Here is a 111769-nt window from a genome sequence, read left to right on the forward strand (position 1 = left end):
CTTCCCTGACTATTCTTTCTATAAAAGGTACCCCCTCCCTTAATTCTCTACCTCTGTACCCTATCCATATCCTTCATAGTAATTATTACAATCTATAATTTGGGTGGGTTATCTGTTTACTTGTTTATTATTCATTTTCTCACTCCAGTCCAGTTTGAAGGAACCGGGCCAGTAGTCTCTTCTGGAACCCAGAACTGAGACCACCCGCAAGGTATGGGGTAAGTCATAAAATCAGGGAGAAAGCAAGGTTACGAAAGGAGGAGAAGAAGAAAGCTGGTGTGCAAAGAAGGGCAGAATAAAAGGGCCTGGAGTTCTCTTGGCTCCTACGGCTCCAGTTCTGGTTCCAGCTGCATTTCCTTCTCCAAAAACTTCAAATAAATTCCCCTTTTGTGTTTCAGCTAGCTTGGGTGGGTTTCTGCTACTTACACCCAGTCTGTCACTTAATTAACTCAGAGGGAAACAACCAAATAAAGAAGCAAGGTCCCAGTTCAGTTCAGTTCATTGCAATTTATTTAATTTAAAAAATAAAAACGGAAACAAAACAAAACGAAAAATGAAAAACAAAACAAAAATCAGTTTCCAATGAAAATACACACACTTTGGGTGGTTATCCAGCTTTTTCCCCCCTGTAGGCTGTTCTGGGCTCAAACCAATCAAATGAATGAAAACCAATTTTGACTGGAGCCATAAAGCATGTTGCACCAATTAAATTACACCAATATATTATTATAATACCTTTGAAATGCCTTTCAGACCAATAAATAAAAAAAGACAAATTCAAATAAAAAAGTCAACTTTTTATTACCAAAAAAAAATAGAAATTAAATAAAAGTCACAACACGGATTTAAAAAAAAAAAATGTGCAGTCAAGTTTCTCTCTCTCTCTTTTTTTTTTTTTTTTCTTCTTCTAGGAATGATACCATGCCAGTAAATCCCTACAAAACATTTCCAGTTTGGCAATAAGCAGTCAGTCGATCATTCACATTTGTACTCAAGACAGCAGGCCAGAGCAACACTCACCTGAATTCCCCACCCCCCGCAAAGGGCTCCCCATCATCTGAAGAAGCAGCACCTTATAACAGGGACGGAAAGTCAGAGAGCACTTAGCATTTTCATTTCGCCTAGGGTCTTGAAGCACTTCCTGAAAACTGATCATGCCTTCAAATTTACCTGTAAAAAGAAGTATAATTCTACTCCTTTGGCAGATGTGTAAACTAAGACACCGAGAGGCCCACAGAGGCAGGGAAAGGACCAGGACAGCTGACATGGATTCTCCTGCTTGGTCCACCAGGTCATGAAAGTGTCTCTCACCTGTAAATTCTATGGAAATGAATCGAGCATGACTTCCTTGGTTGGGGATTGACTGGTAGGGACGATAGGACTTAATCAGGAAGCAGGGGAGCTGCTCGTCAAGAGCTCTTCTCTCTATTCCAAGGTTTTCCTTGAAAGGACACAGTCGACATGGCATCTAGAATCACAGGACGTTAGCAGAATGTCGGAAGCAGGCAGGGCCTGAGAGACTGGCTAATCCACCCCTCCAGCCCTCGCTGAAGGGAGAATTTAGCCCTCAAAACACTGCAGGTGCCTAAGGCCATCGACTGGTTAGCAGCACACCAGGACTCAGCTCAGAACCTCCGCCTCTGAGTGGAGGCTGTCTTTGCCACAACCCACTGTTGGTGTTTATTGACAAAAGAGAACATGCAGGTGTGGGGCTTTGGGGGGAGGGGGAGAAGCACAGTGATGTTCCTTAATAGTGTCATTTTAGAAGGATGGAAAATATTAAACAAATGCAATCACTTGGCAAAAGGAAAAAACACATCAACCAGTAGGTAGGCGCTATACCTTCGTAGGTGTCATACCTTAAGTCATACTGACAGCCACCAACTAGGCTGGCCGAGCTGCCATGCGTGACGGACCAGCAGTGTGGCAGTAGAGGCTGTTCAGAAAAGGTTGCATGAAATGAGACATGGAGTGGGGAGCTCACAGGCTGCAGGATGCCCTCCATGCACCCACACATCCCCCACACACAATTAGCTATCTACAGATTTTTTTCCCTTTGAACCTATACTGGAGTTCAGGAAGGAGGCGGCATTGAAGGAAAGAAAATCGAGAAGCTTCCCGTAATGCACCACTCAGCTCAACCTGAAGGCACGCACAAGCCACAACCCCAGAGCTAGCGACAGGGGACAACTGGAGCCATCTCCTCAAGAAAAGGGCAGTTTCATTCCAATGATTGTTCTCAGTGCCTTAAGGTGAATTCTTTCTCATCTCTTTATGAACGACTGTCTATTGGTTTTCCCAAAAATACCCCAAGACTAGTCCTCCTTATATATCTATGTGGCTACCAGAGGTTGGCCATCTTGCATCAAAGGGTTCAATTTTCCCAGGCCAGTAGGATCTGAAGTCATCCCAAATTCCCCAAAGAAACCACGAATTCCATACCCAGTATCTGAAGATGTCCCACTGTGAGACTGACATCTTACCACCGGCAGTCTGGGGGGTCCAGAAGTTGAATACTTAGTTATATTACTTTTTAACCGAAGAGTCCTGCTACACCTCTTTCCTACCTCCTCCAGAACCATCTGGATGGCTCCTTGGGAAAGGTTCCCTCTCCTGTACGCTTTCTCCGAACCCACTCTGCTCTTTCAACACCTTATTCATTTGAATGGATTCGGCTTTCTTTTCCCCCAAAGCCTAGGAGTTCAAACCCATGACAGAATACTTAGATATGGGCGGGGGGTGGGGGTGGGGAGGGAGTACCTTCTGCCTAACTTTCCTTTTCTCATCCAAATATCCCACCAAACACGAACTCCCTGGAAGCAAACTCACCTGCCTCTGTGGATTCCACACTCGGTGGATGGGAACCCATCTGCTATTAGTAAACAGGGTAAATGGTTGAGCCCGTGACTCCTATGGCAACATCACATCCAATTCGTGCAGGTGAGAACCCAAGAGGCAGCATTCCAGTTAACAGTGAGATGTTAAAGAAAGCGACAGGTTGCCCCCTTGCTGGTGAGGATCAATTTCCATTCATCTGCCCAAAGACCGCAGAGGGTCCTGAGCTCAGTTACACACCATGGTTTGACCTCAGATGCCACCAACTTTTTCCCTGTCCATCCTCGGAAGGCTGTGCTGAAGAGCAAGGCAGACATCAGGAAAGAAGTGGCAGACGGCAAAAAAAAAGCCCCCAAATCACCACGGGCTGACTCTTCTAAGTCCTTAGCAGTGTTCAGAGCATTCTCCTCTGACCGAAGCCCTGTCTTCCATTCCAGGTAGACTAGCAAATTAACAAAGGTCACACTAGCGGCATGAAGGACAAACACAGAGCCCACAGGATGCCTTGACCCAACACTCCCGGGGCTGAGCTGGGTCCAGGATGGCGACTCCGTGGCTTGGGCACTACCACCCTCTCTTTCCACTCCCATGGCACCACTGCGGTTCAATCACGACACTCCTTCCCATTGTGCCTAGGCGACTCGAACCAGCACCCCCAGCAGCCACTATCAACAAATCACTGACTCAACTTCAGGTTGCTGAAATCTACTTGCCGACCCCATGCAGTCAGACCAAGCCTGCCAATGGGAGGAGGAGAGAAGCAAGCTCTGAGCTCACCCCAAGCAGACGGCCCCAGGCTCTCTTGCCCCTCCTCCAGAAGCATTTGGATGATGTTTAGGGAAACGCCCCCGCTCCCATATGCTTCCTCCCCACCCTCTTAGCGCTGGCCACCACCACCTCCCCCGGACAGCCGGTCCTCCGAGAGGTGCCGCAAAGTAAATGCCAATTCGGACCCAAATTCTGACTGGCAGCCGGCAGGACTGGCAGAGAACCCACTTCTCCCTTTCAGGTGCTGGCGCAAGGCTGCGGACTTGGCCAAGCAAGATGGTACCAATCCTTTTTCAGTCTATCATCATGGCCAGCAAAGAGGTAACCAGCTCACAAGCACAAGTCATTGCTCCCACTCCTCCCCCAAAACCCACCCGCAACCCACCCCCTGCACCCTGGGGAGCTAGTTAAGCTTGTTGCAGATCTCCAGCGCTTTCTTGTAGACCTGAGTCACATCGTCCATGTCCACGAGGAGGGAGAAGCTGCTGTCTCCCAGCCGGTTCCGGTACCGCTTCAGGTACTGGGGCCGCGGCCGGTTCTGGAGCCCCTCAAAGTCCTGGATCTGGAGGAAGTTTTCAGCAGAGACGCAGCTGCGGATGCGCTGGCGGGCAGGGCGATTCTCCTGCAAGTCCAGCAAGTCGAAGGAGTCGCTGGACAGGACGCTGTCGTCACTGATGACGCTGGAGGGCCGGCTGTAGCTCCGGGAGAGGCCTTCGGCGGGGACGCCGGGCTCCAGCAAGGATTCCAGTGTGGGCATTTCGGGGCTGACGAGGGCCGGGTCCATGGTCCCTGCTGAGTACTTGCTGCTGTGTTTCAAGATGCCCTTCCTGCGGCAGGAGAGGCTGTGGGAAGTGCCCCTGGCTGGGTCCGGGGGGCTGGGCGATGGGATGCTGCTGCCCAGCCCGTCGTTACTGTCCAACAGCTCGGAAGATTCGCTGCGCTCTGGGGACGAATAGTACCCCGATTCTCTCTGCTGGGTCTTCTTCAAGATGCCCTTCTTGGGCATCGTGGCCGACTGCTTGGGGCTGAGTTTACCCGGCACCTCTGCCTCGGGGGAGCTTGGGAGGGGCACACCAGTCCGACACAAGTCCTGCTCCATCTTGAAAGCAGAGGGCAAGGCAGGGCTGACCACGCCTTCGATGAAGCCCGTGCTGTGGGAGCGATGTTCACTGTTGCTCCGCTTCTTCAGGATCCCTTTGGGCCTCTTGGAGCTCAGCTTGGATGGGCTTTCGGGCACCGAGTCCTGGCCAGACTGGGCAAAGTCATTCTCTTTCTTGGACTTTTTCAGTGACCGCTGCCGCTCCAGCATGACTTCTGAGGCCCCGGGTTTGGCCAGGCCCTTCATCTTGGCTTCAGCCTCAGCCTGCAGCCCCGTGGAACGGTGATGCCAGTCGATAATGCGAGCCAAGAGCGGTGACTCGGAGTTGTGCAGTGCGTCACAGTCACAGACACTGCTCTTGTAGCCCCAGTTCACCCACCAGTGGTTGGCGATGTCCTCAATGGTGGCCCGGCGATCGGGGTTCACCATCAGCATCCACCGAATGAGTCCTCGAGCGTCTGTGGGACAAGAGAAGAAGAGTGATACGTCGCACGGAAGCCTTTGGCCCTGACGGGGCCACCACTGTAGGGGTAAGGAGACCCCACTAGGGAACGGGAGCCAATGTCTTCCAGTCAGTACATCAAAAGCATCATCAGGACGCAGAACCACAGGCCAGTGCATCGTCACATCTTGGCACGTTTTTCCATAGAAATAAAGGAATGTCCTAGAACTACCAAGCTCTCCATCAGCTCAGATCTTCATTAAATGGGGAAGTCCAGGTAACCAGAACAGATTCCAGACCCGGCCCCAAGCAGGCCCCACCATTCCTTCGGTGGCTATCATTTTACCAAAAGGGAAAACAGGTGGAAGTTACCGAGGCTTTTCTTTCGACCTCCAAGGTAGGCTCGTGGAAACACACCATGCTCAAGGTCACGGGGAAAGTGTGTCCGCATGAAAAGGAAACTGAGGGCTGAGATGGTGAGAAAAAGGCTCCTCATCAGAGAAGGAAAGCCAGAGAAGGGTGGAGAGGGGCTCACGTCTGGCATACCTGGGCAGGGAGAGGGGCCATCCCCAAGGCTGGCCTGACCCCGGGCCTTGGCCAGGTTCTGAGACCCACACCCAGTGAGCTCACCTCTTCTCCCTCTCTGATATAAGCTGTCGCCTACCGAGCTGTCAGATCCGAGAGCTCATCTAGAACTGCTATCTGCTTATAGCCTGGCTGAGACATACCGTGTGCAAATCTCTGCTGCCAGAGGGTTAGGGGAAAGGCCCAAAGGGATGTGGAGGAGGCCACAGGAACCAACTGACTCTCACAGCTTATAAATTGACTTTTCAGATCAAACTGTGCTTCCCCCAATGGGAGTTGAATTAGATCCTGGGAAGGATCTAAACTTCCCAGGCCCCACCTCCCCCCTCAGCTGCTTGTGTAGGCTAATGAGTAGCTGGTGGGGGCCAGGCAATGAGACCAGGGGTGAGCTACGCCCCTGAAAAGTAACAGGATGATCGTTCCCTTCAGACATTCAGGAAATATCTTCTAAATTCCTGCAATGTGCCAGGAACTGTGTTTGTGTGTTGGTTAGCCGATGAGGCAAATAAGACCACCGTGAGGGTCACCTGGAAATTTCTTAAAAAAAAAAACAAAACACCAGGCTGGCCTATTTAAATAAATAAATAAATAAATAAATAAATAAATAAATAAGCATCTACATATATACATATATGTATAACACAGTAGTCAAGAGTCAACCCTCATTCTTCACAGATTCTATATTCTCAATTCTCCTGCTCACTAAAATGGATTTGTAACCCCAAAACCAATACCCGGCCACTCTCCCTGTCATTCGTATACATTTGCAAAGTGGCAAAAATTTGAGTCACCCCCAGCCTGTATGTGTGTTCCCAGCTGAGTTCGAAGGAGGCGATGACGCCCTGCCTTGTTTCCACCCTCATACTGTAAAAATGTGTACTTTTTACAGCCTGTAATAGTCCATTTTTTTCCATATTTTTGTCCTTGTTTTTTGGTGATTTCACCGTGTAAAATGGCGCACCCCCCCCCCCACCATAGTGCTAAAGCACTGTCTATGGTTCCTAAGTTCGAGAAGGCTGTGACACACCTTATGGAGAAAATACGTGTGTTAGATAGGCTTCATTCAGATAGGAGTCATAGCGCTGCTGGCTATGAGTTTGATGTTAATGAGCCAATAAGATATTTCAAATGAGGTGTCTTTAAACAGAAATATACATAAAACAAGATCATATGCTGATCAGTTGACAAAAATATTGTGACCAGAGATTGAACCCTGTATTTCCTCTCAGAGTCGTGCTTCAGTATTCACTACCTCAGTGCTCAGAGCAACTTTGTAGAACGTAACTACTGGGAAGAATGAGAATCCATTGTGTGTGTGTGTGCGCATGTGTGTATAGCATGTCTATCTATGAAGGTCTGTGTTAACTACATTTCAAAGATGTGCACAGACTTTCCATCCACACATGACCTTCTCCTATCAAGGGATGAAGCTTATGACCTTGGCTGCTTTGACCCACAGAACATGGCAGAAGTGACATTATCTGGCTTCCCGGTGCTGACATGAAAAAGGCCTGGAAGCTTCTTCTTTCTCTGTCTTAAGAGCCCTGAGCTGTCATGTTAGAAGTCTAGGCTTCCTCCTGGAGAGAGAGGCCTGGGGAGGGACTTCGTGCAGGGGAGCCCACGTGGAAGGGCAGTGAGCAGGGGTCATACAACCAGACCCAGCCAGGTGGCCATCTGAACGCAACTATAGGAGAAACCCGAGCACGGCCAGGAGAGCTCTAGCCAACCCAGGGAACCGAGAGATACGGTACCTAGTTGTTGTTTAAACCACCGAATTTTTTTTTTGATTGATTACTCAAGATTTTATTTTGTGATTCCATTTTACTTTGATATGAGAAGAAAAATCAGGAATTGAATTAGATTTGTTATCCAAAGTAGTAAAACAGATCGGAAAAACTTCATGAAAGAAGAAACATTCAGAATCCTTCATGACCCAGCTCATCTATTTTCATCCTAAACATACAGAGAAAAGAGCTAATTCAGAAACCACTAGCTGGATGCGTTTTGATAATTGTTCGTGAGTAAGAATATTAGAGACCCAGCTCCTTCTAAACCCTTACGTAGCTACTATTTCTGGAGGTGTGTACAGTTCTTCTCTCACTTCTGATCGGTAACTATAATTCATGAGAGAACGCCTTACTTTGTAAGAGTAAATGTCCCCTGCTTTTGTATATTCAGCTCAGCTGAATTTGTTAGTGCTGTCTCTTACAGGACAACTGGTGAGGCAAAAATTTAAAAACTGGATATATTTAAGGCGTATAACATGATTGGTATACATACACATGATTAAATGATTACTACAGTCAAACCAATTAATTCATCTCCTGACATAGTTAAACTGTGTGTGTGTGTGTGTGTGTGTGTGTGTGTGTGTGTGATGAGAGCATCTGAAATCTATTATCTTAGCAAATTTCCAGTATAAAAAAGAAAGAAAGAAAGAAAATAAACCACCAATTTACTTGGAGTGGTGGGGGGAGGGGTAGAGTTGCTATAGCAATAAATGATGCAATAAATGACGCCAAGCGCCATACCACATGCCCCCGGGGCACAGCAGTGAAAAAGAGCGGTTGCCACCCTCCTGGCACTGAGTCTAGTTGAAGGTGGTTTACATGACTGCATGGGCTAGAAAGGACTTCATAGGATATCTCTTCCAAAATTAAAAAAAAAAAAAATTTAATGTTTACTCATTTTTGAGAGAGAGAGAGAGAGACAGTGAGCATGAGTTGGGGAGGGGCAGAGAGAGACAGACACAGAATCCAAAGCAGGCTCCAGGCTCCAGGCTGTGAGCACAGAGTCCGATGCAGGGCTTGACCTCATGAGCCATGAGATCATGACCTGAGCCGAAGTCAGACGTTTAATCGACTGAGACACCCAGGCGCCCCTCTTCCAAAATTTTAATTAACAGCGGAGAGACTAAATCCAAATGGTAAGGGACTTGCCCAGGTTCGCGTAAGCAGGACTCCCAGCCTGCCTACTGTATAGAGCATTTGCTCGAGAAATTCCATTTGGGAAGGTTTGGGCAGAGCAGCGTTATCAAGCCAGCTTTGCCAAAAGGCAAAACTCTGAAGAGGAAAAACAGGAGACTCCTTACAGACATTCAAACAGAAGCAGCAAGTGTGAGCAAAGGCAGGACAGCCAACCACTCCGCTCGACCTCTGACCCTCCAAGGGCACCGCACCTGAGGGCTGCGTGGGCTCCCGGTACTCTCCACTGCTGATCTGCCGAATGAGGTTTTTGTGATCGAAACCATCGAAGGGCATCGTTCCATAAACGAGGGTGTAAAGCAACACGCCCAGGGCCCAGCTGTCCACCTGGAGCAGAGAGACGGGGTATACAGGAGCTCAGAAGCAGGTTCCAGGATGCCTTCCAATCCATCGGCCTCACTGCCTGTGAGCAGCCACCCACAACGACCCCAGGAACTGAACGTAGCCCCTGGCAGACAGGTTCCCGCCCGCAGCCTGACAACTATAGGCAAGGCAGCTGTGGGCTACTTCAGAGCCTGACCTTTCCATTTCCAATGGAGACCAACAGTACCAATCCACGTGAGAATTTTCTTAAAAAGATTATCTTCTTGGATCCTCAGTATAATGTGAAATAGGTAGGGCCTGGATTATATTCAACCCCATTTGACAGATGAGACTACTGAGGCATAAGAAAGCCAAACGATATTTCCCCAGAGCCCCTCTCTGCCAACGTGATGGGTACAAGGCTGGGCCATAGGACCCTTCACTCTGAATCCAGGAATCAATTCCTTCCTGCACCTTCTTCAGATGGGTCAGGGGCTAAAGACTCAAATGCTTATGAGAGCCAGGCACGCAACAAACATGAACAAAGCAAGAGAGAATCTGGGCTACGACGTGGAGCACTGGGGACGGAGACAAACTGTAGAGTGCATTGATCCACCTTACAGAGGCAGCCTCCCCTTGGCAAACTGCTTCCACATAGCCGGGCGAGCCCAGCACTGCCAGATCCTCTGGTGTTTCAGGAGAAGTCAGAAGCTGGACTTTGATGTGAAATCTCCCCATTATTAAAGGTTTGGTCAATTTTCTTTTAGAAAGACTAATGTGGCCAAATAAAGCCTGCTTGCTGGCCAGATCGCAGGCTGCCAGCTTAGGACCTTGGAAAGAGATCATCGAAGATCAAAGAAGCATTTATTACCTCTGATAAATGTAGTGTGTCAGGTTTTTAGAGTTTCGTAAATTGAGTCTGATGCTCCTTCCTTACACTCTTATTTTAGAAAGACTTTCTCTTCACTACAATTGGTAGGGGGCCTTGGCATCCTTCTTTCACCCTTCAGCCCTGCCTTCAAACACTCTCAAAGAGATAAATATTTGGAAGGAAACATTTCAACCCACTGAGCAGCTGCTATTTAAGGGATAACCAGCGGGTGGATCTCTCCATAAAGAGAACCTTCCTTTTAAAGAGAATAATCACTCACAACTCACGCATTTTCAAAATAGCATTTACACATACGCATCTCTCACAGTGGCCCTGAGAGCCTTTAGGCATATAAAGAAATAAACACATTTCTCGTGAATTAGAAGGTGCAGTTAAAACTGTAATTCCTTAATCAAAAATACATGCTGTCAAAAATACATGCTAAAAGACCGTCACTGCAGAGTTAGGGGGTTGGGGGTTTGTTTTTTGATTTGTCCTAACAGGGAAAAACTAAAAACAATCTGTCTAAATCTAGGGAAGTGATTAAGTTATGGTATATTCGTACAATAAAACATGTCTTTATCAGAAACCACGCTTTTAAGTAATAACAAATTTAGAAAATGTCACAATATGATTTTAAGCTAATAAAAAGCCAGACACACATATGTATACACATATACATAATGACTGCAATTATTTTTTGAAATGCAGAGATCTACATTGGAAAAAAGTCTAAAAGAGAAGTCACACAAATGTTAAGGTAACTTTATCTTCTGGATTGCTCAAATTTTCTCCCAGGTGTCTACATTATGGCTTTTATAATCATATAAGGAAAAGTCTTCTTGCATGGTATGCTTTTTCGTTTGTTTGTTCTTAAGTATTGCTTAGATCCAATTCTCACCCTCCCTCCTCCCTTTCCTCCCCCACCTCCACCCCCCACGCACCAGCAGCTTGCTCACCTCTGGCCCCCGGTAAGGTCTCCCATTGACAATCTCAGGAGAGGCGTAGAGCGGGCTCCCGCAAAATGTTTGCAAGAACTTGTCCTTCTGGTACAGGTTGGAAAGCCCAAAGTCAGCAATCTACAAAGAGAAGCAAGGCCAAGGGGGGCCTGTTAGTGTCCCAGTGAATGTCCACATTAGATCATCTGAGCACGAGGGCGCCTGCGTGGGTCTGCGGCTGGGTCACCATTCTCTCTCCGGTCCTTAGTCTTCATAAAGGAAGGAGTCCACAGGACCGGGCCAGGGACTCCCAGCTGCAGTCCCTGCCACCCACCACAACTCTGTCACATCCGCCCACTACATGCTCTCTTACTTACTCAAAATTACTCCCCACGTGGCCTTTATCTTCACTGCAGTTTAGGCCTGCCCTGAGAAACACCCAGGAAATCACTGGCTTGATGTTTCTGATGCACAACGAAGTACACAACTATTAATCTGGAAACCGCCCGTCTGTGGCCCACCTAAACTCACTCTGCACCCACAGAGCGTATCACACATTGGAAAACCCCGACCAGTGCCGCTGATACCCCGGCATTTTCATCTGCCCGCACTCTGACCAGAACCGTATTTTGCCAAACCTTGTGACCCTAGATGAAATGGACCCGGAGCCCTGGATTTTGAGTCATTGTACAATCAGGCCAAGCTCTGCCGCCAGCCCTCTATGCGACATGGAACAGGTCCCTTGGCTACTCTGAGTTGAACCACCAGAAAATGGGAACCCAGGATCCTTTCCTGTTCTGGATCACAGGATTATTGTGAGAATTAAAAAAAAAAAAAAATCAATCCAGATGAGAACATGAATGTAAACCTTTAAGTCTTCAAGCTCCACGCAAATGTTTTACCCAACCCTGGTTCTCTGGTACAGCACATCCCTTAGAATCACTGTCTTCTGTCCTGGTTTCATTACCCTCTATGGCAGTACTCTTTTCTGTGTGTGTATGCGTGTGTGCATCGTGCATAAATATATACATCACATAAATACACACCCATATATACAGATAATGTACATTTATGTACGTATGTATACACACATGCCGTATATATAACTTCCCCTTGCCTGTTAGACTCCAGTCCCCGAGGCAGGTTGCATGTTCCACGTCTTCCCTCCCCACCCAATGAATATTTGTCATGCCAATAGGCAAAATATTTTGAAAAGCACAAGGTAATTAATAGAAAAATGAAGAAGGTGGAGGAGGAGGTGGAGAAGGAGGGAGAGAAGGGGAAAAGGAAGGAAGGAAAGAGGAAAGAGAAGAAGAAGGGGAAGGGGAACGAGGGGAAGAAACTTGCACCACTTACTGAATGAACAACCTCCAAGTATCGAGCACTGTTCTGAGCACTTTCCCCTTCTCTAATCTCATCCAAAACCCCATTTACACAACAATGCAAATGTACTTCATGCCACTGAACTGTGCAGCTAAAAAGATGGTTAAGGTGGCAAATTTCATGTTATGGATATTTAAACACAATTCTTTAAACAGATGAGGAAACGGGTTTAAGGAGACGAGGTGATGCATCTCAGGAGAGCTGACTAGTAGGCGGCCATGGAAACCCCGTGCCTCTAAAGCTTCAGTCCACTGCGTGCACAAGACCACCCCCCGATAATCTGCAAGCTTCACCCCAGCCTTCCGAGCTGAGCTTCTGCCATTCTCCAAGCCGATTTCCATTTGGGGCTTATAAATAGGCTGAGTGATTCACATGCCCAGAGCTCAGCCTGGCCCCAGTGGCGCTGAGGCTCTGTCTTGAATGCAGCCCCCAGAATAAGGCTATTTTCTAAAAGTTGTCCCTGAATGAATGAATGGAATGTCATTGAAAGCAGCTGGTGTATAACCACGCTCAGAAAACGCATTCTCTGGGCTCACATTGCACTTAATTGCCCTGAATTCCACTTTCTTATCAAGGCCTCTGATTTGCTTGCAGGAAGTTGGTTGGAAGCTTATGAAGTGTGCCCTGTGGATCAGGAAAGGAAGGGGATGGCTGGATGCCCTGGGGCCTGCCCCGAAGTCCCAGGGCTTCGGCCTCTGCAACTGCAGCCAAGGCAAGGTGCAGACACAGCGCAGTGTGCGTCCCGAGGAAAACATATCCCCTTCCTACCCCGCGATGTCCATGGTTGCCAAATACATGCGTGAGAGGCACCCACCACCATGGCGTGCAAATCCCTACACGCACACACTCGCACCAGACTTCTCTAAGTCTGGGCGCCCTTGCTTTCTGTGCAGCTGTCCTGAGAAGCATGTTTATGTTAGGGACCCCTCCTGTCCTCTCAGACTGATGCTTATCAGCCTTGCCCAGTAAAACTGTCATTGCCACTGACAGAAGATTTATAGAAATGTAGATTAGCCCCGTGTTCTTGGCACTTCAACGGAAAAGAAATATTAATCAACACACACACACATACACACACACAGAGTTCTTAAACCTTGAACCACCTAAACTTAGGCTCCAGCTCTAAGATTTCATACCATCGGGAGTGTCTATCAACTATAAGAGCAGAAATGGCCACTGGTTAAAACTTCTCAAAGCCTCAATTTCTTATCTGTAAAATGGAGGTAGAGAGGTGCCTGGGTGGCTCAGTCGGTTGAGCGACCAGCTCTTGGTTTTGGCTCAGGTCATGATCTCAAGGTTCATGAGATCGAGCCCTGTGTCAGGCTCGGGACCAACAGCAAGGAGTCTACTTGGGATTCTCTCTCTCTCTCTCTCTCTCTCTCTTTCTCTCTCTTCCTCTGCCCAGCTCATGCTCTCTCTCTCTCTCTAAAATAAAATAAAATAAAATAAAATAAAATAAAATAGTTAGGAACAGTACCCACCTCCACAGTGTCATGGTGAAAATTACATGACAAAAAGTATGTAAAATGCTTAGGACAGACATTGGCACAGAGTTGGGCCTCCATAAATATTTGCTCCCCACCATTAAATCTGTATCCATAGCTTTATCAACCTCACGCTATTCAAAACCATACTGGCTTTCCAGTTCAGGAAATTATTTAAGGCCCCTTTTTCAAATTAATACATTTTTTACAAGTGAACGGAACAAAATAAAAATATGAAGTAAAATAGCACAGAAGATACGAGGGAAAGGCAGAAACCATGAAGACTGTAATAAAAAAAAATCTGGGAAATTTGAAAAACCTGAAATTTCGGAAATAGTGATTTTAAACATAATAAAACAAAAATAACTGAATTAAAGTCGTATTTTGCCGACACATCAGTAACCTTTGGAGAAGGTAACTACTTTGAATTTTTTCTGGTGATGGGCTTGTTCTGCCCCGTATCGGCTCAAAATCACGTCCCCACACTGGGCCAATACCCGTTCGGCCTGGGCCCCAGAAAAGAATCTGAGAAGACAACACGCAGGTCCTTAATTTTTGGAGTTTTTGTTATTATCAAGCCATTCTAGAGGGATGTCCTGCTGGATAAAAATCAAAGGTAGAAAGATACGGTAGGAAGTGATTATTCACATTTCCAAATAGCCTCGCTACAACACAGATGCACCTTGAAGACTCCCAGCTAAGTGAAACAAGCCAGACACGAAAGGATAAATATTATATGGGTCCACTTATACGCGGTACCTAAAGGGGAGGGGCGGCGGTTAACCCTGGGTCTCTGTGAATAATCGCTGTAAGCTCACAGGATGAAAAAGGAAGTATCTGCTTGCCGGTGGGTAAACGCTGGGGGAAAATGCTGACGAGGAGGGTGTTGGAAGCAATGGTCTGACGGTCATTTGCAGTGTCTAAGAGGAAGTGCAGCAGACTGGACAGATCAGAAGAATCTGGGGCTGACCGTGGACGTGGCACTAGTGGGTGATGGGTGGGACCTGCCACGTCACTCAGTTTCCTCACCTGCAAAACGGGACTAATAATAGAACCCACCTCGGAAAGCTGTGTGAGAGAGAACAGGCACGAGAAGCCCTTGGAATAGTCCTGGGACGACAGACTCTAGATTACAGCCGTCACGATGTTGCTGGTGGTTTCGTCTGCTTAACAATTGTTTGCTAAGAAACAAACCCACCAAAGAGCCAAAGGGAAATTACCATCACCCACTTCTGGAATAGGCATGCCCAGGGTGGGAGGCTGTTCTGCACGACGGGAGAAGTAAGGGATGAAGGGTTTGAAGGTTTGGGTTCAAATCCCAGCCCTACCGCTTACCAGCACTGAGTTTAGGTGGTTCGTTAATCCTTCCCTGCTCCACTGAGGTCCTCGGGTCAGCAGCTTCTGCACCAGCTGGGAGATGACCAATCCCAAGCGACCTGGGAAAGCTCTTAACTGAGAGCACCTCCGAGAAGCAGCTTCTCAGGGGATGCTAGTGAGCAACCCATCGCGGCTCACCACACACTCGACTGGGGCGTCCCTACACAGCTGCCCTGGCCATCATGACTCCGGCAGCCTGGCCGGTGGCTACCAACAGCTCTTGGAGAGTCCCTCCTAGGAACAACTGTCTACAAGCTGCCTGCAGACAAGGCAAGGCAGACTGAAGCAATGGCCAAAAAAGTGCCCGTGTGTGATGCTCGCCTAGATTTGGGGCAAAATTGGGTAGTAGTGGTAGAAGGCAGAATTTATCAGGTGCCTGGGTGTTTAGAGTCCGGCGGCCTTAGGTTTGCGGCCAGCCCCATTGCCAATATCAGCTGCAGGAACCTCCTCATCTGTAAAATGGCGATAATCAGACCCACCCCAGTGGAGACATTCTGAGATCCAAATGATGTAAGGCATGTGGCAGGTCCGGCACAGGACTCCGGCTTCTAGCAGAGGCTCAATGAAGATCACTTTCCTTTCCCAGCCTCCATGCACTATTCTTGTGCTTGCTGCTCCTTCCTTGTAGAAGGCTGTCAGCACATTCCTATCAAACTCCTACCCATCCTTCAAAACCCAGTTCAATCACCACCGCCTCAGCAAAGGCTTTTTGGCCCTTTTATAATTAACAGAATCACTACCTCCTGCTCAGCACTTCCAGAGCACATTATACGGGCGCTATGAGGCACATAGCAAGGCCATCTGGTCTTGAAAGGAGGATCAGGGAAGGCTTCCTGAAAGAAGAGGCATTCAAGCTGAGACTGAAAGGAGGGGTAGGCAAAGAGCAGTGGGAAGAGCATTCCAAACACAGGGAACCACGTGTGCAAAAGCCAGATTGTCCTCACCACCAGACAATTACATTCTATATCTGTTCGTCTGTTGCTTGTGTCCGCAGCTGGAATTCTAGGTCAAATTCAGTACCTTCTTCCTCACTCACCTCTATATCCTTCTCATGGCTCATTATGCTGGTTTAACAACTGTGAGATTCCGAGCTCCGAGAAGATAAGGACCTGGCCCCCTGGTTCACTCTTAAATCCCAGCATCCAGCACGGGGCCAGGTACTCAGTAGGAACTTAGCACATGTCTGTGGTCGAATATGTACTGCCCATAGGACATACTCAATTTGCTCAACAAGTAAGTGCGGAAATAGATGAGTGAATGCAGCCACGCACGGAGACACGCATATACACAAACACACACGTAAATGGGTGAGTGAACAAATGAACAGATTAATTAATGCACAAATGCAGAGTTCTCACACGCATGTAATCAAAGCCCAGAGGCCATATCCTGGGCTGCCCCATTTGGCCTTGTGAAGCCTCAGAGATTTCTATCTCATCTTAGCCTTAGCCATTCAAATTTCTTTTCTTGTCCGCAGCCCCTTTGAGTCCATTGTCATCAGGGGCAACAGGCCATCTCCCCTATGCCCCTCTACTCTGAGCCCTGGGAGCTCACCAAATTCCCAGCCCTCTTTGAGGAGGCGAGCTGACCCCAGTGCTTGGACCTCTTACTTCAAGGCATTTTTACAGGACCCTTCTATGGGAATTGTCAGCATTCCATTCTCCCAGAGAGTGGGATGTGAATCTGGCCCATTTTTATTAATTGCAAATTACTGCTATGCCGGGCGTCTATTTTAGTAGACATAGGCTTACTCCACAGAGGCTTTAACAGGCCTCTCCGCAGTACGGAATGCAACCCAAAGAGGCACATTGCTCTCATTCTTTCTGCCAACAGACTATGTGAATATTTTTAGAAGCCACGCCCTCTCACAGTGGCCCGATAAATAATTTCCAATGCCAGATGTGCCCTTTGCAAATCAACATCAGGCAGAGAAGAGGGGACAACGAGTTACCTGGCTCACACCAAAGTGCAGCGGCATGGGTCACATTTAAACCAGTAGCATGCTTAGAGGCTTCCTGGGCCAAAGCCCCCCTCCCCCACCCCCAGCCTTGGAATCCCGGAGAAGGAATCGGAACTGAGGCTGGGGAGGCACCAGCGGGGGCTGTGAGAGGGACCTGGCTGCTCTTATCCCGGCTTTCTCCCTCCGGTCCAGACGCTGATGCCATGGGCTCTCCAGAACACGGAGGCCGGTGTGTGGTCATATGTCTGCTGCCTCTGCCACCAATGCCCTTTCTAAGTATGTTTCCAGCAAAGTGCTGAGTCAGGAAGAGAAGAGCCAGGCAGATACAGCCGGAAGACAAATCAACACCAGCTGAAACGTATTTAAAAAAAAAAAAAAAAACCTTGGGAGTGCGTGTGAAATGATGAAAGAGAATTTGCCCAGAAGTCAAACATGGGAGTTGTAATCCTGGCTGTCATCCTTTCACCCCAAACCCAAACAGCTTAAGGGTACCCGCTGTGTGGCAAGTGCTGGGCCACACTCTGCAGAAACAGAGACACAGAAAGCCCACATGGATTCACTGCGCATGATCATGGGCATGTCACCTAGACCTCCTGGGCCTTCATCATGCAAACAAGGGGGTCAGAAAATGACCCTCAACGTCCTTCAAGCTCTAGGATTCTCAGATCCTAGCAGCATCCCTTGAACAAGCAGAAGGAAAAATTCGTGTTGGGGAATGGGAAGGTTTGGTTTCTGTGCGGATGTGGGCGGGGGGGCGCGCGCGGGCCCATGCTTGTGTGTTTCACCTTGGGCAATGCCAGGAGTAGAGATTCTTAACGAAAAGACAAGGAAAAAAAACATGACCGACAGTTCAATTTTATTAACATTCTGTGCATCTGCTACTCACCTACACAAAGGACAGGGAGCGCAGACTGAAGGGCTCAGTCCTGGGAGCCTTGAGGCCCAACCCCACTGCCCTATGGCTCATTTGCATGAGCCATTCCCCTGGGCTCCTGCACCATTGTTCCCAGAACAATTGCCTTCAGAATTCTAACTATTCTTCTCCTCCATTGGGAAATTCTATGACTCCATAGGAAGCTATGTGCCTTATCACTTCTGGGACTACATCATGGGACCAAGAGGTCACATTGTCCCACAGAAGCCAATCCCCAAGCCAGAGGCTCACATTCCAGGCCTTGTAAAGACTACATTTCATTTCAAGAGCTCCCAGGGCAGGTGGCAGGACGAATCGCTGAGAAAGTTACCAGGGTGGAAGGCACAAACCCTTAGAAATGTGTCCCTCGGACAAGAACCCAATTATGTAGCCATGGCCTGGCCACCACTCCCCAGGACCCAGGCACCGTCCCAGCAGCTGACTCCCTGTTCAACGTCCTCTCCGGTGGCCAACCATTTGCACGGGTGCTTCGGACATGAAGACCTGAGTGCCAAGTGCTCTGAGTATATATGGTCTAAAATCCTCACATTTGCCATGGACTCCCCAGGACTGGGCACAAGGCATGGCACATGGTAATTGCTCAGGAAGTAGTCACTGGAAACTTGGACAAGTAGACAACAACCCCCAGAGACAGGACCAGCATCCCTACTGGACAGACAAGGAAACTGAGGCTTAGGCAAGTACTTTATCCAAAATACCGCCATTAGTAAGGGGCAGAGTTGCAGTTCAAATTCAAATTCCAGGCTACCCAACTCCGAAGCCGCCGCTCTGAACCCTGACTCCCTGCATGGTGCTCAGCAATGTACGAAGCTACACACGGGGTATCTTGCTTAGTCCTCAAAACAAGCCTGTGAGCATCACGGTTACCCCGTTTTATAGTCACAGAAGCAGGATGAAATGGCTTTCCCGATGGCAAACAGCTAGTAAGCCATGCAGGACAGAATTTTCCAACCACACAGTCCGTGCTCCTACGAGAATAATCCAGCCACTTTGCCAGCAAGGGAGACACCTTGAGACTGCGCCGCCTGATCCTAGGAAGAAATTGTTTGACCAATTGTTCCCTCCTTATTCTGTGGACTAACACAGAAATGTGTGACCACAGTCCACTACTCGCAAAAACAAGACGTCACCCTAACATGGCTTCTGGGAGCCTCTCAAAGGATGATGCTAACCCACGGTTGCCACCATGATCTGCAAACAGAATCCAAACTCCAAGAGAGGAAACAGTCTCCCTGTGATGCACCCCCTCAAATGAAAGCAACAGCAACAAAAAGAGGGGACGATGCGAGGTCATTCCCATGCTTTGTCCCGGGACCAGGGATGAGGCACTAACGTCACCGGCGGCCAATTAGAGGGATCCCCTGGTGGCGGGAGTACTGAGGCCATTTCATAATGAAACCCATGCGGCGGGCTCCGTTTATTTTGAAACCGTATTTGCTTATTTTGCAGACGTGATCAAAAGGACATTCAGAGAGCTCCGCAGGAGGCACTTGAACCCCGTTGGCCGGGAGAGCTTGCTTCAGCTCCAGCGGCAGCCAGCAATAACACTCTCCGTGAAAGTACGCCCATCCCTTGATGGTATGCTCCTTCCCGGCAGCACAGGCCATCATCCTGTCCGGCAGCTGCCCAGTCCCAAGGCTGGCTACGGGGGTGGGAGGGTTGGGAGGGCGACGGAGGCGGCATGGCAGTGACAGGAGGGTGGCAGGGAAGGAGTTCCAACTCTTCCATAACCTGGGACCCTGCTGGCAACTCAAGCATTCAGGAGTCACGCAGACATGGGCTCACACCCCAACTCCACTACTTACGGCTGTGTCACCTTGGGTTGGTTACTTAACTTCTCTGTGCCTCACGTCCCTATCTGTGAAATGACGTAAATGACAGTGCCCGTGTCACAGGGTTGGGAAGATTAAATGGAAGTGATATCAGGCAAGTTGCATATCAGTAACATGTGCAACCTGTTACTGTCCGAAGTGTTTTTATGGCGATGATTATAGACCATGAGCTTCCCGGGGACGGGGACTGTATTGTAGTCATCCCAGCGTGAAAATCAATGTCTGGCATCCAGTTGGAGCTGGAGAAATGCTTGTTGAATCTCAGTGTTCGAACTGGACTGATGGCTTAAGCCCCATGACTGCCTGCACCTGCCTGCCAGGGCGGGACCCAGCAGCCGCCTGATGCCTGACTTCTGGGCTGCAGCCTGGGGCTGCTTGAGCCCCACCAGCCACAATCCCCAGGCTCCGTATTATCAATCAACGAGACACGAGCTTTACCTTAATGTTGCAGTTGTCATCAAGCAGTATGTTTTCCAGCTTCAAGTCCCGGTGGACCACACCGTTCTGAAACGAGAACACAGGCAGGGGACTGAATGGGATGGCTGGGATAAGATCAAGAAAGAGGGAGCAGGAGCCGGGGAGCAAAGGGAACGATTTGACAGATTAAAGAAATGCGCCAGCCCGGTGGTCTTCGCCTCCAACCTTCAGGGCCTTTCTCACTGTCATGAAGCTCTCCGCCAGCCAATGACCAGGGACAGGAGAGCATTAGTCACTTGCTGTGTGGTTAAGGGAAAAATGACTGGAATCCATTCTCCCTCAGAGCCTGTAAAACAGCAGGGGGAGTCTTTGTCGGAATGTAATTCCACTGTGTGAAAGCAATATAGTCGCAGGCAGGGACAAACAATGTCTGTCTGTAGTGTGCTTCCCAGGGAAGAAGCAGATATCTCTGCTGGAGACTCAGAAAGTGGGGCTCACAGACCTGGCTTGTCTGTCTGTCTGTCTGCCTGCCTGCCCAAGGCTGGAAAGGGGACTTGCTCAATCTATTCTGACCCATGAAACTAATCCAGATCTGTTCAGAGCAGAACAGTAACACCCCCATGGAAATTTCCTAAGCAGCTGGGAGGGAAGGTTCAATAAGTCCCTCTCTGCTGGCAGGACTCAGGTGATGGGAGGCGGTGGGAGGGGCCAACGAGACCCTAGCCACTGGACTGACCAAAGCGGGTCCCTGCCATCCTACGTGACCGTTCCATTCAAGCCAACTCTGGCAAGGCTGGACGCTGAAGTGCAGTGACAGGCTGCTAGCCTACAGAGGGTGAAAAGCAGTCATTAACCAACAGACTGCTGGTCTATACAGCAGTAACAACTAGTACTCATGATCCTTTGTAAAACCCAATGATCTTTTAAAGAGGTGGGTGGGCGTGGGCAGACAGGTGGAACTGAGACAACCAGCTACATTGGGCTGGGTGCACAAACAGCAGGGAGTGAGTTTTTAATATCATTCGGCATAAAGGGCATTTGCAATCGAAGCTGCTGTTGTAAGCAAACCAACTGGCTAGAAGTTCTTAGTGTTTCATTCAAGATTTCTTTAGGGGAGCCTGGGGGGCTCAGTCGGTTAAGCTTCAGACTCTTGATTTCAGCTCAGGTCATGATCTCACGGTTTGTGAATTTGAGCCCCCACATCAGGCTCCGTACTGCCGGAAGCTTGGGATTCTCTCTCTCTCCCTCTCATTCTGCCCCTCCCGTATGCACTCTCTCTCTCTCAAAGTAAATAAATAAACCTAAAAAAAAAAAAAAGATTTCTTTAGTTCAGAATCTGCATGTTTATAGTTGGTGCTTTATTGTTTATTTTCCTTTCCATTTGACAGTTCCTAATATCCCCAAAAGCACTGGCTGAAGACACAAAAGTTGTATTTCTGCTACGCTTTTTCTAACACAAAACTTCAAGGGTGTGTTTTGAATTCAGAAATATACAAACCAAGGCTCCTGGAGGAAAGATACAGAATACAAGCTACCCCGTTTTTCTCTAGTTTTAAATATTGGGAGCAGTTTGGTTTATATTATTGCATTCTTAGTTTTCATAGTAAGATGGAATGAGTCTGATAAAGCCCCATTCATACAAAAGCCTAAATCTTCACCCACTTCAAATAATGAAAATATGATCTGTAGTGCTTTAAGATGATGCCTGATGATAAAGCATAAAATACTGTTTGATCTGACCGGTGCCTTTGGAGTCAGCAAAGTGAAGTCCAACAGTGTTCATGTGGATTAAAGGTTTTAGATTTGAATTATCAAATTTTTTTCAATTTTTTAATGTTTAATTTGAGAAAAAGAAAGAGTACCAGCAGCAGAGGGCCAGAGAGATGAGGAAACAGGGGATCTGAGGCAGGCTCTGTGCTGACAGCAGAGAGCCTGATGCAGGGCTCAAACTCCTGAGCCATGAGATCATGGCCTGAGTGGAAGTCAGCCGCTTAACTGACTGAGCCACCCAGGCGCCCCTGAATAATCATCTTCTAATTACTTACAGAGCCACTCTCAATTAACCAGAATATTTAACAAGCCAGAAGGCCCCATGTGGCAATCATTTGAATGAAGAGGCTGACTCTATTTTGGACGCCATGTTGGATTCAAGTCACTATTGTCCTCAAAGTGAAAGAATGTTCCTGAAATAAACAGCATGAATAGGATGGGATCATGATTAACATAATTAGTAACAATGATGGCTGAAATACGTCTTGGAATCATTTGTGCCCTTCATTTCCTTCTCCAGAGACAAAGGGTAGCCAACCTGGCTGTATCATGAGCACATCCCATTAGGCGTGTTGCAATAAAACGTACGTGTAGGGACGTAACCTTTGTGGGTGTAACCTATGTGAGGAAAGATACCAAGAGCACAGGAAGTTCACAACCAGCGGCTTAGTAACTCCACTTCTGGAATATCCCTCAGGTAAATCATTCAGATGAGTGGAAGAGGTTAATATATAAAGATAGCAATCACTACAATATATTAACCAGAAATTGGAACCAGTCTAAATGGCCAACAATCACAATAATTACAGAGAATTTTTAGTAATGTGGGAAAATGGTTTACATTAAAATACTAAGTGAAAAGGCAAGACACCAATATAAAAAATACACATACTGTGGTGCTCTGGATCCTGGAATGGAGAAAGGCCATGGGGGGGGGGGGGAGCTGGTGAATTCTAAATAAAATCTGTAGTTTTGTTAACACCAATGCCTGAATGTTAGTATCTCGGTTTCAACAAATGTACTGCCGTAATGTCAAATGTTCCCATTAGGATAAAAATGAATGAGGGGCAAATGGGAGCTCTCTGTATTATCTTGGAAACTTTGCTGTGCCTCTAAAATTATTCAAAATAAGAAATTCGAATAAAAAAATAGATGTTAGGAGTAGGAGGAAAAAGACTGGAAAGCAATGCACAGAAGTGTCACTTGTGGGCTATGCCTGGATTCTGGAATCACGGGGGATGGTGATTTTCTTCTATTTTATAAGCTCTCCATGAATATGACAATGAACAGATATCACCTGAATTCTATGAAAAGGATCACGAGGCACCATCAAAACCATCTGTGAGCAAAGCCCCGGCGGGGCGCAGCCGTACCTTGTGACAATAGTGCACGGCGGAGACGATCTGGCGGAAGAAGTGTCTGGTCTCCCTCTCGCTGAGGCGTCTCCTCTCACTGATGTAATCGTACAGCTCCCCCTTGCTCGCGTACTCCATGATGATCACAATCTTGTCTTTGTTCTCAAACACTGTGGGGGGAACGGCAACACAGAAACACCCTGTTTATCCAACAAGCTCACTTATGACCGCAGAGGGTGCGAGGGAGGACGACGGAGATGTCACTGAGCAGGGGCCAAGAGACAGCAGTCAGGCCATTCCACGTCACGAGGGGCTGGGCGAGTGTTCCGGCCAGGTAGATGATGACATCACGCTATTGTTACTGGACACACCTCTGTAACCCTAAGGGAAAGGTGTCTCTCTCCTCCGATGGCCCCTGCCCTTGATCAGGATCATTTTCCTAAGCCCCGCCCACCAGAACAGCCCCCTGTACGACAAACAACTACCATCTATTAACCATTCGATATGGACCAGCGACCTGGACCTCACGAGCTACTCTGAACCCAAAATGGGTGGCTGGACTTGTCACCTCTTTGCTCAAAACCTTCTAGACTTTTCCACCTCACTCAAAATAAAACCCAAAGTTCCAAATGTGGCCCACCAGGTCCTGTGTGGTCCTGTGGACCCTTCCTAGCCCTATTCCGTGTATTCTGCATATTTATTGATTTAGTCACCCCCACTAGAATGTAAATGAGGGTTGGTCTATTTCATTCACGGCTGTATCCCCAGCACCCAGAGCGCTGACATGGGAGCTCAATGAACAATTATCCAATGAGCGAGCTCAAAACTTCCTAAATGCATTCTGGACAGTTACAATAAATAATTACATAGCCTTTACTCTGTGCCAGGCGCCTGTAAGGTTTTGAGTGCCCCACATGTACTGACTTATTTAGATCTTACAGCAAACTTTCAGGGAAATACCAGTAATTGAAAAATGAGGACACTGAGAGCGAGAGACGTTCGGCGACTTGCACAGTTTGGCTGAGCTGCCAGACTGGGACACGGCTCACCTCTGGCTTCTGGCCTTGGTGGGGACCCGTGATGCCATAGCCTAACGTGGTGGCATGTCAGGACCACTGCAATCCCCCCCCCCCAGGCTGGGTTCCCTGACTCAGCCCCTTTCTACTCAACCCCCACACCACCAGGGAACTTGTTTTCCAAAATGCTTGTAACCGCTTCTCTCTCCCCAACCCTGATACTCTCTAGCAGTGATGTTCACACTCTGCCAGACTAAGTCCTTGGGAGGGAGCATCAAGCAGATGCCCATGGGTGCTGGTCAGGGGAGGCCACAAAGCACAGGCACTAGGTCCTCGACACCACCTGCACCAAAGCCACTCTGCTGCTATCTGGGCTCCATTAGGCTTTCACAAAGATGGACATCCTTTGAGCAAAGACAAAATAAAGAATAATTGTTTTGAAAGCCATCACTCCCGAGGGACATGGTATAAAAACCTTTGTAGGGTACCCAAGACCGTCCCTGAAGGACCCCTGCCTACATCCCTCCATCTCATCAGTCTCTACCATTCCCCCATCAGGCCCCTGATGTCCACCAGTGCTGGACCATTTGTCGTTTCTCACAATCTCTCTCTCTCTCTCTCTCTCTCTCTCTCTCTCTCCCCCCCCCCCCCCCCCACCAATGACTGCTGTTTCCCACCTCCTTCCCCCTGCCTTTATTCCTCCCTGTCTTACCTGTCTGGGAAACTCCGGCCCGTCTGTCAAGACTGAACTCAAATATGGTTTCTATTTTGCTTCCCTCTGCCCCGCACGGTGGCTACTTAATACGTGTATCACTTTCAAACCACATACATTTATGTGCTGATTTACATACCCATTTCCTCTGCCTGGACTGTGAGTCTGGACTTTTAGACATAAAACGTTTGGTTTTAGAATCAGACATGCCTAAGTAGGATTCCTGGGTCTGCCTCTTAATTGCTGTGTGACTCTGGGGGAGTTGCCCGCCCTCTCTGTGCCTCAGTTTGGTCAACTGTAAAATGTAAATAACGTTAGTAAGCACTTCTTAGAACTGTTGGGAGTGTTTATTGACACTGGGTTTGTTAAATGCTGAGAACAAGGCCTGCACTTATGGCACGTGCTCAGTGACATTAGCTAGTATTGTGACTATTGATATTATCGGACCCCAGGGCCTTAGCACGGAGCCAGACTCCCAGATACACTCAATGAGAACGGAATGGAACTGGAACATGCCCCAGGCCTGGGTCCTCTGTCCTCCCACACCTTGTCACTGGCTGTTAGAAGCTCAAGCCCCTCCAGTTCCTTCTTGGCTCCTTCAAGTCCAGCCAAACGTCTCTGATAAAATGAAGGGGGAAGGAGGAGGAGGAGGAAGGAGAACAGCCAGACAAAATTGGCCGCTTCTGCGTCTGCTGGCCTCGGGGTACCCTGCAGCCTTGGCTCCTGCCAGGGATTTCAGCCTGTTGTGCCCTTTTCATTAACAATAAACTTTGGAAACTGGAAAAGCTGCCTCGGGAGGCACGGCTCAGGCTCCAAAAATGACGGAGCGATATATGTCCTGGACAGGACGGCGGGCTTTCTAATTTTAAAAGGTGGGGAAGGAAGAAAGAGGGAAGGTTCTCTGACAGGGGAATAAAGAAGGAGCCTCACCCCCCTACACACAAAAGTCTGATGCGTCCCCAGGGGAGGCCAAACCACTGGTCCCCTCAGTGACTATCAGAAGGTGTGGGTCACTCGCCTGGTACAGACACAGGACCGTTTTGGTCTCTTTCCAATCGGCTGACTTGGTATCATGCAGACATAAACACACTCGTTTCAACAGTTCACTGCACCGGACGTTTTCTACACAGCTTCCATCAGTAAGTCCTGCTAGGCCTCCCTCTAAAATACATCTCGATTCTGTCCTGTCTGACGTCCCCGGCCACCCCTTGCTCTGCAGGCCCCGTCCTCACTGGTCTCCTGCCTTTCACTCTTGCCCCTCAGCTGGCTTTCTGTATTTAGAGGGGGGCCGGGGAACGGTTCCAGATGCATGTGCTGTAGAGCACAGTCCTGCAAGAGACTCTGGAGGAAAAATAGGGTTCTGTGATCAAACGTAGGCAAAATGTTTGGAAAATGCTAATTGATGCTCGATCGCCCTAGGAGAGTCTGGTTTCTTTGACTCTGAGTTTGGCGGGTTGATTTGGCCATTTCAACACCCCTACTGACATCCAGAGGAACTAACCAGGAGCCAGGCTGGGGAACAATGGGTGAATGAGATAATATCCAAGTGATAAAATCGGCCCCTCAACTGTTGCAGGCCGGGCGTGCGGACAGCGGGTGACAGAACTGTCCAAGTGGCCACGCTGGGCTCTGCGACCCCACCCCCACCCCTCCCACAGGAAGCAGCACAGCCAAGCCTCAGGGTCAAGGCCCTGATTGCAACCCTAGATTAGCTAAATGCAAACAACAGTTCCAGACCTGGTACCTCAATGACTCACCAAGGAGGCCACACGGTGATATGCATGAAGCTTCCAGTCCCTTCTGGTAACAGCGCGCTTACTGAAGGCTACTGTGTGCTGGCACTGAGCTGACCAGTGTTTTGCAGGAATTGTGTCATATGGCTTCGGTCCTATGAGTATCCTCATTGTACACGTGAGAAATTCTGGGTTCACCCAGGTTAATAACTGCCAGGGCCACAGAGAGTCTGAGGCGGAGCCAGGCCGAGGCCCGCAGTCTGACCACACACACCACGCTCTTAGCCACTACACTAACACACCTATACGTGAACCCCCGGACCCTTGGTCTCATCAGTCAAACACAGGGCACTCCGTGAGCTCACGGGTCTTGCTCCTCCAGCGTGCTGCCTCGGCCAGTGCTCAATAAACGGGAGCTCTCCTCAGAATTACTTCATCTGCCTCTTAGCCAGCTCCTGCAAAATAAAACCCTACGACTTTGCTCTCCCCGCTGCCTTCACTCTTTAAAACGTGTTGTGGCTGCCGCAGAATCCCAAAATTTTCAAGCAGGAAGGGCCTTAGAGATCAAGTACTATTTTTTCCAGAAGAGCCCAGGGTTTCTAACATATAAGAAAGAGCAAGGCCTTGGGGGTCTGTCCTGAAGAATAACCAGCTTCCGCGCCCTTGGCCCCAGACTCCTTACCCACGTTAAGGTCACTATCAGCGAGGTGATAGGAACTCTTGGCCATTCTCCTGGCAAAAAGGGCCGCTTCCCTTGGGCACTTTTACAACTGGTTATTTATAAGCCCAGAAATCTTGTCTGTGTTTATGTTATTAGTCACTAAGCAAAAGCTTATTTTCCACCAGTTGGGAAGGGTTTCCTTTCTGAAAAATGAAAGCCTGTGTCTCTTGGCCAGTCTTACCCAGAAGCCCAGTGGCTCCAGAATGGTAAGGAAAACTATGGCCCTTGACATGCCAGGCCTACCAGGAAAATCAAAACCCTGAATAGAAACTTAGCTCAGCTTGAGTCAGCCCACAGCACGGGGCCATGTCCATTTGCTGCAGATCCAGGATCTAAGTGTAACGATACACTTCTGTAAAGTACCCACGATGGGAATGGCACGGGGGGCCGGGGGGGGGGGTGGTATTGAGAGAAGACTTTACCAGGTTAAGACTGGGGAAGGCAGGCCAGGCAGAAGGAGCTGCCTGAGCCAGGGCAGAGACAGGAGCAGAACCAGCGGCAGTTGGCAGGTGCTAGGAACTAAGGGACAAGAAAGGAGAGGAGGGCTATGAATGAGCCGCAGAGGCCTTGAATGCCCACAAGAAGTTCTGGCGGGGGGGAGGGTCAGATATGCCCAAACATTGCGAAGAACCATCATAAATAGACGGAGCAAGGGACGGGGCAGCACCCAGGATCCTGGGCCTAAGAAATAGACCAGAGCTCCCTTCCCCTCAAGAGCCTTCCCTGTCAGATGGTAATCTCTCCTTCCTCAGAAGGCTTATTTGTGATAACAATGGTTAACACTTAGTGGACAATTACTGCATGCCATGGATTGTCACCTTTAATCCTAACAATCCTACGAGATAGGTATTAACATTCTCCCTACTTCATAAATAGGGAGCCGGCACTCCGATGGTGAAACAACAGGGCTGACCCCCTGGCAAGGCTACATCCTCCAGGCTGAACATCCTCCGTGATGAATATCGGTCAATACCAGGGATAAATTTTGCCAATTTTCTAAAAATGGAATCATGCAGTATATCTTCTTTGTGTCCGGCTGGCTGCACTAGTTCAACACGGTAAGAATAATCCATGACTGTTCCACGTAATGGAAGATTGTTCACTCTTGTTGCTGACCAGTACTCCGTTGTGTGAGTATGTCAGGGCTGTGTCCATTCTACTGTTGATGGGTATTGGGGCTGTTTCCAGGTGCGGGTCATGGTGAATAGTGTTGCCGTAAACATTCTTGTGCATGTCTTTCGACGCTCATCTGTACGCATTTGTGTTGGGCGGGTAACCAATATGGATTTGACCCCAAATTTATATGACTTACAAGTTTCTGTTCTTCCCACGACTCTCCACCACTTTCCACCATCATCCATTTACTTTCCTTGCATAATACTCAATAAAGAGCCTCCTTCATTGAAGAGACCAGCATCACCGCTTTTCCGAAAATGCTTTTTTACCAATCTGGAGCACTTTTTGCTTTGTTTAGTTAAAGGGGATACAAAGGCAACATAAGGCACTGTTTTTGCCCTGAGGAGCTGCAACCTAGCTGGATACAACCAGCAGTGTTTATAAAATAAATCAAGTGCTAACCTGTGTGATACAGACTTTAAGCACCTAGATGATCAGAGAGAAAAATCCGTGAGATAACTCGAATGGCTTGAAAAGATTGCTAAAGAAACAGGCATGGAACTGGACCACCCAAAATGCCTTGAGAGTTTTGCTTGCATGAGATGGTTTTACCATTGTTTCTGCACAGACTGATATGCAAACTCTGTCCACTTTCTTCCACTGTCCCGCAGAAAGGCCTTCTTCCCAGACACCAACTTGAATGATTTCTCTTGTTTTCTGTTTATTTTCCATTTCAAGGGAGAGTGGGGATTGGTTACTATAGCAACAGCTACTCCTCCAAATTAATTCTGAATTTCATCAGATGTTCAGTTTGACAGTCCAGCTCTGCCTTCTGATTGTCTGGCTTTCACAACCACGCTAATTACCCAGCTCCTAACGACTCCCTCCTGCTGCCCCCGGGGGGAATAACACAACTTCTATAACTCGAGAAAATGCGTATTACAAAACAATGCTCTGGCCTGGGAGAAACACTGATGAGTGAGGAGATCTTGGGATTTTAACCATCCGCCAGCCATTTTAGAACCAAATACGCAAGGCCATTTGGGAAGAAGACGGGCTTGGGAAGGGAGAGGGTGGGAATCGTTTTATAGGATGCTCCGTGGAGAGCAGGGTACAAAAAATGGAGGATGTCTTTCTGGTTTACGTGTAACCTCAGAAGAGGAACATTAGTTTCTGTCGATGTGAAGCAAAATGGCCAAGGGCCTTGGCACCTGGGTGGCTCAGTCGGTTAAGCGTCCGACTTCGGCTCAGGTCGTGATCTCGCAGTTTGTGAGTTCGAGCCCTGCAGTGGGCCTCTGCTATCAGCACAGAGCCCACTTCAGATCCTCTGTCCCCCTCTCTCTCTGCCCCTCCCCCACTCATGTTCTCTCTCTTCCTCTCTCTCTCAAAATAAACATAAAAAAAAAAAAGACAAAGACAAAGCCAAGGCCTAGAGTGGACCAGTCAGGATTCTCCTCATGCCTTTGCCTTCAATTAACTCCGTATCTGAAATTAGTTCATTCTTTCCATGGGATTGCCTCCCTGCATGACAGCATTTTACTGCTTCCCTGAAACCTCAAACAGACACACCGTTCCACTCCTCAGAGATGTGCTCTTATTAAAGGTCATAGGATCCTCATGGAAAGTAGCTTACTTTTCATTTCAGAAATGGAGTTATCTTTCCTTTGCAAGAACTGTCTGCAACCTAATTATAGGCCCTTTAGTCAATACAAGATCCATTCTTCAAAAGTTTCCTCCCCAGAACTAAATTTCAAGCACCTCACGGGCTCATGGCTTCATAAAATGGTCCTCTGATCCCTTAAGTCCGAAAGCCCATGGCAGTTAGAGCGAGAAAATTAAACTGGGCTGGCAGCTCTCCACTGTCAATGAGTTGGTCAGAGTTGAATCAATGTGTTTCCTGGCTTAGACAATGAAAGGCTCTTTAGTTCACTAATTGTCTTTTCTTAAACCAAAACTCTCTCTGGATGTCGGTTGGCATGTGCAAGGAGAACCATAGCCAACCAGGCCACCCACCACCAGCAGTGGACCCCACAGAAGGCAGAAGAAATAGTAAGAAAGTGTATGAGCTACCTGCAGAAGAAAGGATGCAGAAGGCTTGTCAAGAACCATTCATTCCTGGTAGGACCGTCAGTGCTACCTGGGAGCCCAATAACAAATCCTAGGAGGGCAGGGGATGTGGCCAGGAAAAAGGAAGGAGCTTCATGGGAGAGAGAATCAATGGCACCATGTTGGTCCAGCCACTGGACTCCATCTTCCTTCCACAACCACCCCCTGGAGGTATTTCCATGGAAACAAGCAGGGCTATAAGGTGATGCATTCCATCAACCATCACCACGCACTCATCAGCCATGCCCCACAGTCTCCCTGATCGTTTTCTCTATTGCTCTGTCCAGGCCTGTTTGTTACACACACACACACACACACACACACACCCAATCCTGAATCTGAGAGAGCCCTGACAATTGATCAGAACATCTCAGAACCACCCCAGGCTGATGCTAAGGCTCTTGTACTTGACACAGTGAAGTTCCAAAAAAAGCATGCAGTTTGGGCAACGGGTATAGTAGAACCTCTCCCCACGGTGAAGACCACCTTACTGTTCCCCTCCCCACAGAGGGCTTTGCTACAGGGGCTCATCCCACCCTTACCAGCAGTCAGGGTGGAAAAGTCAGCCCTGCTGTTATCACACCTCTGCTTCTAGCCATTGTGTGCTCCACCATGCATGGTTGAGGACTATCTTGTCAACTCTGAATTCTGATCTGCCTCATCATGCAACACAGTACCATAGTTAAGAACCTGACTCCCTGAGCCAGGCTACCTGGGTTCAAATCCAGGCTCTGCCACTTACCAGCTGAAGGACCTTGGCAAGTTACCTTACCTTTCTGAGCCTCGGTTTCCTCATCTGGTAAGGTGAAGATCACCTATCCTCATTGTGCAGATTATCACAGCACGTGTACATGTGTTAGTCTGTTATTAGTAAGGAGCGAGTCTTAGTCATGCCTGAATCAAATCCAGGACTACTAAGGATATGCATGGGCAAAATCTGCACCTGAGGTCACATGTGTGCTCTTGAGGGATGAAAGGGAGCTGGGAGAACAGAGAAATAGAAGACTAAGACTCAGGGACGTCTTCCTCAACGCATGCCGCTGACCTCTGAGGCAAATTAGCAGAGCCATCCCACTTAAGTTCAAAAGATCCTATATTAAACGACAACACGGTTCCATTTTTTTTCTCTTTAAAAATTAACTTCAAGTACAAGTGGTATTATTTGAGGCATTAGAAAATATTGAATTCCAGGAAACCCAAGAGGGCGAGGCAGGACAACCACGGAGTAGCATTAGTTTTTAGTTGTTTTATTTCTAATCTCCAGCCTCTAGAAAAATGACTTGGGTGTAATCAAATGAAAACAATGAAAATAATACACTTGAAGGTCAAATAGCTAACTTAATAGGAAACTCATTAGAAACGTGGCTGGACAGATTCAGGGCCGAAGAGCTCGTTCGTCTGACGAACAGTGAAGAAAACTCCGGTGCTGTGTTATTAACCAGGGAAAGTCCTCACTTTTGGATCCGGTCTGCAGAGACGTCGCGTGGAACTTGCGAATCTGGCAGCAAAGGCAGTGTGTTAAAATGCTCAGCGATTCGCCATGGGTTCAAAAGAGTAAACACAAGCATAATACACTACTTTGCCAAGTTCAACAAACTGTTTCATGGGGCTCTGAGTCCCTGATGAGGGCAGCAACCAAACGGCTAAGTAAGTAAACCCAAGCCCAAAGGTATCGCTCACTGCTCACTGGGGATCACTGCCAGACACACGTTCTTCTCTGGAATTCACCGATGACAAATGATCAGACCAAGACAAGTTTCTAGAGCAGGGCTCATTTCCTCTTGGTTGCAGGATTAAGTCCATATTTCTCAGGCTGGCCAATTAAATCTGAATCCCCAGGGGTGAGGCCCAGGCATCAGCATTTTTTACAGACGCCCCATGAAACTTCAGTGTGTATCCAGCATCCAGAATCCCTGATGTAGGCGATCCGGCCTCAACCTTCTCTTCTAGCACCTCCCAAAAGAAGGTGATACTCTAGCCATGAAAAGACCTCTCAGAGCCCTAAACACCACATCAGGAATAATCAATATGGTTTATTAAGCATATTTATTAAGCATGTACCTGCCACTGTACTTAGCAATTTTATTCATGATCTGGTTTAATCCTCACACCCTTATCTAGAAAGTACGGAGCTACTGGCCCAATATAACAGAACTGAGCCTCAGAGAGGTTAAGTCACTAGCCCAAGGTCACATAATAGCAACTAGAAGAGCACCTGGCTCATTCAAATCGAAGCCCACTTGGATCAATAAAATACATATTCACCCTACTGGCAAAGTACCTGGGACATAAGTACTCAATAAATTTTTGTGAAAGTAATAAGTGATCAAATGAATGAATGACCAGACGAGCGAATGAATGAATGAGAACACTGGGTAGAATTAATGACCAACAGCCCTTGTTAGATCAATTCTGCCATCCCTGCCTTCAAAAAGGCCTCAGTCAGGATCTGCTTGCTGCCTGAGAAAGCTGGATTAAGGCACTCGAACCTGAGAAGAAAAATGTGAACTGCTTCGACTGTAGGCATTTCCAAACAACTGATGCCAGAAATGAGCCCTGCCTTGGTTTGTGACCTGCTGAGCTGCTGTTTCTCTAATAGAGTGGTTCTCAAACTTGAGAGTGCATCACAGTCACCCAGAGGGCTGGTTATGACACAGAACAGGGGACTCCACCTCCATCTGGGGGGGGGGGGGACAAGAAATGTTGTCACTGTGGTCTGGGCTCCCTCTGAGAACTGTGGCTCACTTACATTACTGGAGTTTATCAGGGTTCTGCCATTCTCAAGGGGTTACTTTCCAGAGGCAGCCATACTCTGGGACTCCAGGACCTCTGCTGTATCCCAGGGACGCACGTCTTGCACCAGCCCCACCGCCCCTGGCTGTAAGTTGAGAGGTGGAGGTAGAATGCTGTCCTCCAAGCCTGCAGCGCACAGTACAGCCTTTGCGCTCTTGCAAAGACCCTGTCTCTTGGTTTCTCCTCTGCATCTCTGGCTGGAGTTTTACGGCAGTGATTTTTGCCAGGAGGCCAGAACAATAATATGCCCTTCCGGAAAGGTCTATCACATTCTCAGGAGGCAAAGGTGGCTTGAAAAAGCATACTGTAATGTACACATCTAGGAAGGTGGAAGGAGCTTTTACCTGATAGAAAACCCACCCAAAGTGTCTTTATGGTAGGAATTCAGAGAATTTTCTAGAATACAGACTCCTTTACATCTTCTCCAGGGCGGCAGGTCTTAGGCTCACAAGACCCATATGCTTATCGAGGAAGGCACGTTTGTTTGTTTGGTTTTGCTTTTTTAAGCTTCAGAAACTCTTCCAAAGGTGGGAGATCACAGCTGACCAATGCCCAATAGGCTTCCCTCTTGGTTCCAGAAAGCCAGGACCACCCTTACCTAAGATAGGAGACGTGATGAAAGAGTTGGCCCGGTCTAGCATATGGCAATGCGAAGGGCCAATGAGGCGATGTAATCTTGCAGGGCCAGGAAGAGAGATTTCCAGGAACAAAAACCAAGGGCAGACAAGTGAAGGCACCAGGGGAATCTCCCCCACTCACTCCACACACCCCCATCCCCCTCCCTCCCTCCACCCACCCCTCCCCCCCACCCCTACCCTGAGGGGTGCTGTTACCAGATGGGGTGCTAAGTTTCCCTAAAGTGTTGTGCGGCAAGAAGTTCATTTCTGGTGGTTTTGCAGATCGGGTCTCCTAGGCTTTCAAAGGGGAAGCCAGGGCGAGACAAAGTGCCTTTGATGTTTGCGCTCTGGGTCCTGAAATCAGAACCTCAGGCAAAAACTGTTTTTATCTCTTCCACCCTAGGCAGCCGAGTTGAAAGCTCTGGCGGGCACTTCCTTTTCAGCTGTTATTTCCATACTGTCAATTCCCACCCTGCTGAGAGAATGGAATTCCTTTGACTGGAAACAGGGTCCATCTCAGAGATGGTGCCGGAGATTTCTTTTTTCCTCTTCTCTCTCCATTAAGTGATTATCCTTCGTACCACATACTAGAAGGTGTAGGTCTATCCTCTTTTATTTACTTAGCATTAGAAACCAGTTACGGCTTGTGTTGACACAGAGTTGACAAATTTGAGGGTTAATCACCTTCACCCACAGGTCAGTAGGAAAGTAACCCCAGGGTCTGGTTTGAGAAAGAAACATTTGAAAGGAAACACTTGATCTTCGAGTTTACCAGATCTGGGCCCCACACTTCTTCCTGAGATGTCTGCAGAAATATTTTCTAAAATACCCATAAAGCTGGGATTTAATGTTCTCACATATTTAGGGCAGCAACCCCTATGAACGCCAGGGAATTCTCTCGATCATGGGTTCCAGAATAACGCTTGTCCCCAATTAGGGGCATCTGCAGACCACTAGATGATCTGGCTCGGATCAGGAGCACTGGCCTCAGAGTGCCAGGGACTAGGTTCAGCTCTCGGGTCCACCACTGGTTAGCCGGTGCGACCTTGGGAAGTTATTTGGCTGCTAAGACAAAACTTCTTTACCATAAACCAGAGCTGTTAACAGTATGCATTTCGTGGACATAAGGAATTAACTGAGATGATATAAGCACACATCCTAGCACAGGGTAAAACTCAATAACTCATAGCTATTATTAGTATCATTTTAAAGTGTAAATAAAAACTATTTTCTTCCTCAAAACCGGTGGCTTTGCCCTATTCCTGGAATGAAAGCCACAGCCCTCCTTTAGTCAATGTGGTCAAAATCTGGCCCTCCTCAGCCTCCTCCACCCCCTCCTGCTCAGTCACTCCCTCAGCCTCATAGACCCTCTGTCACTTCTGTCAACACGAGGTCCTTCCCTCCTCTGAGCATTGGTTCGTTTGCACATGCTGTTCCCCTTGCCTGGCAACTTCGGGGGGCTCACTTCCTGTTCCACTGAGGCTTCAGCTCAGTAGCCACGTATCTGTTCACTCACTGAATGTCAGCCCCGTGAGACCAGAGCTTGTCCTGTTCACCCCAATATTCTTAGTGTCTAGAACAGGCCCTGCCATGTAATAAGCATCCAATTTGTATTTTTATTTTGTTAATGAATGAATTGCTTTTTCTCTGGAACTAGTATGTCAATATCATGGATAGTACAGTCCAAGATAGCGCCTTCCCCTTGTGAAAGCCCAAAGTTCCTAAACATACGGGGTTAGATACATCATTGCTCTGCCACGTTGCTACTGCTGGGACTGCTGCTGCTGCTACTGGTGTGTGTGTGTGTGTGCGTGTGTGTGTGTGTGTGTGTGTGTGTGTGTGTGAGTGTGCACGCTTTAAATCATAAAAGTCCTGGCTAAAGAAGAAATTGTAAGGATCTTCAATAGTCCTATTCACTTGGCTAATGTCCAAACAGCCGGTTAGATGCGAAGCACTGATTTTTCATTCGGCAAATTTGTACATTTCCGTACTCAGCTAAGGCTCTTGATTGGCCTGTCAGGCAACCAATCAGCTTCCAGGGAGAAGGTTCCCCTTCACACTGTGATTGGCTGAGAAACCACACACTCAGGTCCCCCAACCATTGTTGCCACCAAGCTGCCCCTACCACACCCCAGGGATGCAAAGGATTGAAAAGGCCAACCTAAGGAGGATGCCTAGGGCACAGAGGTAGGCTGAGGAGCCTGCAAATTAAGACACAAGATCAGAAATACAGGGTTGAGGCCCGGCGGAGGAAAAGACAAATGGGGTCACTAGGCCTGTGTGCCAGGGCCACCAGCTAGCCATGATACCCTGTTATGAACTGAATTGGGTCCCCCAAATTCATAGGTTGAAATTCCAATTCCCAGGACCTCAGAATGTGACCCTACTTGGAGACAGGGCCTCTAAAAAGATCATTAAGATTAAATGAGAACACCAGAATGGGCCTTAGTCCAGTGTGACTGGTGTCCTTATAAGAAAGGGAAATTTGGACACAGATGCATACAGAGGGGAGACCACATGAAGACACGGGGAGAAGATGGCCATCTATAAGCCAAGGAGAAAGGCTTGGAGGAAAACTACCCTCTGACGCTGATACCCAGAACTGGGACTTCTAGTCTCCAGAGCAGAAGAACAACACGTTTCTGTTGTGCAAGCCACCGAGTCTGTGGCGTCCTGTTGTGGCCACTACACCAAACTGATACACCCAGCAAGCCCTAACCTTCCCGAGTCTCAGTCTCTACAACTGAAAAATGGGACACCTGGCCTGCCCACCTCACAGGTTTGCCACAGGGAGCAAATAAGGTGGGACGTGGGGGAGCTTTGCAAATTATACAGAGTTCTACAGATGACATCGAGAGATCTAACTTAGCTCTCAAAGCCGGGTCCCAGGGTCCTGGGCAGCAAAGCAGATAAAGTCAGAAGACCCTGGAGACTGCGGGGTCACAGGTGGAGGTGTAGGGGCTGGAAGAGCGCCTTGGCGATCCCTGGCTCCAAACCTCCGGGGAAGGGAGGGGAGCTGCCCTCCTCCACAGTTATTTAGTGGATGTGGGAGAAACAGAACTTGCGTGGGAGAAGGGAAAGAGAACAGAACAGAAACCAGAGATTTCTAAGAAATTAAAAGCCAAAAAAAAAAATCCACATTTAAGTCCCTGGGAGTTTTCTGGATAAAAACAATTCATTTCATTTGTATGGTATTCTGCAGGCCATAAAATGTTTGGTGGCAGTAGAGGGTTTTTTTTTTAACCTATTTGAGGTCAGGAATCCCTCTGACAATCTAACAAAACCTACCCACCCTCTCCTCGGAAAAAACTAATGTAAGCACTGCCCAACATCTAAAACGTTACATACCAGCATGGTCCTATCCTGCAAGGATGAACAAGATCTGAATCTACGCTGTCCAATATGGCGGCCAAGACTCATGTGGCTATCGAGGACTTGAAATGTGAGTAGTGGGGCTGACAAACTGAATTTTTATTCATTTTATTTTAGTAATTCTAAGTTAAATATCCATCTATGGCTAGTGGCTTCTGTACTGGACAGTGCAGTTATACACTATTTCAGGGGGTTTATAAGCACTCTGCAGTTCACCCACTGGCCCTTGCCAATGGACCAGGCCAAAGGAACCACTTGTAATGAGTACACTGTCTTCACGATAATTACCTTTTTTGAGCCTACCAGAACGTGTATCATCTAATTTAATTCCTGTCAACAACCCTTAGAGGTAGAACTGTTACCCCCGTCTTATAGGTGTGGTTATTGATACCCTGAGAAGCCCCTCAACTTGCTCAAAGTCTCATGTTGAGGCCACGGTGAAGGATTTAGGACTAAAACACAAGAGTCTGATGTCAGAACTCAGGCTCTTTCCTGACTCCCGAAAACCTATTGATAGGGTTTTATGAATTGAGGCCCAAACTCCCACCTGAGACCTTGATGGAAATTATTTCTAGTCACCCAAAGAACTTTAAATTATGTGGTACCCATCTTTAAAGTTATAAGCAAGGGCTTCTCTTCTTCTTGAAGCCTCCAGCAGGAGCTGAACTGAGACCAACCTGACCTGGATAACAGAATGTTTTTCCATTAAGTTTCATCTCTGTCCTTCCCTTGAGAGTACAGATTCCTGTTCTCCATTCCACCTTCAGGATTCCCAAGGCCAAAGTGAGCACGATGCCGGTGAAGAAGTCAGGCTTCTCTGTGCCAGACTTCAGTTATCACAGACCATCTCCCAAATAAAGAGTCTGCAAACTTCATACTGGGTTCGCACTCTCTCCAACTTCCTGATAAAGAAGGCTCCTCCCCTAAGCCAAGAAATCCCAAGCACAGCACCGCATACAGAGCATGGCACCCACACGGGTCCACATTGTACTGGTCATCCTTTACAGCTGCCTTCAGGTTTCATGGTAATCAGGTCACATGGAGGAAAAACACTCAGAATTGTATAAAACTCACTCTCATCCTGCATTTTGTATCTCCACTCACTTCTAAACTCCAGAAATTCCCCTCATTGACAGGCATATTCAGATTCATTTTATCAACGTAGAATTCTACTTTTGCCAATTCTTCCCCCCCCCAAAAAAAACAAAACAAAACAAAAACAAAAACACACCTCCTTCATGGCCCAGCCTGTATGTCATGAAAACATCTAAGCTCCAGGACTCCACAGTGCTAGATATGTTGCTTGTATATCTACATAGTATTTTTCTATCATGCCTTGTATTGTCCCTTGAAAATTAGATTTTTAACCACATTTAACGCAGTGCTTAACCAGACACAGATACTCGGTAGGCCACTGGTTCCCATCCTCGTTAAAACACAGACTTCTGGGCCCCACCCCAGAGTTGCCCATTCATCAGGTCCTCCGTGAGGCCCTTGAATCTGCATTTCTAACCATCCTAATTTATACTAATGTTACTGGTTCAGAGTCTGCACCTGGAGAATGACTGCAAGGGATGTTTGTGGAGAGGATAAATGAATGGACGAAGATTTCCCTCAAGCATTCTATCCTCAAGGGCTCCAAAAATGAGCTTCAGAAAAATCAAGATAAAACCTGTTACCAACATTTACTTCTGGATGAGGAGAAAAAATAGAGACAACAGGGGGAAAAATGGCAAAAAAAACAGCAGAGAACCGGAAGAAGGAGCACTTAGAATAGATACCAGAAAAACTTTCAGGTTACCATCTGGCTTCCTCTTAGCCACTACTGTGTAACTTATTATGCTCAGACCATAATTAAAAATATTACGATTATACCAAATTAAAAATAGGTTCATTTTTCTGACTCGACTGTATATTTAAAAATATTCTGGAGAAACACTTTGACTCAGGAAGTCCAAGCCTCGAAAATTTCTCATAAGAAAAAAAAATTACGGAAATGAATATAAAAATGATTACAAGGAGGATCACTAAAGCTCTGTTTATAATAACGAGAAATCTGAAACAACTTAAATATTTAAGAAAAGGAATTAGATTCAGTAAATTATGATATATCCATAAATGGAATACTATAAAGTCTTTCAAACTGTCCCTACAGGGAATATTTATTGACATAGAAAGAGATCATAGTATAAAACATGAAAAAATTTTAAGTTAAAAAATGGTATAAACAGTAAGATCTAACTTTGGATAAAAATCATGTTCAGATATAGAGAAGTAAATATAAATAAATATAGCCAGAGTGATATTAGAACTGGGGGGTTAGAACTGAATTATTTGTTTATTTTTTTTTTTTAATTTTTATTTACTTTTGAGAAAGAGAGACAGAGTTCAAGCGCAGGAGGGGCAGACAGAGAGGGAGACACAGAATCCCAAGCAGGCTCCAGGCTCTGAGCTGTCAGCCCAGAGCCCGATGCGGGGCTGGAACCCACGAACCGCAAGATCATGACCTGAGCGAAAGTCAGATGCTTAACTGGCAAGCCAACCAGGTGCCCCTGAAAATATTTTTAAATTTTAACTTTTGTATTTCAATAATTTCTGCAATAAATACATATTGCTCGAGTAATTTTTTTACAAGATATTAAAAAAAAAAAGAAAAGATAGGCTATAGGAAGTTTATACTCTCCATTTCTTCCCAGGAAGGACCAACGAGTTGAAGTTCAAGCATTTTTGTGACTTTTTTCCCAGCCCCGTTCTTCCACAAACACCACTTATGACTTGCACTCCATTTGTGAGGCATCTGCTCCGCCGAGAGATCCCTCCTCTTTCTTGGTACTTCCCGGACCTGCTCAAAGCTAATTCCCAACTCAAAGAGCCTAACTTGGAGTAACTCATTACTCCACCACTGGGGCATTTGCGTTAGGCAATGACCTTTACAATGGATCCACCATGACCCTGGTCACCCAGCAAACTGCCATTTTTCAGAAACCATGGCTGTCTCGCATACTGGCTTTTAATAAGGCGGGTTGCCTAGCAACCGCCAAGGAACTGGCCGGGAGGCGGAAGAAGGCACCAGCCGGAGCTATTTATGACCAAAGGCAGCCGTGCTCCGTGTGTCTGGTTGCGTTCGAGGTAACCAAATAGGAGATAACACCCAGCTATTTTTGCATCATGAAGAAAAAAACTACTTGGCTCTTGCCCAGAAGGGCAATTACCTAAAAATCTTGGCAGGCCCCATGGTATGAGAAATGGTAACTGATACGCGGGTGAAAAAAAAAAAAAAATCACTGACCTTCATAAATACTGATGATATGAGGATGGTTGAGGGATGACATGATCTCAATCTCTCGTCTGATGTGAACCATGTCTTGTTCATCCTTAATTTTGTCCTTACGAATGGATTTTATAGCAACCTATAAAGTCAGGAAATGAAATGTTACTCAGAGGACTAAACAGATGCAAATCAGCCATTGGGGGAGTTTGGAAAATAAATACAGATGTTACTTGTTGGCAGAACCGACAATAACCAAAACAAAGCTTCAAAATACCCCCTGTCACGTCTTTCATTTGTAGCAAAAACACCCTTCTCCTGACAACAGAAAACATCAGAGTCCAAGAGCCTGGGGTTTGGGACGCTGGGTTAGGGGGTCTTATTTTGGTCTTGTTTCCCTTGTTTTGTTGTTGTTGTTGTTGTTTTCCCATAAAGCAGAGGTTGCTTCACGTGGCCAAATTCGTTTACTCTAGGAATCCTGATGCTTTGAAAAAAGGAAACCGAAGAGCTCAGTTGACAGGGTATAGATGATTAAACATGGATGGGTGAAATCAGTATCACTCAGCCCCAGCGGGCAGCTGCCGCAGAAATGGCTGGTGAAAGCTTCTTTGCACGGCGCTTCTCCAGGCCAGTTCTGCTCAAATGCAGGGTTTTAAGACTCCAGCCTATGCTGTGGTTGTGCAACTGCTCAGAGGCCAAATCCTTCCTTCATCCTTCCTCTGGCCCCGGGCACCTTCCATCGCACGTGACGTGACGTGACGAGACAAAAAGGCTCTGCTATAGAAAAATCAGGATGAAACAAAGGGAGGGACAGCCAGACTCCCTGCCTGGCCCCAGATGATCCCCGTGCCAATGTCTGCAAATGCAAACTGTAGAGGCCTGCCAGGGCCAACGCGCAGAGCAATCGCTCAAAAGAAACACATAAATAAAAAGGCATTAAATGACAACGGGAATCTAATGAGGAAAAATATGTTGGCCAGTGGATTCCTCTTTGCTCCTAAACAAGTTGCTTGGTAATTTAGTTCACCCTGGCTCTAAGGGAGGCAAAAAGTACTCGGGGGGGGGGGAGGAAGGTGTCCGTGGGTAACAAGGAAGCTTGTTACCAACAGCCAGCTTAGTCCCTTCCAAAGTGGTCCTCCTATGACGTCAGCTCTCACCTGGACCACCCTCTCCTAGATGAAAGGCATTTAACTCATCCCTCTGGATCACAGAGACATGAAATACCCCGGAGAGACAGCGTCCTCATTACCAGCAGCCCACGGCCACACCTCGATTACGACAGGGGGAAGCCCTGTCAGCCTCAGCAGGAAGCTACTCACATCTGGGAACGTTTGCATCTTCTGGCTTACACCGGGACCCACCAGGCACTATACACGGAAACTACAATCAGCCCATCTATAATTCAATGAGAATTGGGCAGCTACTATTATTATTGCTGTTTTTGCCATTTGCTGCCCTCCCAACAAATGTCAATGGACTAGCAGGCCCACATATCTCTCCTTTGCAAAAGCCTCCCCAGCTGTAATGAAATCAGTATTTGTGTCATTACTTGGCTCTAAACTAGCGGGGGATCTTATTCACTGCTTTATCTCCCGTGCTTAACTCCGCGTTGGCACGTGGCAGGCCTGAAAAACCCTTAGTGTGGGCAGGCAGGCAGGTGCTAGGTAGGCAGAAGGGGAAGGAGGAGGGAGGAGAAAGGAGGGAAGGGAGGGGGGGGCAGGGGTGATGTCTGCGGTTAGGTGATGAGAACCCAGACCAGAGAAGCGACAGTGAAACCGGAGCATAAAAACAAGGACCACTCTAGTCAAACACCACCACCAAGACAGGCACACTGGGAAGATGCTTCGTTTTTCTCTGGCATCCTACTGCAAGGGCAATCGAGGAATGGACAAAGCAGACTGGAAACGCTGGACGCCCTGCTGTAAACCCAGGGAGAGGCACCGTCCTCCCCTAGACTGGGAGCAGACCCCGAGGCGGAGGCCGGATAAAAGGAGGCTGCCCAGAGATGAATGAGCTTCCAGCTTCAAGGCCCCTTTTCACCAGGGTGCCGGGCTCAAGGCCCTCCGAAAGCCCCATTCAGTATGCAGCGAGAAAAGCCTCCCTGTGCTGACGTCAAATGTAAAGATATGACTGGAAGGCTTTATTTTGTCTGAGCAGGGCCTGCGATCCTGGGAGCTTGTTCTGGGAGGAAGCAGACAGTGAGCACACACAGGCCATGGAGGATGTGGGTGGCTGTTGGACCACCTCCTGCATTCCTCCATGGACTAAAGATGGGCCAGGGGAGAAACCACCCCTTTGATTATGCAGCAGGCCAAACTTGGCCTCAAGGAGACTCTACTGTCAAAGGACAATAGGAAGAAATTCTTTCCCCATCCAGGGTCAGGGGAGGGTAAAGACATTCTGGGGGGTAAGAAAATAAGCTCACTGGTCAGCTCCCCCCAACAGTGGGGCAGGAGGCTGACTGTCTCACAGCTCCGTTTGCCAGGGGGATGTTTCCAGCCCAGTATGAAAAGGAAAGTGCTCACATTCTAACAAAACCCCACTCAGCACTGAGGAAACTAAAAGGGCTCCATAAATGTTAATAACCATGGTGGTTGTCCCTCCACAAAAGTTTCCCTCTTCCTACAATGAATCTTCTATTGAAAATGTAAAAGAGGGCTCATTCTGCCCCCTCTTTCAAAGGGTTGGTGGGAAGTCCATCGAAGAAGGCGGGCTAGAAATCACTTAGAACCATGCAATTGTCAAGGCCAGGGGGAGACTCTCATTTCAACTCCCAAGGGCAGTGAGATGACCCACCCAAGGTCGCAGAGCCAGTTCATGGCAAACCACGGACACAGTAACAACCACTGTAATAACAGCAGGTGGTCGTGGAGCACTTCCTATACGGTGCAGACGTTGTGCCAAGTGCTCTACACGTCACGGATCTTTACATCCTTATTCAGGCCTCAGCTCCAGGATCCCTTAGGGAAACCCTCCCTCTGACCCCTTTAGGGGATGAGGCAGCTCCTGGCCACCTCCCTCTCTCCACACCTTTCCCTACTTCATCTTCGTGGGGACATTCTGCACCCTCTGAAATGCTTCTTGGTTTGCTGCATATTCAGCCTGTGACCAAATCCAGCTCATGGCCTGTTTCTGTAGGACCCAGAAAGCTAAGAATGGTTGTCACAATTTTAAAGAGTTGTTTGTAAAAGGAGAAAGAGATCTATAAGTGTAGTTCCTGTAACTTAAGGTGGTGGCTGCTTCATGAAGTCGAAGGATAACCTGAGCCAGCACAAGGCAAAGCCGTGTTGTGTAATGGTCAGGAACATGGCTTTGAGTCTGGGCTAAAACCACTCATTAGCTGTGTGACCTTGGAGAGGTGACATAACCTTTCTGTGCTCCAGTTTCCTCATCCATCAAGTAGGGAAAGAAGGGGACGTCAGGTGCTTGGAACATGCCTGGCCCAGGATAAGTGTTCAATAAATGGCAACATGTTTAACCTGAAGAGACTGCCCCCTATATAGGGCCTTCCTGCTTTCCTTCCTTTCATTCTTGGAGCACACTTGAATTCCTCCTGGTTCCTCATGGGCCAGCAAGTAAAGGCCTAGGGAACATATGTTCCCCAAGTACATAAAAGTCAGGAGAATCTCTGTCCAGGTCTTTAAACGGTACCGTCCTCTGACATGTCAGGAAGCCCAGAGCAGCTGGGGCTCACCCACCATGATCACCATGGCATCTGAGCCTGAGACCAGACAGAAGGATAAAGCAACCCCAGGACTATTCCCCCCCGCCCCCATCTCCTTCTTATGGTCACCTGTGCAGGTGACCACGGGAATAGAATGGCCTAGAATGAGGCCAGAAGATGGCCTCAAGACATCCACTTCAGCCTCTCTGCATTTGGACTATTCATTCACTTACTCCTTTTGGGTACCTACCAGGCACCAAGCACAGTGCTGGGACTACACAAAAGGGAAAACCAGCAAGATTCTGCCCCAGCCCTCAAGGTTGGGGTGGGGGGTGGGGAGCAGAGGAGGGGAAGGACAAGGGCAACGAGCAAAAATTACACAAGTGATCACGCAATTTTCCTCATGACCGAAGGCTACCAAAGAAACACACACGGGTGCCAGAATTCTGGAGAAAACCTTCTCTCCAGTTTCCCTCAGTCCTCGCCCACATCGACAAAGAAAGATAGAGGTGGGGAAAGGGCCCAGCAGGAAGAGATTACCAAATGTCTGAAACCATACACCCTCCCCCCAAAACATCCAATTTGTTCCTGCACGAGCCAGAGAGATGTCACTCCGCCTTCAGAGTGACGGGAACTCACGCGCAGTACAACCACTTTCATAAATGTTCCCAAGTCTAGACAGCACCGTGTGCCTTATAAAACGGTCTGCCTTTAAATAAGGCCACCCTATAGTTTAATGTTTAAACCGTAGGCAGCAGCGGGGCTGGCTGCGGACCTGTGAATTCTGCCCTGCGGTGCCTGCCTGTTTAAGAGGCACACTGAGCCCAGCCAGTCCCCAACCCTTGTTAAATGTAACAGGCCCAGTCTCCTCTTCCATGGAGGCAGTTTTTCCTTTTTGGAATAATCACCATCAGCCACCTGTTCTGCAGCCTGCTGGGTGTCCTTTGCCACAGCGGCTGCTGTGAATGTTAAGAGCTTGGTCACTGGGCAGGGTTCTGGGAGGCAGACGGTGGCTGCGAAAGCCAGGCTTTTACTGAGTAGCTGACCTCGTTCCGGGAGCCTGACCATCACAAATCTCAGTTTCCTCATCGGTAAAATGGGGCTAGCAAGGCCCACCTCTTGGGGCTGTTGTAAGGAGCGGGAATAACATAAGTAGAGTGCCTGGAGCACAGTAGGTGCTTTTACTGATGGTGATGACTATAAACGAGGCCTGGCAGACACAGGGTCCTGGACCATGTTTTCGGGGGGACGAACCCACAGCAAACCATCTTATAGGCCTCTCCCCTCCCCTTTCAGTACATACCTCCTCCCCTTCCCCAGATTTGTAATAAGTAAGCAACAGCAGGTTAAAATTCACATCCAGCCTGTGCGCCTCCAGAGAGGGGGGCAGCCAGCCGTCTTCCTGTCCTGCTTTGGGGAGTGGAGGTATTTCTGGGCAGGTTCTACATTTGCCAGGCTCTGACCAGGAGAATCACTGCCCTTTTCCCTCCACAGCCACCTCCCACAGATGCTCATTCACTGCCACGTCAGCCTGCAGAGACTGTCCTAGAACAGTGTTTCTCAGACAGGGGCCACGGACAGCTTGTTAAAATGCAGATTCCGAATGCAAAGGTCTAGCGTGGGGCCTGGGATTCCGCACTTCTGGCAAGTGCACCCCCAGGTGATGATAGCGATGCACGTCCAGGGACCACACTTTGAGTAGTGAGGTCTTAATGCTCTTTGGCCAGCACATAGCAACAGTTTAAGATCAGTGGCACTATTCTTAACAATAGCAGTAACCAGCATTTAGTAAGTGTTAGCTGTGTGCCAGGGGACCTTATCTCATTTAATCCTAACTAAAACCTCATTTGTTACAGGAGGAAACTGAGGCACAGAAAAGACAAATACTGCCCAAACTCACACAGTTTGTAAAAGATAGTGCTAAGACTTCACCCGAGGCAGCCTGAGTCCACCACCTGCTGATTCTAGAAGCTGTGGATGAAGCTGGGGTAGACAGCAAACACGGCAAGTGACAGAATCTCTCAAAGGTCAGTGTGAAGGGACCCCTCCAAGCACATAGAGTTTTATAGGGTCATATGTGAGGTCTCAGGAGGCAGAATTGGGGGTCTGAGTAGCGGGGAAGAAACATGACCATAAACACGGCATTAGAATCACTTAGTAGGAACAAGCTTGCATTCTAATCCCGGCAATAGGAGCTGGCAGCTTCCCGGCCATTCACAAGGTGTGATCTCATACCCGGCCACGTTCCACGGGAGCTCCAGGGCACTGAGTCAGAGCAGCTCGGGGATCTTTTCTCACCAAGGGGCCCGGAGGCCACTTGCAGTGGAGGTAAGCAGCCAAATCAGGGCGGAGGCCGGCGTAGGGGTTCCTGCTCTTATCTGGTTGATGGTCAGAGTTCGTGGCAGGGCACAATTCCACACCGGCCACACAGATCCAAAGACCCCAGGATCACCAAATGGCTTCCATTCAGAAAGGCTATGCGTGGCCATCACCACGGTGATGCCACCCAGGAGGCCATCCTGCAGCCAAAGCCCCTAATTAATTAAATGACCCCCAGCTCTTTTTGAGGAGCCTGGCCAACTCGAGACAACACTCGAGCAAGTTGCCATGATGCAACCGACCCTACAGGGACCCGAGCCAAGTCCTCCACGGGGCCCATGGGCCTCTTCCTCTCCGGCTTGTTGATTCATGTCATTACATGGATGTTTTTTCAGACAGAAGCAGGTTGGAAGCCAAGAGCTGTATCAACACGCGCTGAGGAGATGCGCCCAGACGCCAGGGAGCATGGCGTGTGTAAGGAAAAGCTTTTTCTTCAAAGAACGGCAACCCCCTTGTACCACCACCAGCCCTTTAATCTTGTAAAAGGTTCTGAAAATATAATCCTCTCTAAGTCGGTTCTCCATCCTTGATTTCCAAAAACTCCCCATCAGAGATGATGTGTCCTCCGATGATGCTCATTTTTCTCCTGCCATGAAAAATGTGTTCTATTTCCAGAATTTTGAACAGCAAATCAGATTTTTATCCGACGGGGCTAGGGCCTGCTCACGGGACCCCCAGAGAGGCCTGGGATGTTTTTTATCGACGTGCACAAGGCTTCCCTTGCTCTCCACACCCCCTCTTCAAGGACTGGGCTAAGCGTGTCATTGTTGCATGGGGTGATGCCACAAAGGAAGTGGAATTCACAGCTCAGAAATTACGGGCACGTTTACACTCCTTGTACTGCGCTGGGGTTTGTAAACACCAGATAGCGGCCATGGCTGACCAGGCAGGAATCAAAGGATGGGGGGCAGGGGTGCGGAGAAAGGCCAATGGAAAGTTAACAACAGCGGCCATGGCAAAAGCAAGCAACAAGCCAGTTCAGAGCACATAATCTGATTGTCTGGGAGCAGAGTTCCTCCCTCAAAGAGTGGGGAGCGAGAACACCACCTGCACCAGGCCCCGGCAGCCCAGGGGGGCTGTGGGTGCTGAGTGTCAAAATGCAGCTTCCGGGCCCCACCCCAGATGTACTGAATTCCAGCATCAGCAGTTGCTACAAGCTTCCCAGGTGATTCTGCCGCACTTTGAAGCATGAGAACTGCCATTATGTTACTTAAACCAGAGTTAATGTCGCTATGATGGCACTTCTTACGCCGTAACCCAAACACCATGCGGTCATATTCAACACTGGATGATTAATGAGAATTAATGAACTGCCCATCTATATAGAGGGGGACTGAACACAAGCTGCTTCCCTGAGGGGATGCTGCGACCCGCATTAATTTAACCCCCGGCAAATGCAAGGTTTGCTCCCATGCTGCGAGGCCCCAGAAGCTGGCTGCTAACGGGTTACTTCATGCTCTGCACACAACCTGGGGCTCCCACACCTGAAAAAGTAAATGTCTCCAAAGGAGGAGAGAGGAAGCGAGCCCCGGAGCCTCGCGTTCTGACCGCTCTGTGACAGAGGATGTGGCTGGGGCTGTGGGGAGCCTTCTCTTAGCAGAAGCCTCCAGAAGTCTCTCCAGGCTCTAATGAACAACCCCAAGCCCCCCTGCGTAAAAAAGGCCTCTGCTAGCACAAGAGATGCTACACAGACCACAGCAGAGTCACAGAGAGACGGAAAACGCAGGCCTGTTTAGCTGGAACTCGAGTGGCCAGGCAGCTGTTTATTTTTGGGCTTTCACGTTTCTAAAAGCCAAATGCAACACCAAGTCAGAATTCTAAAGTGCAGCTGCTTTTCTTCCAGATTCCAACTGTCCTGGGGAGGGAGAGGAAGGGCCTGGCCGGAGGGCAGAGGTTGGACAGCCTCGACCGGTAGCATCCAATAACTCTGATGCCGTTCGTAACCCGGCTTGGATATGCTTAGGGTTGTGTAACTTGTATTTATCAATCTCCAAGCCCAGCGGAACCACGGCCAGAATTGCCAAGAAACCACATCGGCACCTTGGCCTTGCCCTCAGTCACGGCACCTTGGCCAGGTGCCCCTGAACAGTGGTACTCAGGCAAGCCTATCATAGACTCAGTTTCCTCATCTGCAGATGAGGATGACAAGCGGTCCAGCCCCACCAGGTTGACAGATTGTGTACAGGGTGGCAGGCTGAGAAGGCAAACAGTCACAGGCACGAGGTGTAACGATCACTGATCACCGTTACATCAGATGTCAGAGCTGCGAGGACCTCAGAATGGTCTATGCCAACCCCCTCATTTTATAGGTGAGGAAACTGAGTCCCAGGGAGGTTAAAGGACAGGCCCAAGTTCACAGAGTTAATAACAGCACTGGAGCTGCAGGAAGATTCCTGAATCTCACTTCAGTCTGAGATTAATACTCTGGGCAAGGAGTGCTAATCAAATTCCAAGCCACAGCTGGCAGCAGGACTAAAACGGCCACCCAAAGATTAGCCATGCACACACGAGGCAGGCCCCAGAGCAGCCAAGCCCCAGACCTGCTGCGTTAGTAATAAGCCAAGATGGGGAGATACTCCCAAGCGTGCTGGCAAAGTAGGACCTGTCTCGCAGCACGGCACAGTATCTCACCTCCATCTAACGTCAGGGGGCTCTCTGCCCACAGACATGCAGGGGACGCGGTCTTTAGTCCAATTCAGTCCAAACCTCGTTCCAATTTCTGAAGCCTGATTTGATATCACACATGAATAGGCATACTTGGGAGGGTTTTATCCCATTATTTCTTAATTCACTGAAAACAGCGCTTTTAAATATTAACTTCAGGCTGCTGCTGTAGCCCCGACCTTGCGAACAATGCACAAGGGCCACAAAAGACCTGAGAAACATAATTAGTTTTCCAAAGGGGGGGCCAAAAGAATTAGTCACTTGAATTTAGCTGATCCGGGTGAGCAGAACAAAGGAAAAAAAGTGTTTTTTTAATTTCTTAAGATGGTGAAATATATAGAATGTGCAAAAAAAAAGGGGGGGGCGTGGCTTTATATTGCGTGTTTTAACCACAGATGATTTTATAAATAAGTGAAAGGAAAGATTCTTCAGACGTTATTTTTATCCCGACAGAGCTCCTATTCCGAAAGCTGAATCGTGGCAATCAGAGTGTGCAAAGACACACCGGACAGGTAAGGAACAGTGGATGGGCTACAATCCGTCCCTCTGGGGGCCTCATTCAGCATCTTCTCACAAACCAGAGTTTCTTTTCTGTCCAAAGGAAGCTCTCATTGTCCACTGCCCCGAGAGTGAGCAGGCTGGGCCCTGCTCCAGAGCCCCACTGCACAATCTACCCCGATGCTTCCCAGCCTGCTAATCAACTCCCTACAAACCTGCCGGGCATGCCTGTCACAGCAGCACCTCCAGCTATACATGCCCAGCCCCAGGCAATGCAGCCTGACCCCCAAGGAGCACGCTCAGTCCCCAGCGGGCATCTTCTGCCATCCCCTTAGGCAGGTGACCTCCAGGAGCTTCATCCAGCACCCATCACTCAGTTCCTACCCCCAGGGAGGTTGGGGCAGGGGACTGTGGTTCTTACCGGGACCCAAAGAACAGCCCGAGTGGAGAGTGTGATGCTTCTGGACATCTGTGCTTTTCATTTTTTTTTTTTATTAAATATAGTTTTTTTAACGTTTATTTATTTTGGAGAGAGAGAGAGATACACACACAGAGAGCAGGAGAGGGGCAGAGACAGAGGGAGACGCAGAATCTGAAGCAGGCTCCAGGCTCTGAGCTGTCAGCACAGAGCCCAATGTGGGGCTTGAACTCACGAACCGTGAGATCATGACCTGGGCCGAAGTCAGCCACTTAACCACGGAGCCACCCAGGCACTCCTGTGCTTGTCATTTTATCTGCCGGGATCCCTCCACTCCCTATCATCTGCAACTAGCTTCTTCAGCTGACCAACTCCTCCAGATCTGTCCCCTACCATGAGCCCCTGGAATGCAGATATAGGTCTGCTTTGCTACCTCGGTTGCCATTCACACAGAGACCATTTCTGTTTTACTCACCTTACCTCCAGTGCCTTGCGGGCAAAAAGCTGTGGCTCAAATGGACTCCAAGATATTAAAAAGGAGCCTGAACATTTCGTTAAGTGAAATAAATCATACACAGAAAGGCAAATACTGTACGATCTCACTTATATGTGGAATCCAATAAAGCAAACCTGATAGAAATAGAGAATACGTTGGTGGTTGCCAGGGCCCGAGGGGTGGGGAAATGGGAGATGTTGGTCAAAGGGCACAAACTTCCAACTATAAGATGAGTAAGTTCTGGGGATCTGATGTGCAGTATAATGACCACAGTTAACAACACTGCCTTACGTACTTGAAAGTTGTTAAAGAGAGGAGATCTTAAGTGTTATCACCATGCATGAACTTGTGCACATGCACGCACACGCACACACACACACATACAATGATAATTATGTGAGGGGATGGAATGGTTAACTAAGGGTTAACATTTTGCAATATATATATGTGTATAAAGTCATCACGTTCTACACCTTAAACTTACATATGTTATATGTCAATAATATCTCAATAAAACTGGGGGGGGGTGAAAAGGACCCTTAAAAAATGTCAAAACACAGCCACCTGCCACTGGGTCTTCTTTTATTTATCTGCCTCTCAAGTGTTGAATCCCTACTTGTCCTGGAATCACTGAGCCTAAACTTGTCTCTAAAATGGAGATAACATGATGGTACTTAGAAATGGGGCCTTCAGGGAGTGATTAGGTCATGAGGGTGGAACCCTCAAGAACGGATTAGTGCCTTTAGAAAAGAGACCCCAGAGAGCTCTCTGGTCCCTTATGACAAATGAGGACAATGTGAGAAGATGGTCATCCATAAACCACGCAGGGAGCCGTCCCAGACACAGAATTCCCGGGCACCTGACCTTGGACTTCAGCCTCCGGAACTGTGAAAAATAGATTTCCATTATTTACAAGCAAATAAATAAATCAATAAAAGGGAGATAATAATAGTACCCACCCAGAAGCACTGGGAGATAATTCACAATAGCTGAGAGTAAGCCTAATAATTACTGGTTATAAGCCCTGACTATGGGCCAGGCACTGGGCACCACCCTGTTTCTCAACCTTTCACTCATCAAATTCTTGCAAAAACGTTATTATTTCTGCTTTCTCAATGAATATAAACTGAGACTGAGGGAGGTGAAGTAACTCACCCTAGGGCACTCAACTAATACATAGGACATCTGGGTCTCACTAAACCTAATAACTGTATTCTTAAGCTCTGTACCTCACCCACAAAGCAAGTGCCACAGTGCCTGGCACATAGTGGGTATCTGATAAATATGAGCTGTATCAGTCTCTGAAGACACCGCCTTATCCCCACCCCACATCTTGTTTTAAGCTAATATTTAAATGCTTCCATCTTCAAAAGCACATCCATTGGTCTTCCTTGGTTTTCTCTGTGAGCCCAGCCAATGCACTTGGGCAAGAGGCAGAATCAGAGAGGAGGGTCTGGGAGGTGTGTCCCCAAAATGAAGCAATCATGAGTCAATTCTCCTGCAAGCAATTTTGGGAGATCTGCTCTAGATAAGGCACTGATCCAGGTCCTGCAAAACATGACCCAGGCATTCCCTTCAAGTTGCTTGTAATCCAACTGGAAAAGGAGGGGGACATGGAGCTCCTCCCTGTCCTGCACCCATTCATCCTTCTACTGGCAGAAATGCCCTGACTTTGCTCTGGGGATGCCATTAGATGCAGTTTTAAAGAGACTGTCAGTCAAGATAAAGCACCCTCCCAATACCAGTGGGTGGACCCATGATCCTAGAATTTGGCTAAGAAGACGCTCTTTCCCCAGAATTGAATTTTGAGTGGTTTGAAGATGGCTGGGGCATTGGGTTTTTTCCTTCCCCCAGCCTGGTCCTGTGGGATACACCAGACCTTACAAATTAATTTTCTCCTTAAATGAGTCACAGAGTCATTAGCAATGTCATTTCTGTCATTAGCAACCAAGACCCCTAACTTCTACTGGGAGATGTCAATGCATTGGCATGAGAAAAGAGAACAAGGTTACTAAGGAGGCAAGCACCCTCGGTGTCGTGGGCTAGAGAAGTCAAGGCAGGTGCCTGGGAGCAGGCGGGGTGGGGGATGGGACCAGAAAATACAGAGGGTTTAGCATGGACAAGGAAACCACCAGTCCCTCCTGATGCCAATAGGTAAACACATGACCCTAGAGTTTGGCCAAGAAGATGCTTTTTCTAGGACTCCAAGACCCTTCCCAGAAAAGTGTCTTTTTGTGAGATCACAGGTGAACTGATGTATGTGCGCAGAGGTGGGGCCTCCTGAGAAGTCCTTCCATGCATCACCCCCCCACACACACACAAACACACACACTTCTACTTCCGTGTCTCACTCACACTCCTAAATAAGACCAGAATTGAGTCTTACTTTACCCACTCATTTTTCCACCCCTAAAAAGGACACATCTCCACTGTCCCTTTTGCTCACACATAGTGCATGCCTTATACTCAGTCACCTCCTCCATAAAATGGGCCATGTCTCACTTGACTGGTATGAGTCAAGATGCCATCCTCAGGAACCATCCAGATGTAATTTTTACAATAATTTCCTCTCACACCACAATAAAGCTGTATACTATTGCCGTGCAGTTTTGCCTTTTTTTTCTGGCTGGTTGGGGGTTCTGTGAGGATCATTTTGACCTATCTTAGTGGAAAAAGTCTAGCCATTATTCTCTGCCAAAGAATGTTCACGTGTATAAAATATTTACCAGTTGTTGTAGACTGAATTGTGTCCCCCCAAATTCAGACCTTGAAGCCCTAAACCCCAATGTGACTATATTTGAAGGAAGTGCCTTTAAGGAAGTAAGTAAGGGTAAATGAGGCCATAAGGGGGGAGCCCTGATCCAACAGGGCGAGTGTCCTTATAAGAAAAGGAAGAGACCCCCGCGAGCATGCAAACACCCACAAAGGAGCTGCGAGGACACAGTGAGAAGGTGGCCGTCTGCAGGCACAGAAGGGAGGCCTCACCAGACACCAAACCCTGCCAGCACTCCAATCTTGGACGTCCAGCCTCCAGAACCATAAGAAAATTAATTTCTGTTATTTAAGCCACTTGATGTATGGAATTCTGTTATGGCCGCCTGAGCACATGAATATACTAGTCCTCATCCGTGCTACCTAAATCACAGTCAACATATAACCCAACAAAAGGGAGGATCATTCACGGTCAATACCACACACACAGCAAACAGAGCCTACAGGACAGGAACCCTAACTGCCTTGTTCACCCTCGTGTCCCCAATATCTAGGAAAGAGTCTGGCACACAGCAGACATTCCAAGAACATTAGTGGTGTTGAATTTAATCAGACATGATGAACATAATATTGTCTTAACTTCTGTAAGGATGAGAACATCCATCCACTCACTACCACCAAGCTGGCCCAAGATCTGCAAGCTGCTAAAGTCAGACAACCCACCCAGATAATATCCCGGATTCCACTCCAGTCTACATCGCCTCTGTACTTGTAGGTAAGACCACAAACCCATGGATGGAATACCCGGGTGTGCAAACAACCCCCACACACTATGTTAGAAATGCTGCCCTACTTGACTGTACTCTCCCCACCACCCCATGAGACAGGCTACTCGTTTTGCAGGACAGGAAAACTGACACTAAGAGAAAAGGACTCCCCAGGCCCCCACAGGGTCATAAAGGCAACGTGCAACTGTCAGCCCAGGTACTTGGATTTTGTGGCTGGTGCTGGGTCACACCTGTTCCTACGTTTCATCAAACCTCCGGAACCATGGGGCAAAGAAGAAACACCCTGAGTCCTGGCATCGCGACCCTCCCTTCTCCAGGGGTTCGGCCTTGGGGAAAACTAGCTCAGATATCAGACTGTTGAGACTTCGTGGACGAGCCGGCCAGGGAGCTAATCAGAACAATTTGAGTGCGCGGCTAAGCAAGGACAGCCATTCCTGGAGCGAGCCTTGCCTTTATGGCAACACTTCATAAGAACTTTTCCCTTACAACAAAACTGTCAAATCCAGCAACCACAGGCCAGAAACATCCCAGCTGAGCCCCACCAAGCTGCTTTCTGATGTACTGTACACACAAATACCAATATTCCCCAGATGTTCTCTATGTAAAACATTTGGTTTGAGACACAGCCCTTTTTCCCAAAAACCCTTACATTTGTTTAATGGACTCATACAGTTCAGCTAAAATGTCCTGGATCAGACATCTGAGGCCAGCCCGGCTCTGATGCAAGCATCCCATCTGCAGAAAAGACGAACAAGTAAATAAGACAGTCCTCCCCAAGATTTATGCTCCCTGCATCTTTAAGCAGGTCATAAAATGTAAGCTATGTACGGATAATAATGCAAGTTGCTTTCAAGTGTGTTTCTGAGTCCATCTCGGTATTAATCTAAGACTGATGTTCAAACAGAGAGTGGGTCTGGTGTGCCGAACAGGAGGCCACATTCTGCTACTTACTCCCGCAGAAAAGAAGTTTAAAAATCTGTCACTGGAGCCCCCTCCAAGGTAGGTCTTTTCCTGGTCTTAGTTATTCAAATACAGCAGCATCTCCTTCATTCCAACGCCACGTATCCCTTAACCCGCAAACACAGGAAGACGGTGAAATGGAAAATGTACTGGACCCAGCTTGGACGCGGGCTCCCTGAGTGACCCTGGCCAGCCCTACGCCCCCCACAACGGCTCATCCTGTTACAGGAGAAAACGGAAGTTCACTAAAGTCACCGTTGGGGCCTGTTCAGCTGTGAAGATTATACAAGGAAGGGAAATAAACCCTTAGGAAAGCCACCCAAGAAATGTCATCGAATCCATGCACTGAGCCCCCACAGATGGTAACCCACAATTCTCCTACTAATATTTATAACAAGCGCGGTCACAGCAAATCTTTGGGGAAGTGGAAAAATGGAAGTAGAAGGCCGCCAGAGGCAGCCTCACCGAGAGAATCAAGACAGGACAACTTTAATCTTTAACTTTTCTGTGTTGTGTGAGCTTTCAGCATTGGGCACGCATTATTTTTGCTATAGGGGAAGAAGAATTTGATCATTTAAAAAGGTCACAAAAAGCAATGAAAGCTGATGAGGGAGAAAGCAGACAAACTATAAATAGCAGACACAAGAACTCCAAAACAAAGTTCTGAGGACCATTCAGGAGAAGTTCCCCAAAGACATCAAAAAAAAAAAAAAAAAAGGTCTTATTTTCAAGGTACTTTGTTTTAAGAAGGAAAGAAAGCATAAGAGATTTCCATCATAAATGGCTATAATTTTTTAAGAGACTGGCTCTTCAATGGGTGAGCTTCAATTACCTGCAAAAATACACTTAGAGTTCTCTATGGTAACTCAGTATGTCCACTTACCCGATGCATCAGATTAACCCGTATTCTCCATTTCTTTGACTGAGGCTCAAGGTAGGTTGAACACTAGAGGCTGTAGCACTACCCTCTGCTTTCCCTATACCCTCTGTGCAGTCAGCCAACTACCCATTGTCATCCCCGCCAAGTCGACTGCCCCAATATGGCGGCCTCTACAGTCCATGGAACCCTTCATCCTCCGACAAGGCCAGCAAATCATGACATGACTGTAAGCCCTTCCATGCTAGGGATCACAAGCCCTAGATGGCAAACTTTACTCTCTCACTGCCAGGAAAAGGTAAAATACAATAAGATAACGCACAGAAAATGCCGAGCAGTGTGCCCAATGCTGCTAAGTGCTCCAAATTACTTTTATTATTAGTGTTAACAAACAGGCCTTATGCAGAGATATGTGTAAGTAAGAAAACTACAATGAGACCTTCAAAATCTCAAGAGGTCGAGAGGACAATGTCAGAGGGTAGAGTGAGAAGGGGCTGGGAGAAGGGGACCAGCTGTGGCCTCTTGCAAGAGGACATTTCAGGTCACCCGCACTAAAAGAAGTCCCTCCAAATGTACTTCTGTAGCCCCCAGGGAATTGATTTTGCAGGATGGAATTATTTCCCTGAAATAAACAGACACACAAAGGTCGCTACAACTGGGGCCTAGAAAGAAAACAAGCCAGCTGCCGATTTACGGGCAGCCTCTGATGCAACAGAGCAAAAGGTCCCGGCCCAGGTCCAGTGGGATGGCTTCGGACACACCGCTCCTCCCTGGAGAAAGCAACCCGGTGGAAAGGCTCGGGGAGGGGACCTGCCTTCTTGTGGGGAAGGTCCCCACTTGGCCAGGCACCAACGGGGGCATCTTCAGGAGTACAGACCCTCGGACCTCTGCAGTCAGCGTGCGCCGGCCAGGGGCTCTCAACTCGCTGCATGACAGTGACGTTGGGGGACCGTTAAAAAATGCCGATGCCCAGGCCCCATCTCCTTTCAAAAGGTTATTCCGCTGCTCAGCCGGGACTGAGAACAAGGGGTGTAGTGGGAATTGCCCTCAGCGGGGTCGGACGGACCGGAGCTAACCCAGGTGCTGCCTTGACCCCGTGGGCAGATCAGCTACTCTTCTTTCACTGCAAATTGGTAGTTACCATCACCCCATGACAAAGCTGCTTGAAGTGAGAAGTCACGTGTCAGCTGCCCTCCTTCAGTGTGTCTTGTAGGAGGCACATAGGGAGTACCTGTCGGTGTCTATCTTTCTCTCTAAGTGTCTGTCTTTCAAGGCTCTCACAAGTGAGTCGAGAATTCTGGGCTGCTCCCCACTCTAAGGGGTTTCCTGAATTTCTAAGTGGTTAAAAAATGGTGGGGGAAAGACCCCTGTCACACATACATACACACACACACACACACACACACACACACACACACACAGAGGCCCTACTGGGTGACACAGGCATACAGCGGAACTATGTAAAACAGCAAGAATCACACGCAGCAAAATGAGGGGACACCTGGTTTTTAAGATGTACGTTGCTTTCCCTGTCCAGAAGAAAGCCTATCCTGGGTGTGACACTTTCTCAGGAAGCCCCTGCCTATCCCTCGTGTCCCCCATTAGGTCAAGTGCGAGTCCCTTCCACCTGGCGGTACCGTGCAGGGCTGGCACGTAGCGGGCTCAAGGGAATATCTGACAAATGGCGTGAGTTAATTCCGCTCCTTGAGGCCAGGGATGGGCATTTGTAGATCAACAGAGCTCATAATGGCCACGGATGTTAATCCCCTAAACAGGCATTTCATCAACACACCTGAACTTCGCTTCCAAGCAACTGGCAGAAAAGGATATAAAGGCCCGTCCAACATTCAGGAGACAGCTGCTCAAAGCCCAGTGACTGTGAGCAGCGGCGTCACAGCATTTCAGGGTCTGAATTCCATCTACGGGTACCGCAAACGTGGGCAAGTGACTTCATTTTCTGTGCCTCAGTCTATCCACCGTAAAAGGGGAAGAGCCATGGTGTGCACCTCTTAATGTTAGCGCGGGGATGAACTTAGGTCAGTGATTTAACACGCTTAGGCTACAGCCAGGCACGATCGCTGCTACGTAACTGTTTGCCATTATTATTACCCCATGGGAGGATATCAGGCAAAGAGACCTCAAGCTTCAGGCCCGATATAAGAACCCCAAGGTCATAGGGTGCTCCGGTTACCGCAAGAAAAGGTGTGCACTGAAGACAGTGGGGTGGTGTATCCAGACGAATGCAGCAACTAGCTTCCCACTGTCCAGAGCTGTGTTTTTCAAAGCAGAGACCACTGCTCACTTGCGTGAGCACTCACTCCACCGTGCTCACTTGCGTTGCTCGGTTACAATGCTAAAGACTCCCAGGTCCCCCTAAGTCCTACCCCAGCCGTGCTGGATCAGATTCTCTGGGGTTCATGCCAAGGATGGTGCATTTCGACAAGCAGAGGAGATTCACGTGTCCCCGCAAATTTAAGAACCACTGGATCGGCTAAGCTAGAGGATCCGTGTCTGTTTCACCCCCGGAGCCTCCCGCATCGCCCGATACATAGTACGTGCTCAGCAAATACCAGGTGAATCCATTCAACGATTACAATCCTCTTAAGTGTTGGTTCGATTATCTGAAGGCCCCCTATGCGTAAGGCACATGCAGACCAATGCTGAATCAGACTTCATTCATCCTAAAAATCTTTACTGGGTGCTTACAACACACCAGGCAGTGTTCTAGACCCAAGATACAGAAGAGATGATGAATGAGGTCGCTCAGAGATAATCAGAGAGAGTGACAAACACTGCGTATGGAGCCAATAACGCCAAGTAAGGGGGTGGCACACTTCTCCCATTAAACTCCGCATCTAGAGCAGCGCTGCCCTTTGGAATTTCTATGGCGATGGAAAAAACATTTTCAGCACCGTCCAGCGGTAGGCACTGGCCGCACAGGGTTATCAGCCACTTAAAAGGGGGCTGGTGTGAGCAAGGAACTGAAGTTTTCGTTTTAACTGTGATTAATTTTAACAGCCACATGTGTCCTTATTAGACAGCACAGGTCTAAAGGCAGAACAAGAAATGGAAACGGGAAATGATAACACAGGCAATATGTACTACGGGGGCGGGGAGGCGGGGTGGGCGCTTAGAGCACCATGTGTTATCAAATGCCTCTCACCCAATTACCAGATGCCCTAATGTTCTCTGGCTCCAAGAATTGAAAGTACAAGGTCAGGTACAAGGCATTGTACTCGGGCTGGAATTTTTATAGCCCATGATCAGTTGGAAGAGGTATGCAGCCCAGCCAAGCCCCAGAGACTGCAGTTCAGGAACACAGCACCGCCCGCAAAGCCTGCCCACGGCTGCCAGAGACATCTCTCCCGGCCCCGCCACTCTGTTGTTGGTCGGTCATTCTGTCCCTGGCTGGAACGTCCCACTGGGCCCAAGACACTGCATGGATTTTATGAGATTTCCCCGCTTCAAGCATAAGGACAAGGACGAGCCTCCTAAATTCGACCGGAAAATTGGTGGCTAATCCAAACATTTCATAAAATTAGAACTCATTGTGGGGCTGAAAGGAATTCAGACTGTGCCGCCACCAGAGAAATGCAAGATATTTGTTAGAATTTTTTCCTTCATGAGCTGTTTTAAGAAGCAAGTGCGTTTTCTGCTTGAAATAAAGAAGGCATGCGGGGGGGGGAGGGGGGCTGGAGGGGAGAGGGGCGGAGGGGCAGAGTTTTTGTTTTTGTTTTGTTTTCTCTGTGGTTTGCAAAAAGCATCACCAGATGACAAATGGAGGAATCCTGCCTGACTCCCTAATCCCACAGCTAGCAGAGATAATAAACCTGCCTTCCCAACCTTGGCTGCATCTTGCTTTTATAGAGACGGAGTTTTTCCTGGAACATGGTACTTCTGTGCCTTAATTTTCTTCTTGGGCTTTAGCCCCAGAAGTTTCACATGCAGTGATTTTTATTAGCGAGAGAGATACCTGAATCATTCATTCAGGGCCTGTGTGCGTGCACATCACTGACGTTCATTCGCCAGGCATGGGGCTAGGCGCTTGGGATTCATCGGTAAGAAAACCGACGAAATCCCTGCCCTGGTGGAGCCGGGATTCTAGTGGAGGGACAAGGGAAGCCTCGGTGACCGCCACTTCAGAGCAGCGTGGGCACAAGACACACAGACTCACCCAATGCGGACTCTGGAAGAGTCTGGGAAGGGGGTTCTGGCAGAGCAGGAACCCCATCTCCTGACCATCACTCTCTCCCTATCACCCAGAGCAGAGCAGTGTCTGACACACAGCTGGCCCTCGACAAATGTTTGTTGAATGAATAATCAATCCTGACAAAAAATCTGTCCCAGAGCCCTCATCTTACAGATGGGTGCAGCCTAGCAGGGACACATCTTGCCCCAGGTCACACAGCTCAAGTTGTGGCAAGAAGGGGACGGACCCCCAGACTCCTGACACTATTCGCTGATTCTTAACGCCCCACAGCCATTCAACAAGTATTTGTTGCATCCTTATTGTGTGTGAGGCCCTGAACTAGGCACCAGGAGGACATAAACGAGAAGGATAACTGAATTAGTTGAGATTATGCAACAAAGTTCCTCCAATTGCCATGTTCACAAGCTTGGAGACCACTTCTCTGAGCCTGGGTTCAGTGGGTGTTCACCATCCAGTGTGTGGGTGAAAAAAACCAAAGCAGGGGGCTCCAGAAGCTTCCAAGGTCCCATCCCACGAAAGGCTAGGGAACCGAGGGATTATGACCATGACCCTGATGTCAGATAGCCCTGCCCTAAATCCCAGCTCTGAGACTTTGGGCAAGTCGTTTGACCTTCCTAAGACTCTTCTTCCTCAACTGCAAAATGAACACACTGATGATAGAGGACAGAAGGCATATACTCAGAACAGCGCCTGGCACACACACTCGTCACCCAGTAAATGTTTCCTGCTATTAAGACCGTTAGGGGAACATACCCTCCATCTGCTCTGAACCTTCCTACACATTCGAGAAGGTGGATGGGTCTCAGTGGAGATTCCCACTTAATTCCTCCCCTCTCCAGGATTTCTGCTGTCAGCTGCTTGTATGCCCATTCATGCAATGAGGGAGGTTTCCCTCCCTCAACGTCGCTTTTTTTTTTAAGTTTATTTATTTATTTTGAGAGAGAGAGAGAGAGAGGCAGAGACGAAGAGAAAAAGAACCCCAAGCAGGCTCCGCCCTGTCAGCACGGAGCCCAACACGGGGCTGGAACTCACAAACCTCGAGACCATGACCTGAGCAGAAATCAAGAGTTGGGCGCTTAACTGCCTGAACCACCCAGGCGTCCCCTGGACGTCCCATTTGATTCTGCCTGGGAAACAGATATCCTACGACCACGAAGAAAATGCAAGCTGGGGTTCTCCCTAGAGGGAGCACATCCTTGCCTTGCCTTTCCCTCCAAACACATTCACATGCTGGGCTCGGAGCTCACCTACTCAATGGAGTGTTAGCCTCTTCCCTCCCACTCATTCTGCTAGTTGAAGGGAAAGTTCACCTTCAACTCTACTGAGAACCATTACAAGGTAATTATCCACCTAGGAGGCATGTTCTGCTATTACCGTCCCACTTTCCACATGAGAAAACTGATACGTTCTTTAAAAGTGAGAATTTTCCGTCTCACACAGAATCTGGCATAGAACCTGCCGCACAGACATCCTTGAAAAAGCGGTGCCTGCCTTGAGCTGAAGGGGAGTGCATACAGATCCAATGGGATCCGAGAGCCGGGAAGGTAATGGCCCTCCGCATGGGAAGAGTCTCCTTACACCTGTCAAAGCCTGCACCAGACAATCGGAAAAGAGTTTTGAGAAATAAAGACACTTCCCTTCCCCTGCAACAAGGAGTCCTTTGGCCAAAAACCAAGCAACAGGAAATGAAATCTACATTTTACCAATTTCCTTCAGTGAATCCCAGGATTCTCTTCCTGTGAACCTGGAGAACAGTCTGTCTCAGCCCCTCGATTTACAGGTGAAGAAAGGGGGCTCAACAGTAGGGTACCTACTTCAAGTGACACGCAGCACCCAGGCGGCCGGGGATACAAGGACAGCCGGCACGCTGGCCTGCCTTTCCCAGGAGGGCTCCTTCCAAGAATAACACTTAAGGAGCGTTTGCTGTGGACCACACACTTTTCTCAGACCTTGACACACAGCTCATTTATCTTCACAGCCACTCCCATGTCACAGATGAAGAAACTGAGCCAGGCTGACCATCTCAAGGTTACACAGGAGGTTCAGGCAGGCTCTGAAACCCAACCCGCCCCCATGCTCCCTTTCAGATCCATAGATTGGATCATCCACTTCCTTTTCACCATCCTGTAGAAGACACAGAGTGTCCCTTGGCAGTCATGTCCCTTGGCAGTTAGGCAAATCACACGTGAGCTGAGCCCAGGGCATAAGGGAAAGACAATGGCCAGCAAGGATTCCAAACCGGCAGCCATCAGCGGTCTTGGTGGCTTTGGAGCCACTTGAATATGAGGAGCTTGACACAGAGGAGGGAGTGGAGGAGGGGAGGGGGCCCTTAGAAAATTCTAACACAAAGAAGCAGCTCCCTCCTTCACACTGGGAAATTGCCCTTGGGCTCTGAGACACTGGAACCCGGCTGTCCCCCTCCCCTCCCAGGGAAGGGGGAACCTACCACACATGCCTCCTAGCACGGTCCCCGGGGAAACCTCATGCTGTCTCAGTATCTCTAATGAAAGTAAGCGACGTGGAATTCTTCTCTTGAGTTTAAAAGGCAAATCATGATGGTGTTTTTTCCAGACATACATTAACTCTGCACTCCAGTCGGTTTACAATTCCTAAAGCACTTGATTTACAACCCAGGGAGAAAACGGTTTGCAAATCTTGCAAATGCACTTTGCATCTAAAGCTTGCCTCCTCTGCAGAGCTGACCACCAGGCTTCTCAGATGGGGGGCTGTGGGAGCAGCCCAAGGAGGCGGTGGGGGGCGGGCGGGGGTGGGGGGGCAGGGGCAGCTGCCCAGGGTGGGAAACAGGTTCCTCCCTCCTCCTATTCTTCTCCAGCAGGGGTGCAGAGCTGCAAGAGAGAGGCACTTACCTGACAATGCTAGGCTCTCCACACCTGTCCACACAGTGGTGAGGAGGGGGGTGACCCAGAAAGGGAAGAGGGTGGGGACCCAAGGGACCTTTCCTGCTGCCTCCCATGGTCACAGGGCCCCCCTTCTCAGGATTGCTGCTGCATTCCCCATTCATTCATTCATTCATTCATTCATTCATTCATTCTTACTGAGCACCTACTATAGGAAGGGCACCAGGCCACAGGCCAGAATGCAGTGAGGAGTAAGAAGGCACCCCTGCTTCCCTCCTAAAGGGGGAGGAAGGGGAGGGCATACACAGACGATTCGTCAAACCCACATAGTTCATATGTTCTTTTTTTTTTTTTTTTTTTTATTTTGAAAAAGAGCACGCACACATGGGAGGGGCCACGAGAAGGAGAGAGAGAGAGAGAGAGGGGGAGAAAGAGAATCCCAAGCAAGCGCCACACTGTCAGTGAAGAGCCCAACGCAGGACTCAAACCCATGAACTGTGAGATCATAACCTGAGCAGAGATCAAGAGTCGGACGCTTAACCAACTGAGCCACCCAAGCGCCCCATAGTTTACATGTCCTGAAGGGAACTGACCAAGGGCCGAGACAGAGTAATAAGGAAGTGGGAGTCTGGACACCCAGGTGGGAACCTTGAAGGACGTGGCAAATTCCGTGTTTAGCAGGGAGAGTCATGATCCAAGATAAGAAGATCACCGGGTACTCTATGTGGTACTTCTCACCAAAATAGTAGCACGAGCCCTTGTTTTCAAGAGCCTGCTAGGCGCCAGGCTCTGCGTCAGAAGCTTCCAAATCCTATCTCTCCTACCAATCCCACTTGGTGGGACGCCGGCAGCCACACTTTCTAGACGAGAAAACAGAAGCTCAGAGACAAAGTGTGGCTCGCTCAGGATCATCCAGCTGCCAAGTAGCAGGGACGACACTGAACTTCTTCCTCTACACCCCACTGATATCCTACCTTGCATGTTCCCAGATTATTCCAGATGTATTACTCACACGCCCCAACTAGGTTCTCAGGATCTTGGTGGCAGCACTTGTCATATTCTCCTCTGAAATTGCCAACAGTCCTGAGCACCTAGTACGCACTCATTCAATACATCTGCTTTACCACTAGATTAAAAGAAAAAGAAGGTACGTCAGCCCCCGACATATGTTGTGTCTTTGTTATGTGTTTTTCGTATGTCGTGTCTGAATATCACAACTCAGCCACAGAGCAGCGATGAGTGGCAGCTAATAAGAATACTGAAAGCCACCGCCAGGTAAGCCAGGTGGCGGTGTGCAGAACATATACACCCGGGGGCCCAGTGGAGGGACAAGTGAATGGCATCTGGTTCTCCCAGAGCCATCAGTCTGGGGCTGCTGCAGGCCAGGAGGGGAGCCTTTTCCTATTCACTCGCCTAGAGGGACGCCATTTTCTAATTCAGACAAATGTGCCCTTTTAGACCAGCAAAAGCCCCAGCTGCATCCGCTATGCATCTGTGCATCCACTATGTGTGAGGCACGGGTCTAAAGGCTCAGCCGCATCACAGCATCTTCTTCCATCTTCTTAACAGTCTGGGGAAGAAGAACCATCATAAGCCCCAGATGAGGAAACAGAGGCTTAAAGGAGATGAGTAACACCCCCAGGTCACAAAATTGTCAAGCGGTGGGACGGAACGTGTGGATCCGGGCATTCTGGTTCCAGGGTGCTCTCGTGGCCACGGCACACAGGTCACTGCTTTCCTTGTCTTGTGCAACATTAGCATGAGACTTCTGTGGACCCACAGACTGGAATCTTGGCGGCCTGAGAGACATGGGCCTCCACCCCTGAGCCCCTTACTCCCCCCACCCCCCTGAGCCCCAGCTTGTTGCTGTTTTGTTTTTCAATTTTTTAAACATTATTTATTATTGAGAGATAGAGAGAGAGCACAGCAGGGGAGGGGCAGAGAGAGAGGGAGACACAGAATCCGAAACAGGCTCCAGGCTCCGAGCTGTCAGCACAGAGCCCGACGCGGGGCTTGAACTCACAGACCGTGAGATCATGACCTGAGCCGAAGTCAGACGCTTAACCGACTAAGCCACCCAGGCGCCCCTGTTTTGTTTTTTTAGTAATAGCTTTATTGAGATATAATTTTCATACCACCAAATTCACCCGTTTTAAATGTACAACTCAGGGATCTTCGGTATATGCCCATATTTGTGCAACCGCCATCATAATGTTAGAACATTCTCATTACTCAAGAAAGAAACCTCGTGCCCGTCAGCAGCTACTCCCCACTTCCTTCCAACCTACTCAAGCCCTAAGCACCCCCTCATCTACTTTCTGTCTCTACGGTTTGGCCTATTTGGGACATTTCACAGAAATGGGATCATGCCATGTAAGATCTGTTGTGACTGGCTTCATTCACTGAGCATAATGTTTTCAAGGCTCATCCATGTTACAGCACGTTTCAGTATTTCATTCCTTTTCACTGTTGAATAATAACCCATAAGTATTCCATAAATGAAATTGTGGAGTGGATCAGATATAATATTCCACAAAGAAAAAGAACACACCACGTTTGATTTACCCATTCATCAGTTGACGGATGTTTGGGTTGCTCTTACTTACGGCTCTTGTGGATCGTGCCACTGGGAACATTTGCGTTCACGTTTCCGTGTGGACGTGTGTTTGCATCATTGGGAAGGCTGACGAGTGGAACTGGCCATCCCCATTTTAAAACGCAGTTAAAAGTTTACCGAAGGGCCCCGCCGTGAAGTCAACATCTGGCTGCTCTTGGGCTGTTTCCAGAGAATGTTATCAATACAGCCAGACTCTGCTCACGGGTGGGTCATCTGGCCGAGCCCCTCCTACTCTGGGGCCTGGGATCTTCTCATTCCTGCCCTGCGTAGCGTCGTCTGGGCCAGCGCGATGATAAATGCATTCTGCTTTAAAACAGATACTTCACAAATCATAACTTACAGATGCTCCAGGACTTTCATGTGGGAAAGACAAATGAGACTGAGGCTGTCTGACTCCAGAGCCACTGAGGACAGGAAGCCACGGCCAGGAAGCCGACAAGCCCTGGACAGACGTCTCTCTCCCTAACGAGTGCCTGAGCACATGTAACAGAAAGGGAATCCGTGCGGAGAATGGTCTGCCTGGCTTTGCAGACTTCGCTGTGTAACCGGCCATTCGTTTCCAGCCGTTGTTTTTTCTTCCCAGCAAATCAGAAAGCTCCTTGAGGTCAGAGACGATGACCTACGGCCTTTCCATCTCCTAAGATCTTCCCTTGCTCAATGCATTCACTTCAGTTCCGTCCTACAAGACTTTGTTGAGGACCTACTACGCGCTTGGCACTACGTGAGGCAGTGACAGGAGGTAATAAGGCAGGGCTTCCCAACAGACAAGATACTTTGCCTCAATCCTCCTTTCCTGCGGCTTCCCAGGAGGAAGTGAGACATCCTGTGCGGTGTGGGCACATCTCTACCCGTACGCGGGGAGGTGAACCAGCTGACGTCTCCAGACCCGCTAGGGATTCCAGAATCAGAGGCTACTCGAGGAACAAAGAACTCAGTGTGTGTCCAGGTGGAGAGCTCCCTGACTTGACTCATTAAAGCATACTCACGGCCCAACAAGCAGTTTGCCAGAAGCAGACATATCAACGCAGTTCTGATCCTTATCTCCTCATACCTCAATTCTTGCGAAAACCTCCAAGCTAGCCTCCCCTCTCCAAGCCAGCACACCAGACTGCTGAGCTCAGAGCCCCGCTGCGACCAGAACCCAGGTCAGCCCACCTAGAGGAAGAGATATGGTCAAGGTCTCTGCGTTCACACTGCCTGGGTCCAAACCCTGACCCTGCAGCTGCGTGTGACCTTCACAGTCGGTGACTCAGTTTCCTCGTCTAGAAAATGGGCTCATTATGAGAATTAAATCAGTTAATATGTACGTGGCAATGGGGGCGCCTGGGTGGCTCAATCAGTTAAGCCTCCGACTCCGGCTCAGGTCACGATCTCACGGTTCGTGAGTTCGAGCCCCGCGTCGGGCTCTGTGCTGACAGCTCGGAGCCTGGAGCCTGCTTCGGATTCTGTGTCTCCCTCTCTCTCTGCCCCTCCCTGCTCATACTCTGTCTCTCTCAAAAGCAAATAAACATTAAAAAAAAAAATGTAATATGTACATGGCAATGTACCTGACCCATGGTATAAGCCCTCATAAAGTATTAGCTGCTATTACCATCATGAAATATTATTATTACTAGCCCCATCCTATCTTGTCAATCTTGCCTCCCAGCACAAACCCTGCATCCTAAGCAACACGGCCTGCTCACCCTAAAATCTCCCTTTGCCTGAAATTCCCTGTATCTCAGTCTCCTGAAACCCAAATCAAGGGTCATCTTGAACATCCACTGCCCTCGCTAATCCTCCACTATGCCACTGCCCCTTCCCAAACAGCGCAAAGAACCCCCCCCCCAGGGAAAAGAATCACCCCATGGCTGGTCTTTTGACACCATGAGCAAAGAACCACGCCCAAATCCAGAGGCCATCCATTGTGCAACACGAGGAAGGTTCTCCGTTTCTGTAGCAGCAGCGGGTTTCGAAACCGACTACTTGACATTCTTTAGCTGTATGACCCTGGGCAAGTTACCCAACTTCCCTAAACATCATTTTTCCCATCTGTTAAATGGGTCTAGCTAGACTGCACACCTCTCAGGGCTGTTGTAAGGCTTCGATGAGAGGAAATGTCTGTAAGGCAGTTAGCATGGCACGTCACACCCCAAGCTTTCAAAAATATCGGCCAGTAATAATCACAGCAGCGGCGGCAATCAGGGAGGGGGTGTTCCTGTCCAGGATTGAACTCAGCGAAATGTACTGAGCTTCAGGGAGCTACATTCCAACGTGAAAATCACCTGATATAATCCAGTCCTGTACAAAGGAGGTACTCAGACCTAGTGACTGCTTATTGCCTCCTCCACCAGATGGGTAGCCCCGTGGGTCTCAGTCATGCCTGTGTCCCGGCCTTTCACACGGGGAGAAACACAGGGGAGAGGGTAATAACTCTTGGTTGAACTGCACAGAATTAGCTCAAAATTTGTAAGTACGTTTTATCTTTGCTACCGGACTACGAGCTGTTTAGGAGTGAGCATCACATCTTGCTCTAGTAAAGATTTATTAAACAAGTGATGGAAAAACACCACAGTGAGAATCAGATTGGTTAGACCCAGCTCGGTTACTTCCTGGCTGTGCAACCGCAGAGAAATCACTTAACGATTCTATGCCTTATTTTTCCCGTCTCCAAGAGGAGAAGTTTGGACCACATGTTTGCCAATGTCCCTTTACTCCCTGAAAGTGGGTTGGGGCCATAAATGCAATAAGGCACCCCAGCCACCCCCACGGGACAGCCACACGTCACCTGCCTCAGCAGGCCCGCTTACCACATTGTGCCCCTCGTTTGCAGTTTCCCGGCACCAGGCTGGGAGCAACTTTGGGCTAGGGTTTCAAACACCCATTTTTGGTGAAAGCAGTTCCTTTGCTAAGTGAAGATGCCCCATCACCCAAGCTAGAGCTCCGGCAGCCAGGAACGCCGCGGCAAACCAGGGGCACGCTCTGCCCGCTGATCCGCCACTCCCGGACCAGACCCCTCCTGGAGACCTCGCCCCCCCCCCCCCCCTCGGGAGAGATGACCTGGTGCAGGGGAAAAGTCGAACCCTTGACGGTGAGGTGATCACATGACACCTCTCCTCAAAATGTTGTTTGTTTTTGGGGTTTGGGTTTTTTTTGGCAACAGTTTGAGCAGCCTGAAGGTCCGGGCAGTTTGGCTCAAAGAAAATGCATGCCGTGTTATGCCACAGGGCTCCACTCAGCAGCCCTGCCCAAAACTGTATCAAAACAAAAGTTGTGCAAGAAACAAAGCCCAAATTCAAGGCTGTAGAAATGCTTTCAGATCCTATCACAATCTGGCTGATTGTCTCGGCTCCTCATGGGCGCACTTTTCTGTTCACCTTGTGTTCCCTAATCAAGCCGAGAAGCCGATTGTTTCCCCTACCACTCTGAGTGATACAAGGCTAATTTGTCCAATGCACCATGTCCCTCTGATGGTCTTAAAATCTAAATGAAAGTCCACGTGAGATGAGGGAAAAAAAAGACTCTGCTAAAAGAAAGCAACTAAATTGGTGAATTTCACTTTTTGAGGCTTTCTATAGACGATTTTATTCAATTATTACAACAGGTCCATGAAAATGGTACCACTGCCAGCCCATTTGACAGATGAGGAGGCTGAGGTTTCAAAGTAACATAGCCTGCACAAGGTCACAGAGCTGGCGAAAAGTCAGGATTTGAATGCTGGCCAGGGCTCTCAGCCCCTCTGCGAGAGTGCTTCCTTGTCGGATGTGTTCATCTCCGGAACAAGCCACTCGGAGCCCTTGTGTCATTGACACCCTCAGGCAGTGGCCACAAACCACATTTGGGAATCAGAGGGGAGCATGGCTGGACCAGGCCAGGCCGAGTCGGCCACTCTGAGCTCGGGATCCTGCAACTCTCTTCGGAAGTGGCTTTCACAGAACATAGAAGACGGTGTTGTGCAGTGCTCTGTTTGATTCCGAAGGCCCTTCCAGATGTGCAATTAAAAGCCACAACATTTTCAGTTTTAAACACTTTTAAACACTTGTCTGCCTCTGAGCTGCTTTCAACAGGGGGAGGGGGTGTCCCACTGATTCCACAGCTGGGACGCCAGCTACTCTCACAGGCCAAGCAGCTTCAAGCCTCTGCTCCTCTTGAGAGGACGTGGGCACACATGAAAATAAAACAGAAGACTGAAAAGGCAGGCCGGAGACAGTGCTCTCTCGGGTTTCTTCAACCGCACCCCAAAAAGCAAGGTGCATCTTTAGAACCAGAAGCAAACTCCAAGTCCACACTTCAGATGAAAATTCCTTGCTGCTCTGGACAGATTCTGAATCGCCAAGCGCTGGACAGGCAAGAACGACTTGCTGACCGATTTTTTTGTGTGTTTGTTTTATTTTCTGTTCAGCCAGGCATAGGGAATTTTCCACCTGACAATTCCTGTTTCTCACTTAAGTTCTTACACCATCTGTGAGCACTGTGCTCAGCAGGGGGAGGACTCAAGGCCAAGGAGGCCTTCCCATCTCCAAACCTCAGTTTTCCCATCTGGTTAATGCAAGGTTCTCACCACATGATTCTGCTAACGTTCTTAAGTTTATGTATCAGATAGAAAGCAGTTTGAGGATTTCCAGCTTCTGAGCTGGGATCTGCTACCAGACTCAAAATCTTCACCTAATTTTTTAGTAAAACAAGAGATTTAGCTGAAATTAAGAGCACAATGGGAAACAACCAGGGCTGGACAATAAGAGAGCAGGACTTCAGTCTCCCGGCTGAGAAAGGAGCTTCTCCCGTTCTCAGGGCGCCCCCTAGCGGCCGTCCAACTAAATCCCGACGGAATGTTCAGAGTTTCTGCAAATAAAGGGAAAGACACCCACCAAAAGAGAAAGGCAGGCTCCCGTCTCCTGATGCAATCCCTTTCACCCTAGCCTCGTCTGCGGATCAGACAGCAAGACGAATGCTTGACAGGAAGCCCCAGGGAAACTCAGAAAGGTGTCTCCCATAAGACGAGATCTCATTCTTTCAAACAGCTGGCGGCCGCTCCCCAGCATTCGGGCTTCTGTGTCCTCCAGACACACCCTTACCACTCAACCCCTCACAGGCTCACATCCTCAACCTGCAGCTCCAGCCGCGTCTGTTTTTCATTATTCCGCTTCCCAGCTTCCCAGCGCGATTCTTCAACAGCTATTAAGACAACACGAGCAAGGAGCGAGGCTTACTTCTTGCTTCTTCAACATCCAGCCTGGGGAATATCACCTCAGAAGAAAAGCCTGAATGAAGTGCACGTTTCTCAGCCTCTTCTTCCACCAACCTGAAAGTGCGTTCCTCAAAGTACATCGTTACAACCGTCTCTACAGAATTTTCAACCTACAAAAAAGTGGCACCTGCCCAGAATGAATTCTGAACCACTTGTTGGCTGTAGGATTTGTTTACTGAAGACGCCTTTCAAAATACAATGCACAATGTCTCGAATTTCCAATTAACCTATCACAGACCCTTTTTTTTTTTTTTTTTTAAGCTATAGAATACAGTTGGATCAGCCCAAACAGGGGAACTTAGGATGCGGGAGTTATCCAGGTATCCAAATATTTGAGAATAGAGGGGCTAAACTTTCTGACTGGTACCCCCTACCCCCACCAGAACTGTTCCTGTAGAGATCGAAAAGAAAAATACCAACATCAATCTGCCACTTCCCTCGCCAGTTCGTTTTGCTTTTTCGCCGTGGTCATTTGTTAAGTGTATAAGCAACTCTGGGCCCCGAAACACCCCCCAAAAGGGCACGCAAGGAGTATCATAATTAGTTCCTGACTTTGGCCCTAAATCGATTAAAATACATCTGATACGCTTCAAATCAAAGAACCATGTTAATTTTCTGCCACACACCACACGAAATCTTTCTGCAACAGTCAGTCACTTTGAACCCAACCCTCTAGCCACAAGCGGTGTGGATTTCAAGGGCCTGTTCTGCAGAAAGGAAAACGACAACAAACCAAGTTCAGGACAACGCAGAGACCCCAAGGCACTCAAGGAGCTGCAAATGGGGCTGGGACCCTGGCAGGGTTTCAGCTGTCACGAAGAGTGGGGCGGCTGGGCCAGACCCCGCAATTCAGTAGCCCTGAAACCAGGACCTGAAATGCAATGGAGTCAGTCGGCTGCAACTCGGCATCTGTGTGGCTACCCATGCCCTGGGCATTTCAGTCCTCCCAGAAGCCGGAGGCAAACTGTCACAACCCGCAGGCATGCAGCTGCCTTTAACTTTTGCTCCCAAACCTTCTCTTTTAAAAACAAACAACAACAAACAAAACAAAACAAACAAAAAACAGAGGCAGGAGCCCACCCTCCCTTGCAGCTACAGCAGCACCAGGGTGATGGGGAATAGGAGTGGGAGTGGGGGGTCGCATTCATCTACAGGACACAGGACTTGGGGAACCACAGCACCCCGCTGAGGATGTGGGTCTGTTCGGAGTTAGAGCAGCGAGGCATTCCAGGGCTTGGTCTGAATGCGTGCCCGCGAGGGAGACCTCCACGGTCCCAACGTTGCAAAGTGTTTGCAAATCATAAACACTACTTTGCTGCTGGGAGAAAAACCCCCAAAATATGCGCAGACAGGATGTAACAAGTGTTTCGAGAGAGAGAGACACGCCTGAGCCACGGCGAGCTGGGGAGAGTGAGGAGTCTGTCTGGGGGTTCCTGGGAAGCCGCTCTCCGACGAGAGAGTCTCGGTGCCCAAGACCCCCGCCCCGCGCGCCCTGGGTCCGCCGCCGCGTCCGACCCCGCGCCCCCGGGGGCTTCCCGCACTCACCACTCGGCCCGAAAACCTCTCGGTGGCCCTCTTGACTTTGCCGTAGGTGCCTTTGCCCAGGGTCTCCTGCAGTTCGTAGCGGTGCTTCAAGTTGTGCTTGTGGTGATGCCGCTTCACCCCGTGCGGCTTCCTGGGCTCCGGGGCCGCCGCCACCGCGGGGGCTGCGGTTGCCCCCGCCACCGCCTCCGGGGGAGAGCCCGGCGCCCCCGGCCGCAAGTCTGGGCCGTCCCCGGCCGCGGGCGCAGCGGCCCCCTCCATGTCCGAACGCGGGGCGAGCCGGGCTGGAGAGGGCAGGACCGGGCACGGCGCTCGCGGTGTCGGGGTCCCCGCCGAGGAAGCCGGGGCGCGCTCAAGGTCGCCCCCGCAGCATCGGGGAGGCGGCCCGATCCCGCTCGGGCTGCGGCTCGGTCACTGGCGGCAGCGGCGACTGCACATCTGGCGCCCCTGGCGCGCACGGTCCGCGCACCGCCCCCCGGCCGCGGCGAGCTGCGGAGCGTCAGGCGAGGTGGCGGCGGTGGCAGGGGAGGCGGCGGTGTTTGCAGGAGGGAGGGGAGAGGGGTGGCTCCGAGCGCAGGAGGGGGAGTGTTATGTGGGGCGCCGCGCCCCCCGACCCCTCCCCGGGAGGACGCGCAGACGGGGCGGGGGCGGGGGCGGCGCGCTCGGCCGGCCCCGGGGGAGGGGAGCGAGGGGCGGCGTGGCCGGGGCTTCCCCACCTCCCGCCGCCGCCCGGGGCCCGGGGCCACCCGAGCTGGGAGGGGGATGGGTGCGTGTCGCGACTCGCCCTTTGTGCCGCGCCGGGTAGGCCGCAGCGGCGGCCAGGGGGCTTTGTCCTCGCTCGGCCGGGCCGCGGCCCGGGGGCTTCCAAGCCCCAGCGCCCCCTCCCCGGGCTCGCCCGCCGCAGCTACCGCGGGCCCGCTCCCGCCGCCGCCTCCTGCTCCGGCCGCTCGGCCTCCCTGCCTGCTGGCGCCCGGGCGGCGGCGGCGGCGGCGGCGGCTCGCCGAGCCCCGAGACGGGGGAAGCGGGAGCGCTCCGAGCCGGAGGCCGCCGGGGCCAGCTCGCGATCCGGCCGGGGGCGCCACGGGCCCGGGCGCCCCTTCATTTTCTTTTAGGTGTCGCCGCGGCCGCCAGGCCGGAGACGGAGGAGAGGCTGGGGGAGGGGAGCGGGGCGGGTGTTGGGTTACAGGCGGTGAGTCACGGCCCCTCCGCCGCAGTGCGCACCCCTCCCGCCCCGCCGGGGCTGGCACCCCGCCTCCGAGGCCCCCTCCTCCGGCTGGGGCGGCTGTGCTCGGCGGAGGACCCCAAGGGGGGGGTGGGGGCGCCTCGACCCCGGCCCCGCGCGCTCGCCGAGGAAAGGCGGAGTCGGGGAGGAAGGGAGGCCCGGAGGCTGAACCTGGGGCCCGCCGCGGGACTGCCTGCCCTCCGACACCAGCCAGGGCTCCGGCCGCCTGGGAAGGGAAGGCAGTTGGGGGCGTGGAAGAGGTGCGGAGCCAGGGGCGCCGGGACCGAGCCGGGCGCCCACCCTGCCCGCGAAGGCCGCCTTCGGAGGTGGGCGAACCGGGGACCTCAGAGGGAGCAGGGCCGGAGCCCTCTGAGCAAGAGGCGACCGGCAGGCCTCTTGGCCCCCTTGGGCCTTGGGAGTTTTCCTCTAACTGAAAGGACCAGATCTCGGAGGTGGTAACGGTGACTGTACCCCGCAGGCCGAGGGTCGGGCGGAAGGGCGTCCCACCGCGGTGAAGCTGCCCCCACCCCCATACACACCTTCTCCTAAGAAGCTGCAAAGCAAGAGAAAAAGAGGCCTTAGGGAATTTTTTTTTATAATGGTGCAGTATACCAGACTGGGATAGGGAGCGTGAGGTATGAAGAATGTCCCGTGCGTTGTACAAACCGCCTGGTGGTTCTTTACTTTTCCACCAGTGAGCCGCTCTCCACCTTCCTCCTCAGCTCTCAGGTTCATCCCTTCTGCATTCCCGCTGTCTTCACTCATATCTACCCCTTATCACCTTACCCTGGGCTCCCGAGACAGCCTGTCCTGCCTGGGAGCCCCCTCCCTGCTGCCAGAGAAATGGCCTAAAGTGCTGCAGTCATCGTGTCCCCCAAACCTGTCCCTCTGCCACACTCCAGCGTTAGGCATCCTTCTCTGTCCAAACTTCTGTCAATCTGCTGATGATGACATAAACCCCTCTCTGCCCCCTCCTGCCTTCCCGGAGAGCACACTGATTATTGCATAATACAAACAGGAAGGCCATGTCTATGCAAATCCTATTCTATCCTCCACACTTTGCAGGGCCCCCCCCGCCCCCATCCTGAAACTGTATTCTGCTTATATATAAAGTCTCTAGACATTGTGCATGTAAATTAAAGAGTCAGAGTGAGCAAAGTATCGGTTTATCCCCCATGGATAGGCTGTGTGACCTTGGTCAAATGACTTAAGCTCTCAGAGCTTTTGTGTCTTCTTCTTAAAACATGGATTCCCCGATCTGTTTTACAGGTAAACAGACTGCATAGTGGTGATGAAAATTGTTCACCAAGCATTTCCTGGTTCTTCCCCTCCCCCCACCCCCCCCCCCTCTTACTCCCAAGGGATGTGGTAGGAATCTACTACCTTATATGACTCACTTGGGCCAATGGAATGAGAGCAGAAGTGATACACATTGCTTTCAGGTAGAAACTTTTAAGGGCCAATGGGCAAATCCGCATGTCTTGAGAATCCCAAAAGTTCAACCCTGGCAATCTTACGTTGACAACCGTGGAAATGCAGAGATAGAGCCTCACCAAGCCAGTGTGGGTCTCTGTAAAGATGGCAGAGTAGGCCCAGCTAATCTGCATTAGAAAAGTAGCCTGAGGGGCTCCTGGGTGGCGACTTCGGCTCAGGTCATGATCTCCCCCCACCACCGTTCGCAAGTTCAAGCCCCCTGTCAGGCTCTGTACTGACAGCTCAGAGCCTGGAGCCCGCTTCAAATTCTGTGTCTCCCTCTCTCTCTCTCTCTCTCTCTCTGCTCCTCCACTGCCTGTGCTCACTCGCTCGCTCGCTCTCTCTCCCACACACACACACACACACACACACACACACACACACACTAAATAAATACATACATACATAAATACATTTAAAAAAAAGAAAAGTAGTGTGAGCAAATATTAAACTTGTGCTGTGTTATACCAGTGAGATCAGGGGTTTATTATAACAGTGTAATGTAGCATTCTGGCTAATAGTGTTGCTTCCAAATGCTTGTGACTTAATCAGTATTTGTTGAATGAATAGCACTTAACGTATTCTGATACTATTTTATGATAGTAAACCATCCTCTGTAAGGTGTTCGTCATACTCCCTATTTTCCATTAAGGCCACCACATCAGAAAACTGACTTTGCCTGAGATTGCACAGGTCATAAATAGCAACGCCAGGATTTAAACCCTACCTGTGCAGTTCCAAAGCTCATGCTCTTCCCCTTCTGCATGCGCCATGCTACCTCTCCTTAAATGGGAAGGGTGGAAACACCCAGTCCCATGCCTGGCACACAGTCATGCCCGAGCACTGGGAGTTCCTCTCCAGACTGAATTCCTATAGCATTTATAATCTGAGCCACACTTCAGCACAATGTTATCACACATTGTGCTCAAGTGTTTTCACATAGATAAAGTGTTTCCTCCAGCAAGATCCCAGGCTGCCTGATTAAGCGCTTGAGTTCTAGAGTCAGACTGCCTGGGTTCAAATCCCAGGCAATTGACCACCTCGGACAATTCTTTTCCCTCTCTATGCCTCCACTCTCTGACCTTCAAAAGGGTGGTGGCTACCGTGCATTCATCTTGCAGTGTCCTCCAGGCCTGAGTGTATGGATGGACGAGAGACTACTGACAGTCAGCAGAAGGCCACAGCGGCTTGTGACACTTGGATGTTACATATGGGGGGTGGGCAGGTGGAAGTCAGAGGGGGGACTCCCTATGAAACTCGTAAATGGAGAGCTGCCGAGATGAGTGCCACCACCAGGCTTTCTATAGGCAGGCACTGCAATTCCTAGTGATTTGCAGCACATTTGATTGGCCTCTGAAGAAAACCCATTATCTTTGAGGAATTCAGTGCATTGTACAATTATTGGCTTTAATTGCTTCTACATTTCCAGATATCTTCCCCTTTCCCCAGGCAATTCAGTACTTCACTCGGCCCATACCACAAAGTACTGATTTAGCAAGTGCATTTCTCCACCCCTAGAGAAAGAGATGGGGCGGGGGGCGGAGCTTAAAAGCACCCACACAGTTTTCTTTCATTTGCCAGGACAGCAAGTGCTGTTACCTCTAGAGCAAAGGTGATTTTTCAGTATGAATTTTAGGGTCTTTAAAATCTGAGCTCCCCTGATTCTCTATTGAATATAACCTAATTATATCATGGTCTCTAAATGCTTGACGTAATATATCATATTGTTTTGGTGCAATTGACAGCAAGTTTTCAAATAAAGGTCAACGCATACAAAAGTGCCTATAATTTATAACAAAGTATGTGGTGTGAAGCGTTTCTGTAAGGTTGGTCACCTAATTGCCTTGCAATTTCTACTCAGATATAAATTCTGATTTCTTTTCACTAGTTTCTATCTCCTGTATAAATTGTGTGAGGAGTGTTTTCCAGTAGTTTTCAAAAAAAGAAAACAAATCTTTGACCTTCAGGGAAAGTTCCTAACTATGCGGTTATACTTGAGATGAAAACATTTGTTCAATGTTTCTTTGTTACATTGAATGGACTCACTGCCACCTGATCCATAACCGATAATAAACTGTATTACTTATTTATAAAAAAAGAAAATAGGGGCGCCTGGGTGGCTCGGTCGGTTGGGTGTCCGACTTCGGCTCAGGTCATGATTTCGCGGTCCGTGAGTTCAAGCCCCGCGTCAGGCTCTGTGCTGACAGCTCAGAGCCCCGAGCCTGTTTCGGATTCTGTGTCTCCCATTCATGCTCTGTCTCTCTCTGTCTCAAAAATGAATAAACGTTAAAAATTTTTTTTTAAAGAAAATAAACAACAAGTTTTTTGTTTTTTTTTTTTTTAAGTGTGGTGGCTATAACATAGGTGGTGTTAGGGACGGTAACAATAATATGTGTGAGGGCTGGTGTGAAGGTTAAAGGATATAAAATATGCACTCAATCAGTCATTGTTTTTATTATGCTTATTTTTCATCTTGCATGACTCCTACTAGCATTGAGGCAATTAAAATGAGTTTAATCATACTACTCGATTAGACTCTGACTCCTAGCTTCATTCTGGTTACGTGACAGAGGTTATAACATCTGAAGTTGGAAGCATGACATCCGCACTGTGCTACAACTTATATTTACGTAAGGCTAATGACTTGTTCTTTATTACGCTTTCTGTTTTCAAAGCATTTAAAAGAAAGGACGTTTGCTTTCTTGAGAAATACTTGTTCAGAAAACATAGTAATACCAGTATCGTGTATCCACGATCTGTCTGCCAGGACCTTTCTATGTATTACCTCCAATCATCATAAAACCGCAAGGTGGACATTATGATCCCCCATTTGGCTGTTAAGAACCGGGAGGCTCAAAGAGGTCAAGTTGCTTATGACCAGACAGTAACTGCTTTAGTCAGAATTGGAACCCAAGTCTCTGACTCGGGTTTTGTTCTGACCCCTATTCCAAGCTACCTGGCATCTCAGTGCATCTCAACGAATGCCTATGCTTTGGTTGACGCTAGTCTGCCATTTTTCTAGATGAGGTTTTGGAAAATTACCTAAGATTGTGACGTTTCTGACTTAAGAATTTTGCCTGGTAGACATCTTACGTTAAAGAGCAACCTGAGAAGTTACATATTCTTCACTGTGGCAGAAGCTTGCTAGCTAACCACCAAATATTCATGCTTGTCCTTTCACAGAGGAGCTGACAGACAGCTGCTCAGCTGGGGACAGATTTCCCAGCCTCCCTTGCATCCAGGCCTGGCCATATGATTAGTTCTCTCTAATGGAATTTGAGCAAAGTGATGTTCATTTCTTCCGGACCAGGGTGTTTAAAAAAAAAAAAAAAAAAAAAAAAAAGCCTAGCTGGAAGCAGAGGGCTCCCAAGACACCAGAGGATTGTGGAGTCATAAGATAAAAGAAGCCTGTGTCACCAGGGGCACCTGGGTGGCTCTGTCGGTTAAGCGTCTGACTTCGGCTCAGGTCATGATCTCACGGTCCATGGGTTCAAGCCCCACAAGTCGGGCTCTGTGCGGACAGCTCAAGGCCTGGAGCCTGCTTCAGATTCTGGGTCTCTTTCTCCCTCTGCCCCTCCCCCACTCACACTCTCTCTCTTTCTCTCTCTGTCTCAAAAGTAAATAAACAGCTGTGCTGACAGCCAGAGCCTGAAGCCTGCTTCAGATTCTGTGTCTCCCTCTCTCTCTCAACCTCATGCTCTGTCTCTCTCTCGCAAAATTAAATAAACAGTTAAAAAATTTTGAAAAGGGGAGCCTGGGTGGCTCAGTTGGTTGAGCGACCGACTTTGGCTCAAGTCATGATCTCACAGTTTGTGAGTTCGAGCTCTGCGTCTGGCTCTGTGCCGACAGCTCAGGGCCTGGAGCCTGCTTCGGATTCTGTGTCTCCCCCTCTCTCTGCCCCTCCCCTGCTCATGCTCTGTGTGTGTGTGTGTGTGTGTGTGTGTGTCTCAATAATAAATGAACATTAAAAAAATTTTTTTTAAATAAAAAAAAAAGTCTGTGTCCCTGAATCACCTTGAATAAGGGGAATGAAGACACCCCTCGCACCAGAACATTGGATTGGTACATGAGTGAGAAATAATCTTCTATGAAGTCACTGAAATTAGAGGGTTTATTTGTTACAACAGCTAGTGCTGCCCTAAATAATACATACAGCTTACGCTAAGTCTGTATCTACACGTGAAAAGCAAAATGGAAGATCCTAACAACCATCTGAAGACTTAGAACTGAAAGCGCCACTTTTATATGTTCCGTACTCACTTATTTAAGGAGAAAGCAGATCATTCGGGGCCGGAATTTTTCTTTTCCTTTTTCCTGGATTACACGTATCAGGGATCCACTAAGCACAGTAATCAACAGTCATAAACCGGTAAGACAAATTTAGTCATCCAACAATATCTCTTAATTTTCTCCTCTACACCAGGCATCTAACACAGGCCCTGTCTCATCCTCATGAAGCTTCCAACCTATGGGTAATAAACACAATTTACAGCATTTAACTGACCGCTGGCCACCAAACTTCTTGGGAGAACCCAGGCTCCTTGAAGGTGAAACAGAGGACTAAGATAAAAAGTAAAATTTAAAAAAAAAAAAAAAAAAAAGTAAAATTTACTCACAAGTCAAAACAGAAAGCTATGTGTCTTCCCCTGCTGAGCAGCTAGAGAAACAGGAAGGAGGGCAGGTACGAGCCTAGTCTCCAGTGTCAAAATCAGCTCAGTTCAAATCCTGGCTCTGCCACTTACGAGGTGTGCGATCTTGGGTGACTTCATCTCTGTTTCTCAGGTTGCCTCGCCTTTCGAATGGGGACATTCAAAATACCAGCTCAAAAGGTTTTTGTTGAGGATTGATTGAGCTAATGCAATAAACAGCCTGGGGTGGTGGTAGCACCCAATAAATGTCAGCTGCTAATACGATTTGCCACCTTCCCTATGATACGCTATCGATATCTTATATTCGGTCTTGTGCCTGACGGGTTACAAGGGAAGGCCAGGAAGAGAATTATAAGTAGAATCAGTTGCTATTACAGGGGTTCAACTGAAATAACCCAGGCCAAGTACGCTTGCAATGTTTCTCACCTATTTGGTGATGGGGAGGGCAGGGGATCCAACTGGGAAGGACAGCATCTGTTTAGGCATCCACCGTAGTATGGAGACAGCCAACAGGACGAGGTAGGGTTTCTGGTCCCTGTTGTCCCCGGGGGTGTTGCCTCGGGCAGGTGCCTTCGCCTCTCTGTGGAATGACATCACCAGGCGAGATGACCTCTGATGCCCCTCCGTGCTGACAATTTTTGATTCCTTCTGGAGGCTGCAGCTTCGAGCCCCTTGCCCGTTTCTTCTTTTCCTCCCTTCTCTGCTCACGTGTGCAGAAGACAGAGCAAGCAGATGACTGCCAGTGGTTCCACTGACTTTGTTTCCTCTGTCCTGAACATTGTACTGGAAAAGAAGGTAGCTTGTCTCGGAGGGCGGGCAGGACTCCAGAAGCAGGAGACCACACCTTGCCACCCTGGAAAGTGGAGAGTACATACATCACATGCAGGGATGCACTGGGGTCATGTGGGACAATAACTCTAATTGGCTATCATAGAACAGCCTTTGGATGTCGTTGGGGTTACGTGGGGCGGGGGGGGGGGTGTTGTCCAGGCGGGGGGTAGAAAGAGCTCATTTCTACATTTTGCTCCCTGGATGGGTGAATACACTCAACCATATTAGCTAAGTATTTACCATGGGTCTGTCACGATTCTAGGTACTGGGGATACAGAAGTGAACAAAAACCCTGCCTTCCTTAGGTTGACAGATAAATAGTGAGCCACTGACAAATAAATGTACTACCAGTCAGGTGATGGTAAGGGCTGGCCAGAAGACTAAAGCAAGTTAAAGAGGTAGATAATGATGACAGTGGTAAGGAGAAGACTTTCTGACAAGGTGAGGTTTGAGCAGAGTCCCTAAGGAAGCAAGCATGTGTACGATCTGACTATATGGGGGATAAATACGGATACCTCAGGGAAGAGCCTCCCAGGCACAAAGCCTTATAAGTGCAAATGTCCTGAGGCAGGAATATCCTTGGCATGTTCATGAAACAGTGAGGGGGTCATCATGAGTGGAATGAAATAGAGGAGAATAGTAGGTGTTAAGGCCAGAGAGTGACTGAAGGACAAAATCCTGTAGGCTTTGTGGAATGACGAAAGAACTCTGGGTTTTATACTGAGTCAGGCAGGAAACCATTGGTGGATTCTGATTAGAAGAGTGACATAATCAGACTTGGGTTTGAAAAGTCTCCCTCTAGCCATTGTATTAAAAATAGATTTAAGGGGCGCCTGGGTGACTCAGCTGGTTAAGTGTCCAACTTCAGCGCAGGTCACGATCTCACACTTTGTGGGTTCGAGCCCCGCATCGGGCTCTGCTCTGACAGCTTGGAGCCGGGAGCCTGCTTTGGATTCTGTGTCTCCCTCTCTCTCTGACCCTCCCCTGCTCACACTCTGTGTGTGTGTGTGTGTGTCTCTCTCTCCCAAGAATAAATAAACATTAGAAAAAATTAAATAGATTGAGGAGGGAGGGAAATGATGGGAGCAGGGGACTATGAAAAAGGCTAAGGGGAGGCTCCTGCAAGAACCACAACACCTCAGTCAGTCTCTTCAGTGCCTTCCTCCTCGTGCCCACCGTGGTTCATTCCTAAAACACATATCTATCTGATTCTGTGTCTCCCTCTTCTAAGATTCTGCTGATCTCCTATGGCCTTCGGAACAAAGTCCAAACTCCTTAGCCTGTCAGGACAGCATCCCAGGATAAGAAGAACATTGGCTTTGACCTCAGAAAGACCCAGATTAGAACCCTGGCCTTGGCGCTCACCAGCTGTGTGATGTGCCCAAGTCGCTGGAGCTCTTTCGACCTCAACTTGTCCTCTTTCCTCCTTGTCCTGGGTGTTATCACCTGCGTGTCAGCTCCATGAGGGCAGGGACTACGTTTGCCTTGTTCCTTGCTATATACTCAATACCCAGAACAATGCCTAGTATACAGTAGGCCCTCAACAAATATGGGTGGAGTCAACAAACGAGCTAATGTAGGAGAGAGCATCTGGCAGAGTGGCTGGCACACAGGTGCCCAACAAGTATACCTTTTTGTTGCTGATTAATGCTCTTTCCCTTTCCCTGCGAGGTCTGACCCTAACAGTACTCTTCCTGATTCGTATCCACACCACCTCCCCCCAAGGACCATGTGCTCCAGGGGCCCCTCTGTTTCATGCCACTCCATATTTATGCATGCTGTGCCCAATGCCTGGGATGCCCCCTTCCCTGTCCTCCAGATAACAAACTCCTACTCACCTTGGAGACCCAGCTTAAGACATCACCTCTCCTCTGCTCCTATGCTAGACAGAATGAAAGGCTCAGCTCTCTGTCCCCAGAGTACTCAGTTCCTGGGTCTATTGCAGCACTTACCTCATGGCATTACAATCATTCAGTTATGCGTCCAGCTCTGCCCCGTTGCCTGGGAACTCCAGGATAGTCAGGGATAGAATAGCACTGCCCAATTAGAAACATAATGTGAGCCACATATGGAATTTTATCTTTTCTAGCAGCCACATTAAAAACAAGGTTTAAAGAGAGAGAGAGAAATTAATCTTAATAATGTATCTTATTTAACCTCAGATGCCCAAGATATTATCATCTCAATATGTAATCAGTACAAAAACCCACCGATAAGATATTTTATATATCTTTCTTTTGGTACAAAGTCTTTGAAACCTGTTGTATATTTTACACTTAAAGTAAACCTCAATTCAGAGCTACGTTTGCAATGGTCAAACTGAAATATACCCCAGGAAAACAATAAAGTTGTATTTCATAAAAAAATTATTTTACACTGCTCCAGGGTTTTTTAACTTATATTTTAGTTAATTGCATAAAATTAAATTTTTCATTCCCCCGTGACAGAGCCTCATTTCAAGCACCCAATAGCCACATGTGATTAGTGGCTACTGTATCTAACAGTATAGATCTAGATCTTATTCTTCATTTGGATAGAAGTATAGATCTGACTTGTAATCTATGAGCACTGAAAGGATGGATGGATGGATGGATGGATGGATGGATGGATGGATGGATAAATGGAGGGATGGATGGATGGATGGATGGATAGATGGATGGATAAATGGAGGGATGGATGGATGGATAAATGGAGGGAGGGATGGATGGATGGATGGATGGATGGATGGATGGATGGATGGATGGACGGACGGACAGATGGACAAACGGATGGAGGGATGGGCGGAAAGATGTATAAATGGATGGATGAATGGATGGATGGATGGATGGACGGATGGACAGACGGATGGATGGATGGATTTTACTAAATTTACCCCCTCCCTAGTTTACCTTCTTATTTCTTACTCTAGAAATGCAGAGCCCAGGAAAGAGAGAAAGAACTTAAGGGAAAAGTGAATCCATAGAAATCTTCCATGGACTATAATTTTTCAACTTGCCCCGTGGGACAAAGTTCAAAGTCATCAAAGTTCTACTCTCTAATCCAGCAGCTCGGCAACCCAGCATATTCAACTCTTTGCTTAGATGTCAAAGCAACATGGGGTCTTTCCTGGCCATCCTGTTTAAAGTTGCAGCCCACCCTCTCCTCCTCCATCCCAACACTGGTGCTACTTACCCCTTTACCTGTTTCATTCTTCACCATTGCACTTACTGGCATGTCATCTGTTACACATTCTATTTATTTGTTGTGTTTGTCTGGAAAACCAGGGACTTTTATGTATATGATGCTCTCATAAATCCTCAATGCCGGGAATATGATAGGTGCTCAGTAGTTATGCGTGGAATGAACAAATGGATGGATGGATAACTTGAGTTCCAGCTCTTTCATCTGCCAGCTCTATGACCCCAGTAAGCAATTAAAGATTAGAGCTCAGGTCCTTCATCTGTAAAATGAGTATATGCTAATATTTACCTTACAGAGTTGTCTGATATGATCCTACAGGGTTAATGCTTACCTTTAGTACTAAGATTACGTCTATGCACTCAAGTACAAAACCTACGTTGGCATGTAGTAAGCACTGACAAAATCATAGCTATTCTTATTCTATTTAAATAATAATATTAGATCCATTCTATCAAGTCTTTAACAATCAGGTAAAGCAATTAAATTTCCCAAGTAATTCTGTCCCAGACAAACAAACAAACAAAAATAACTAGGTCAGGAAAAAATAGTCTTGGGATCTAGATTTCCTACACGAATGCCTATATTTACCTGTCCTGTTTTTATTTATATTTCTAACCATGGGATACAGGTCCCCTCGGCCCTGCCCTGCCAAGACCCAAGGCAGCTCAGTGTCAGGCCCTGAGGCTGCTATGTTTACTGTCACCAGGGACTTAGGCTCCAAAAGGAGGCACGAGAGACAGGGCATTCCACACAAGTCACCAGCCTGCCTGTGACGGCAGAAGCTGTCGGCCCCCCTGCTCTGGAGCAGTCGCCCAGGCCTCAGATGGCCCAGGGCCTGGCAGCTGGGCCCAAGGGGAGCCGGGCTGCCCAGGCGGCCAGCTGGTGACGGATGCATTAGCTGCCTTCCTGACAGATGAGACAAAAGCCCCAAACTCCTTTCAAGGACCTACTCCTCCTGCTCCCTCTCTAGCCTCATCCTCTGACACCCTTAATCTAACAGGCACGTTTCCAATCTGCCCTTCCCTCCATGACTCTCTACATCCACCTGTTCATCCATTCAACCAGCACATGTTATTTGAGCGTCCACGGCGATGTAGTCACCGTGTCAGGGCTGGGGATAAAGGGTAATATAAGACGGTCCTCTGCCCTCGGGAAGTGTCTAATGCCTCCCCCTGATGTGATGCTTTACAGTTTACAAAGCACTCACACATGAGTGGTCTCTCTTAAATCTCCTAATGCTGTTTTACTTGGGATTAGATATTTTTATTCACCCCCGCCTCCCGTATTTCACTGGTTGTGCTGAGAGACGGGTTGCCTTACCCAAGGTCTCCCAGTGCACGCATGAGGAGCCAGGACTCAAACTCAGGTATTTGGCTTATACCCCAGGGTGTATCCATGTGACATCACATCTCACAAACAGCAGTTCTGTAAAAGTCACAAAAAGTCAGCTCACCGAAAGATAAAGGCCATTTGATGGCTCCAAAAGATATTGCATGTTATACATGGGGAGGAGAGAGATGCTCCCTCCCCCACGGCAGCAGAAGGGGGAGGCTCAGAAACTTACAGGTATTCAGATGGATCAGGAACCTCGCCAGATCTGCCTGTCCCTTTTTCCTCCAATGCAGGTGCCCGGCTCAGGATTCCTAGAATCTGAACACAGAGCCCAGACGGCCCAAATTAACACAGTGTGGACAAATGCTGGAAACACATGCGCGGGGATCAACCACACCTCTTTTCCCTTGAAGCACCATTTCTGGCGTCCCTATCTTGATTCCTGAAGTTTTCGGGGAGAAGCATCCAGGTGGCTTTATAAGAAAAAAACATCTTCCCACAGCACCACCAAGTGGCTGAGTCTCTGCCCATTAATAACTCCATAAAACAGAGGCTCACTCCAATGAGCCAAGGCACAAAATATCCAACGACCAGGACTGGGAAAAAGAACTTGGCAAAACCGAGGTGGGGTGGAAAAATTCATTCAGGGGAGATCCAGGAGGCATGGATGCCCTTAGGACAGGAAGAAGGCAAGTGGTCAAAGCTCTTTATCAAGAAGCAATTTGGCAGAAATTTATAGACTAGTACTGTGACAAGTAGCCAAACTTTCCCTTTTTATAGATGGGAAAACTGAGGCCCAGGGAAGTTCATGCTCTCGTAGGGTGGCATAAGGGTGATGATGTACTCTGTGCAAAGCTCATTATCTGTATGGTCTTAGTTAATCCACACAAGCCCAAGAGAGAGGCGTTACTGCTCCCCAATTTCACAGATAAAGATAGAATAGGACCAGCACACTACGGTCTTCGCCTGCTTTTTTGTGCCTTACACAAGCTGAGAATGGTTTTTACATGTTTAAGCCATTGGAAAAATCAAATAAGGGCAATATTTTATGATCTCTGAAAATTAAGTGAAAGTCAGATTTCATTGCCGTAAATAAAGAGCTATTGGAACACAGCCACACCCATTTATTTATGGACATCGATGGCCTGCTTTTAAGCTATAGGAACAGAATTGGGTGTTTTGACACAGACCATATGACTGTCAAAGCCAAAAATATTTACCACCTGGCACTTTACAAAAAATTACGAGCTCCTGGGATAGAGACTCAAAGAATTTGAGGAACTCCGGGAGAAGCAATACAAGGAAAAAAAAAAAAATAGAACCTGACGTTACAGGACCAGGTCTGTCACTGACAGTGTGATCTGCAAAATGGGAGTTAATAATAGAATTCCCTATGGGGTCTGTTGTGTGCATGAGTTAAAAAGCTAGACGCAAAAGCTCTCTGCACTGCAAAATGCTCCACCTTCGTGTCCATTGTTGTTTTATGAGATTAAAGCCACCTTAGGACCCCAATCTTCCAACTCCTCATCCTGCACACTTTCTGCTATATCACATAGTCTCTCTGGGCCTCGGCTTCCTCATCTATTAAATGGGCATAATGATACCTTTCGTCACATGGACACGGTGAAAATGAAAAAAAAGAATAAAGAGCATGTTTGTGAAAGCCACTCTTAAAATATTTTGTGTATGGTTAACCTCAGGGTCTCCATCTCCTGTTTCTAATGAAATGGAAGGCCGTGAGTTTTCAGCATCCAGATTAGAGTCCTGGGAGCCAAAATGAAGAGCCGGGGAAAGGACAGGACAAGAAAATCCAGCCTGGCTTCAGCTCGGCCTCCTGCCCTTTCTGAAAGAGCAGCCCCTTCCGTGTTCTTTTGAAAGGGCAGCTGGTTGGATTCTCAGCACCTTCATTCTGCCGGAAGGGCATTTAGGGAAACTAATGTGTCCTTGGGGTATTTCCATCCAGCAGTCCCCTCCAGCCTGACATTCTGCATCTCACCTCCGGCCCTGGGCCACCGGCAGGCTTGCTCTTGAGCTGTGGTACCAGCCACTCGCAGCAGATAGCACAGGGGATGAGGCCCAGGGACCAGATCCTGACACGGACAAAGCGGACCAAGGCAGCCAGCTGGGTAGTTAAGGAAGGGAAACAAGAGTCTGCTGCCGAGGCGGGAGATGGTGACCAGCCCACCCAGCCCACACCTGGCCACAGCAAGATAGAGCAGTTGTCCAGAGTTTGGGCCCCCAAGGCCTTTACCTAAAATGTTCCAGCAGCTCTCACCAAATTGCTTGGGTCATGGGCCAACCTGCTGGCTCAGATCTCCATTTGACTATGTGACTACTTAGCATCCAGTTGCATCTATCTATTAAAATTTTTTTTAACGTTTATTTATTTTTGAGACAGAGAGACAGAGCATGAAGAGGGGAGGGGCAGAGAGAGAGGGAGACACAGAATCTGAAACAGGCTCCAGGCTCTGAGCTGTCAGCACAGAGCCCGACGCGGGGCTTGAACTCATGGACCGTGAGATCATGACCTGAGCCGAAGCCGGATTGGTTGCATCTATCTAAAACAGGTCCAGCCAGGGGCGCCTGGGTGGCTCCATCAGTTAAGCACCCAACTCTTGATTTTGGCTCAGATCATGATCTCACCGTTTGTGAGTTTGAGCCCCACGTTGGGCTCTGTGCTGACAGCTCGGAGCCTGGAGCCTGCTTCGGATTCTGTGTCTCCCTCTCCCTCTGCCCCTTCCCTGCTCTCTCTCTCTCTCTCTCTCTCGCTCTCTCTCTCTCAAAAACACATAAGCATAAAAAAATAAACATTGAAAAAATAAAATAAAATAGGCCCAGCCACAGTTGAAAGGAATAAAATGCAGAGAAAGTCCAATGTAGAAGAGGCCATGTATATGGAGAAGGAAAGCCCTGGAGTCAGATCTGGGTCATACCTCAACTCCCTTTGTTACTAGCTGTGTGACCTTGGGCAAACTGCTTAACTTCTCTGGGCCTCAGTTTCCTCTGTAGCTGCAAAATGGGACTAATACCTAACAAATGTAATTTGAAGATGATTATACTAAGGTATGCCTTATTGGGGAATATTGTTATTTTTTACTGTGGTGACGGCAATTTCTCCTCAGGCATCTTGGTAGCCCTTTGTCCCTTAGATCAGGACTGCAAAGAACCATTTGCTAAATGTGAATGAATGAACCAAACAAGGAAAACATAGTATGCTTCATTCTGGCTTCCCGATAACATCCAAGAGAGTTAAAGCGATTGCATAATTGTGTCCAATTCACAGATGAGCAATGTGAGGCACCGGAGCCTAGATCATCCATAGAAATGTGTAATCCAAGCCAAGGTTTTCAATTTTGGCTTCTGTTTGGGCGTCTGTTTCCTCATCAATTAAACAGGTATAACTGTCAAACCCATCTTACTGGATTGTCAAGGGCATCCACTGAGAGGAGGCGATGTAAAAACATCCTTTTTCTGGTTATTAAGTGTAAAGGCTCACTCTCTGAGGGATGTATTTTATTTTATTTTATTTTATTTTTTCAACGTTTATTTATTTTTGGGACAGAGAGAGACAGAGCATGAACGGGGGAGGGGCAGAGAGAGAGGGAGACACAGGATCGGAAACAGGCTCCAGGCTCTGAGCCATCAGCCCAGAGCCTGACGCGGGGCTCGAACTCACGGACCGCGAGATCGTGACCTGACTGAAGTCGGACGCTTAACCGACTGCGCCACCCAGGCGCCCCTCTAAGGGAGGTATTTTAATAAGACACAGATTACCTGTTTGACTGTAGCCAGAAGGATGACATTCTAATTGTAGAATTAGATAAGCTTGAGAAGTGTCGATATAAGGGAAGGAGAACTGTCCATCAGTTTTGCAAGTAAATGGCATATGGAAATGATGGCCAGGATAAGGGTGACCTTGTCCTCTGAGGGTGTTTTCCTGGATTTGTGGAGTCCAACATTGACTGTGGCTCTGGCCTATTGAGTGAAACCTACAGATGGTATTTTATTACAGAGACAGTGGTGCCCACAAAATCTGCACATTTAACGGAAGTATCTGGCATAGTCCCCATTTAGAAGCACCCTGTCGGAGCCACAGGGGTCTAAGGCTACAGTGAGCTGTATTTCCTTCACTCTACTGGCCTTGTCATAAGTAGAAACCCATTAGAGTCCACTTTTTAGATCTCACGCACACACACACACACACACACACACACACATGAACTATTTAACAATAAAAGATCTTCCAATATAAAATTATCTAAACTGCCTAGACTAAACCTCCCTATTAATGTACATGCATATATTCCTTTGGGATAAAAGGCTTGATCAGTGCCTTAACATCCAGGGAGGTACCTGTAGGAATAAATAGAAGTTCTCACGCACGCCTCAGCAGCTGTGTCCGCCATCACCGTGGGTTGGATCCAATACAGGTGTTCTCATCAGAGCATGATCTAGGTAGGGCCTCTGGCCAAAGACCTTCAGAGTTACTTAGGGCAGTGGGGAAGGGGTGCAGAGGCCACAGGATGGCCCCTGCAGTGCCAACCAATGTCATCTAAGAAAGCTCAGTTCCTGGCAATGAGGAACTCCCTTTCCGATTGGTTTCCCTGGGGGTGTTGCTGTTCACACTCTCACTCTGATTGGCTATATGCAAATAAGCAAACTCTAATTTGTTGATCCTAGATACATTGATTAGGGGCACTCCTGCTGGCTGTGCTTTCCCCATCCAACTCTCTGCCTTGTATGGATGTATGAATTAATATGCTGATGCTAAAAAGATGCTGGTCCTTGCTGGGAGGAAGCAGCCCTCAGGTGCCTATGTCGGATCCAGAACTGGTACTTCCAGTTAAAAGTATATATGTGTATATACTCCACACACCTTGTAGTAGATGTTTAATAAGTATCCTATTTTCTGGTACGATTTGCTCCCCTCCTTCTCCCCCGGCCATGTGGCTGGTTACCCTCCTTTGTACTTCCTACCACCATTGCCTTTTCCATTTTGTGGAATTATCTGTTCATCGATTTGTTCTTCTCCCTAGGCTGTGAGATCTTCGATGGCAGGATCTGGGTCTCTTTTTCAATGTGTGTCGTCACTTAATGCCATGATACAGTTGTGGTACTAAGTAAATGTTGAACAGAGCTGAGCTGACTCAGGAGTATAACTATAGAGGAATGAGACGGACGTTTTAAAAACGCATAAATCCAAAATTAATGGTGTCCATGTCAGAGGGGTCACCATAAGAGGGGGTACACTTGCTATACTTGTTGGAGGAAGAGGCTTTTTAGCATGTGGCACATGTTTTTGAACAGCCTTAGTGATGGTGTACCTTCCTCCGATGATGGGAGGGTTTCCATGAGAATGCGTTTAGTGACAAGGAAAAAAAAAATAAAACAAGAAAAAAATGACTTAAGCAATGCAGACATGTTATTATCTTGCATGATGAGAAGGCTGGAGGTAAATCGTTCCAGGGTTGGCTCAGCACTCCTACATGGTGATGTATGGAAGTATTAAGTCACCATATTGAACACCGGAAACTAATATAACTGTATGTTAACTAACTGGAATTAAAATAAAAATGTAAAAATTTTAAAAAGGAACACAGGCTTTTAATATTCTTTTTCTCTACCATTCTTAACTTATTGACTTTTTTAAATTCTTAGGGTTATTTTCTACCTCATGGTCATAAATGGCTGCCATGGTTCCAGACATCACATTCTCATACTACTGCTTGCAAAGAAATGAAGAAGTGGCAGGGTGAGAGGTCTGCCAGGGCAAAGGGGAAGTTCCCTTCATGTGTCTTTCTCTCCCTTTATGAGAGATGAAAATACTTCCCAGCACACCCCATTGACCAGAATTGGTTCCATAGTTACACTTAGCTACAAAGCAGGCTAGGAAAGCAAATACTGGCATATTCAGTCTCTACAGCAAGAGGCAGAGGAGGAGAAAGGAGGTTGGGGAAGGCTGCTAGGGAGGCAATCAAGAAAAGTTCTCAGAGACTTGATTTCCATTAGATGTCAAAATTCAGTTAAAGCTCAACCCAGGGAATCAAATGGTTAACTTTTTTTTTTTTTAATTTTTTTTTTCAACGTTTATTTATTTTTGGGACAGAGAGAGACAGAGCATGAACAGGGGAGGGGCAGAGAGAGAGGGAGACACAGAATCGGAAACAGGCTTCAGGCTCCGAGCCATCAGCCCAGAGCCTGACGCGGGGCTCGAACTCACGGACCGCGAGATCGTGACCTGGCTGAAGTCGGACGCTTAACCGACTGCGCCACCCAGGCGCCCCTCAAATGGTTAACTTTAAGGAGGAACTGTAAATGCTAATAACTGTTGAACACTATAGACCAGCTTAGTATTAAGTACTCGGCATACATTGCCTAATTAATCTTCTTAACACACTTGAGTGACCTTGAGCCCACCATTGTTAGCCCCATTTTATCTTTGATGAAACTGAGACCCAGAAAGTTTGAATTGCTCACCCAAGTCACACAAATAATAAATGAGGAACTCCTGACTCAAAAGTAAAGCCTCTTCATCCCAACACTGGACTACAAATAACTCATAAGAAGGTTTCTCTATCATGGTTCATACCATGACATTGTGCTTCACAGTTTATAAAGCTTTCCTACCAGGTCATTTGATCCCCAGAACAACTTGTCGAGGTAAGAAATATTATGCTGTAGGAGGATGTTTCGCTTTTCCACACCATTCTACTTCTCTTCATTTGTGGCAGTAGAACTTACGGTTTTTAACTGGGTACATGGCACCCCAGAATAAAGACTGTATTTCCCAGCCTGCTCTGCAGGTCAGTTGGCCACATGGGTTCTAGAAAATGGGATATGAGCAAAAGAGACATGGGCAGCTTTGAGGTCATGCTTTTAGAGAGGATGGAGTCTTACCCCTTCCACCATCTTGAAAGTGAATCAGACGATGAGCCGTAATGAACCACATGGTGGGTGAAACTACAGGTCGTAGCCACCAGATAAATGCAGCCCAGCAGCTAGTACTTCAGCTGTGGTCTCTCTGCCCTATACTGCTTATAACTGAACTGTTACACGGGAAATATTTATCTTGTTTCTATCTTATGTAAGCCACTGCATTTGAGGTCTCTGTTGAGCAAGTGAGTCTGTGTTCTGAGATACTCCCCTAGATGAATCTTGGCATTACTATCCTGCTTCGAGCAGGATACCTTGCCCGTATGATTGTTCCTTAATGATGTTTATGCTCAATGACCCTGACTTCATGGAGATGGGAGTGGACAATAAACCCAAGGCAGGCCAATCAAAGTGTCTCTTCTAGCTATCTAAGTGATTCTAGATCAGTCTTGGCCGACTGCTCGAACAGAGAAGATGTAAACTCACGAGCTATGAGGTGTCCACCTTTGCACGTTTCATGAACCAAAGCACAGGAAGTCAGTCTACAAAGAATGAAGCCGATGGGCAGAGACAAGCTGTATGATCCCAGATGAATTTGACACTCCTGATCTCTTCCTAAGGCCCAGCTGTATCTCTTTCTTAAGTTCTGTAAAGCGTCTCTGTATCCTTACAGTAATTCCTCCTTTTGCTTCTATAGTTCCAATAAGTTTTCGTTACTTGCCCGCAGAACTCTACAGAATGCTGTGAGGCCAGTAACATTAAGCGGATGGCAGAAGAGACTCACACTTACCTTCTCTAATTCCGGGTCCAGTGGTCTTCCCACAGCAAACCTGTTATTTTGCAGCTCGACTCGGAAACCTGATCTCACCTCTCCCTTCTCCTTTTCAACGGGCACATCCAAGTAGGACAGGGTTCAGGACCTAAATTCCAGTTTGGACCTGGCCCCACTAAGTTCCGCCTGCTATTTAAGGTAGGAGCCAGGTCTCAGCTTTCTCCCTGCTTTTCTGCTTATTCAGCTGGATGTGTTAACAGTTCAAATTTTATTCACATCACTGTCCTAAATAGCCCTTCAATAATTCTCATTTCCTTCAGTCTAACTGCAAAGACCTTGACTGCTGACACCTATCCTCCCCAGACTGTCCCTTGCCTGCTCTCCGGCCTTGAACCCCATCGTGTTGCTCTAGTCTCCCTGACCTGCTTGCGGCTTCCTGTCCTTGCTCATGCTCTTCCTCCCACTTAGAGGTCACTGACCATCAGCCAATTACACACATTTAGTTGTCAGCTTTCCTGCGGTAACAAACAACGCCCCAAATCTCAGGGGCTTACAACAAGAAATGTCTGTTTCTCGTGTCTGTGCTTCCCTCTCTTCTGTGGCTCTGCTGGGCACAGCGGGGCTCAGCCCCCCCAGGCCGCAGACCAGGTTCAAATCTGCTGCACCCGTCTTTTCATCGCAGGATCCAGGCTGAAAGACAAGTACGAGGGGTATGTATTTGACCCCATGACAGAGGCAGATGCCCAGGAGGCCAAGCGAAACAGAAGCACATTTCAAGTCTCGGGCCAGAGGTGATAGACATCACTCTGTCCATTGTGTTGACCAGTGCAAGTCACACTGGGGAGCAAACGTCCATGAGGCAGGGGTGTGTACATTTCCCGTGGAGAAGTGAGGGACAGTGAATATCCACTAGATAAGGATACAGTCTACTGCGCCGCCTCTCATGTCTACATGTGATCAAGAGAGCTTTCTTTCCTTCCTCTCTTGGGAAAGAAGAGTATTGAAAATTCACTTCCTCCCTCCATAATCCCTAGCTGTCTGAATGGGGAGGCGGGAAGAGGGGGACCGTCCCGTGTGGGGTCTCTCCCAGGGAACCTGTCTGCCTGCATACTACCCAGGTTAATTGTCTCCTCTCCTCCTGCCCTGTGATAAACTCACCAGGGCAGGACTTAGCCCCTGAAAGGGGGTGAGTAAACCAGTCTATCAGAGGGGCAAAAGGAGCAGGAACACCACACCAGCCTCAAGCCCGAGCTGAGGTCTCTAGTTCTAGCTGGGTATGAAACTGATCTCGCCTCTATCTGACCGCCGTGTTCATTTCTCAGCGCACAATATGAAGGGGAGAAGTGAGTAAGGTCTCACCAAGTCCCCAACCCCAAGAGTGCTGTGACTTCTCCCAGGCCCCCATCTGACTAACATCTACTAATTATGAAAAAATAATAATCCTAGCTCACACTCCTATAACGCTTATTATGTGCTGGTCACTGTTAGAAGAGCTTTTCAAACATGAGTTCATTTAAAACTCATGCAAACGCTATGAGGTAGGCACTACTTTTAACGTTAAACATTAACATTAGGGGCGCCTGGGTGGCGCAGTCAGTTAAGCGTCCGACTTCAGCCAGGTCACGATCTCGCGGTCCGTGAGTTCGAGCCCCGCGTCAGGCTCTGGGCTGATGGCTCAGAGCCTGGAGCCTGCTTCTGATTCTGTGTCTCCCTCTCTCTGCCCCTCCCCCGTTCATGCTCTGTCTCTCTCTGTCCCCCCCCAAAAAAATAAATAAACGTTGAAAAAAAAATAAAAAAAAAAAAACATGTTCCCACATGTTAAACATGAGGGAACTGAGACTCAGAGAGGTCCAATGACTTACCCAAGGTCACACAGCTATATCAGCACTGGATTTCAACTTGGGCAAAATGGCTGGAAACCATGATCTTAACCACTCCGCTTTACTGCCTCTAGCTTTTCTACATCCCACCCTGCTTCCAGGCTGGATGAGGGAAGCCCTCATCTTACTGGTGTTTGCAATATCCCCCACAAACTACCATCACCACACCGACTACACTGTGTTGGAATGACCCATTTATGAGTCTGTCTACCCTCCTGGCTCTAAGTTCTTGAGAACAAGAATGATATCTCATTTTTACCATGATATTCTCTGCCTAACAAGATGCTTTTATGTATTTATCCAACATTTCCTGAGCATGACTAATGGCAAGCACTGTGCTGAGTGCTATCTCATTATTCCTCCCAGTCACATGATATCCCAGATGATAGCAAACTTGTACAGTTAGAAAGGTAGATTATTGGGGGGGGGGGGGGGGAGGCCTGCAATCATGCAATCATATTTCCCTCCTTGAATCTGTGCTGACTTTAAGATTTTCTTTGGCCAAGGTTGGGGCGCCTGGGTGGCGCAGTCGGTTAAGCGTCCGACTTCAGCCAGGTCACGATCTCGCGGTCCATGAGTTCGAGCCCCGCGTCAGGCTCTGGGCTGATGGCTCAGAGCCTGGAGCCTCTTTCCGATTCTGTGTCTCCCTCTCTCTCTGCCCCTCCCCTGTTCATGCTCTGTCTCTCTCTGTCCCAAAAATAAATAAAAACGTTGAAAAAAAAAATTAAAAAAAAAAAAAAAGGATTTTCTTTGGCCAATAAACCGCAGTGGAAGTGATGTCCAGATAGTTCTAAGCTTGGACCTCAAGGGGCCTTGTCCACTTTCATTCTCTCGAGGCCTTGGGCCACAGGAACAAGCCCGGGCCAGCCTGTTGGAGGATGGGAGGCCACATGGAGCAGACATGAGCCAACCCAGTTGGTGCCATTTTAGACCAGTCAGCGCCAGGCCATCTTGGAGCCGACCACTGATGCATGAGCCAGCAGCTGTAAGCCCTACCTGCCCAGAAAAGCAAAACCACCCGTCACACGCAGTCTCATGAGCTGAATAAATGGCTGGTGTTTAAAGCCACAGTGGTTAGAGTCACTGTTACGCTAATACAAATGGCGACCCTCGCGAGCACAGGATGGTGGTGAAAGGTGCGGTAACCACACACAGACCCTGTTAAGGATAAAACGGGGCAACGACCAGACCCCCTGCTGCCCCCGGCAGTGAAGTCAAAGACCCCACTTCTGCCCCTTCCGTTCTTCTCTCCCGCCAAATATAGTCACGTGGTCTGCAAGATGCGAAAGGGCCACAATGGTTCCAAACGCTCTGTGAAGAGAAACCAAACAGGCAAACAGGTCTTCCATTCCGGCCTCCAAGGATTTTAATGCACTAGCTCTCAAACCCTACGATAAATCCTGCTCTACCAAGAAGTGATTATTGTGTATCCCAGGATTAGAGCATCTCAAAGGAATGTTCAATGAATAAAATAGAGTGCCAGGAAAGCCTCTTATGTAATTCAAAGGGAATGAGGCCAGTCCCTCTGAAAGTGACTTGGATCTTGGAGAGGACACTTGTTTTTCTGGTTAGCGATGAAGGACTCCGCATTTGTAGAAAGGGATGCGAATTGTGCTGTTTTCTTGCAAAGTCTTGGCTCCTCTGCCCCGAAAGGTTTTGAATTTTCACCTAGTGGGCTCTCTCTCAATAAACTCAGATAGCTCTGCCTCCTCTGGGAGGGAGGGGCTGTCTTTTTTATTAGCTTCTTAATTGCTCTGCTGCTTTTGTATAACTTGCCAGCTGCCTGAAGACGCATGTCTAGGAGTATAAGTAGTAGGGCAGAGACGAGCCTTTCCTAGGAACGGCCTTTGTTGTTCATTCATTGAAAAAAATTCTAGTATGCTGGCACTTTGGTAGGCTCTAGAAATAGAACAGTGCAAAGACAGAGGACCCGCCTTCCAGAAAGGAGGAGATGGAGAAGGAAGACAGGCAAGAAGAAAAGATCTTTTTTTTTTTTTTTTTTAGTTTATTTATTTTTTGAGGGGGGCGGGGGTGGGGGGGGGGGCAGAGAGAGAATGGGAGAGAGAGGATCCCAAGCAGACTCCACACTGTAAGTGCAGAGCCTGATGCGGGGCTCCAACTCATGAACCCTGAGATCATGACCCCAGCCAAAATCAAGAGTCAGATGCTTAACCGACTGAGCCACGCAGGTGTTTCCAGGGAGAGAAGATCTTATAACTGCCATGGCTTTTATTTCTTCGCTTAGCGGTCTTGGTTTGTTTGGTTGCAAGCTTCCCTGTATGGAGAGCCCCGCATTGCGCCGACTAGGGAAGACAAGAGTGTTTACAAAACAGAAAGGATATACTTTCAGAAAGATAATAGTGAGTGCCGTCAATAATCATTTTAATTTCCTCGGTTTGGTTTTGTACACTCTTTGTAACAAAATATACATAACACAAAATTTACCAGTTTAATCACTGTTTTTAAGTGTATTTATTTGAGAGAGACAGAGAGAGCACGAGTAGGGGAGGGGCAGAGAGAGAGGGAGGGAGCGAGAATACCATGCAGGCCCTATCGTCCGCGTGCAGAGCCCAACGTGGGGGCTCGAACTCACAAAACCGGGAGATCATGATCTAAACCGTGTTCCCCTCAAACACGGATTCCCTGTTCCTGTGTCCTCCCTCAGCCCCTGGCAACCCTCATGCGACTTTCTGTCGGTCGGAACTTGACCCCTCTAGCTACCTCACAGAAGGGGAGCCAACCAGTCTGGGTCCCTTTGTGACGGTCTTATTTCGCGTAGCGTAACGTCTTCAAGGCTCAGCCACGTTGCTGCTCTTGCAGAGTTTCACTCCTTTTCAAGGCTGAATAATACTCCAGCGTATGTGTCTACCACAGGGCGTTCATCCGTGTGTCCATCAGGGGACATCTGCTTGCTTTCGCTTTGGGCTACTGCAGGTAACGCTGCTCTGCGTCTGAGCGCGCAAATACCTCCTTGTGGCTCTGCTTTGATTTCTCTGGGGCACGTACCGGAAATGGGATGGCCGGATCACATGGAATCTCTATGTTTAACTTTTTGAGGGACCGCGTGAGTGCCTGGCTCCACATTCCCATCAGCAGTGCCTAAGGGTTCCGTTTTCTCCATGTCTTCGCCAACGCTTATTTTTTTAGGTATTTTTTAAATAAGTCATCCTACTCCTGGGGAGGAGGTGAGAGCTCACCGTGGTTTTGATGTGCATTTTCCGCACGATCAGTGATGTTGAGCATCTTCTCATGTGCTCATCGGCCATTTGTATATCTTCTTTGGAGAAATGTCTACCCGGGGCCCCTGGCTTTGTCTTTCGTGACCATGTGCTGCTCTTGTGACCGTAGGTTTTGTGCCAGGCACCGTCGCAAGCTCCACGGGTGCGTTATTGTGTGTAACCTCACTACAAGCGAATTTGGGAATATCGTTCCCATTTTCCAGGTGAGAAAGCAGGCTCTCTTCAAGACCCATGACCTACAAAGTGGCAGGGAGGAATGTGAGAGGGGCCTGGCTGACCCCACTGAGCTGCCCTGCATTTCCGGCAGCGGAGGCCTATGGGAAGGCAGGGAGCAGTGCCCATCTGGCCCTGGGAGGGCTGTGTGTCTCACACATTCCCTGTGCTCCTCTGTCACACTCCCCCCTTCCTCTTACTTCCTTCCTTTCCCCGGTCTCTCCTTTCTGATCCTGAGCCATTAAATGTCTCCTGCCTGCCAGCCAAGATCTGATAAATTCTTAGCACCTCAGTGAGAACGGCTCCCTTCCCAGGAGGATTTTCGTTTTCAAAGGCATAAACTAGAAGAAAAGTGCCCAGAAAGACCCTTTGGAGAGTCACCCCTGGAGATACGACTGGGAGAGTGCAATCTAACCTGGGGTGAGCCAACCAGAGAAACGGGGGGGGGGGGGCAAGCTGACAGCAGCCCCCACCCCATAACCCGGTGACTGGCTCTTTTTATTTTTTTTCCACAAAGTGATATGACCCAACCACTCCTTTGTTAATACAATTCTACAAACTGAGCATCTACTATGTGCCAGGCACTGTTCCAAGCATCTTACACAGATTCACTCACCTAAGCCTCCCAACCACCACTGGGCCCATTGAGAGATGGAGAAACTGAGCCTCCGAGAAGTCAGATCACCAACTCAGACAGACTCCCACCACTGTGAAGTGGTCCAGACACGATCCCGGCTCATGGGCACTGGATCCAAAGCCTGCACTTAGCTGCTGCCTCACACTGCCTACAGTATTCTCCTACAGGAATTTAGAGACAGATATACATGCTAGATACATGGATGGATGGATGGATGGACGGACAGACAAATAAAGAGTTGGGTGAAGGCAAAGGAGAGGCTTTTGCTCCATCCCTGACTTTTACTTACTTGTAAAGTAGCTGACCATCAACATCAGCCTCCTCCAGCTCTCACCCACCCCTCCCCTGGAAAGGAAGTCTCGGTTGTCTGTTCCTTCGCACCTCTCACCACCACCAATCCATTGTGCGCTTTCTCTGGGAAAGAGTCCCCGTGGTGCTGCCCCCTGTGGCCTACACCACCAGGGCAGCCTTGACCTCTGGCTTTCAGAGGACACAGCCAATGGAAGGACCAGCAAGGGCCAAAGGGTGCCCGATTGCTGGCAGTTTCCACATCCTCCTGTGGCCATGCACCCTGCTCTGTAGCCCGCTTCAAGGCTACAGCCTCTCCAAATGGAATCCCTCTGCCTTCCTGGCATCCTTAGGGCATGCACGTCCTTCAGCCGTTGCTGGCCTCGAAGCGCCACACCACTGCGTATTTGTTCCTTCACTCTACCCACACCTCTGTGATGTTCCCTTCTCTTCATTTAGATCTTCCCTGCCAGCTCTGCAGACTCTCTTAAAACGTTCAGAGAACGGATGGGGAAGAGGGCTGTGTCTGCTGGATCCTATAAACACATGGACAAACACATACATATACAGACACATACACGCACACGTATGCACACACAGTGCACATGCACGCGGACATGTGCACATGTGTATACATATGTACACATGTGTGCACGTACACACATGTGTGCAAACCCATGTACTCGCATGTGCACGTGCACACACATATATGTGCACATGCGTGCATACACACACACCCTCAAATACCAGGAGAACACAGCCCAGATGCTCACAGTGGTTTTCTCTGGGCAACAGGATTATAAGTGATTGTTTTTTTTTATTAATGCGTTTCTGGATTTTCTATGATATTCATGACTCTAAAACTTTGTGTGTTCTCTCTGTTTTCAAAGAAATGCTGATCTATGGGTGAGAAGGCAGAGCCAATGGTGGGGGAGAAAGCTGCAAATATATTGAGGGGGCAGAGTTCTTGTTTCCCCTGCACATATACTGGTGGGAGAGGACTCCCCTGCCTTTGCAAAGACCCCCACCCCCTTCGCAAGCCCTCCTACGGCCCACCTCTGCTCCGAACCCACCTCTGCTTTCTCACCAAGGCTACCTTGAGGCCTTGAGATTAGGAAAGGCTCTTAAGAGCCCTTCCATGCCTCTGAGATGACCAGAAGTGTCAGCTAGCCCTCTGCCTGGACCCCTGTCCCCCAGTAGCCTCCCCACTCAGGTGTTGAAGCCTCCCCAGCCCCCTGCTTTCCATCTGTGGGAGGAGACCCTGGACTTTCCAGGCAGTGAGAAAAATGTGTGTCCCACAAACCGGGTCCTGACTTCCTTATTCTCCCCGTCGCCCCACCCCCACCCCTACAAGAGCTCCATTCAATCGTCTCTCAGGACCTGCCCTGAGATCTGAGACACTCTCAGGCAACAATAGCAGGTCAGATGGAAAAGTATTTATTAACGTTTCAAATAGAGGAGTTCTAGAAAGGCAACCCTAAAGAAGGCCTTTCATGGCAGCATTTCAGGCAGTGGTCAGGGCAGTCTGTTGAGAAACGGAGGGTGTCACGCTTCCCTTGCTGCCCTCCCGCCAGAACAGAACCAACTTTCTATTGCATTTCAAAGCAGGGCCAACCCAGGTCAGCCAGGTCACTGCCCATGGCTACCTCCGAGGAGAAGCTAATCTAACAAGGATCTAGCAGCACCAGAGGGAGGAACCGGTTATTGAGATGTAAAATTGGGTTAAAGTAAATGAGTCCAGCCCTCTGCTCTACTCCCCAGCCCTGAGGAACCTCTGAGGTAGCTGCAGTGGACAGACCCTGTGGGTGGTAAACAGACCCAAGCCCAGAAGTTTAAAATTCCTATGTTCTGCGCCTAGCCGGCTCCTAATCTGCTGTGTGATGTTAGGCAGAATTCTAAACCTCTCCGAGCCTTGTGACACGGCTGGCAACATGAAGAGCTTGGACTGGGTGGATCTAAAGCCTCCTCCAGCTCCAATATGCTGTGATGTCCCCTGCCCTTCCCTCTTCCACCCCCTTCCTCACTCCCTTTCCCTCACACACAGACACACACACACACACACACACACACACACACACACACCAGTCCCAAAGATCGAATCCAAGAGAAAGGCAGAGTTTGGGTCAACTCAGTCCAGAGACTTCTGGAAACTGCAATGAACCTGCAGCTTGTATTTGGCCAACTGTCTTAGGGACTGAAAGAGCTTCTCTTCCCAGGTCAACCAAAGGTCCAGGCCTAGATAAAAGGACTGCCCCACGCTCAGTGAGTTGAGTTGCTCAGCCCGCGTCCAGGATGAACCAAGGCTCCTCGCTGACGCTCCAGTTTCAAAACAAAGCTTTGAAAGAGAACTGCATTCAGTGGAAAATCCCCCAGTAACAAGGCCCCTGGGAGCATTCTGGGAACACCATCTGTCAAGCAGCATCATTCCCACAACCTGTGACCAGAACAGCCTTTCAGTGTCAATACCAATCACGATCATCACATCCTGTGTCTTTAGACAGTGGTCCTGGACCCTGTAAAGCCCTTCATCCGGACTCAGTTTGGCCTCATACAACTCTCTGAAGTAAGCGAAGCAAGAGACTTTCAAGTAACTTAGCCCTGTGTTAGAGATGGGGACTCTGGAGCCCAAAAACGTAACAGATGGAAAGAGGGATACTCAGAGCTTTAACAAAGTCTCCTGAGCAAAGTTCGATGAGCTCCCCCATGCCAGTGCATCCCACGTGCCCCCGGCAGACGGCTGTCCAGCTGGCTGCGCCACAGCCATCTGGGCGCCACCACAATGATGCTAGAGGTCTTGGAGGTTAAACCAAACCTGTATTTTTCATCTTCCCTAGTGATGCACAGATTTGGGGACCACTCTCCACCATGCCATCTGCACAGAATCTGGGAATCCTGGAAACTGCAGGCTTAGAAGGACCATCAGAGCTCCAGGAGGGCACTCACCTGCCCAGCGCAAGTTGTCTCTCCGAGGCGTCCACAACCGCTGAGGATACGGATGGTGACGCAGTGACAGAGACCACCAGTAGTCACAGCTTGAATGGAGGAGCAGCATCGTTCTCACAAAACACTCCAGGGCTGATAGGGCAGCTCCTTAGGCTTGGGGACACAGGACTCTTCTGCTTGAATTTGTAGGGTCTACTGACGTTTGGGCACCGCAGGAAGCAGACTCCAAGCTGGAGGTCAGCGTGCAGGATCCACACCTGTGGAAAGGGGTACCGGCTGGATTGAGCAGAGGGAGGAGTCGGGCTGTGACACGGGCACGGCCAAGGCTTCAGCCGACCCCTTGGAGACCCCTGAGGCTGTGATATCCTTTCAGGGTTTTTCAAACTGAGACGAGGGAGCCAAGCCTTTACACACACACACAAGGACTAGCCGTTGGATACTGGCTGCCCGTGGGAGTGGGTATGACCTTGGTCCAGAAGACTCTCTTCAGCTGAGGGCGATTCTCCGCATTGGCTGATAGCTGAGGGTGGGCAGCTGTGGGAATGAGCCCTTTGCTCCTGAAAAGGTAATCTCAGCAGCACATCACAGCACCCACTATGAGACTGTTACATGTTGAATTGTGCTCCACCCTCCCAAAAAAAAAATCCATATGTTGAAGTTCTAACCCCCAGTACCTCGGAATGTAAACTGATTTGGAAATAGAGTTGTTGCAGATGTAATTAGTTAAGTTTAGATGACGTAATACTGGAGTAGGGTGGACCCCCCCCCCCAATCCAACACGGCAGCTGTCTTTACAAAAAGGGGAAATTTAGGGGCACCTGGATGGCTCAGTTGGTTAAGCGTCTGACTCGGTTGTGGTTCAGGTCATGATCTCGCGGTTTCATGGGTTCAAGTCCCGCGTCAGGCTGTGCACTGACAGTGAGGAGCCTGCTTGGGATTCTCTCTCCCTCCCTCTCTGCCCCTCTCCAGCTCACGCTCTTTCTCAAAATAAATAAATAAACTTAAAAAAATTCAAAAAGGGGAAATTTAGATACAGGAAATGCACACAGGGAGTACTCAGTGATCCTTCCACAAGCCAAGGGATGACAAAGATTGCCAGCAAACCACCAGCAGCCAGGGGAGAGACATAGAACAGCTTCTGCCTCACAGCCTCAGAAGAGACTAACTCTACCGACACCCTGACGTTGGGTCTTTGGCCTCCAGAACTGTGAGACAATAAATCCTGTTGTTCAAGCCACTAAGTCTGCGGTACTTTCTCATGGAAGCCCTCAGAAAACTAATATGAAGGTGTTGCTTTCATCCGTATGGTCCGCACTCCAGCCCAAGGAGAAAGAAAAGGGAGAAGGCAGACAGACCTCCTCCCTCACCTCTAGTCATATCCCATTGGTCACAACTTGATCACATGGCCACATTAGCTGCAAGGAAGGCTGGGAAATGGAGTCTTCTTGCTGGACAGCCATGTGCCCGGGTAGAAATTCTGCTACTAAAGAGGAATAAGACTGTGAGTAAAATGAAGTGAATCCCTTCAAGGAGGTCCAGTAAACTTGGTCAGGGGGGAAGGGGGCAGACATAACAACAAACACTCCACCTAGTAACTTGCCAGGAGGTCTCCAAGAAAGGAAAGCATATGGGATTTTGAGAGCAGAAAAGAAATCCAGTCTGATCCTGCCTGAGAGCTGGAGAAGCTTCCAGGAAGAGGTGACACAGGAGCTGGTCCTGGAAGGGCAGAGAAGACATTCCCAAAGTTTGTTCTATGGGTAGTGTACAAGGAGCTCCACACCCATTCTCTCATTTCCTCTTCAGAACAACCCTGCAAAGCAGCCACTCCTATCTCGATTTCGCAGAGGAGGAATTTGAGCTAAGTAGAGAGATTAAGTAACCTCGACAGGTTTCTTGTCAAAGGTCCCATGACTAGTAAGGGGCAGAGCAAAGGTACAAACTAGGTCTTCTAATTCCAAACAAAGGTCCTATTTGTAACCCAGATATCATTTTGGACCCCCCAACCCCTGAGATCTACACAGGACGCTGTTAGGAGACAGAGTCACAGTTAAGAACACTAATTCTATCCAACGTGTGGGCACATTCTCAGGGACTCATTCATCCATGGTCTCCTATCTCTGCCTCCAGAGTTCTGGGCCTTCATAAGCTGGCTGGCCCTTCCTGGTATCAAACTGGATTTAAACCCTTCACCGGTTTTCTAAATAAGTAAGTAGTATGTTTAACTAGGAGAGGTAGGGGGAAGGGTCACAGCTCTCCTGCATGACCATTTCCTGACCCCAAACCATAGCCCCCATGGCTCTCCCCAATAGCCTCCACACCCAGCTCTCTTTCAAGCTCCACCACTCTCTTTGACGCCCTGGTGATCCAGGAAACCTTTGTTCAAATCCCCCATTGATAGACTGGGCTCATAATTTACTTACTGATGCTCATCTCTGCAGCTGCCTTTCTGTGCTCTGGTCTGTACACCTGGGGCTACGTATATGCGAACTACATTTCCCAGGATCCCTTGCCTACTGGCTTCCTGGTTCTTTCCACCAATGGAAAATGTTGTTGGTTGGAGATGAGCAGGCGGGTGGGAGGAAGTGAGAAGTTTCCTCCTCTGGCATTCTGACTGGTGGGATGGCTGGGGCTCACTACAGTGAGAGCAGCTGGGTGACTCTGGACGCCAGCCACCAAGACAGAAGCAGCTTCGTTTCAGCAGCCAGGGCTGAGGAGGCCCCTCTTCAACTGACCTAGACCTCACTGCAACGACACCCCCAGCAGGGCAGCAGCTCCTGTCGGGCACACCGGTAGCTGTGCTGCCCGAGCATCTTCCCTATTGCTCTTCCTGCCCTCCTCCTCCTTCTCCTTTTTGTTTTTCCTGCCCTTTTAACATCTTTATAACAAAACCCTGAGTTAAATTCCCTCTGTTAGAAATACCTAGTGTGAGGGGCACCTGGGTGACTCAATTGGTTGAGCCTCCAACTTTGGCTCAGGTCACGATCTCACGGTTCGTGAGTTCGAGCCCCACATCAAGCTTTGTGCTGACAGCTCAGAGCCTGGAACCTGCTTCAGATTCTGTCTCCCTCTCTTTCTCTGCCCCCTCCCCTGCTCATGCGCGCTCTCTCTCTCTCTCTCTCTCTCTCTCTCAAAAATAAACATTTAAAAAAAGAAAGAAAGAAAAAGAAATACCTAGTGTGTTTTTTTTATTTCCTGACTGAGCATCTTCAACCTCAATGGACATTTTAAGATTTTTTCACCTCTATTTTTCAGGAAAAAGATGAAAATATATTTGACTGTCTCTCTATGCCTCCAGTGAGTCACACTGAGATCTGTGCACATGTTTTTCAGGAATATGTATTTTGTGTTGTTAACACAAATGGAACATAGAATACTTGGAATATTACTATAAATAATAGTCATTCAATTACTGGGCCATCTTTGTTGTTTAACATTAATTTTAAATTGCTAAGAGAGACCTGTTAAAGCCACCTCAATTGAACTTTTGGAGTTTTGAGCTAATGTTATCCCTCTAATAGTAGTTTCCCCAGGGCACTTCATAAAAATGCCACCTCCCCAGGGGCGCCTGGGTGGCTCAGTCAGGTGAGCATCCTTGGTTTTGGCTCATGTCATGATCCCAGGGTCGTGGGATCGAGCTCCATGTCAGGCTCCACATTGAGCACGGAGCCTACTTGGGATTCTCTCCCTCTCTCTCTCTGTCCCCCCCCTTCTAAAATAAAATAGAAATCAATTAATTAAATAAATAAACATACTTGAAAAAAATACCACCTCCTCCTTCAAAGCAGATATCCGTGTGTGGATGAATCTCTCTCTTCTGCCCCAACCCAAGCTGGGAGATCTCTCCAGACAGATCGAAAACAAAGTCATGTCCCAAGCTGAGGCCTGAGAGTGGTGTGGCAATAGCCAAATGTTGTTCCAAGTTGATACAAAAGGTCAGGAGAACAGTCTTCGAGTGGTCCCAACATCTCCTTGTGTCCAGAAGCTTCTGCTCTGTTGCTTAATTTAAAGAATTAAAAAGTTGTGCCCAGTCTAGATAAGGAAATCACCTTGGATTTGGGGGATCTCCTAATACTCTCAGTGTGCACTCCAAGGGCCACACCCCAACCAGTTTCATCAGTGTTTTCACCAATAAATTTCTCTCCCTGAATGGAATTCTCCTATCAGCTATAAAGACACGGCTGCCTCCAAGGTTTTTACTACTTGCCTCCACTGCCTCAAGCAAAGCTCTATAACAGTACTGGAAACAGTTCGGTGGCTGAAACCATGAACATCAAGGCCACCTTCGATCGCCCCGTGGTCAGTAAGCACACATCTCTCCCCACCTCCAAGATGTCACGGCATAGGAGGGTCTGACAAAGGCACAACTTTGTTTGGATACAGCCTTATTTTGCCAGTTATCTTGTGTTGAGGGGTGCAAAGAAACAAGTTGGAAATCAGTGCAGCCTGAAGGCCAGGGTACCTTTGGTGGCGGGAGTGGGGGGGAGATGTCTGGCTGTTACTTGCGTTAGGGCTGGGATTGAAGTAGGAAGGAGTTGGAGAGCCAACGGATGAAGTACCAAGACAGGTTCAAAACATACTCTAAACCAGGACCCAGGGAGGATCTCTGTGTAAACAGGAGCGTACCAGCCTCCATGGAAACTTGGGAAGGAAACATGACCTTCCCCTGTTCTCACACATCTTTCAAATAATGGTGGTTGCATCACCCAATCCTTAACATTCAGAGAAGCAATATATGCCTCACGGGCCTGAGTGTGAATACTGGCCGTGGCTCGTATTACCTATGTGTCTTGGGCAAGTAATGTAATCTTCCGAGCCTCAGTTTCCTCCTATGTTAAAAAAAATGGGGGCAGTAATGCCTCCCTCAAAGGATTGCTGTAAGGATGAGATGAAATCACGAATCAAGGCACCGTGCCTCACTTCTAGAAACACTGGACAACAGTTTAAAAAATTCAGTCAGGTCTCGACAATAAGCACACTGCCTGGTACTTAAAGGCCTGTTAAACGCTTGTTGGCCCCTTGACCCATGCCCCCATGGACCCTCTCCAAGAACCCTGACCCGAGCTGGGCCAGCTGGGTTTTGTCCATCTAAAATTTGTAACAGGTACAAGAAATTCTGGTTCTCTGTTGGTGCTTGAGTCAAGATGACGGGTAAGAGCTGAGGCGGTCATTCTGTGTCCTGTACCCAGAGACGCACAGAGAGCCCGTGGACAGAGGGAAAGAGGAAAACAGAGGAGCAGAGTGGGAAGCAGAGATGAGAAGCCACTGCCAGAGAAGCGGGGGTTGGGGAGAAGTAAAGAAGGAGGAGAGAAGGAGCACACATTTGCTTCTCCTGAGACACCCTAGGATCCTCCCCCTGAATCCCCTTTTTGCCTAAGCGACTCACTGAGCCCAATCTAAGACATCCGTTCCGTCGGGTTTCCCCTCAGCTCGCCGATCCCTCTCCTTCCCTCTGCTTATGGGGATGCTGGTTCTTCCCAATGTGCCCTCCCCTCCCCTCCCCTCCCCTCCCCTCCCCTCCGGGCCTCTGGATAAAATACCATATGCAAATATACTTTTGACCTGCAAAGCACTGTACAGATCCTAGCCATTATTCATTCATAGGTCTGCCTATATCTTTGCCTGCTTCATGGGATTAGATCTGAGATAGGAACCATGTCTACTTAAATGCCCCCCAAAGCACTTGGAAGTCTGCTGGCCCTTGGAAAATGTTAACTAACTCCAAGTTGAGAAATCGCAAACACATTTCTTTTTCTAAAGCAGAGGATGCAGATTTCACAAGGAAAATAAATATGTTAAGAAATTACTCAATTTCTTAACTCACGTTCCCAGCTGTTCTTTGGAAACCCTGTGGATGGCATTTGGGGTGATTAACAAAGAAGAAATAATTTATGTGAGTGTCTGTGTGCTGTTTCTTAGAGTAGCTATTAAAAACACAACTAAAGAGCATGTGTTTTTCCATTCTCTGGAAAGCAAGAAATATAGAGCTGTTTTTTACTCAAACTTTTCCAAAGCAAATCACCTTTTGTGATGGAAAATGTTGCCCTAAGGAGAGAAGTTTTCAGAAAAATTATGAGAGAGTGAAAAAAAAACAGCACCAAAGAGAAGCCCTATTTCATGAGAACAAGAACCTTGCTCAGCAGGCCTGGATCTGTTTGCCGCCTCTGTTAATCAGCTGTCTCTCACCTGCATGAGCGTTGAAGTCAGACAGACCTGGGTTCGAATCCAGCTGTGCCTGTTGTTAGCTGAGTAGCCTGGGATATATCATCACCTCTCTAAGCCCCGGTGTCCTCAGCTGTAAAATGGGGATGAAATACTTTCCTCACAGGCTCCTGGAAAGACTAAATGAGGTTGTGTATTTAAAGTACCCTCCACGGGGCGCCTGGGTGGCGCAGTCGGTTAAGCATCCGACTTCAGCTCAGGTCACGATCTCGCGGTCCGTGGGTTCGAGCCCCGCGTCGGGCTCTGGGCTGATGGCTCAGAGCCTGGAGCCTGTTTCCGATTCTGTGTCTCCCTCTCTCTCTGCCCCTCCCCCGTTCATGCTCTGTCTCTCTCTGTCCCAAAAATAAAGTTGGAAAAAAAAAATTAAAAAAAAAAAAAGAATCTTTAAAGTACCCACCATGTTGGGGCTCCTGAGTGGCTCAGTCGGTTAAGCGTCCAGCTTCAGCTCAGGTGGTGACCTCATGGTTCGTGAGTTCAAGCCCCGCACTGGGCTCTGTGCTGACAGATTGGAGCCTGGAGCCTGCTTTGGATTTTCTCTCTCTCTCTCTGTCCCTCCCCCATTCGAGCTTTCCCTCCCTTTCTCAAAAATAAGTAAACATTAAAATTTTTTTTTAAATAATAAAATACCCACCATATTGTAAACTTTGAACACTGCACTGTTTCTCTAGTTGTTCCAAAGGTGCATAATCCCAGTAAACAAATAACACTGCTCTGTAAAGCACCTCCTGGGTCTAGGGACCATGCACTTCCTAGAGGCGCTTGCTAGAATATTCTAGACCTCAAAACTGAGACCTTCGGTCTCTCATTCTAGTATCTAACAGAATAGGGATTGGGTAAAGAAAGGTAAAGCTTTTTTCTCATTTTTATCATTCAAAAGAACATTGCCAAGTATAAAAGAAAGATGGGGGGGAGGCCCCATCTAGATGCATGATACCAGCACCTGCAATGCACGAGGCGGGAAATGTGGGGAGAAGGAGGAAGAGGGAAGTGGATTGGGAAAGAAGGGAGAAGAGAATCTCAACTTTATCTGTAATTTTTAAAATTTTTATTCACATAAAAATATATTTTTATTCACATATATTTGTATTCACATAAAAATATTTAAAGCAAATAAGATGAAATGTTAACAGTAATCCAAGGTGATAGGTACATGGACGTTTGTTCTAACATTCTTTGTACCTTTCTGTATGGTTCACTGTCAAAATTACATCTAACTACACGAATTATCTATTATAACCATAATAATGTTGCATGTAAAGGACCTCACCAGGGGTGCCTGGGTGGTTCAGCCGGTTGAGTGTCAGACTCTTGGTTTCGGCTCAGGTCATGAGCTCACCCGTTCGTGGGTTCAAGCCCCGCATCAGGCTCCACACTGGCAGCACGGAGCCTGCTTGGGATTCTCTCTCTCCTTCTCTCTCTACACTCCCCCCCCCCACTCTCTCTCTCTCAAAATAAATAAATATACTTTAAAAAAATAACTCCACCAGTATCCTGGCTACCCTCACAACTGATGTCATATCCTGGCATCGTGTGTGTGTGTTACTTGTCTTCATGCATGGGCATCGCCATTTTACATACGTGTGATCCGTGTCCACTTAGGGATACACGTATGATCCGTGTCCACTTAGGGATATGCAAGGGTGGCAGAGTAGCAGCCCCGGGGCGGGGTGGGGGGGGTGGGGGAGAGGACGGAGGGGTTCATTGGGCAGTTTGCTTAACATACACGAAAGGGCAGAAATCTGATTGTTCTCATTACAAGCATTCTGGGCTCTCTGGTCTCAAGTGCAGGCAGTCTCGAGGATTTTTGGTGTTGTTTTTATCAGCCCGGACGTTAAATCTGCAAGCTCTGCATCATAACATACCGTCTTCCTGCTTCAGCTCATCATTGGTCAGCGATCCATCGGTTCATTCTAGATGTCTATTGAGCACCTCTATGTACCTGGCCCTGTGCTAGGTTCCAGGAAGGCGAATGGGTCAGGCCAGGTAATCCGTCCCCCCCCCGCCCAACAACTCAGGGACGAATGTGAGAATCAGACAGGTAAGCAGCTCCTAAGAGGTTATGCAAGGTGATGAGGGATGGAGAGAAACAGCAGGTTTGGGGGGTGAGGGGTAACTCCCCAGGAGGGGGGGATAGCTGGAGGAAGTCTTAAAGGGAAAGTAATGGTTTGCTAACATTTCAAACTTGGGAGATCGCTTTAAAATCCAAGTGTTTTGGCTTCTCCTTCAAAAATCTTAAGATCTGGCAGGACTGGAGAAGAGCCCCCCAGGGCGAACATCAGCTAGACCTGAGCGGAGGGCTGTGGGCCTGAGCAGAGGAGAGTGGGAGGTGAAGGAACCTGGTGGCCAGACCTCTTTAGACCCCACTGGCACCACCTGCACAGGGACCACCTTCACACGCGCCTTTGGATTCTCACGACGTCAAGAGAAATGGCGCTTTGGCTCCTCCCGGCAGAGGAGACTTGATTCGGAGAAGCTCCTTTCCAGAATCTTTGAGGACAGAGGCAGAATTCAAAGTCCACTTTCTGATAATAAGTCCAGGCCTCCAGCCAGAGCCCTTCTCTAGGCCAGAGGAATCTGCCTCACAGGGGAGATATTGGGCACCAAGGGAGGCCACTTGGGGAGATAGGTTAGGAAGACGGAGAAGTTGGTTCTCTTTAGAGTATACCCCATGGCTCACTTCCTTCTCTATAACCTCATAGAGAGGTGTGCCTGGGTAAATAAAGAGACAGAAGAGGCTAGTTAAGGCATTCCCAGGTCCAAAGTGAGCTAAAAAGAGATGACAGCTGAGAAGGGTAATCAAAGAGGCCTTGACCTATTCTTGGTGAAAAGCTATAGAACGTCTGAAATGTTCACAGACTCAAACACAATAATAGGACATATATTGTGGTCGTGATGGTTCAATGAGTACCATGCCTCATTTCAGCACTTACCACTGGATCCCTACAATCCTCCTGGGAAGGAGACTTTCTACCCATATTTCAGACGTGAGAAACCACAGCTCTGAGAGAGTATGTGACTTGTCCAGGGTCATCCAGTTACTGACAGACAGCGCTGGAGTACAGGCCCCGGTTGTCTGACTCGGATGCCTATGATTTTTCCATGAACCATAGTCAGCTGCCTCCAACTTCCGAGAACCTAGCCTAAGAGGATAATCTCAAATTTAGAAAAAACCTTGTTATGTGTAATAGTGTTCACCCCTGGACGATGTATACTCTTACAAAAACGGACACAAGCTAAGCGTCTAACAGTTTATATAGTGCCTTGCCCAGCCTGGGCCTCGGCAAACATCTCTCAATTGAGCAAAAAGAAAATAGTTA

At 48.5% G+C, this 111769-nt stretch overlaps 1 protein-coding gene and 2 long non-coding RNA genes across 5 annotated transcripts; 1 reads left to right on the forward strand and 2 right to left on the reverse strand.

Moving 5' to 3' along the window:
• Positions 1-492: 492 nt before the first annotated feature.
• NUAK1 (NUAK family kinase 1) lies at positions 493-73114 on the reverse strand. Its single transcript, XM_023257398.2, has 7 exons — positions 72705-73114; positions 40813-40933; positions 23356-23507; positions 20234-20299; positions 10847-10966; positions 8908-9040; positions 493-5160 (listed from the first exon to the last, which is right to left on the reverse strand). The coding sequence occupies exons 1-7, from the start codon at positions 72960-72962 to the stop codon at positions 4007-4009; spliced, it is 2004 nt and encodes a 667-aa protein (XP_023113166.1). The 5' UTR covers positions 72963-73114; the 3' UTR covers positions 493-4006.
• A 10548-nt stretch (positions 73115-83662) lies between these two features.
• On the reverse strand, positions 83663-102752 carry LOC123386717. The gene is made up of 3 exons (XR_006601057.1): positions 102234-102752; positions 85621-85706; positions 83663-85481 (listed from the first exon to the last, which is right to left on the reverse strand). It is a non-coding gene; the product is annotated as an uncharacterized LOC123386717 (long non-coding RNA).
• LOC109501765 lies at positions 97699-102936 on the forward strand. Of its 3 annotated transcripts, XR_006601055.1 has the most exons (5): positions 97699-97847; positions 98262-98355; positions 98629-98785; positions 98883-101853; positions 102125-102936. It is a non-coding gene; the product is annotated as an uncharacterized LOC109501765 (long non-coding RNA). The 3 variants fall into 3 exon arrangements; XR_006601054.1 differs by having other exon boundaries at positions 98262-98785; XR_006601056.1 differs by having other exon boundaries at positions 98262-98785; positions 101507-101853.
• Positions 102937-111769: the final 8833 nt, after the last annotated feature.

Source organism: Felis catus, chromosome B4 (assembly GCF_018350175.1).
Source record: "Felis catus isolate Fca126 chromosome B4, F.catus_Fca126_mat1.0, whole genome shotgun sequence".
Taxonomy (NCBI): domain Eukaryota; kingdom Metazoa; phylum Chordata; class Mammalia; order Carnivora; family Felidae; genus Felis; species Felis catus.

Excerpts from the sequence above, each read along its gene's own strand:
- NUAK1 (XM_023257398.2), bottom strand. The coding sequence starts at position 72,962 with ATGGAGGGGGCCGCTGCGCCCGCGGCCGGGGACGGCCCAGACTTGCGG. Across the intron at positions 9,041-10,846 it reads GACCTTACCGGGGGCCAGAG|GTGGACAGCTGGGCCCTGGG; the intron begins GTGAGCAAGCTG and ends TCTCTGCTCCAG. Across the intron at positions 5,161-8,907 it reads GGAGCCCACGCAGCCCTCAG|ACGCTCGAGGACTCATTCGG; the intron begins GTGCGGTGCCCT and ends CTTGTCCCACAG.